At 35.9% G+C, this 124,040-nt stretch overlaps 11 protein-coding genes and 2 pseudogenes across 11 annotated transcripts; 2 read left to right on the top strand and 11 right to left on the bottom strand.

Moving 5' to 3' along the window:
• Positions 1 to 4,242: 4,242 nt before the first annotated feature.
• Positions 4,243 to 5,181, bottom strand: LOC105097962 (olfactory receptor 52E1). Its single transcript, XM_010990595.2, has one exon. The coding sequence runs from the start codon at positions 5,179 to 5,181 to the stop codon at positions 4,243 to 4,245; it is 939 nt and encodes a 312-aa protein (XP_010988897.2).
• A 10,646-nt stretch (positions 5,182 to 15,827) lies between these two features.
• Positions 15,828 to 16,763, bottom strand: LOC105098036 (olfactory receptor 52J3-like). Its single transcript, XM_010990658.3, is given in 1 exon segment — positions 15,828 to 16,763. A coding segment is annotated over 1 exon segment (936 nt).
• Positions 16,764 to 24,323: 7,560 nt separating this feature from the next.
• LOC105098037 (olfactory receptor 52E2-like) lies at positions 24,324 to 25,254 on the bottom strand (annotated as a pseudogene).
• A 9,829-nt stretch (positions 25,255 to 35,083) lies between these two features.
• Positions 35,084 to 36,024, top strand: LOC116155177 (olfactory receptor 52D1-like; annotated as a pseudogene).
• Positions 36,025 to 40,311: 4,287 nt separating this feature from the next.
• LOC105098039 (olfactory receptor 52E1-like) lies at positions 40,312 to 41,253 on the bottom strand. The gene is given in 1 exon segment (XM_010990659.3): positions 40,312 to 41,253. A coding segment is annotated over 1 exon segment (942 nt).
• Positions 41,254 to 51,758: 10,505 nt separating this feature from the next.
• Positions 51,759 to 53,132, top strand: LOC105097963 (olfactory receptor 52E2). Its single transcript, XM_010990596.3, has one exon. It carries the CDS (start codon positions 52,040 to 52,042, stop codon positions 52,964 to 52,966), a length of 927 nt encoding a protein of 308 aa, XP_010988898.3. The 5' UTR covers positions 51,759 to 52,039; the 3' UTR covers positions 52,967 to 53,132.
• A 7,613-nt stretch (positions 53,133 to 60,745) lies between these two features.
• On the bottom strand, positions 60,746 to 61,832 carry LOC105097964 (olfactory receptor 52E2). Its single transcript, XM_010990597.2, has one exon. The coding sequence runs from the start codon at positions 61,697 to 61,699 to the stop codon at positions 60,746 to 60,748; it is 954 nt and encodes a 317-aa protein (XP_010988899.2). The 5' UTR covers positions 61,700 to 61,832.
• Positions 61,833 to 67,922: 6,090 nt separating this feature from the next.
• LOC105097965 (olfactory receptor 52J3) lies at positions 67,923 to 68,858 on the bottom strand. Its single transcript, XM_010990598.3, has one exon. It carries the CDS (start codon positions 68,856 to 68,858, stop codon positions 67,923 to 67,925), a length of 936 nt encoding a protein of 311 aa, XP_010988900.2.
• Positions 68,859 to 77,854: 8,996 nt separating this feature from the next.
• On the bottom strand, positions 77,855 to 78,790 carry LOC105098040 (olfactory receptor 52J3). The gene has a single exon (XM_010990660.3). The coding sequence runs from the start codon at positions 78,788 to 78,790 to the stop codon at positions 77,855 to 77,857; it is 936 nt and encodes a 311-aa protein (XP_010988962.3).
• Positions 78,791 to 82,542: 3,752 nt separating this feature from the next.
• LOC105098041 (olfactory receptor 51A7-like) lies at positions 82,543 to 83,506 on the bottom strand. Its single transcript, XM_010990661.2, has one exon. The coding sequence runs from the start codon at positions 83,504 to 83,506 to the stop codon at positions 82,565 to 82,567; it is 942 nt and encodes a 313-aa protein (XP_010988963.2). The 3' UTR covers positions 82,543 to 82,564.
• Positions 83,507 to 94,619: 11,113 nt separating this feature from the next.
• Positions 94,620 to 95,567, bottom strand: LOC105097966 (olfactory receptor 51G2). Its single transcript, XM_010990599.3, has one exon. The coding sequence runs from the start codon at positions 95,559 to 95,561 to the stop codon at positions 94,620 to 94,622; it is 942 nt and encodes a 313-aa protein (XP_010988901.3). The 5' UTR covers positions 95,562 to 95,567.
• A 6,194-nt stretch (positions 95,568 to 101,761) lies between these two features.
• On the bottom strand, positions 101,762 to 102,709 carry LOC105098042 (olfactory receptor 51L1). Its single transcript, XM_010990663.2, has one exon. The coding sequence runs from the start codon at positions 102,707 to 102,709 to the stop codon at positions 101,762 to 101,764; it is 948 nt and encodes a 315-aa protein (XP_010988965.2).
• Positions 102,710 to 112,765: 10,056 nt separating this feature from the next.
• MMP26 (matrix metallopeptidase 26) lies at positions 112,766 to 117,392 on the bottom strand. Its single transcript, XM_010990664.3, has 6 exons — positions 117,294 to 117,392; positions 115,120 to 115,340; positions 114,259 to 114,407; positions 113,511 to 113,636; positions 112,873 to 113,034; positions 112,766 to 112,794 (listed from the first exon to the last, which is right to left on the bottom strand). The coding sequence occupies exons 1-6, from the start codon at positions 117,390 to 117,392 to the stop codon at positions 112,766 to 112,768; spliced, it is 786 nt and encodes a 261-aa protein (XP_010988966.3).
• Positions 117,393 to 124,040: the final 6,648 nt, after the last annotated feature.

The raw sequence follows: 124,040 nt of genomic DNA on the forward strand, positions 1-124,040 counted from the left end.
TGGTCCTAGACTCAAGAAAAGGTGAGATTGGAAGAAAGAAACAAAACGCTAAGAAGAATGAATAGATGGAGCCCAAGGGATTTTTAGGGCAATGAAATTATTCTGTATGATACTATAGTGGTGGCTACATGTCATTATGCATTTGACGAAACCCACAGAATGTACATCAAGAGTGAACCCTAATGTAAACTATGGACTTTGGTTGATAATAATATGCCCATGTTGGTTCATCGATTGTACCAAAAATGCCACACTGATGAGGGATGTTGAGGGTAGTGGAGTATATATGTGTGGGTGGGGAGGGCTATGTGCAGACTCTTTGTATTTTCTGCTCAATTCTGTTGTGAACCTGAAACTGCTCTAAAAGAATAAAGTCTATTAAAAAAAAATAACAACAACAAAAAAAACCCACTAAGGATTTGAGTGGCTCTTGTCAACTAGCACAATGAAAACATGCTGACTTTTTGGGGAGTACAGAAAGTAAAGGCATATGAATTCCAGGGAGCTGTTTCTGGCTAGGGAAACATCGAGGACTGTGAAACATATAACTTGACATTCTCTAAGACCATATCTCAACTCCATTTCCTGTTGTGCTGATGATACCATCTGATAAGTAGATCCTCATTAGAAATTCACAGTCATTACATGCATGAAAAAGGAAATTTCAGGGATTTAAAGTTTTGTCAGTGCCATAAATGTGGAAAAGTATAGACTTTAGAGGCCACTTGGTCAAAACTTCACTCTTAATATCCAGAGGGAAAGTTAGTCCTCAACTTTGTATCTGGTGTTCTACCACCATCAGGGGACAGTAACCTGTTTTAATATTTTTGTAGCTCTAATTCAGGGTTTTAATATTTGGCATATATAGCAATGACAACTTCCTACATATAATGTTTAAAGCAGACACTGATAACACATTACTTTATGACAACATATTACTTTATATTTTTATATATGTTATTTTTTAGATAAGTTTATTGCCACAACTTCTCAACAAAGTACGACTGACATTGACCGTCCATTGAAAGATAGCTTATAGGATGAACCAGTCGCCCCCAAGCTCACCTATTCATAAAAGCTGTGAAGGTAGGAATTTATTTGAAGGTCTCATAATTTATATGGTTTCGGATCTTGACTAGCAGATAGATCATCTTATTAGTCTGTTCTTGCCAGCTGATATCCACTTGGTTTCAGATTCATACATGGACTTTTTCTGTTTACATAAGCACCCATCTGCATATTATGGCTGATCAAGAATCAGTTGGTTTGATGTTCAGGGACATTCCCTTTTAACCCAACAAAACATAGTTTTATGTCTTCACTCTCCCACATTCTAATGACATTAGGAAAATCATTCCCTGAGCCTTATTTTATTTATCTGTAGAGTTTGAGATAATAATAGTACCAACTTATATGGCTCTAGTGCTAATAAAATAAGATGTTGCGTAATCCTCTAACCCTGTGTCCTTAGTAACATTGGCTGAAATAATTTTGCATTATTATTACCCACGCATATGCCTCTTGGTACTAATATTTGATTTTGTAATAAAGCACAAAGCTTACTAATAATATAAACATGGTCCTTTCTAGGGGACTATGTTAACTGAGCCCCACCATTCAGTTTAAATTGAAAGTTAATCCTCTAATCCAATTAGATTAGGAGCTGTGTTTTAAAGCATCTTCATAATATTTGAGACATACATTGCACTTAGGGGACAAATGATAAAAATTTTAGGACTCCTTTATTGACATTCACTTAGGAAAGGCTTTCTTCCTAGGGTAAATTTACTAACACTTGATTTTCATTCTGAAACATGGAATATATAAACTATATTTGACTCAATGAGAACAAAATGGGATGCTGTAACTCAAATTCTCATTTTTTATCACTCAAACTGTGGAAAAACATTGTCATCTCTATAGAATCTGACTCCTGCACACAGGTTAATACCAAAGTAGAACAAGTATTAACATTTTTGTTTGCAGCTCAGAGTGCAGAGGTCATTCCCAAGGTCTTACAGCCGATAAGATATGGCAACTATTTCAGAGAGGTCACTCTACTGATGACCACTTTGATTTCCATGGTTCTGGACTCTGAGCACTCACCCACGCTCATTATCTGCAGTGAACATGCCCCATACAGTGTCTGGATGCTCCCTTTCTGTAGGGGTAGCTGCAATAAAAGGAACCTGGCATTTCATCTGTGATGTGTGTAAATACTACCTGGTGTGATTTCCAGAAACTCTCCTCAATGTCCACTGTGCTCAGCTGCCCCTCCTGTCTGAGCCTTTTCATGGGAAACCCCCTCCACAAGTATAAACTATGACCTGGGCCACCTTCCCAAGGACAAGGTTCTGCCTCTTACTGCATGGCAGGCTGGCCCTCCTGCCCAGGACCTCTCAAGAGGAACATTTTGTGCAAAGACTGTATCTCCCATGAGGAGAACATCCTGGGCCAATCCCTTCAGGGAATAAGAGCATTTGAGAGCTTGAACCAAGCATTCTGAAGTATCTTGGTTCAAACCTGCATCTAGGGAGCCAAGTATCCCTTTTGTATTTGGTCTGTTAGGCACATCAGTTTTTTATGTAGTTTATCTTCATTTCCATCTTTTATCTTCATTAGTATTCTCTAATTATTTTAATCATGGTCTCTTTATATTATATATATATATATTACGTTCCCTTTTATTTACATTTCATAATTAACAGCTATGCTCATTACTTTTATAGTCCCATTTTAAGTTGTATAACATGTTGGCATCTAGCTGTTTTCTTAACCTTTGTTTGCCTGCGTAAATACTCTGTATGTTAAATTATAACAGAGAGGCTAAGAAAACTATGCTGAGACTTATTCATTTAAAATTCTGTTACATAATAGTTGTGTGACTGTGTAATTCACTTAACTTCTGAATCTCTACTTACTTACTATAAAATGTAAAGTACCTAAAGAACCAAATATAATTCCTGTTATAAAGGGTCAAGAAATTTTACATACCATTATTAGTAGTCACATTGCATCTTGTTTCATAGTGTTTATATGATTCTTAAATCATAGAAATTATGGGATATTTATCCCATCTGTACCATATATAAGGAGCCAGTTTTTCTTGCTAGTGGTGTCATATACCTTTTTACATGTAAAATCTACATACTTAGTTTTGTTCCACAGTTTCTGAATATGTTCATGTTACATATTTTTGTTTACTCAGCTGAGAACCAAGGCAGTATCTATTCCAGCTTTGAAATGCTGCTTGCCCCAATATAATATTAATATCAATATACAATATTATCATTGCTTATGCTGTTTTCCTGGTTACTTATTGAATTATTTGTACATAGACAAGTCTACCAATTTATAGATCTATCATATTGTGTATTGGCTTTCACTCTTAAAGGTTCATTGAAGATTTTGATGAAAATACTGATAAAGAAAAGTCTAAAAGCATATGTACTTTTTGTTTGATGAGTGCATAAATGTTTTGCTTAATAATGTCATCTTTACTTCCTGTTATGTTTCATTTGCTGTGAAAACTAGGTTTATGAAATTATTCCTTTTCCTCCCACTACACCTTCTCACTTTCAGGCTTTATCACTCCAAGCTAACCCATGTTGGCATGATCTTATCCTGACTTGGGTCAGAAACAAACAAACAAAGTTGTTTTTGCACTTTTTCCTCAAACTCTACCCTTGTTAGTTTGGAATCTTTTTCTCTGATTAAAAAAAATTGTTTAAAACAGCCACCTTCCGTTGCTTAAAACTTCTGTCTCTTCAGATAGATGGATTTCTCTAGTTACCTCCTCCATATACACTCTATTTTATATTATATTATTACCTCAGTTTCCTGAGCTATAGAAAGGGAATCTTAAGTATAGCTACTTCTTATTATAGTTATAAGAATTCAAAGAGTTAATACAAAGTTATGAAAACTGTCTGGCTCATAATATGTCTATGAATGAGTAGTATTACCATTATATTAGTCAGTTTTTATCAACCTCATTTTTTCCATGTAAATGCTGTTTTATTTATTATGTAGTTGCTGATATTTGTGATATGTGGCTGGAACTTTGCTTATATTAAATATTTATTGTTGTTTCTCTTGGCTTATTGTTTCCAAGATGAATGACTTTATAAATCTGCACATAGAATACCATCTTTCCTAGACATTGTAATGTTTCAATTTTGAAAGGAGAGAAGAGGTTCCATTTTCTCTTACTCAAGTCATTTAATCTCTGAAAACCAAATTTCATAATTTATTTCTGAAAGTTCTAATTACCCTGTCTCTTATCTGCTTGGTTCTGATCCCATAAATAACAGGGTTGAGAGCAGGTGGGATGACAGCATAAAAGTTAGCAAGAAGAATGTGGATGTATTGAGGAACATTTCGGCCAAAACAGTGGGTCAGGAAGGAGAAAAATGCTGGCGTATAGAAGGCCAACATGACACAGACATGGGAGCCACATGTGCTGAGTGCCTTTAGTCGGGCATCCCTGGAAGGTAGGCAGAAAACAGCACGGAGGATCTGGACATAGGACATGACAATGGCTATAATGTCAAACACCAAGATGGAGATGGCTCCTAAGCCATAGATGATGTTCACCTTTATGCTGGCACAGGACAGGCGGGCAATGCCCATGTGCTCACAGTATGTGTGGGGGATGATTTGGTGTCCACAGAAGGGTAACCTTAGAATGAGCAGAACAAAGGGGATTGCAACAGCTAAGGGTCTCAGGAGGATGATCAGTGCTATAACTGATACCACCTTGTTTGTCAGCACCAATGTGTAGCGAAGAGGGTTACAGATGGCCACATAGCGATCATAGGCCATGGCCATGAGCACAGCCGACTCCATGCCAGTGCATAGGTGGATGAAGAACATCTGGATAAGGCAGCCCTCAAAGGAGATTTCTCCCATCTTGAACCAGAACATGCCAAGCATCTTGGGGATGGTGGATGTGGACAGGCCCAGGTCAATAGATGACAGAATGGCTAGGAAGTAGAACATTGGCTGATGGAGACTATGTTCAGTCTGAATCACAAAAATAATTGTAATATTTCCCAGTAGGGCAGTCAAATATACAATACAAAATGGAAAACTAATCCACATATGCACATCTTCTAGCCCTGGAACTCCCAATAGGAGGAAAAAGGACGGATGGAACTGTGTGCCATTAGGAGGGATCATGCTGCTCCTGTGGCACTTTTACAGCTGCACATATCATGGACCAGATGTCTCATTCACTGAGAGGCTGCAGCTCTTCTTGTCCAGTTTTATTGATTTATTACAGAATTATACAACATATGTGTAATATTTTTAATCATCAAGCCCATCATGACATAACTGTGTGACTTTTGTGAAAACTAAAATACATGTCATTCTTGTTTAATTTCAATAAGCTAATCAGATTCATTACATTTATTTTCATTCATTCCTTTAATATAATTTACTAAAACATTACTCAAAATGGATCAAAGACTTAAACATAAGAAAAGATACAATAAAACTCCTTGAAGAAAATATAGGCAAAACATTATCTGACATACATCTCAACAATGTTCTCCTAGAACAGCCTACTCAAGCAATAGAAATAAAAGCAAGAATAAACAAATGGGACCTAATGATACTTACAAGCTTCTGCACAGCAAAGGAAACCATAAGTAAAACAAAAAGACAACCTACAGAATGGGAAAAAATTTTTGCAAATGAAACCAACAAAGGCTTGATCTCCAGAATATATAATTAGCTCATATGACTTAATAAGAAACAACCAAACAACCCAATCCAAAAATGGGCAAAAGACCTAAACAAGCAATTCTCCAAGGAAGACATACAAATGATCAATAGGCACATGAAAAAATGCTCAATATCACTAATCAGAGAAATGCAAATCAAAATGACAGTGAGGTATCACCTCACACCAGTCAGAATGGCCATCATTCAAAAATCCACAAATGACAAATACTGGAGAGGCTGTGGAGAACAGGGAACCCTCCTTCACTGCTGGTGGGAATGCAGTTTGGTGCAGCCACTGTGGAAAACAGTATGGAGATTCCTCAAAAGACTAGGAATAGACTTACCGTATGACCCAGGAATCCCGCTCCTGGGCATATATCCAGAAGGAACCCTACTTCAGGATGACACCTGCACCCCAATGTTCATAGCAGCACTATTTACAATAGCCAAGACATGGAGACAGCCTAAATGTCCATCAACAGATGACTGGATAAAGAAGTGGTATATTTATACAATGGAATACTACTCACATAAAAACCGACAACATAATGCCATTTGCAGCAACATGGATGCTCCTGGGGAATGTCATTCTAAGTGAAGTAATCCAGAAAGAGAAAGAAAAATACCATATGAGATCGCTCATATGTGGAATCTAAAAAAGGAAAAACAAACAAACAAACAAAGCATAAATACAAAACAGAAACAGACTCATAGACATAGAAAACAAACTTGTGGTTGCCAAGGGGGCGGGGGGTGGGAAGGGATTGATGGGATTTCAAAATGTATAGATAGATAAGAATAGATAAACAAGATTGTACTGTATAGCACAGGGAAATATACACAAGATCTTATGGTAGCTCACAGAGAAAAAAATGTGACAATGAATATATATATGTTCATGTATAACTGAAAAATTGTTCTCTATACTGGAATGTGACACAACATTATAAAATGATTATAAATCAATAAAAAATTTACTAAAACATTTATCAAGGACCAATAAGTTATCAGGCAAATGGACAGATATCTGGTGTACAAAGGTAAATCAAACATTGTTACTCCCTTTTTTTATTGAAATGTAGTCAGTTTACAATGTTGTGATGTTGTATTAATTTCTGGTGTACAGCATAGTAATTCAGATATACATATATCTGACTTTACATAATGGCCTGTGGAGTATTACATAAAAATACAAGTTTTAAGTCCAGACCCTAGAAATTTTGAATCAGTAGGTATGGTATAGCACGTCATGATTTCTGTAAAGATTCTGTAATTAATCTGATTCAATTTTTTTTGACATTTGGGAACTGCTGCAGAACAAGATATTGTACATAAGCAGTTATAATATGAGTTAGAATGTGTTAAAATATGTGTACATTTAATAAAAGAATGTATAATTCAGTATCTCATAACCCTGACTTTATATGCCCTTTTCCCTTCTTAGAATTCTCGAAACAAAGTATAGTCACTGATTCTACGCTATACTATGATACTCTCAGGTTTTGTGGTGCTTTATCCCTTCCCTCAGCTGGAGTTACTTGTGGGAAATCTTTTGCTTTACTACATGTATATCTTCCAAGGACTTAAAAAGATACATATTAGCAGGTCTCAAAAGAAGTATGTCAAAGTAGAGTGAACTGGTATGTGGTAAATATAATCATCATTATCATCATCATCACCATCAGCTACTAAAGTTTTCTTTAGGATTTCCCTGTGCCCATGCTCCCCTGTTAGAGGGGAAATAATAAGAAAAAAACATAGAATTGACCTCGATGAGACATTTTCTGTCTTTTGGAGATTTCTGAAGTTCAGAAATTCTCCGAACCCTACTTATTCTCCAACTCTCATGAAGAAAACTTCCATGAATTTCACAATTATTGTGCAAAAGTACCAACTGATATGGGAAGGAATTTTGTTGTTGTTGTTGACTCTATTCATAGGAAGAATTGTAATTTAGGAGGACAAAGCGTTTCAGTTGACTAGTTATGATTGGGCAAGAAAAAAGAATAACAAAGTAGCATAGACTCAGATTATCTTGAGATGTGATTAATAGTGGCGCTATATACCCAAGAGCAGTAATTTGTAGGTAGAAATATATAAAGGGCTTTCTGTGACTATAACTTAGGCTCACGTAACCAAAACTGACTTTGTGATATGTAATAATGGATAAAGGTCGGGATTTGAAGCTTAAAAAAAAAAATTAAATAATAGTTCTACTTCTTTCAAGCTGTCTGGTAATATTCAAGACCTTGTTTTCTAAAAAAAAAAAAAAAAGAAAGAAAGAAAAAACAAAAAAACCCCACATTCTTCACATATAACTTTGAAATAATAATATGTATGTTGCAAGTTTTATTTAGGAATTATAAGAAACATGGATAATGTATTAGGAGGTCAACGTAAATTAGGAAATTCTAATACTCTAAGTGCTAAATTATTTGAATTTTTCCACTTGTTGGTGTTACATTGCTGTTGTAGTATTTGTCTTAAATTCCAATTAGGAAAAAAATTTAAAGCAGTTTATAGAAATGAAATTTAGATAGACTATTCTTTAAAGATTCTAGATGTATATGGATCTAGAAATGTTTGGAATTGGTTCTATAAATGAGTCAAGCCTTTTAAAAATATTTTGCAATATCTTTGGAAACTTAAGGAATCTTGATATGATATTTTTCACTACTATGTTATAGCAGAATGGTGATAGCTAAGAGAAGGCAAGAGTGACAAGATTGAAGGCTAAGATACAACCACAGTAGGCAAAGTAAAAAGGGAGATAAAGGACAAAGTCAGAGAACACAGAAAGTTATAGAGGTATTTTCATATGCACACACACATATCACTAATATTTAAGAATGAAATTTAATAAAGTCTTTGTTGCAGTATGCATCTGAATCTGTATATACTTACTATCTTGTTACCCTCTAGGCTCACTGATACTTTCCATATTCAATTAGCTTTCCTTTTTTTGTCATCTTTTTAATCTCTTCAACCTACATCTCAATGAAATGGCCACAGTAAATAGTTCCTGTCTTATTGGGTCCTTTCTGCCCCCAAAGCCAAACTTACCAGCAAAGCTTTCTGAATTAGCTAGTTAATCTGGCCCAGAATGTTTCTGTGTCATGTACTCTGACTGAAATGGGAGATTTATACTGTAAACACTACCCTTAAAAATGTAGTGTCTTCAAACATCATTGCTCTCTAGAGAATAGAGGTGCCCAGAGGCACTGAGCTACATGCTTCATACATGAAGCATAACATAGTGATTTAAAAAGTCCTGATCCTGGATGCCAGTTCCCAAGCTTGGGGTGACTACTGATGAATTGCCTTATCTCTAAGCAGGAGAGGCTCTGAGGAGGGCTTACTGCCAATGCTGTCTCTTCAAAATTCCTCTAGTTCTAGATTCCCTCTCGTGGGCCCCATGTATCAGTCCAGGTCATAGAGAATCTGAGGTGATTTTATATAAATGTTTGGCAAGTCATTCTGGATTTTTTTTTTTCTTTTCATTACTGTGTTGTTTATCTTGCTTTTATCTGGTCAGTTTCTCCAAAACTTACCTGCCCCTCACCCTAGTCCTAAACATATTCAACCTTAAATATAATCATGAAAAAATTGAAGCCCGGTTAGTATTCTTCACTTCATGGAGTCGGGTATTTGTTAGAACTTAATTGGGGGAAATAATATAATAAAATAATGCCCAGTTGTTTTGAACACAAATCCTCCCTTCTTTCAGGTTCTTATTAACAGTAAAATAAGACAAGGTTAAATTTAATGGTAAAAAACTAGAGGCCTAGGGAAAGAAATATGAGATATAGGAAATTGGCTCAGTGGATGGACTTTGAGACAGATTGTATAGATTTGTATCCTATCTCTCCTACTTAATGGACATATGAGTTTGTGCAAGAAATTTAATCTTTGTCTCCATTTTCTTCTCTATGATGAGCAGAGTAATACCCAGTACAAAACATTGTTGTGAATATTTAAAAAACTAACACTTATACAGCAATTAAAACATCTCCTGAGATATAGTAAGGAATTTGTAACTGTTTGTTGATAATAATCGAAGCTACTTAGCTAATACTGAATATTCTCGGGCTGTGATACTCTATGGAAGCTCATACTGATTGGAGTTGCCATGGAGACGTCTTCTAGAATTCACTCCTGGAGTTATAGGGGAGTCAATAAATGACATCATCTTCCTTGTCTAGATTTATCGCCAATAACGAACAAAACATAAATCAAACAAATGACTTTTAGAACATCAGCATTAATACTGAGTAAAAGCTCTGTATTGTTTCTTATCTTACTCAGACATCTAAACTGGCAGACTGGGCTTTTTAACAGTCTTTGCCCCACACTCTTCACTTACCACAGAACCTTAGGTGTCTGTTCGCAGCAGTAGAGACTTGTTAGGAAACTCATTGGGATTCATGGATTTTGGAGAGTAACCCTGGGGTCTGCAATGTCAGCACTATCATATGACAAATACATGTGTATTTCTAGATTCTCTATTCAGTATATTCATTTTTTGTTTATTCCTTTATCAATTGTCTTCTTTCATAATTTCAACAGTGTATTAAAATTCTTTACATCTCATATAGTATGTCCTGTTTCTTCTAGGTCTGTAATGTAACTTCTGGCTGATTGATTTTTTATACACTTTTTTAAGGTTTTAGGTAAACTTTAAAAAAATTAGAACACTTGTAGGTTAAAGAAAAATGCACATGTGGTAAAGAGAGTTTTCATATAACCCACACAGAATTTCTCCCATCAACATTGTACATTAGTATGGTCATTTGTTACAATTAATGAGCCAATATTAACCAAAGTTCATATATTAATAAAGTTCATATATTATTCAAGTTCATATATTATTCAGGTTCCCTCAGTTTTACCTAATGTTCTTTTTCTCTTATGGGATCCTATCCAGGACACCAAATTACACTTATCAGTTATGTCTAGTTAGACATCTTAGGATTGTCTTGACTGTTACAGTTTCTCAGACTTTTCCTGGTTTTGTTAACTTGACAGTTTTTAGGAGTACTGGTCTGATTTTTGTAAAATGTTCCTTAGTTGAGATTAGTCTGATTATTTTTCTCATGATTAAACTAGAGTTATGTGATTTGGGGAAGAAGATCAGTGAGGTAACATACCATTTGTATCAAAACATATCAAGAGCTCCTACTATCAATGTGGTTTTATCACCTGGCTAAGGTAGTGCTTGTCAGGATCCTCTTTCTCCCACATTGTGGGAGCCCATGATTGGGTTAACAAATTGTAACAGACCCCAGCCACTTGTCTCCTTAAAGAAGAGCAAATGTGCTTAGTAACTGCCTTGTTTGCATAGTTGAGGTTTTAGATAGCACTCTACTCGTAGCAAAGCAATGACCGAGGCCTTCGGCTATAAACGCTGGGCGTGCCTTCTATTAGATAATCTTCTATCCCCAAAGTAAGGAACTGGCTGGTCTGATGGTCTGCTTTAACATATCTATAAGAATGTATCTTCCTCCCCTCTTCCCATGACTTCCCTAAAGGTAAACTGTAGGCCCCCAAAGGAACGAGTCTTGGGCTGGAATGGTAAACAAGTTATAAAAAGCTGCAGACTCAGAGGTGAGAAGGCTGGTTAGCCAATGACGGGTAAGATCCCCAGAGGGGGGCAACCTAAGACAGGTACAGCCTCCTGAGTCCAAGAAAAATGTTAAGCAGCTGCTTCTCATACGCTCCTCCCTGATAAGCTGTAAGGCTTGCTGATGCCAACATGAACATGATTTATCAAAACATAAAGGGTCTTCTGACCTTGAGCCAGACTCTACAATCTCAATCCCACCCTGTCTTTCCCTAAATTCCTGCATTCCATCACACAACTGTCAGTGATCTCTCCTTTGATTGTACACAATAAATGTGGGAGCATGTGAGAGGTTCGTGGAGTTGGCTCCCGACTCCCTCTCGCTCTCTTGACTTTTTCCACAGTCTCGAGTAATTCATTCCATCTCGGTGGGACTTCTGCTGACCAGAACCCACAACTGGTGACGAACCCACACCACATCTCCAAGTTTACTCTGTGGAAGCAAGTTACAACGTACATCCCCCGAATTACACAGTGAGATGTTATCCTCCACTTCCTTAAGATGGAGTATCCTCATAAATTGTTTGGAATTTTTTGCATAAGCAATAAATCTAGTTCCTCCATTTGTTTATGTATTCAATTATTTATTTGTCAGTATAGACTCATAAATACTTATTTTATATTTTAGGCTATAATCCAATACGGCTTTATTCTGTAACGTTTTCCGGCTTTGGCTACTGGGCGCTCTTTCAGTCAGCTCCTATGTCCCTTTGACACATCCCATAATTGTATGTTCTTATTTGGGGGGAGAGGGTGGTAATTTTCTTACTTTCTACCACCACAAGATGCTGTAGGTTTATCTTATGTATCACTTGCCCTAGGCTTAGAATGTGATATTTCTTTAAGGGTCACTGGTTTCCTTAGTTGGATAATGGTATTAGAAACAAAATTCTGGGTGCTGAGTATGCTTTACTGCTGGGTTGTCATTACTTTAAGGCCCTCTCAGCTGACAGCAAGGAAATATATGTGTGTATACTAACCTGTGTATGTTATACATATTTAGAAAGATTTGTCATCTGTTCAAAGATATCATTGTGATGTCTCTAACTAACCCATTACCGAATGAATTCTAGTATCCTCTCATGTTTATTGGTAAACTACCACTCCAACAATGAGAGACCTGGCATCCACCATATACCATGCATTTAAATAATTGCTTAATAGCAGTGTTAGAATTGTTAACCTATGACCCAAGGGGAAAAATGTATCTGCTAGTGTTTGGTGCTTATGTATGTATTTCTTTTTGCCTTTAGTCTCCACAGACTCCACTCATGTCCAAAGTTACTTAGGTTGACACATTTTCCCCTACAAACTTTAGTGAGGATTTTTCCTACATTTGTACTACATTATGTTTGTCAAGAGTTTGCATTTCATCTTGGGATACCCTGAACTCCTTAATGATTTTTTTAAAAATTTGATTCATCTTTTGTGTGGTAAAATTTTATGGACTTTGTGAAATGTGTAATATCATATATCCACCATTATAGTACCATATAGAATAGTTTTACTAACTTAAAACTTCCCATGTTCTTCACTTATTCAATATCCCTGAACTCTTCCTCCCCTTGGCAAACATAGATATGTTTGCTGTCTCTGTAGTTTCGCTTTCTAGAGAATTTTTTTTGCTAGAATCACACAAAATGAGGCTTTTTCCACTTAGTAGTATGCATTTAAGATTCGTCTATGCCTTTTTATAGTTTGCTGTCTCATTTCTTATTAATGCTGAATAATATTAATTGTATTATGTACAATGGATGTACCACAGTTTGGATATGTATTTGTGTATTGAAGGTCATCTTGACTACTTCCAGTTCTTGGCAAAAGTTGCTATAAATATTCATATGTATGTTTTTGTTTGGACATAGTTTTCAAACCAATTGGGTAAATTCCTTGGAGTGTAATTGATGGGTCATATGGTAAAATTATATTTAGCTTTGTAAGAAACTTCTAAACTTTCTTCCAAGTGACTCTGCTATTTTTTTCATTCTCACTAAAAAATGAATGAAAGTGTCCATCAATGGATGGATGCATAATGAAGATTCATATACACACACACACACACACACACACACACACACAGGAATACTATTCTGCCATTAAAAAGATAAAATCTTGCCATTTGTGACAACATGGATGGATCTTGAGGGTATTATGTTAAGTGAAATAGGTCAGATGGAGAAAGACAAATACCATATGATTTCACTTATGTGTGGAATATAAAAAACTAATAGACAAGCAGAAAACAAAATGAATGAACACACCAACCAAACAAAGCCAAACACATAAATACAGAGAACAGAGTGGTGATTTCGAGGGACTTAGAGGGTGAAATGGGTGAAAAGGGGGTGGACTGTATGTGTGGAAAATAAATTTTTGATGGTGCACACACTGTAGGATATACAGAAGTAGAAATACAATGTACATACAAAAAAATGAGTGAAAGGTACTATCACTTTGTATCCTCACCTACCCTTGGTATTGCTCTTTTTATTTATTTATTTTAGCCATCTTTTGAGATACGTAGTAGAATCTTATTGCATTTGTTATTTGAAATTCTTCAATGAAAAAATAAGTTGAGCATCTCTTCATATGTTTATTTTCCATCTGTGGACATTATATATAAAAGAAAGTGATGTTGAGCAAGTGAGAGAGAGCTGAGGGGAACCTGGACTTGAAGAGATATTTCCAGTGCTTTTGCGACTAAACCACTAAGCCCTACCTGCCTTTTATATGTAGGGCATGGAAGCATAAAGCAAAGTTTATGGTTGAATACAATGAACACAATAAATATAACAGCCATTGTTAGAACATGAATTTAAAGCTGCCCTTTAAAGTTTTAATAGAGAACATCATTTCTTGCAGATTAACACATCTGAGTCCTGTCAAACAGACCAACTGGAAACATGTATGAACTTTCCCTCTAAAGGTAGGACACTATGAATTTAATTTCTTTGAAGAATGGTATTGGTAATCCTGTGTGACATTGAAGGTGGGGGAGGAATCACATATTGGGCTTTTAAATCAGTGTATAAAATTAAATACACAATTTATTAATGTGAAAATTTATTATTTAATGTATGTCTTATTCTTTAATAATATTAAATTTGGGTTATACTTAAAATGGCACGCAATGTCCAAATTAAGGAAAACACTGGAAAGAATGCTGTTGGATGCACTTTGACAAAAGAAGCCATCAAAAATACATTATGTGCGTCTTCCTATCCCTAAGAGAAAAGAGCATTTAATGTGCTCAGAGTTCACAGGAAATAAATTCTTGAGATAATCATACTCACACATCTCTTATGTGACCCCCTCCCCCATTAATTCCTTTTAAAAAGTTTTTACTGAAGTCTCTAGTTCACATTCCTTGTAGTAATGTTGCAGTCATTGTAATAACATTAGACAGTGAACTTAACCATCAGGTTGTTTTTAGCCTTCTGCCCAGTCACTCACTCTTATGTTCTATGTCATTATTTTTATGTGCACATCACTTTCTGCTAACATCAAATTCAGGAAGAATAATTGTTAAAAAATATTTGATGCCCAGGAGTCATGTTGGAGATACGTACTTATAAGGTTACAGAAAACATTTTTATAAGAATATCCAGGAAATTCTGGTGAAAGTTGCTTACTTTGAAAGTATTTTCTACCTGAACTTGCCTGAGACTAACCTACTTTGGCAAAGCATCAAGTTCCAAAGGATGTATGTTTATTGTATTTTACAAATAAAGAGGGAGAAGTGGCCCGTATAGATAGAAACTTGCCTAAATATATTTAACCTGTGGTAATACACACACACTCATCTGAGGCAGGTAAAAGACTGATCAGACATGACTCAAAATCCTACTGTTAGAATTCTATGCATTCAAGCTTCTTTTATGTTCATGATTTTCATTCTTTAACACAACAAAAGGGAAGTAGTTGCACAGTAGGAGAACGTGGTGTCTGTAGATTTTCATGAACAGAAAGGAGAAAGGTACTAAAACAAAAGGGAAGGACTGGAAACATTTTAAAAACTCTACTCCATAGCCCAGTGATGTCCTCAGAGAGTCAGGCACATCAAAATTTATACCTGAGAAATTGACCAAGACCTTTATTACTTTAAATTCAAGTTCAGCTCTCTTTTCAGAGAAAACATGTCAGTTGACATAGACTAATTATGCCCAGCTGGAATATGATCCTGTTTTCAAACACAAGGACCAGGAGTTTCGCTAAATCTCTGTACTTGAAAATGAAAGGACTTCCAATGGGATGTTTTCCCTAACTGTAAGGTAACCCTACATTCCACAAAAATAAGCACTCAACACCAATATGGAGAGGAAATATTGGGATTTAAGACTAGAAGGTAGTCTCCAAAGTTTGTTCCTTTAGGATCTGTAGGATCTTTTGCTATAAGGAACACTTAAAAAGATAACCTTGAATAGAGTTAAAGTTAGCTACTTTAACACACCCCCAAGAACTAAGGAAACAAAAGACCCTACTTTGAGGTGAAAATACGAACCACATGCTCACGACTCTGCTTTGTCCTCACACCATAGATGATAGGATTGAGGGCAGGTGGGATGACCACATAGAGATTGGCAATAAGGATGTGGACATAATGGGGAATTTTTTGTCCAAATCGGTGGGTGAGGAAGGAGAACAGGGAGGGTGTATAGAAAACACACATGACCCCTACATGTGACCCACACGTGTTCAGGGCTTTGTGACGAGCATCTCTAGATGGGAGATGGAAAACTACACAGAGGATGTAGGCATAAGAGATTCCAACCAGAGCCACATCCAAAATGAGGAAAGAAGCCACCAAAAGCCCATAAATGTCATTAATCCGAATGCTTGTACAGGCCAACTTGGCAATGCCCATATGCTCACAGTAGGAGTGGGCAATAATTCGAGCCTCACAGAAGGGCAGACGATAAGTTAGGTAGAGAATGGGCAACATAAGCAAAACTGGGCACATTATAATACCAACACCAGTGCCTGCTAGAACTCAGGGTATCAGGATGGTTGTGTAGTGGAGAGGTGCACAGATGGCCACATGGCGGTCAAAAGCCATTGCCAGCAGGACTGCAGACTCCATTCCTGTGAAGGTGTGTATCAGAAACATCTGGGCCACACAGGCTCCAAAGCCAATTTCATGAGCATTAAACCAGAAGATACCCAGCATCCGGGGCACTGCGGATGTGGAGAGGGCCAGATCTATGGCAGATAAGATGGCTAGAAAGTAGAACATGTGGTCTCGCAGAGTACAGTCAGACCAGATAATCAGCAAAATGGTAGCATTGCCCAGCAGAGCCATTAAGTAAATGAAGCAAAAAGGCAAGGAGATCCAGACATGGGCATCCTCAAGTCCTGGGATGCCTGTAAGGAAAAAGGTGTCTGGGTGGAAAGTGGAAGTGTTGATGTGGAGCATCTTGCCACTGATGAGAAGGCAAATAGTTGACCAACTCTAGAAGCAAAAATAAGAGTGATAAAGGCTCACACCTCCAATAGGCTTAATTTTTATCTTTTTTTTCTTATAAAAGGTAATGATATAACTTGTGTACGAAGGTAGGTATAGGCACAGACTGAGCACTTTTTAGTGGAAGGAAAATTAACTTTATGGAAATCTTTCCTCTGAAATACTAGATTCATATCTTATACTTGTTAGCTCAAACCCCATACAAAACATGCAATGAATTAAAGAAACATGAAGGAGTTTATGTTTATATTGAGATCTCAGTATTCTTTGAAGACAAAGTACACCTTACTTAAACATATCAACACAAAAATCACTCAGCATCAAGATACAGACACCTGCACACAGAACGTGATTATATATGTATAAGAACAGTGTTGTAACTAGATATAAAGAGTGATAGAAATCAAGCAGGATTTCTTAAACTTGTTTGTTCAGTATCAATTTTTACAATGAATACCAGATCCAAAATGAAGAGGTATGCTGCTTTAGTTTATCCCTTCATACTTATTCATATACCCCCACAGACACACTGTACTGTATCTAGATATAAAAAGAGGTGCACAAAGATAGACAGCCACATTGTACTGTACATCAGATATGAAAATAGTTACACAAAGATGGGAAAACCTGATACAATGTGCAGGAGACAAGTGATCTCTTTGATACTAATATTCTGATGGGATATATACGAATAAAGACTCTCCAAAGTTTTACAGGCTATCAAATTCCCAAGAATATCCCAAGATTTCTAGCAATTCTATCTTTCTTTGTATGAGTGTGGAGGAGAGGGGAGTTTGGGGGTGAGCAGTGAAAAGATTTGTTGAAAGGAGATGGTTTGAGAGAATAAAGACCCATTTCTAATGACAATGATGAAGGTCAGCCTCAGGCTGATGAAATCCATGCTTCTGATTTACCACCCTGCAGTTACGGTCTTTCTTTCTTTCTTTCTTCCACTCCTTGTCTCTCTTATTTTCTCTCTCTCTTTCTTTTCTTTCTTCCTTCTTTGCTTTCATTCTTCTTTCTTATTTTTTCTTCCTTCCTTTTTCTTTTTTTTCTTCCAGAAAAAAAGCAAAAAGAGATAACACAGCACTATAGAAAAAATAAGAAAGGGACAGAGAAGTATAGGATGAAAGGAAAGTAGGGAAGGAAAAGAGAAGATTAAAGACAGAAAAGAAAGAAGGAAGCATAAAGAATTAAGTAAAAAGGAAGGAAGAAAATAAGGGAGGAAGGAAAGAAAAAAGAAAGAAGAAAGAAAGGTAGGAAGGAAGGGAGGGAAGGAAAGTGGAAGGGGAGTCTCAGCTCCAAGTGACTCCTGTTAAAAGTGAGAGACAAAAGTCCAAATTTGGGGAATTATTTTAATAATGATATTAATAAGATAGAGCTTCCCCAGCCAGTAAATCCTGCAAGACTACTTAATCTCCATCTCCAGGCTTCTTACTTCTTTCCTTTCCCCTTGATAATCAACTTTATAAACCTGCACTTAACTCTGGGTCCATGATGGCCTTATTTTTTAATTATTATGATGGAAGACCATGCCCTAATACACAATTATCACTGGGAGTGGAGATCTTCATTTACAGCATAACTTAAGTTCCCTATCTCTATATAATATAGATAGTTATTTAAAAATTTAAATTGTTTCAACATGATCTAGTTCTTTCAGTCAGAAAATCTTTCTACAGTTGTGATATAGAATATATAATAAATTCAACCACAGCCTGTTCTTTAACTGGTGTACAAGGGTCTCTGATCCATCTACATCAAACATTTAATTGGAAGCTCACCTCCAGCAGGAATAGGGCTAGAGAGCTCTAGTGTATCTACTAAAGGGAACAACGACTTATACTACCTGTACTTAGGATCCTTTGGGGCCTGTCTGAAAACAAAGCCAACTCAAATCCTCTACATGAACCAGGAATAACACCGAGAGACTCCTGAGAAAGAGCCCATTATCTGCACGTGGGGCAGAGGGACTGATGTGGAGCCAGACAGCATCTTCTACTCCACATCGTTTCCCCAACACATATACATATTGTAAATAGAAAGTCAGAGTTACAAACTAATACTACCAAAACATATTGATATGAAGTGAACAGAACTTCTTATTGGCTAAATTTTGCATCCTGATTTTATTAGATATAACAATGCTATTTAGATCATAAATTACCAATATGTAAATCTTCCCTTCCCACATCCATGTCTCAGCACTCCTCAAAACTTTATTAACATATCATGACTGTCAAATAAGACAAAGTCTCTGATGTTTTTCCACGAGTACTAGTCTTACTGGTTGTGAATGTAAGTTAATAAAAATTAAATAAACAAAAATTAAATAAAATGAAGTACATTTAAATACAGGAAATAAATGGAAGCCAAAGAAAGGAAAGATGTGGTATCCTAATATTTCAAAGTCACAAATAAAAATGCATTTTTTCTATGTAAAAATAAAAGGAAAATAATATTACTTAGTCATAGAAAAATACAGGAACACCACTTACCAAAATTCCCATTCAGATGGTGATCCAGGAGGACTGGTAGATGATCTTCTCATTACATATGTCAGTTAAAGCACTTCTACTATTACATATTAACATAGACTATTGAAATTACTACAAATCTATAAATGACAAACAACTCAGTATTTAAAAAGGAACAAAAACTTGATCTGGTGATTTAAAAAAAGAGAGTATCTGACAAATATAAGAAAAAATTTTTCATCTCTGCTATGCATCAGGAAAATTCTAATTCAAACCACAATGTGACACTGTTAGCAGATAGAGGGACCCCTAAATTAGGAAGCCCACCAAAATGTGGGTCCTTGCTGCTGGCTGAGAAGGAATTCACACAGCAGAGGCATAGGAACCAAATAAAAAGCTGCTTTGTTGCTCAGAAAGGGAAATGGAAGGAAATTGCTCGAACAAAGATATGGAAAGAAAGGGACTCAAACAGAAAGGAAGTGCTCCAGCAGGAAGCCATCAGCCAAAATGGCCAGTAGAGATGGCTCTGGGCCAGGACCAGCCAACAGGTCTTTTGTTAGAAAGCTCTGCCATCATTATCTTCATTCTGGTGGTGGTGTTAATTATTTTCTGCTATGGGCTCCTTCCTCCCTCACAGCTCAGCCCTGAAACAAAAAGCAATTAGCAAAAACTTTGGCAAGAACAAAGGAAGAGATACTGGGGTATGTCCTTGGATTTTGGGGAGCCAGCTGTGGGATAACAGAAACGTAGTCCTAAAGAAAGCACATGGAACTTGGCTATTAACTTAGGCAATATAAATAGTGAAATGCTCTGCTGAAGCCACGTTACAAAGGCTCTTGAGACTCTATGGTTAAAGGCTCTCAAGATTAAAAAAAGTTTTGAATCTGGCTTTAAACCACTGGTAACTTAAAATTGGCCATGTTGGGAGAACTTTTTGACAGAAATATATTTTCCATTTTGTAAATGCTCCCCAAAATGTGTGTATATATACACATATGTTTGTGAGTACAGGTAAGTAGATACATACACATACACTTGCGTACGTGTGTGTGTGTACACTCCAGCCTGCAGATGGGGAATAGTGTTCTGTGTGTGCAAGCATGTGTTTCAGAAAGACTGTGCATGTGTTTCAGAAAGACTCTGTCAATGAGTTAAAAAGAAGGTGGGGAGGAGTGAGAGATACAGAATGGGAGGAATTAAAAGGTGGGAGAGAGTGATGTAGAAGACAGGCACAGAGATGATGGAAGGAAAGCAGAGAAATGTGTCATGATTTCTAAGTTTGAGAGTTTGCCTGTATCTTTGGAATCCAGCTTCTAGAAGGATAAAAGAAATGACCACCAAGTGAGAACTAACAATGCAATGAGGTGAAGTCCTTTTGGATTAATAGTTCATTGTAATGTCATAGTGAGATTGATACAATTATGAAGTGAATAGGCAAAAATATTTATTTTCCCCTTTCTAAAAAAGAATCACCAAGAAGAAAACAGAAATATGGGGTCTTGGGAATAATACAGGAAGAAGACCCAATGGACATTGATTTAAGAAAAAAATTTTTATACACCTGAGTATAAAATTCTTGGTAAGAGAAGACAGAGAATGTTCAGTAATATTATATCACTTTTACCTCTAGCCAATCAACTTTAGTTTTATACTTATATATCTTCATTATATAGTGATACCTGACATTTTAGTCAATTTGAATAATAAACATATATAATAAGAAATAAAATATATATTTATAAAAATCACTAATAACTAAAGTGTTTTCCTCTATATTTGCATACATATATGCCTTTAAAAGAATGGTGATTATATTTTTCTCTTTTTTTTACTCAGTATGTAATAGTGAAAGCTCTTGTCAAACTTTATTAATAGATATAATATATGCTCATTTAATCATCCCCCAATATTTTACAATTTTCCCAATATCTTACAATTGCCAGTAGTATATACATATATGATCCAAGTATGTAAATGTAATTTACAAATTTCTGTAAGTTTATACTGTAAATTTTTGTTTATAAGAGGGGACATATTTATCTTATTACATTTACATCTGAGACATCAAACAAGATACCTGCCACTGAATGTATTCTTTGTAAATTATGCATTTAATCAAGAACTTATAGTTAATGAAGAAGATATCTCTAGAAATTATGCGTATCTCTAGAAGTTGATGCATTGGGTGTTAGCTCAAGTATGAAATATTTATTCTTAAAATGATTAGTCTAAACCAGTAATGGCAAATCCAATCCCTTTATCAATGGTGTGTTTAGAAATAGTCATAAACTAATTCTGGCATTCAGTTCCAAAAGGAAGGCTTCACTACCCTTGTTGAGAGAAGTTTTTTAGCTCCTAAAAGGCTGTGGAGAAATTAAAACCTATAGATTTGGGCCATTAAAACAATCAACTATGGATCCTGCCTTTCTACTGGGTTTATTGTTATATGAAATAATAACATTCATTATACTGAAGTAAATTCATACTGTGACTTTCTTTTATTTGCAAAGTGAAGCATCCTAACCAGTATGATAATTATAGACATGTTTAAGACAATTATTATATAATATTAAAATCAATTGTCACAAATAATTTTCCAATTTTTATTCCACTTTGCACAATAAATTAATAAGTTAATTGGATTGGAAAGATGTGCTCTACTCACGGACTCACTATTTTTAGAATTCAGTCATTTACTTGCATCTTCTCAATACAGTAATTATTTTTTCAGCCTTTTTCTGTACAATTTCTTTTTTGGCATGAAACTTACACTAATACATAAATTAAACATCAACTTTCTTATATTATACTATGACTAATAATAAGAGCATGAGTTGTTTCATTCTTTGATTTATTCAGCAGACATTTCTTGAGTAGCTTGTGAGTCACATTGTGAGTCACTTAATAGATAAGTAAGTGACATCAAATTCCTTAAAGTCTGGAAGGACAGAGGAAGATAGGCAGTCATTGCAAGTTATTATAATACTAAGCTGTAAGTGAGAGAACTATGAATAAATACAGTAAACAAAGAAGAGTAAGTACCTCTCTACTTTCAATGGTGTGAGGAAAATCGACCTAGAATTGCTGATATGTAGAAATTCACTCCCATGTGGACCAATGTTATTCTTTTCCTAAAATAAGATTTTATTTGAATGTTAGATTTGAAAAAATTAAAATGCAAATGCCAGAAAATTGTTGTGACATAAGTCTTTAGTGGATGGGGAATGGAGGGAAAGGTAATAAGTCTTATAAAGCAGGTTTGTCTGTATTGCAGAGTTTATTAGGGAATAGGCATATCTCTATGAAATGAAGACCAAGAAGGAAGTTAAGCGTAATAGGAAAACTGAAGTTGGGAGAGATGTCTGGCATGGAGAATGTAGCAAAAGTACAAATATATGCTGGTCACTGGAAATACTAAGTAAGACAGTAGCATTAAAGACAGAAATGAAAATACTTAAGAGACATTTATGAAATAAAATCAGCTGGTCTGGAAGACTGAATGTGTCTGGTGATATAGGTACTTCAGAGTTATAGTTATCACATAGTTGATGCAAGAAATTAAGATATAGAAAGTCAAGAAGACCAACATGATTAAAATTAAGAGAATATAAAGGAGGTGACAAAAGACTGTGGAGATATATTTTCTCACATTACATGTGGAGAAAGAGAAGAATAAATTATGTAATTAATCATTTCCAAATTATAAGTTTCTATTTTAAAGACTAAGAATGCTAAACATAAATATGTAAATATAAATATAATTTGTGATAGACTTAGGAAAAATGAACATTTTTCCAGTTTCCCTTAAGTAAGAACTTCAAGATAATCACAATGGTTTTATAAAATCTCAATAAATTTGTTGTGCTTTAATATTTTGTGTGTATATATATATATAATGTGCATATATTATCTATATATATTATATTTGACACTTTTATTTAGTTGTGTCACTTCAACTTCAGGGTATTTTATGTGATGTTAAAATAAAAACTCATAAACATCTCTAATAGAAACTCTGTTGGCAAGGGTTTGAATAAATAACAAAACGTGGTAACACAAATAAGAATGATAATATTAATGGCTAATAATTATTTTGTGTGTTACTATAAACAACATTTAGGACACTATACTGATTGCTTTAGAAAAATTATATAATTAAGTCTTAATGCTTAACTTTAAAATAAAACTATATTTATAAAATAATGAAATTGAGGATCATTGAAACATATATTAAAGACAGAATTAGGACGAAACTTAAAATTCTGTTTAACTGTTGAGATCATATGAGCAAAGACAGGGCAAAGGAAGCAACAATTAGGAAATCAGTCTAAAAATAAGGTAGAAAACAAATAGAACTAAGAAGGTAAAAGTAAGCAACCTTTTAGGCTGTAAGTGGTTCTTTATTTACATTTATGTCATAGTTTGTTCTATGAAACATAAATATACTTGTGACAAACTCTACACAAAAATTCTTAGTGAAGCTTTTTTCCTTACTTGCATTGCATGTACAAAATCAGTACTTAATCTATGACACAGTTTTGGATGTTAAAAATATTTATGATGAAATCACAAAATATATTATAGTCCTCATAATGGAATGAAAATGACTGATTTCTGAATACTGGGGAAAAAGGAAACAAAAGGAACGATAAGAGGGGTTGCAAAGTAAAGAGAGAGAAACAGAGTCAAATGGACACAAAAAGGGAGTGAGAATCATCAAAAAAATCCACAGGAATGCTATAGGGTAGCTAGTGCACAAAAAAAATGTGTTACATTCTCTAAATTCTACTTCATATCTACTTATACTAGTAATCAAAAAACACATATGAAGACTGTGATGGGCCATCACTTACCATATGAATTGGATAACAAAGCTTAGATTTTTACTCCCTGAACTCACTAAAATAGTTACAGAAGGGAGCCAACATATGTAAAGATTTCTTTAATCACATTTAAATGTACATAATATAACAAGGTGTTTTTATGCTCAAAATTCCCATCTCATACATTTTAGGTGTGATTCCTTTTCAATCCCTTATTTTGGTAATAGTATGTTCTTCACACGATCATAGATCTGCTTGGTTCTGACTCCATATATGACAGGGTTGAGCATTGGTGGCACTACGACATAAAGATTGGCCAAAAGTATGTGAATATAGCGGGGGACATTTCAGCCAAAGCGATGTGTCATGAAGGAAAAGAGGGCTGGTGTGTAGAAGGCAAGGATTACACAAACATAGGAACCACATGTGCTAAGAGACTTGTGTCGGGCTTCACTGGAAGGAAGACGAAAAACAGCATGGAGTATCTGAACATAAGAAATGGCAATGGCTATGATGTCAAACACCAGGATTGAAATAGCACCTAAGCCATAGATGATATTGATCTTGATGCTGGCACAAGACAGACGAGCAAGACCCATGTGTTCACAGTAGGTATGGGGGATGACTTGCTTCCCACAGAAGGGCAGTTGCAAAATGAGAAATATGAATGGAATAACAGAAATAAATGATCTCATTAACACACCAAGACCGATCACAGAAACAACCTTGTTGGTGAGGATGGTGCTATATCGGAGTGGGTTGCAGATGGCCACATAGCGGTCATAAGCCATTGCCAAGAGGACTGCGGATTCCATACCAGTGAAGCTGTGAATGAAAAACATCTGGGTGAGGCAGGCTTCAAAGATGATCTCCCTGAGACCAAACCAGAAGATCCCAAGCATCTTAGGAATGGTGGCTGTGGAGAGACCCAAATCAATGGTAGCCAACATGGCCAGGAAGTAGAACATAGGCTGGTGTAGGCTGCGCTCAGCCTGGATCACAAGCAGGATGGTGAAGTTCCCTAGGAGTGCAATACACAGCACAAAAGGGAAAGCCAATCCAAATGTGGAGTGTTTCCAGTCCTGGGATTCCCAGCATCAAGAAGAACGAGGGATGAAACTGGGTATCATTGAGAATGGACATCCTGCTTGGTAATACATAAGTCTATGTTCCTTACATAAATCTGTTCACCAGTCTTCAGGCTACCAGGTAAAGCCCTGCAATGTTTTAAACCTAAGGAAAAATAAGAACACCTTAGAATTGTGTTCATTCTCTTCCTCAGTTAATTTACACAATTAGAAATTTAGTACATAAAGAGGAATGTGAAAAAGTGAATTCTCAATGAGAAAGCTTTGGAAGAAGTTACGCAGTAGATTGTATTTTAAAATTCTGTAGAACATATTCATCTTCTTAGCACCTTTCTGTATTAATTTGCAATTGTTTCATCACTAGTATTATGCTAAGATTTTGCTTAAGTGCCTACTTTATGAATTATCTTCTCTTATCATCACCAACGTAATGTATTTTCAATTTTGACATAAATAGGGCTTTTTAAGTCTCTATAGTTATGTCTATTGTTCCATTTGATTAGATGGTAACACACAGTTACTAATACATAAGATTTGTAATAAGGGTTCATGAACACCATATTCATTAAAATGTAATTTAAATTATTAAAAATAAATCTAAAGGATTAAAATCAACCCAGTTGTTAATATTTATTCATTATTATTACAAGATAAGAAGTAAATGTAGTTATAACAGCAGCATCAACTATGATTTATTAAGGTACTGAACCTGTGAAAATATCCTTAGTTTTTATAAACACATATAAGAGAACATTTTAACCCTATTTTTACATATGGATCTGAACCTCAAATAGTTTAAAAGACTTGCAAAACGCTTGGAATGCTTATAGTTACAGAGCTATAGAAAGAAAATAGAGGAGAAAATAGTAAATTGAAATGGAAAGAGAATGGAAATAAGGAGAAGATAATTCATGCCTCACTCATGTCGTACATACACAGTTCCCTCTCCTCCAAACACATTCACACAAACATCTAATCTCTTTTAAACTTACATCCATCTGAATATGAGATATCAGTACCTTCATTATAAATCTAAGGCAATCATAATTGTAACAGTTTAGGATACATAGCAAATATGTTGAAGAAAAGACTAGATAGAAAGCAAGCTAAATCTATCATTTTCAAAATTACCTAAACTGTTCTTACATATTTTCTTGTATTTTACTCTGGCAATTGTTACATAAGTATTTTCAAAGAATTTGATCAGTCATTACTTGTATTTGTTTTGTAGTAAAAAGTGGTTTTTCATCATTTTGTATTATTGGAAGATGCCAGGAAAATAATGATAATTATGATCACAGTTTTACTAAGACCATCAGGTATTATCTAGATATCCATATATGGGAAGCAAAGCCAAAAAGAGGGTGGAGCCCTTGATAAAAAGGCAATAGAAGGAGCAGAAAAGTATGTTTGAGGAAATGGGAAACTTCTAGGAGGAAATAGTAAACATTTGAAAAGAAGAGAAGCTAAAAATAATAGATACAGTTTGTAAGAGATACTCTGTGAACATTCTTTGAGAATAGTCTTTCTTCCAGAATGTTCTGGCCTCATAATGTTCTGGCCTTTTTAGAGTATCCACTCTTAAAAGGTGTTTTATGGACAACACAAAGAGTGAAATTAGGATTCAATTATAGAAGCAAAACTTTCTGTGATTTATTAACATAATTGCTAATTGCAGATCCTTTTATTAAGTAATTTTTTATATTCCTAAATAACATCTCTGAGGATTAGGAAGTAGTCTCAGGAAGTTATAAAAATAATGTTTTCCTTTTTCATTATACGTATATTCAGTAGATCCTTAGTAAACAAGAAAATTACATTAGCTAATAGGTAGAAAGCTCATCATTAAATTGAAAAATAAGCCAAATTTCTGGTTTGTTGTTAGAGGGAGAGATGTTATTATATTTTGTGTTTAAAAATTATCTCTTGACTCAGATAATTATGTCCTACAATGGGGCCTCAGTAGTTGGTTCAGTAGAGAGTCAGTGATATGATACCCAAGCAGAAAGACTTGTAAGACATATACAGAACAAGGAAATTTTGTACTTGTCTGTCTTAATGTCATTACCATTCAGTGAATTGACTAGATCAAAAATCAAATTGTAACTATGTATGGTGATTATGGATGTTAACTAGACATTGTGGTGATCAGTTCACAATATGTACATTATGTTGTCCACTTGAAAGTAACATAACATTATATGTAAATTATATCTAAATTTTTAAAAATAGTTTTAAAAAGAAAAAAGAAAGAAAAAATCTGAATAGCAGCCTCCCCCTATTCACACACACTAAAAAAAAAAACTAAGTTTACTTTTCCAGCATCTTTAAAAGCAGTGCATTTGTCTCCATCATAATGGGACTAGTTCAAGTCATCATGTTTTCTTGGATTTATTTACAACATATAAGTTTACAATACTTAAAGGCATGAGCTCTGCAGTCAGACTAATTATGTTGAAAGCCAGCTTCATGACATATTCACTCTGTAATCAAAGAAAAGTAAATAACAAGCATTTTTCCTCTATAAAAGAGATAATAAAGATAAAAATCCTAAATATCTTGCTAGTTTTAAACAGATTCTTTAAAAAAATACTTTGAACCATTTGAACATCTGAACCTATTCCAAAGAGAGTGATTTTTCTAAAATGCACACAAGATGGATTCAGGCTGAAATCCAAATATTTATACTAGGATCATGTGGTCCTTTCTAAATGTGGTCTTATTTATTCTCTAAGTTTCAGTCTAGTCTTCTTCCCCCAGACTTACCCGATGTCTCTTTCCTTTCTCTTTCATTCCTCTTCCTTCCCTTTGTCCATCATTGTGTCCTATGGGTGCACTATGAACTGGGGGAAGGGAAGGCTCACCAGACTGAGCACCAGGATGAAATCCTGTCTCTGCTTTGTCTCTACCTGCTCTGTCTTTATGAGGGCATTGCTCTTTGCCTGGGCAGAGCTTTCAATGGAAAATACCCCAGGGCCAATTTTTTGAAGGACAAAAGTTCTCTGAGGATTCTAGTGCTAACCTAGCTCTGAGTCAAAAGGAAAGAGCCATTAGGGAGCCCTGGCTTCTGAGAAAAAGGCGGCAAAAAAAAAAAAAAAAAAAAAAACAACCAGAGGTTTAGGTTTGGAAGATGACAGAATAGGAGGTCTTTGTACTCTTCCCTGGTGGAAGCACCCATTTAACAACTGGAAATGGATGAAAATACCTTTATGAGAGTTCCAGAATCTAGATGCAAGGTTACAGGACCCTGGTGGAGCACAGAATAAGAAAAGAGATTAATAAGAATAAGTAGAAAAATTTCATGTCACACACATCAGCCCTTCCCTAGCCGGCACTGCTCTGCACCAAAAGATTTCCTCAGCCCATGAGTTCTCCCATGGGGGGACAAGAGAGCAAGCCTGCCCTTATACATGCCTGTGTACACATACGTATAATATGTATTCACGCACAGTGTCCAATCTTGTTTTTTTAATTGGAGTATAGTAGGTTTACAAAGTTGTGTTAATTTCTGGTGTACAGCATGGTGATTCAGTTATATATATTCGTTTTCATATTCTTTTTTTTTTATAGACTATTACAAGGTGTTGACTATAGTTCCCTGTGCTATACAGTAGGACTTTGTTGTTTATCTGTTTTATATATAGTAGTTAGTATCCGCAAATCCTGAAGTTCCAACTTATCCCTCCACCCTACTCTCCCTTTCCCATTTGGTAACCATGAGTTTGTTTTCTATGTCTGTGAGTCAATTTCTGTTTTATAAATACGTTCATTTGTCTCATTTTTTTAGATTCCACTATAAGTGATATTTTATGATATTTTTCTTTCTCTTTCTGGCTTACTTCATTTAGTATGACAATCTTCAGGTCCATTCATGTTGCTGCAAATTGCATTATTTTATTTCTTTTTATGTCTGAGTAGTATTCCATTCTGTATATCTATACATACAGTACAACTTTTTTATCCGGTTATCTGTCAATGGACACTTAGGTTTCTTCCATGTCTTGGCTATTGTAGATAGTGCTGCTATGAACATTGGGGTGCATATGTCTTTTCAAATTAGAGTTTCCTCCAGACTCCAGATATATGCCCCAGAGTGAGATTGCTGGATCATATGGTAAGTCTATTTTTAGTATTTTGAGAAAACCCCATACTGTTTTCCATGATGGCTGCACCAAACTACACTCCCACCAGCAGTGTAGGTGAGTTCCCTTTTCTCCACACCCTCTCCTGCATTTATTGTTCATGGACTTTTGAATGATGGCCATTCTGATTGGTGTAAGGTGATCTCATTGTAGTTTTGATTTGAGTTTCTCTGATAATTAGTAGTATTGAACATTTTTTCATGTGCCATTGATACGTCTTCATTGGAGAATTGCTTGTGTAGGTCTTCTGCCCATTTTTTTGAGTTTTTGTTGTTGCTGTTGAGTTGTATCAGTTGTTTTGTATATGCTGGAGATTAAGCCCTTGTCAGTCTCATCATTTGAAAATATTTTATCCCATTCCATAGGTTATCTTTCTTTTTTGCTTATGATTTCCTTTGCTATGCAAAAGCTTATAAGTTTAATTAGGTCTCATTTGCTTATTTTTGCTTTTATTTCTATTGCCTGGCTAGACTACCCTAGGAGAAAATTGCTGCAATTTAAATCAGAAAATGTTTTGCCTATGTTTTCTTCTACGAGATTTATAGTGTCTTGTCTTTAAGCCATTTTGAGTTTATATTTATATATGGTGTGAGGGAGTGTTCTAACTTCATTGATTTACATGCAACTGCCTGACTTTCCCAACACCACTTGCTGAAGAGGCTGTCTTTTCTCCACTGTATAATTCTGGCCTCTCTATTCTGTTCCATTGATCCATATGTTTGGTTTTGTGCCAATACCATGCTGTTTTGATTACTGTAGCTCTGTAGTTTTGTCTGAAGTCTGGGAAGGTTATTCCTCCAGCTTCATTCTTTTTATTCAGTATTGCTTTGGCAATTCTGGGTCTTTTGTGATTCCATATAAATTTTAGGATTATTTGTTCTAGTTCTGTGAGAAATGTCCTTGGATAATTTGATAGGGATTGCATTAACTCTGTAGATTGCTTTGGATAGTATTGCCTTTTTAACAATATTAATTCTTCCAATCCAAGAGCATGGAATATCTTTCTTTCTTTAAATCATCTTTAATTTCTTGATCAAAGTTTTACAGTTCTCCTCATATAAATCTTTCACTTCCTTGATCAGGTTTATTCCTGTTTTATTTTTTGATACATTTTTAAAGGAATTTTTTTTTCACTTTCCTTTCCTGATATTTCATTGTTAGTGTAAAAAGAATGCAACAGATTACTGTATATTAATCTTGTGTCCTGCTACCTTGCTGAATTCTTTTATCAGCTCTAGTAGTTTTGTGTGGAATCTTTGGGTTATGGTATAAAATTTTGAAGTTTAATATGATTTAAGTATTTAAAATCACATGAATATAAAATTATGAAATAAAATTAAACCAAATATTAAGGTGACATTAAAATTGATTTTTTTTATGTTCTCTCAAATGAAAAATAAAAAGGTACTACTTAAAGCAAAGGGACTAGACACTATCTTTACTTTTTTATTCATACATATGATATTTTTAACAATGAACAATTCTCTCCCTCATAAAACAAACAAACAAAAAATGAACAATTCTGAGATTCAAGCAGTCCTGCTGAGAATCAGGCTCCAGATAGCTGGGGAAGACTCATCTTTCTTCCATCACCCCTTTCTTGGGTTTTCCTCTTATTAAGATATCAGCTCTTAAGTCTTAGAACCTGAATTCTGAACTCAAATCTCTAACTCCCAAATGGTTTCTTTCCCTGACACTATGGAGACCATGCCCACTCAGTGCCCATGGGAGCCTCAGAAATTGCAGAACATGTCTATAACTGAGCTCATCTGGAAAAGCTGTAAGTCATGGAATGTCCCTCAGGTGAGATCCTCATCCCTACAGAAGCCCTGGTGAGATAAGGCAATGCAGTTGCTCTCATTTGTGTCCTGGGCTAGCTGGACCGCAGCCAGATGGAAGGTTTCAGGGCTCTAGTCAGAACAAACAGGCTCTGAAAACAGGCTCATATAAAAAGTTTCTTGGGGCATCTGAGCCCATTTGAGTTTGTGGCCCCTAAATAGACAGCCTCTGTTTTACTGTTATGAGTTGACTCACGCTACAACTTTCCTTGAGAATAAATTTGTGCATGGGCCCCTCTTCTTAGTTCAGTCCCTCAAAGGAAGGCTGATGAAACAAAGGATGGGAGTGCAGAGGCATCAGGCCTGTATTCTCAACAAGCCTTAGAAATCGGTGATACATGAGCAATTTTCCACGCTGTTCAAAGTCAACTTAAATGCATTATGTCATTTTACTTTTACGAAGCCCCGTGGAACACTTGCCTCCTAATGGTTAAGGTAAACTTTGTAAAGTTTTACAAAATTACAAACTTTGTAATTACACTTGTGTTCCAATTTCAGCTCCTTGAATTCATAGTAGAATAGCTTTGAGAAACTAAAATGAACATTGTTAGCTTTTTTTCATATCTGTGTTATATGTATGATTACCCCCCTAAAATGTCCCTTATTGATCCAATAGAATAATGCCTGCAATGTAAAAAATACAGTATCTAATAGATGCTTGATTCATCTTAATTTATTTTATGTTTGTAAATAGATTAATAAGGATGTAGAATTTAGCCCAAAGATGTTAGAGGTCATTTATTTTATTTCTCCTCAAAGGCAGACGTGAGTTTCTTTTCCTCCATTCCCTCTTTTTTTTTTTCCATCCTGTAATCAGACAAGTTAAAAAATGCTGACAGAATTTAATTTTGTTGCAAACTAATCCCTGGATATATCTTAAATGTTTAGTATTATAAAATAAATACTATAAATAGTATAAAATAGTATTAAAAACTTAATAGTATAAATAGTATAAACTGTCAATGCACTATAGTTTTTGGGGATTAGTATGGACTGTAATCAACTTATAGTGATTCTATTGGCTGCCTTAAATTTATATAGAAATTATTTACCAGAAAAATAATAATACTCCATTATCTTCTCCTTTTATCTTTTTCTTTATTCACTCATTGGGACATCAAACAAATATATGAAAATACATGATCTCTGCCAAGTATGAATTTGTAATATAATAAAGGAGAAAGACGTACAGAAATAAAAATACAATATGATGAGATAGAAGACATGTAAGTGCACATACCATAGGGACACTGAGGAAACATGTCAATGATGGCTCAAAGCAGCTAGAAAAATAATCTCAGAGGTGCTGATATGTGCATAGAGTCTCAAGTTCTAACTAAGTTGTTGAGGTTTTATGTGTGAAAAAATAACAGTCGAGCGCTGCGTCAGGGGTCACCACTTGCATGAATTGAGTAAGTGATAAATTCTCTATGAGAGAGACATGAAGAGATATCTCAAGAGGTTAGAAAGAACCTCTTAATATTTTAAAAGGCATGAAAAGCCTCATCTCATTTGTAATTTCTTGGTTTATATTTTTGTGATGAATACCATTGTAACTCTGCATTATTTATTTACTTACTTTAAACTATATAGGTAACATATTAATATATAGAATGCACTGGCACTGTTAAAAAAGTTAAACCATAGTGATACAGCTAAATTACACTGTTTATATTCTTTCCACCTATCCCACATTTTAGACTGTTCCTAAATTGAGTCCTGTATTTCCTAAGTATATCCTTTAGATTGTTTCCTATGTTTATAAAATTCTTAGTATAGATCTGTTTTATATATATACACATACATATACACTATATATGCTTTAATTTTTGCATGTGTATAGTGTTAGTGTCAAATTTCTGTTTCATTTTTCATTTGGATACTTTCTATGTCAGTTTATATACATATATTGTATTCATTCTATGTGCTTCCAAGTACTCAAAAATATAAATATGCCACAGATTTTTTAACTTGATATTACTTTATAGATGCCACATTTTCAATGCTTCCATATTTCTCCTATTATAGGCAATTTTACAATGAGAATCACTGTATATACTTCCATGTGTACATGTGAACATTATTCCCTAGGATGACAAAGAGTTAAATTGATTAGCCAAAACTTTTGTTTTATAAGAATGACTACTATACAATTTTCTCTAAAAGTTGGGTCAACTTTTTCCTACCAGTTATGCATACTAGTTCCTCTTTAACCTAAACTTCACTAATGCTTGTTATCAAAAATCTTGATATTCTATTGGCTAAAAACATGAAGTGTGATTTGTATCATATTCATTTTAATTTTCAATTTCCTGATTGCAGTTAAAGATAATATCTATTTTAAGTGATTGGACATTTGCATTCACTTCAGTGTGAACTTTTTTGTACATACCTATCAACTGATTTTCTGCTGGGACAATATATTTAAACTGTTTAAAGGAAAGGAGAAATAGAAAGAGTAAAACTCAAAGTGAATGAGAAATATGAGAATGATGCTGGAAACACAACTATAGATAAAAGGATTTATTTTCATTTGAGGATAAGAAAAGGATAAAAGACTTTCCAAAGCCAAAGCTCCTTGACTCACATATCCAGCTGTTCTCATGCTCAAAGGAAAATATCCGTCTCTAGAGACTTGGAGGGTAAAATAGACAAAGTAAGCAAAATCTTTGACTACAAATCTTCAGCAAAGTAAAAGGCAAAAACATGTATCACTATTATAAATCGATACTGATACCTAGTCTGCTAAATAAATATTCCAGTCTACTTAAGTGGATGCTGATTTGAGGGCTATTTTTCAGATCAATAAGACTCCATAATCTACAAAGTATCTATATTAGAGGGTAGAGCAAAAGGAGTATCTCAGGAAGAGGGCTATTTAATTGTGTTTCTAAGAAGGAAAAGAAAACAAACTGTGTGTTAAGGAAGCAATATACCTTTCAAATATTGCTCTAAAAGAAGTCTTAAGAAATGGAACAAGTAGAATCAGCAGGTCACAGTATGGGTTGTGGGTAAGGATCGGCCAACATAGGAGAGGTACGCAGAGCAAAGGAAAGTTATAAAAGAAAGCTCTGATGAAACAGACTGCCTAAAGAGTGAACTTAATCAAAAGCAAATCATAAAGTCATTTCACTAACTGAATAAATGTGAGAAAGTGAAGGAAGCTCAGAATACAGGTTATAATAATATCGTAATTCTTGCCCGCTAAGGTCCCAAGTAAACACAAATTCAGGGGCCAGTGGAGTCACGAGCAAAGCAATGAGCTGTTCATTTGCTGAAACACTATCATCAGGCCCACTGTTACCATCCTAAATGAATTCTTTGTTGGGTCTGAATGAACCCCCTAAATGAACCCCATTCTGATCATTGCACAGTAATCAACATATCCTCCCCAAATTTGGTGTTTAAGTCTCAAAGCTGCCCTCTGTAACTTGGCATGTCTCAAAAATATTATAACTAAAATCTAAAAAAAAATCTATTTTCTTTTCAAAACCTTCTATCATCCCTCCCATTTCACTCTAGTTTGTATAATTGCACTTTTGTTACTAAGGCATCCAAAGAAATGATTCTTAGTTTTCTTCAGCTTTCAACTAATACCTGTTTCTTATAAATGGAAGATTTTTATTTTCATGTATTTAAACTCCAGTTTTTAGTATCTACATATTTTCCCTCACTTAGCATCTATAGAACAGCCACACTGAAAATTACAACTCTGAAATATTTCACACTTAGGTGATGAAATTATTTCTGTCTAAATATTTACAGACATTGTTTTTATTCCATGGACTGCAATTCCCTATATTTTGGCTTACTTAGCTTACCAGGGGCTTCAAAATTTATGTTATTATTTGTTTGCTTTAGAGGAAAATTTATGAAAAGAAAACTGAAACATCTAATGCTGATTATGTCAGCATACAATAAAACCGGTGTCCATCCATCAACCTTCATTCTCATTGGCATTCCTGGGTTGGAGGCTGCCCACATCTGAATCTCCATCCCTTTTTGTGTTGTCTACCTTTGGCCCTACTGGGAAACTGCTCTATTCTCTTTATTGTCAAGGACCGACTCCAGCCTCCATGAGCCAGCGTACCTCTTCCTCTGTATGCTGGCTGTGGCTGACCTCACTACAGCTGTGCCCAAACTTCTCAGACTTTTCTGGTTCCATGATGGTGAGATTCGCTTTGAAGCCTGCCTCACTCAAGTGTTCCTGATTCACTCTAGCTCCACCATGAGTCTGGCTTCTTCCTGGCCATGGCTTTTGACCATTATATAGCCATTTGCAGTCCATTAAGACATTCAGCTATTCTGACACATTCTTCAGTTGTGGGCATGGGCCTAGCTATTGTACTCCGGGGCACAGCATTTCTCAGTCCTCACCCCTTCCTGCTACAGTGGCTTCCTTACTGCAGGACCAATGTCATTTCCCACACCTATTGTGAGTTCATGGCCCTCATCAAGATTGCCTGTGCTGAGACAAGAATTCGCAGAGCCTATAGCCTCATTGTTGCATTTCTTACAGGAGGAGTGGACTTCATACTGATCACTTGTTCTTATGTCCTTATACTCCACACTGTCTTCCACCTCCCATCCAAGGATGCCCGACTCAAGACCTTGGGTACTTGTGGCTCCCCATGTGTGTGTGACCTTGGTGTCTTATACTCCGGCTTTCTTCTCTTTTCTTACCCACAGATTTGGGACCAGGTGGCACCCCATGTCCACATATTTGTGGCTAATATCTATCTTCTTGTCCCACCCATGGTGAACCCTATCATCTATGGGGTAAGGACCAAGAAAATACGGGACAGATTTCTTAAATTTTTCAATCTTTCAAAGCCTCTTAACTAAATCCTTTTAAAAAAATTTTGGGGTATGTAATATCTGAACAAACTTTATGCTATATACCTTTGTGGTTTCTTTATCAAGATCTTTTAATTGTTTGAGGGATAATAAGGTTTTTCTATGGGAAGTAACTCACCAAAGAAAGCTATCACATTATCTCATCTCATCTATATTGCAATAACGAAGCAAATATATTACAATGTTAGAGTCTTTTTCAAAATAGTAAAATATTGTTTGAAAAAGATGGAGAATCATATGAGGCTAAAAACAAGAGAAATTTAAAATCAACATGATGTATAATTATATACCTGTGGTTTATTGTATAAGACTTACTACTAGATTTAGAAATTTCCTTTTTTTTTTTTTTTTTTTTGCCCCAGTTCTTCCTTCTTGACTAAATGTTCTTCTTTCATGCTTTAACACTTTCTTAGTGAGAGTCTCTTGGTGCTAACTTCTCTGTTATCTGTTCATCTAAAGTTTTCTTCATTTCACCCTCTTCTTGAATGGTACTTTTCTAGCTACACCGTTTCATTCTCCAGTTACTATATTTTGTTAGCCTCTTGAAGTCATAACCCTATAGTCTTCTGGAATCTATTATTACTTTGAAGAGGTTTGCTATTGACCAAATTGTCATTAATTTGTAATCTTTTCACTATGTCACTAAATCCTTTTGCTTTTTTTGATGTTCTGTAGATTCACATGGATAAATCTCATAGGCATTATACTAATTGATAAAAATCAGACACAGAAGACTACATACTGTATGATTCTGTTTAAATGAAACTCTATAGACAGCAAAACTATGGTAGGGTAGTATTCAGGCATCTATGTTTTAAAGTTTTTTCTGCAGTTCATAAACAGCTAAAATTGAGCTGCAACTGTGCAAATTGAGGTACAAAGAAATTAGTTAACCAAAGGAAAAATATTTCAGTCAAGTACTTCACCTCTAAAGCTAAAAATGTAGAGAGAAAAAAATGTGAAGAGAGGTAACATTTGTTAAGCATTGCCTGGTACCAAGCTCATCATTGTGTATTTTATATACATAATCACTTAACCTTTACAATATTTTCTAAAGTTAATTATCATATATACCCATATGATAAATAGCTCAACAAACTCATATTCAATTTGCTAGGATTTAAGTCTGTCTAGCTCTAAAACCATAATTTTCCTCTAATCTTACAATGATTCCATCTATAGGTTTATATTCTTAACCACTACACTTTATTTAGTTACATTACACACTGCTATGTCAACATGACAAGTACTGTGATAGAAGTACAAAATAGGTAATTAACCAAGGCTATAATGTTTAGAAAGTCAAAACACTATTCCATCAGGACATCAGGAACATTAGATAAATAATTAAACAAAGATAATTAAACAAAATTGTGGATTAGGTCAAGTTAGGGGTGTGTGTGTGTGTGTGTGTGTGTGTGTGTGTGTGTGTTTGGGAGAGATGTCTAGTTTTGAGTTAGCCAATTCTGTATCCAACCATCTCACTTCATAAAGATTATTCCATTCTCTCCATCTGACAATGAACCATTTTGATTAATAATCAAGTTTCAACTTTCCAGAATGATTCTCAATATTTAAAGCTTGAATAATTCTTGAAGTCTCTTAAAAATGCAGATTACTCAGGCCTACTCTGAAACTATTAGGTTCAAAACTTCTGTGGTGTATCCCATGGATAAAATCTCATTTAAATTTCATAAGTCATCCTGAATATTTATGATTCAGTGGTCGACGGTTCATTCTTTGATAAATACAGTTGTAGGAAGCTAAGAATGGACACATAGATGTCCTTCCATTCAGAAGATACAACACAATTTAAAATTCCTACCAGGGCTTACTTACAGTTTTTAATTAGAATATAGAAAGTTGGAAAGAATATCCCTCAAAACTTTATGAAAAAATATGCTGGATAATCAAAATTCACCATTTTCTTGACTATGTCAGATAGTTGAAATCAGAGAGCATCCAACTAACACAAAGTCTAAGGAAAAATAGGCAGTTTCAAAGAGAGATGGAACATGATCCCATACTCACCAAGACTGGATGCCAGGTGCCATACAAGCCTGTAAAAAGAATTGACTAAAATTTTTAAACAATTTCTCACAGCAAAGCATGGATCTGTGTAAGAATCGAAAATGCCTGGGAGACATGTGTATATGACACGAGTGGGAATTTATACCCACTCAAGTTTTTCTCACTTGACCTCAACCAGCTACTCATGGAAAGTCTGAGGGCAGGAGTAGAGGCCCGAAAAGGCCTTCATCATGAGATAATCTGGTGGAAGGGAGTAGCAGCCACTGGAGGATGGAACTGCACCTCACCCAAGTTTTCCTCCCTCTAAGGAACAAGGGAGGACCCCACTGCCCCTGAGGGAAAGGAGCAGAAACAAACTCTGTAACCCCAGAACAAAGCAGGTTCATCAGAAGTGTCCTACAGCACTAGGGGAGAGGCAGATCACTGAGAAGTCTCCACTTTCAAGACCCAGGAACATAGCACCTGCCTAAGACAGGCTGAAGGAGAAAAATTAGGAAGATAAATCCTGCTCCCACCACCAGATGAGCTGGGTTCATGTAACAAGTAACTGCGCTCTGCTCCTGAGGGAGTGTCGAGACCATGAAGCGTGGTCTTGTCTGTGGCACAGGAACAAAGGGATGATCTAACGCTGATAGTGGGGTAGATACTAGAAAAGTCTTCTGACTCATCAGCCCTCACCCTGAGTAAGAGGTAAAGTGAGAGGGATATGAATCCTGTGATGCAGTCACCGAGGACATTCAAAGCAACAGCAGGAAGCAATGGATGACCTGATAGTCCTTTAACAATTAAAGAAGTTTAATCTACAATGAGCAATCTTCTAACACACACAGAAAAATTCCAGGCCCCAGTGGCTGCACTGGTGAATTCTACCAAACTTTTAAAGGCTAAATACCAGTTCTTCCACAAATTACCCAAAACATATAAAGAGAGTGAACACTGTCCAAATCATTCAAGAAAAAGTTGGGGCTATATAGTTAGAGTCTATTTCATAAGTAGAATAAATGGATAAATAAGGATGAGTTTGGGGCCACAATAGGGTCCTAGAAAAGCCACAACATAACTGATTGTTTTCAAATTTCAAGTTCAGTGTGTGATGTTAATTAATACAAACTCCCTCTAAGAATTTATGAAATCATATTTTCTATTGCAATAAAAGTGAGTAGGATTTTTTTCTAAAGCACATTCTACAAATATGAGTGTCATAGGATGGTCTAAGGAGCAGTCTGAAGCCAATATAATTTTAAAGTTTAAAATGAATATTTGTAATTATAAGCTCTGAGGAGTCTTGCAATAGAAATATAGTTAAAAATGTAGCTTTAATGGCCAAGATTTACAAACATACTTTACCTTGAATCCCTTCTACAAATAATGTCAATAATGTATATAGAAATAGAGAATAATTAGTGATATCACATGGAACTAGAGTTCCATCTTAAACACAAACATATGCACACACATACATGGGGTGGGGGATAATGCTGGCCTTGTAACATCACTAAGACTTTCAACATTCCATTAGAGTGAAACTCTTCTGTGGTGTGGCAAAAAACACAGAGACAACTGTTTGAAAAAGAATTGTTTCTTTGAAAAGAGGTATCAGCAATCCAGGCTCTGCGAGAACTCATCCAGTAAATGAGAAACACAATTCAGCTTTAAAATTAAAAATAAACTACACACTGACAAAGATGGCCAAGTTTCTTCAGTTCTGTTCATGGAAAATTCCCACCTTCACACGTGACATAGTCACAATGTCAGTTTCATATACTCCAGCATGAACACGGCAAAGCAAGAATAGCATACTTTTTGGCAGGGAGTCCAGGCATATGGGAACTGCTCCAGCATCTACTATTTTGGGACCAGCACTAGTCAGCGTAACTCATTTATTTTTGTTTAAATCAGGATATGAATGGCTTTTTTGTTTGCTTGTGATTTGGGGGGAGGAGATGCAGTTTAGTTTTAAACTGATGATGACTATGGAATGTGATTGACTCAGTCATAATGGAAGCAGAATAGAGTGTTGGTTTTCTTCTACATGAGGAATCTAAATTATTTCCAAACAATGGAAAATTATAAAGCAGTTTTATTTATGCATTTGACATGTGCTTAACTTTCCATTGTGGATTTGAGAAGGAAGCTGACAGGCCTCCCTTAAGATGGGTCTGCATAACTTCCAAATGTCCCTTTTCCATTCTGAAAATAGAGAATTGGTGCCACTCCCTTCTTAAATTTGAGTATTTACAAGAGCTATGTTTTTTTCTTGGAAAATACTTTCAGCATTTTTTCTCTAATCTGTTTAGTTCTGACACCATAGATTACAGGGTTGAGAGCAGGTGGAATAACTACATAGAAATTGGCCAAAAGGATGTGGATGTAGCATGATATATTCTCACCAGATCTGTGGGTCATGAATGAAAAAAATGCAGGAGTGTAGAAAGCCAACATGACACACACATGAGAGCCACAGGTGCTGAGGGCTTTGAGCCGAGCATCATGGGAAGGGAGTCAAAAGACAGCACGAAGGATGTGGACGTAAGAGATGACAATGGCTATGATGTCAAACACTAGTATAGAGATGGCACATAAGCCATAGATGATGTTGACCTTGATGCTGGCACAAGACAGGCAGGCAATGCCCATGTGCTCACAATAAGTGTGAGGGATAATTTGGTGTCCACAAAATGGTAACTGTATGATGAGTAGAACAAATGGTATGGCAAAAGACAAAGGTCTTAGGAGGATGACCAATGAAATGATGAATACCACCTTATTTGTCAGCACCAATGTGTAGCGAAGAGGGTTACAGATGGCCACATAGCGATCACAGGCCATGGCCACGAGCGCAGCCGACTCCATGCCAGTGCATAGGTGGATGAAGAACATCTGGATGAGGCAGCCCTCAAAGGAGATTTCTCCCATCTTGAACCAGAAGATGCCAAGCATCTTGGGGATGGTGGATGTGGACAGGCCCAGGTCAATAGATGACAGAATGGCCAGGAAGTAGAACATGGGCTGATGGAGGCGATTCTCAGTCTGAATCACAGAAAGGATGCTGATATTTCCAAGGACAGCTGTCAGGTACACAGCAAAGAAAGGAAAACCAATCCAGATATGCAGATGTTCCAGCCCAGGTATCCCCAAAAGGAGGAAAGAGTAGGGATGAAATAGGGTGGCATTAAGTGAGGGCATCCTTCTGGGAGCTTTTCTATAGTGAAATGTATCATAGATCAAGATCCTCTCATTCATAGAATAGTTTTCATCCTTGCTCAGTGCACTCAGAGAAAGTGAAGAAATCAGTGAAACTCCTTCCATATCTACTGCATTGTTGCATCATAGAGGCTGGAAAGTTTATAAAAATTAATAGTAAAATGTAATGACAAGATTTCAATATACTTCATCAAATCCACTCAATGGCATTTAATATTTTACTTCAACAAACATTGACTAGGTATCTACCATATATGCACCAAGTTTTATGCTAAGACTGATGCGAAAGATAAGTTAAAGAAGGTTCTTTTCCTTACAGAATTTAAATTTTTAATGATTAGAACAGTCATACAAATCAGCCATTCAAATTAATAAAATAGTTGTCAGGAAAAAGTTTTTCCCTTGTTACTTGGGTACACAAAATTTTTTTCTAGATATCTTTTATTATTATTTCATAGAAAAATTGGTTGATTCATGACTGTATACTTTAGGTACAAAGTGAGACTACATCTTAAACATGATGACAAATTTATGGTATGTGAATTATATCTCAATAAAGCTGTTTTTCAAAAACTTAAAAAGAAAACACCATGATGACAGCCATTATTATTCTGAATGTACCACATTTCTGAGTGGAACATATGTAATACATTCTTAAAAGGAACCATAAGTGTAACAAACAAGAGCTTTCTAAGACAACTTTTGATCTGTGCAGGCCTCTCTCTGTTTAAGCTACCCAAAACCATTTCTCATGTCATAGTTATCTTCTGACTTCTCCTTTCTTGTTGGTACCAATATCAAAAAATAACCTGGCATTGAAGTTTTATTAACGAGGCCACAGAGGACTTCATCTCAGGGTAATCTTCTTAATCTGGTCTGCTTAGTATGGACGGTACATATCCCTCTTCATTTCTGTTCTGATGGTAGGCATATGGGGCCTTGCCGTTTAAGTGTCTTCCTGTCAAGAAAAAAACACAGATTCACACACACACAGATTAATGTTCAGGTTTATAAAATACCACAAAATTGTCAGGTAAAATGAGTTAATTTATACCTGTCACTCCTTGAAACCAAATCCACTATTTTTTTAACTATACTAAGTTGTCACCATTATGTACCACCTTCGTAAGCTGAAGTGCACTGTCATCAAGAGTGCTATCTTTCTCATGCTATATTCTGTCTCTCTATCAATAGACTATAGAGAGATATAGATAAATAGGTTTACACATGCAAAACAAGTTCAAGCTGCATTAGACAGATAAACCATAATAGAACAGTATTTCTGGGCATGAAAGAGTGTGTGTGTGTGTGTGTGTGTGTGTGCTGAAAGGGTATATTGCTGCTTGAGTCTTGGACACATTGCTTCAGAAATTATAGAAAGGAGAATATGATCCCAGATACAGGAAGGAGATAACAAATGTGAGTTAAGATGATTAGTCAAAGGCAAATAAATTACTAGATGAAGAGGGATATCAAGAAAAAAAATAAGAACTATGTAGAAAACATCCCTAATTTGAAAGAGGATGGCCATATGCAAGGAGTGGTGTTTAAATTCAGGGAATTTCAGAAGGAGATGAAATTGAATCCTATAATCAGATTTCCTTTCTGTGACTTGGGTTCAGCTAACTTAGAACTTAGTGTTTGGAAAATGGCCTAATATTTAGACATAGACATTAGGAATTGTAGCCAAGTTCTATTGCTCATTGTCATGTGAATTTGATGAAAACATATCCCTTCTTTGAGTCTGAGATTCCTCACCTGTGAAACGAGGCTAACAATGCCTATGTTGCCGGTTGTTGCAAGGTTCTCATGGCCCAAGATGGTTCATAAAAATAGCATAGTTACAGTTACTGGTTTACCTGTTGATATGAACATCGTGAACTTGGTTCTGACATATCTCAGCTTGTCAGGTAATTCTTACAGCTGACTTTAAGTCCTGATCCTCACTTCATCTGCATATTAATTTTATGATAGAGTGTGTATATTTATAACGAAGTAAATCTGATTACCTTTATCCCTAGACATTTTCACAGATATTTTCATTACATACTTGATGATTCCACCATTACAAAATGATTAGGACTACCTTCTGGTTGGAGTAAAACAGCAAGTTGTTTGGTTGTGTTTTACTACATTGTAACTGGTGAGGGATAATTTCTAAATAATTTAAAGTAAGTTCAACTGATTATAGGCTCAGGACTAGGCAGGCACCCAAACTTTAAATTAGATTAGAGGGGACTGAAGGAGCCATAGCAGTGAGAAAGAGAAAGAAAACATGAAGAGAAAGAACTTTGATAGATCAATAAATAGTATTCAGATCAGCAGGAAGTGCACAGAAACAAATGACAAAGATGTTAAAAGATATATGAGCCGCATACGGAGATTAGAAAAAATGAAGGCAGTGGTTGCTCAAGTGTATATAAGAGATTATGCCAACACATTCTTACAGATTGTTCCATGATCCCCTCCCCTCAGCCAGAAGGTTTTCCTTTCACCTACCACTTTTTACCTTGTGCTCAGTTGGCCACAAATAAAGATCCACGCTTCTAAAACCTTACATAGCAGCAGAGACTCCTGGAGATGTTAGCAAAACTCCCCTAGCATCCTTCTGAACTCCATTTGCTTAGGAGGGGGGTTCTTTAGTGCTGTGGCTATAGCCTCCAGAGTGAGTACTTTGTATTGGAACACCTTAGGGATAGAGGTAGCGACAAAGCTCTGAGGTCTGATTTAGCTCCTTTTCCAGTGAAATAGAATGCCACCAGACATAGATAGCCCATGTCTTTATTTCAAGACCCAGAATTTCAAATTTAGGATTAGTTTATTTCTAAGGGAAAATTATTATTATTATTTTTTAATCTTGTAAAATACTTAAATACTTTTTACAACAAGGTTCTTAGGATTGGTTCTAAGCTTATAATACTGAATGCTTTGAGATGGGTAGGACCAATCTAGATCTCATGATAGATAATAATGGCTGTATTAAATCTGGGTATATCTTCTTAGTATTGCACAACTACCATATTGACTCAATATTTAGTATAATTGAAGAGCTAAAAAATGAAGAAATACATAATCATTGCATCACAGTGACTCCATATTTAGCATTATCACACAATGCTAAAGTGAAGAAATGCAATACAGTTTTACATCATACTGAAATCTATCATATCACTCTGGAAGAAGCTTCCTGTCAGTAATGAAAAGAAGAGGTGAAAATCTAGAGGAGAGAAACTAGTCATTTTGCATTTTGTGATCATTCTCCCACTGACTACTTATATAAAACCATTAAATATGTTTCTGTACCCAGTTCCACCATGAAGGAGAAGGTGTTCCCCCCTGCCCCAACACCACCAACCAATGCTCCAGACATCAACTGGGTATCCTATAGTTTAACTTAATTTTGACACTATCTATCTGGAGATAGTGTCAGATCACACAGGTCAAGGGTTTAGTCTCACAAGACTGCCCCCTAACCCACTTCAGAAACCAGTCACAAACCCAATTATCATCTGTGCCTCTGACCACCTTATAAACCAGACTAGGTTGATTATAGTCTCTAAACTCAGTCCTTGAACTTTTGTGGTCAGTCACAAGTCCAGGTTGTTACAGGACTGGCTGACTGATTTTAAATCAGAGGTTGCCATGATCCCTTCCTTGAGTTCAATTAATTTGCAGAGCAGCTCACAGAATTCAGAGAAACATTTTACTTACTAGATTACTGCTTTAGTATAAATGGATATGACTCAGGAACAGCCAGGTGAAATAGATGTGCAAGGCAAGGTACAGGGAAAGGACATGGAACTTTAATGCCATCTTTAGGCATGCCACTCTCCCCAGGTTTCCATATCTTCACCAACCCAGAAACCCCCCCCAAGTTCCATTCTTTTGAATTTTTATGGAGGCTTCATTACACAGGCATGATTAGGTCATTGGTCACTGGGGATTGAACTCGATCTCCAGACTGTCTCCCTTCCCATGAGGTCAAGGGGTTGAGACTGAAAGTTACAACCCTCTATTTACATTATGGCTCCACTAGCAACCAGACTTCATCTTAGGTGGTGCCCAAATGTTACCTTATTAACATAACAAAAGACACATTCATGACTCTCATCAGCTAGGAAATTCCAAGTGTTTTAGGAGCTCTGTGCCAGAAGCAGGGACTAAACTCAAATAATTATTTATTATAAATCTTAATATTGCAACTTATGTACAAATTCCTTTATCATCTCAATCTCAGTTGGTTTTATTTAGATATAATTGACCTATAACATTGTGTTAGTTACAACCTGTTGATTCAATACACTTGAATATTGTAATATGATTACCTTAGAGTTAGTAACACCTCCATCAAATCACATAATTATCACTTTTTTGTGGTAAGAATATTTAAGAACTAATCTCTTTGCAATTTTAAAGTATATAATTGAGTATTGTTGACCATACTCACCATGCTGTGCATTAGATCCCCAGGACTTATTCATCTTCTAACTGCTAGTTTGTACCCTTTGACCAACATTTCCCCAATTCTTCCACCCTCAGCCCCTGGTAACCACCATTCTACTTTCTGTTTCTATGAGTTCATCTTTTTTAGATTCCACATATAAGTAATATCATAAAGCATTTGCCTTTTTCTGTCTGATTTATCCCTTAACTTAATGCTCTTAAGGTCTATCCATGTTGTCACGAATGGCAGGATTTCCTTCTTTCTTACAACTGAATAATATTCCATTCTGTATATATACTACATTTTCTTCATACATTCATCAGTTGTCAGATACTTAGGTTTTTTGTTTTTTCCCTATCTCGGTTATTGTGAATATCACTGCAATAAACATGAGAATGCAGATATCTTTTTAATGTCTTGTTTCAATTTCCTTTGAATATATACCCACATAAGGGTGTTCAAATGAAAGAACGGTCGACAGTTTCACAGGCTGTAGAGAGTTGCAACGAGGACAGCAGCATTTGTCTGGGCCTGGTGACTGGAGGCCACTGATCAACTTAAGGTGTTGGGTAGGATGCCAGATTAAAGAGAGGTGGGATGAGATGAGGAAAAACAGATTATACATTTTATTGTGCTTGTATAGTCCTTCTCACATATTTTTGGACAACTCCAGTTGATCCGTGATCCTCAAAGAGTGATGTTGTTCATTCACTTTTTTTCAGATCTTGTTACCAGACATTTGTACACATTTCTATTTCTAAGTTCTAGGCCTCAACCCTCACCCAGGAATTCCCACTTGTTTCATGGTGTTATAAGGTCCTGAGCTAAGTATCTAGTATGGAAACTTTCTGCTCTCACTTCTGCTTCACTGGGGGTTCAAGTCTTGGCAGGAATCTTTCAATCTTCCAGTGCAATTGGATAGCTGTCATAAAGTTAGCATTCTGTCCCTCTCAGTTAAAGTATCAAAATGCAGCTGAATCTCTGATCGTCTTCCTTCTCTTTTGTAGTACTTTCTGGGTTCCAACAACCAGCTGAGGTAACGCTCCAGCTGCAGAGACTCTCACAGCTCTCCCTGTCACTGCCCTTTGTGCTCAGCAAAAGCTTTTCCTTCCAAGACCTGTGTGTATCCCTCTGTTTCTTTCTTTCTTTCTTTTTTTTTTTTTTTGAAACACAAAAGTGAGAAGATAGCATGTGTTCAGATAAAACTTGGAGGAATATGCAGGACAAAACAAGTATATGCCTCAGAGAAATCTGGAAAAATTGTTCAGAAAAAATAGTCTGAGAGGGAGGGGGCCATTTATGAATTATATCCATCACTCTAATTCCTAGTGTGTGATGGACAGTCATTACCACAGAGAGTCGAGGCCAGTTTCTGGACATAGAGTTAAAATGTTTCTGTGGAAAGTGCAGAAGCTGTAGAAGCGGGGGGCTTGTATTCTAATCATAACTGTCCTTTAGTTTGCTCAGTGGCATTTCTAAACCTGAACTGCAAGATCAAGGTGCTAGCTGATTCAGTTCCTGGTAAAGAGGTCTCTTCCTGGCTTGCAAATTTCTGCCTTCTCACTATGTCCTCACATGGCCTCTCCTTTTCTTTTAAGGCCACTAATCCTATCAGGAGGGCCCCACCCTCATGACCTCCTCTAACTCTAATTACCCTCCAAAGACCTCATCTCCAAATATTATCACTTTGGCAGCTAGAGTTTCAGCATATGAATTTGGTGGGGTCAGGGGTGGGAGGCACAAACATTCAGTCCATAACAGGGCCCTGAACTTGCAGGGTATAATGTCTGAACCAGTGTCTTAACTACTGCTGGCTACAGAATTTGAGAAGCCCAGTGCAAAGGGAAGTTGCTGGGGTCCTTTCTGGAAATGTAGAGAAATAAAGAGCTTTTATTTTTTGTTGATGGTCTCTCTCTTTTGAGTAATTATGGTATCTTTTGTATTGTTTTTTATCGTGCTCTCTTCTGGGCATGGGAATTCCTGTGGGGTAGGGGCAAACATGCACAGGAGCACAAGATCCCTATCCCGTGAACCAGACACTGGTTACCAATGTGGGTAGGTTCAGAATTTGGAGCATGCCAAGGGCAAAGGACAGCAGCAGCCATCTCTGGGCAAGGCTAGAGTAACAAGAGGCCAAGAAATCACTCTGGGAAGATGTGGCAGGTACAGCACACGTTCACCTCTGGTCCCAAATCCCAGGACCTGCCCCATCTTTATATAAGATTTCAATTACAGAACATAAATTCAAAGATAAAGTTATTTAAAGAACTCAAGACAACATTAAACCCAAGCACCACAGAGCATTAAACCCAAGCATTGGACCCCCTTTTGAAAACAGGGTCTTGAGTACTGTATTGATCAAACACCTACTGTCATTAACTAAGCCTCGACAAGTCCAACTTTTGAGATACATTGGTTACTATTTCTGGGGGGGGAAAAGGCAAAAGGACTGTGTAGGACCATAAGTGCACTAACAAAGTTTTTATTTTTTATATAATAAGTAGATTTATTTAAAACATTTAAGGCACAGTATGAGCATCTGCTTAAAATTATCGGTAAATTTACAGGATTCCATTATAAAATTTTATGTTAATTTTGCTAAATGGATATAAATCAAAATTTAATCACAATGCTAGAGTTCAATAAAAGGAATTGAAAGAATAATTGATTACATTTTATATTAACTATGAATGAGAAATGCGTTGGTGGAGTAAAACAGAAGGAACAACTGGAAAAAAAAAAAGAGGAAAACAAAATTAAAGGTTACATAATCTGTCCGATGTCACTTTTGTTACTAAACTTAGAACAGAAGTGCTTTGACTTTGGAGCCCTTGTTCTTGAACAGAAAATTGTACTGTCTCCCTAAATGATGATCTGGGATGGTGAGAGAATGAACTCCATCAATCATTGTGTGCTGTAGCATGGAGCAAATTAACAAAAGGTTAATGGAGACTCACAAGTAATGAAGAAACCTCACTTTTTTTATTGTCTTCATTTCCTTAGAAATCATGGCTTTCTATTCATGACTCAGGGCCAGATTAGAAACTAGAATCCTCAGAGACCTCATGCCCTTTACAAAACTGGCTCTGGGGGATTTTCTCTTGAAAGCTCCACCCAGGCAAAGAGCAGTTCCCTCATAAAGACAGAGAAGACTGAGACAAAACAGACAGAATTCCATCCTGGTGCTCAGTCTGGTGAGTCTTCCCTGTCTCCCAGCTCACAGTGCATCCATAGGACTCAGTGATGGACAAAGGGGAAGAAGAGGAATGCAAGAGAAAGAAAAGTGACATCGGATAAGTTTCGGGGAAAGAAGACTGACTAATGGTGCAGCTTAGGGAAAGAATAGCATCATATTTAGGGAGGATCATATAATTCTAGTAAAAGCATTTAGATTTCAGCCTGAATCCATTCAATGTGCATTTCAGAAAGATTTTTCTGCCTGATATCTAAAAAATGATGGATGCCTAGTATCTTTGGAAAATGCTTCAAAGTGTTTTATAAGAATTATCTATTCTAAAATCAAGGGTTTAATTTTAAGGGTTTATTTACACTTATCATTTCTATTTTCTACATGAAGAAACTGAAGTACAGAGATGTCAAAGTTCTTGTGCAAGCTCACACAGCCACTTTATGCAATAGACTGTGATGCGGGAGATACAAAAACAAATGATATATATTCTATCTACCATTAAGGAATTCATATTTTGTAAATATTTTATTGAATTTTCACAGCCATAAACAAAGTGCACATGATAAGAGTGTGGCTCAATTAATTTTCTACAAACTGATTATACCTGTGTAACCAGTATATAAATGAATAAACAGACGTTATCAGCATCCTGAAAGTCCCACCCATACTGACTGCCAGTACTCCAAAAAGTCACAACTATCCTGACTTCTTAGACTATAGATTAGATTTTACTAATTTTAACTTTTATTTAAATGGTCGGTTTCTTTCTCTCATCATTATTTTGTAATATACTTCCATTTTATGGCGTGCAGTTGTAGACTGTTCATATGTTTGGTCTTTTACTATATACTATATTTAAGAATACAGAAGAAAAAGGCATCGAGTCTTTATGAGGTCATTTACCAGCGCCCCAAGTATATATCTGAATTATGTCTTGAAGGATGCTGTTTATAAAATTTGCTTGATGGAACTTTCCATTATTGTTTACATGCTTTTATCCATTTTCAGTTTGGACATAACACTGTTATTTTTACCAATTCAAATACAAGAAAGTCAGGGAGAAAATATCAGGGTGTTCCTATGGTAAGATCAAATGGATAGACTAACTCTGGGCAGGAGTGAAATTTCAAGATGTTAAACACAAGATTGTAGGTATCATTGATTTGAAAGATAAGAACCAACATTGCTAACAACCCTTCTGTAACATATCCATCTCACTGTAACTTTGCCTCATCTAAACTTTTGTAATTCCTGAAGACCTTGTCAACAGATATAAGACTACCCTTTGTACCCCTTTTCACCTTCATTTATCTATAGAGGTTATATGTTGCCCTTAGGGTTTTACACAATTTAATCAGCAAAGAAAAACTACTTAATGTCCTCCCTCAGGAGCATAAAGATTTATATAGCTGAGAAATCAGATCTTGTGCCTTTTTCCACATTCCCAGTTTCCACTCTGATGTTTTGTGTACTTTGTCTATATTTGTCTCCCACTTGGTTTATTCATAAAACTTCCTGGCTACTTACCTGATATTTACCCTCTGCATGATCATAGGCTATAACTGTATGACCAGCAAGACATAGTTTTCACTTATTTTATTTGCAATCGAAGAATATAATACCATTCCTTCCCTCTCCGAAAAGCCAGAGGAGCAGCTTATTTTTACCCTTTAGCAATCAAATCTACAACTAGTATGTAAACTTCCGCTGAGAAATTGTTGCATATGTGTATACTGGAAAAAGGAAAACTTTGTTGATTTTAAGATGATTTCCACCCATGGGATTTACAGAAAATCTTGCCTCCATGAGTAAATTCTACGTTCCATCCTTCTGTTATCCATTGCCATACCTTTTGAAAATATTCATGATTCCGTTGTGACATCACCTTATGAAAGTAGACTCTGTTCCCGTGGGAGCTGCCTCACAGTATCTCCTGCTCCTAGCTTTGCTCGGAACTAGGAATGGTAAACCATTCATACTCAACTGCTTCTTCCGTAACCTGTTCATTATACTCTTTCTTTCCCTCTTTATATCAATGTCTAGATAATACTCTGACTTTCTTGCTGAAAATGAAATCATAATTAATATTGCTGCCATGGAATCTTCAAATGATCAGAAAAGAGACTTTACACTAGAAAATACTTACACACATGGATGAATAGATACTTTGGAAATCCCCTATCAAATTTTATAAGCAAACAACATGAAGACATAAAGAAGGGTTTAGGGAACTTTGAAAATGATTGAGTTATCATGCATCTGATTTAACAATAATTTTTTTGTCTCTCTGGTTTTTGATTGGCATTTTGACATGTATCTTAAACTCCTAAAGTCATAATTGACTCAGCTATAAATGAGGAATACTAACATACTCTTTTCAGATGGATGCTGTGAGTTTTAAAAAAGTGTGTATTTTTGTAATGTGTGTGGATTATGTGCTTGTGTGGTACCTATATATATATAAAACATAGGTAAGACATATCCTTTATTTCCATTTTTCTTCCATTTCCATTCACTACTTTTCTCACTAGCTTAATTTCCCAGACCTTCCATTAAAAGTATTTTAAATTTCTGATAAAGCTCTTAAATACTTTGATCCTTGGATAACATATATGTAAAACATGTAAAATTAATGTTCTTCTTGAACTTTTTTTTAATATTAGAGATGATTTTTGCTCAGAGACTGGCCAAAAGTCTTTCAAATAAATGGTAGTTGGTAATTGATGTTGCTGTTTTCAGTACTCTTCTTATCTTATATAATAATGACTAAATACTAATACAATGATTGATTTTAATCCTTTAAAGTAATTTTTAATATTTTGATGGTTTAATATTTTGATAAATTTTGATAAATCCATGTGCTTATTGATTTGTTATTGTCCATCCTGTGTGTCAATCCCTGTTTTGTCATTCAGTCAAGTGGAACTGATTGCCATAATTGTATTTAGAGGCTAGCAGAACCTTAAATTGGTCAGAAGGGTTGGGGGAGGTGTCTATTGGTGATGATTGCAATAATGAGAGAAGGTAGCTAATTAAGTGTTCTTATACTATCTTTCAAAGCCACAGAAAACTATCCAGTGACCTACAGATTGGGTGAGCATACATTCCTGAAGACCTATGCATTACCAAATAGGATGTTCCTTCCCAATGACACCCAGTTTCACCTCTTCTCCTTCTTGTTGCTGGGAATCCCTGGAATGGAAACACTCCACATCTGGATTGGCTTTCCCTTTTGTGCTGTGTATGTGATTGCACTCCTAGGGAACTTCACCATCCTGTTTGTGATCCAGGCTGAGCACAGCCTACACCAGCCTATGTTCTACTTCCTGGCCATGTTGGCTACCATTGATTTGGGTCTCTCCACAGCCACCATTCCTAAGATGCTTGGGATCTTCTGGTTCAACCTCAGAGAGATCATCTTTGAAGCCTGCCTCACCCAGATGTTTTTCATTCACAACTTCACACTTATGGAATCTGCAGTCCTTTTGGCAATGGCTTATGACCGTTATGTGGCCATCTGCAACCCACTCAGATATAGCACCATCCTCACCAACAAAGTTGTCTCTGTGATTGGCCTTGGTGTGTTAGTGAGGGCATTTATTTTTGTGATTCCATTTGTATTTCTCATTTTGCGGTTGCCCTTCTGTGGGAATCATGTCATTCCGCACACCTACTGTGAACACATGGGTCTTGCTCGCCTATCTTGTGCCAGTATCAAGATCAATATTATTTATGGATTATGTGCAATTTGTAATCTAGTATTTGACATCATAGCCGTTGCCATTTCTTATGTTCAGATACTCCGTGCTGTTTTTCGTCTTCCTTCCCATGAAGCCCGACTCAAATCCCTCAACACCTGTGGTTCTCATGTTTTTGTAATTCTTGCCTTTTATACACCAGCCCTCTTTTCCTTTATGACACATCGCTTTGGACAAAATGTTCCCCGCTATATTCACATACTTTTGGCCAATCTTTATGTCGTAGTACCACCAATGCTCAATCCGGTTATATATGGAGTCAGAACTAAGCAGATCTATGATCGTGTGAAGACAATACTGTGATTGAAACAAGGAAAGGAAAAAGAATGACATGTAATACATATGAGGTTCAATATGCAATTTTATGAAACTTAAGTCAGAGAAATGCCTTCTTATAAAAGTTATGTTAGATGTATCTCTTTATTGGCTATCTCCTGTAAGTATTTCAATGCCTTCTACCAGCTTTTCAGACCACTTCTTCCTCTTATCTACTGCTGTATTCTCTTTGTTCCTTATAATTTCATTTGGCTGGTTATTGCCATTTTACTTTATTCTTTCCAATATCTGATTGATATTTTATACCAAAAGTTTTGAATTCATCCATTTTTACTAGATCCATTGGTGTTTCATGGAGCTTCTTTCTTCTCCCAGTAGAATTATAGTTATTTTCTGAGTGTCTGTTTTCATAACTGCATGCTACTGGGAATAAAATGGTGACTATGCCACTTTCTTTGGCTTTGTGGAATTTATCAAATTTAAAATTAGTCAAAAAAATCAATTTATAAGCATTCATCCTTTTTCTTTCAGCCTTTTAATATCCTGATAATTGTTTCTCTCTGTTTACAAGTTATATTTAAAGCAACCTGACAATTTTATTATCTTAATTATACTACTGATTTCATGCACATTTATCATAACTACTGTTATTTATTCTATTAAATGTATTACATTATATTTACTATCTTTTACTTCAGCCTGGCCTATAGATCTTTCATGACCAAGATTTTCTTTTTTTGAATTATTTTTGTTACTATTGTAAGTCGCCTTTGCTTTGCTTTTATGCATAATTTTACAATTAAAATCACTTTAGCCATCGCCCCACTAATGCCCATACAACCTGTCAAATTTTAGTATAAGTTAGCAGTCTTACCACTTTCTAGTTAATAAGGATCTTTGAAAAATTTTAGTCTCCATATCTGCTTGCTGACATATACTATTGCTGGTTTAATTTACTTCTTATAAATTTTAAAGCATATTGTTTGGGACAGTCAATATTCACTTAAATGTTCCCCAATATTTACTGTTTCTATTGCTATTTGTTCCTTCTTGCATCTTCAAAATTATATCTGTAATGATTTTATTCATGTGTGAAGAATAAACTGAAGTCTTACCTCCTTGATGTAGTTTTGCTGGTGATGAGTTTTCTGCTATTCTTTGCCTGAAATAATTTTATTTCATTTTAAGGTTATTAGAGGACATAGTATTCTAAATTTACTGGGGTTTTCCAGCTTTATGGAGGTATGATTGACAAATTAAAATTATCTATATTTAGCTTGTACAATGTGGTTTTTAAAGTGTACATGTGGTGTTTAATATACGTATACATTATGAAATGATTACCACAATTAAGTTAATTAGCACATCCATCACTTCACATGGTTACCTTTTGATTTTTGGGATAACACTTAAGATCTACTCTCTTTAGCAAATTTCAAGTACACAAACAGTATTATTAACTATAACCACCATGCTGTACTTTAAATCCCTTGAACTTACTCACCTTCTAATTGAAAATTTATACCTTTTACCAATATCTCCCTGTGTTCCCACTCCCCAGCCACTATTCTACTCTCTGGTTCTGTAAGTTTGACTTGTTTTTAGATTGCACATAAAAGTGAAATCTTACAGTATTTGTCTTTGTGTCTGATTTATTTCATTTAGCAAAATGTCCTCTAAGCAAGATTTCCTTCTTTTTATCAAGGAATAGTATTTTATAGTTTATGGTTTATATATTCTTTACTACATATTCTTTATTGTTTCATCTGTTGATGAACATTGAGGTTGTTTCCATATCTGGGCTGTTGTGGATAATGATGCCCTGAACATGGTAGTGTATGGTAGTGTACATATTTCTTCAAGCTACTGATTTCATTTCTTTTGGATATATACCTGGAAGTGGGCTTCCTGGATCACATGGTAATTATATTTTTAACTTTTTTGAAGAAATTCCATGCTGTTTTCCATGATGCCTGTGTCAAAGCTATTATATAGTAAAGAGGTTAAAATTAAGCACAAAGGAGTCCAAATGCCTGATTTCCACACCAATTTCTACCAATCCCTAGCCATGTGTCTTTGAGGAAGCTACTTAACCTACATAAGGTTATTCATTGCAGGTATGAAGCAGGTTTATGTAGCCATTATCCTGATATTTTATGTCTACATTGTTTTCAGTTTTTTAAAGCAATATAGGCTTCTCATCCCTCAGAGGGACAATTCTGAGGTGTGTTCCATTTGGTTCTTCAGAGACCCTAGTACAGTATTGTTGCCCACAATGGTAACCAACACACTGATTTTATTGAAGTGTTTTTTTTTTTCCTTTCCTATCTTAGTGTCCCCAGTCCATTACTGTGCTTCCTGAGATGAACCTTCAAATAAACTGTAAGCCCTTAAGTCCTTGTTGAAGGCTACACTTTCAGGGGAACCCCAACCAATATAGAGGCATTAATAGGATTGTTAGTGTATTAATATAGGAGTAAAATTGCTCAACAAAATATGGATCTATTTTCTCTCTGGTTTATGTGTCTATGGGTATATGTGCACTTTTCTTGTTTTCTGAATGAAAAGCTAATTGTTCTAGAATTATTTAATTATTAGTCCATCATTTTCCCCACTGACATACAACATAGAAATGCTAAGTACATACATTATATTTTGTATGAAGTAAATAGTTAAAATGAGGTGAATCCCTTCAGGTTCAATAGTTTTTTTGTTTTGTTTTGTTTTTTGTTTTTGTTTTTGTTTTGTATTTTTACTTCTGAAAATGTATTTTTCTTCTCTCTGTCATACTTGATAATTTAGTGGGAATCAATTCTGAAATTGACAATTATTTTTCTTCAGAATAGTAAGAATAGTATTTTATTATCAACTGGTATTTTTGTTGCGTTGAAGAACTTTGCATCTAGACAAATTGTCTTTCCTTTTTTTGGTTTTTAAATTTTATTGCTTATATGTCCTTTTATTTTCTCTTTATCTTTGATTATTTAAACTTTTAATGCAGTTGTAGAATGTAATTTTATATTATAGTCTGGTAACTATTTTTGAATAAACTTTTGATGTGAATATTATATATTTATGCATTTATAAATATTTATAATGAGAAAGTACTCATATATCTTTTAAAATATCATCTTCACCCTATTTTTCAGTTCTTCTTTTAAACATCCTATAAATAATAATTTAGAAGCTCTTACTCTATGCTCTATCAATGTAAAAACACAACTATCAATTTTATTTTTTTACTCAGTACTATTTGGAAATTCTATATAGTTATCTTTTTAGGATATCTACTTTGTTTATTTTATTTGTATTCAGCAATACTTATTACATGATTCTGCATTTTTTAGTTGGTTGTTTCTTTTTACTCAGTTATAAGTTTTTATTAAATTTTAAACCTTTCTTTTTAAAGATGATAAATGTAAAAATTTGAATAGGTCTTCATTTTGTTTAGTTATTTCAACTTCTCTGCACTGATTTATTTTCTTACTGTAACTATTTTGATTGACCCTCTTTATGTGTTGTATTATATAAGTCTGAAGATCCACCTCAAGTGGAGTATTTCTCTATCTCCTTTTCCTATTCTTTTTTTTATCAGTCTCTTTTTTCCTCTTTCTTTCTCTCTTACTCACTTTACCCTCTGTCCTATAAATTTCACCTACAAATTAATTCCTGTCTAGAAATTTTATGACAGTCTCTACTAAAACTCCTGTGATCTCCAGTGCAAAAATTAGTCTTCTAGTTGGAATTTCAGGATCTCTAAGAGGCAGTGATCAGCAGGTGCTTGGATCATTTGAGTTCAGAAGTTGAGAGTGTGGTCTGTGAACTATAGTCATGCACCTCCATGAAAGTACTGACATAAAAAATTTAATCCCCAGAAGTGTTTTTCAGCTTTCATTCTGTTGTAGTAAATCCTATCCTAAACTTAATTTTGTATAGTTAGGCTTGTTTTAGTCTTCTGAGTCTGGTAGAATAATTTAGTCCTCATCAACTCACAAAAGTGGGTACTTCATCTTATTCAGCATCTGATTTTTTCCTGGAGTACTTTGTATATACTTTGTTTACTTTTCGAGGAATAATTTACATGTAGTAAAATGCATAGATCTTTTGTGTGCTGTTTGAGGAATTTTGACTAATGAATGTACTCAGGTTGCCAACATGTAAATCTGATTATTTATATTTCCAATATTTCAGAAATACAGTTCATACTACTTGCCTTGTCTCTCAAGATAGCAAACATAATTCTGATTTCTATCACCATGGGATTGTTTTGCCTGTTCTTGAGCTTTAGCTACACTGTTATAGATACAGTATGTATCCTTTTCCCTTTAGCTTATTTCACTCAGAAAAGTGGAATTTTTAAAATATGTATTACATTGCAGAATGTACAGTGTTTTTTCCTTTTATATTACTGAGTAATATTTCATTGTATGAATACACTCCAATATGTTTATCCATTGTCCACTTGAAGTACATTTGGATTGTTGCCCCTTTGGTAGTATTGTGAATAAAGTTACCATGAACATTTCAATACTGGATTTTTTTTGGACAAATGCTTCCGTGTCTCTTGGCTAAACGATTAAAAGTAGAATTTTTAGGTCATAGGATGGATGTAGCAAAATGTATATTTAACATTAAAATATTTCCCCCCTACCATCAACTTTTATTTTAGTTGTTCCTTATTTGTATTGTCAGTTTACATTGTCATCACTTCATATCATCATTAAATGTGCCAATCTAGTGGGGCATAAAAAGGCATTTTATTAACTTGAATTCTCCTTATGACTAAAATTTTTAGGCATATTGTCTTGTGTTTATTAGACACTATGTATTTTTCTTTATGAGTACATGTTCAAGCTCTTTGCCCACTCTTTAATATAATTTTTTTCATCTCTTAGTTAATTGAGTTATAGAATATCTTTACATAGTCTGAGTTCATGACCTATGTCAGAACTATGTATTCTAAATTTTTTCTTCCCATCTGTGGTTTGTTGTTTCATTTTCAAATGGTTTCTTTATAGAATACAATATTTTAATTTTGATAAAATCCAAGATAGTCTCCTTTAATGTATCTTGTTGAAGAAATCTTTTTCTACCCCAAGGTCTCAAGTAAATTACTTTATCATTTTCTTCTAGAGGTCTTATAATTTGAATTTTGATAATTAGATTAAGAGCTTAAATTTATCTCAAGAAATCTTCAGAACTTGGATTTATCTCAAGAAATGCTCAGATTCTGTATAAAACTTGAAGGCAGAGCAAATGCAGGTGACAGTTTTGATGTGGATTTTCAGAGAAAGACGGGGGTCAAGGATAGGTCCATGTTTTATTTTTCTTAGGACTTTAGAAGTGGGACAATGACCAAAAATTAATATATGAAATACAGGAGTGTTATGTGTTTTTAGAAATCTTGGCAACAACAGGCTTTCATTTATAAATAAGGTTAAAAAGTGACCAGAAAAATGTGAAGTAGAAGAAATAATTGAACAGTAGACATTCAATTTGACTTTCTTTTAAACTTCTTCCTTTACATTTTCATGGCTTAATATTTTATGATACACATTATGTATGTTCAACATTAAACATTTTACACAATTAACAAATCTTCCAAAAATAAGTCTCTCACAGTTTAGGGATAAATAATTTAACATCCAGGAAATTTTTTTGTGAAAATTATATTTTCTTGATATTTTGCATACTGTACACAATTTTATAACTAATTTTTCACTTAATACCAATCATGAAAAGAGTTCAATACCAGTAAAATACCTTAAAGTAATTCATTAAAGATTATACATATCATTACATTGTACAGTAGTTGTAAAAGTCAAACTGTGAAATCACAGTGGCTGTTTTGGAATCCAGGCTCCATGTGGTATTAGCTGCCTGATCTAAGGAAACATAATTTGTATCTGAATGTCTCATTTTTCTCAATTGTGGCAGGATAAAAATAAAACCGGAGCCATAGGATTACTGCTAAAATGAAATCAAAAAGTATTTGAAACCTGTGCCTGATACACAATGAGAGCTTTAGAAATATTAGCTATTATATGCTTTTGAATAATTTTTTTCTTTATTATTAATTACACATTTAAAATCATACTGATTTCAAATACACTCTGTTTTGATACTCATACCCAAGTTTGTGGACATTTCTCTGTTACTCTTGACTGATAGTCTTCAAAGTGTATCATCCAATTTTGAGCATATTAGAGCATTTACTCAATTATAGTTTTAACTAAAAATACAGTAGGACTATATTTTCCAATTAAATTTGAGAATAATACTAAAGCAATAATGTTAAATCTGTTCCAAAAATAGCATTGGTCTCTGAGACAATGAACATAATAATAACTTTCTTACAGTTTAAGTCCATGCTATGTGTCAGACAGTGTTAGCCCTTTGCTCATATTAATGCTTTTCCTTACAAAAAATATAATTCCCCTCCCACTTACACAGGAGACCCCCCCTCCCAGCATTGCAGAGTTAGTTATTATAAGTTAAATACCCAGTGTTTTGTCATAGAATATAGGTGGTACATGAGCTGTCGTAAACCTACCCTACAAGCTTCATCCCCACTTCAATCTCAGTATTAACCATACTGCTCTACCTTACACGTGAATCTGCAAAAATAAGGTTTTGTCAAATCTCTGTGATTATCCCCATGTTGTTTTCTCTTCATGAGATCCCTTTGTGTACTAACAGAAAAGTAGTTTTAGGATTCCATGCTATTCATTCACTTATATATGATATCTGAGCATTTATTCACTCCCTGAATAGAAATTACCCCTTCTTATTCAGAGATTTGATTGTATTTCATAGACTTATATGTTTATCTCTCAACATGCTTCATTGCAGAGATTCTGTGTTCTCTCAACACACCAGTTTTTATAAGGCAAATTACATTTATAGCCAAAGTATACAAATAACATTAAGAAATTAAGAAATTGTTCTTAAAAGAGAGAGAGAGAGAGATTTGATATGACCAAAGTACATCCATCACTGTTTTCTAAATGAATAGTGCTTCTATAAAACATATAGGGAATATTTTTAATGAGATGGATATGTATTTAGTTTTAAACATACTGAATTTCTAGTATTTTGTAAGAATACATTTTTCTTCCACTTAGTCCCCTGGCCTCTTTCTTTCACTTTACTTCCTGTTTCTAACTACTCTACTAAGCCAATCAATCAACCCTTCAATTAAACCAATAAGAAAAAAGCTGTTTGTACTCTAAAAGTAAGTGAAATGGAGTACTCAACTAGGTTATGAAAAGAGGGGCAGAGCAGGAAGAGAAAGCTACATAAGAAATATTGAAGCAGGCTGATGGAGAGAAATTTGGAGGACAGAAAGAGAAAAAGAAATAGAGAAAATGAGCAACAGAAGAAGGAAGAGAGAAAATGGAAGGGGAGGAAAAGAAGAAAGAGGAGAAGAAGGAGAGAGAGAGCTGGAGGGAGAAAGAGGAAGAGAAGGAGAAGGATGAGAGAACACCTGGTACCCACAGTGGAAATGAAAACATGTCTTCTGTAAATTGACCCCCTAGATATCTGGGAATCATGAACACATCTTATGCTTATCTTCAAAATAATCATATAGAATGTTTGCTAATCCAGCTTGATATCTAGAATCCAAAGCTTCCTATTCTCATTCCCTGAATGAGTTAATACACACAAAAAGACATCCTTCCCATTAAGTGATCGTGGCTGTACCTCGTTTACAAGGCCTAATTTCAGGGCATCTCCTCATTTATCAGATGTATACATGTTAACATGTAATCTTTAGGACCAAAACAGGAGGTGTTTATCTTCTGTTTATTTTGGGATGAATATTCTAAGCACCCTTTCACGGATCTGCTTGGTCCTGACTCCATAGATGACAGGGTTGAGCATTGGTGGAATAACCACATAGAGATTGGCCAGGAGGATATGAATGTAGCGGGGAACATTCTGGCCAAAACGGTGTGTCATAAAAGAGAAGAGGGCTGGGATGTAAAAGGCCAAAATTACACAAACATGGGAACCACAGGTGCTTAGAGACTTGAGCCTGGCCTCACGGGAGGGGAGACGGAAAACAGCACAGAGAATTTGGACATAGGAGAGAGCAATGGCCATGATGTCAAATCCCAGGATAGCAATGGTCCCCAGACCATATATGATGTTGACCCTGATACTTGCACAGGCCAGACGAGCAAGCCCCATGTGCTCACAGTATGTGTGAGGAATGATGTGGTGTCCACAGAAAGGCAGTCGCAAGATGAGGAATACAAAGGGAAACACACAGAATAAAGATCTCCCAACCACCCCAAAGCCAATAAGAGATACTGTCTTGTTAGTAAGGATTGTGCTATAACGAAGGGGGTTACAAATAGCTACATAGCGGTCATAAGCCATGGCCAGAAGGACTACTGACTCCATGCCAGTAAAGATGTGAATGAAAAACATTTGAGTGAGGCAGGCATCAAAAATGATCTCCCTGAGGCTGAACCAGAAGATGCCCAGCATCTTAGGGATGGTGGCTGTGGACAGTCCCAAGTCAATGGTAGCCAGCATCGCCAGGAAGTAGAACATGGGCTGGTGGAGGCTGTGCTCAGTCTGGATGACAAACAAGATGGTGAAGTTTCCTATGAGTGCAATCAGATACACAGCACAAAAAGGAAAGCCAATCCAGATGTGAATGTTTTCCAGTCCTGGGATGCCCAGCAGCAGGAAGGAGGAGGGGTGGAACTGGGTGTCATTGGAAAGAGGCATCTTGGCTTGTGATTTCATTTGAATGTGTTCACTGCAGATGTGTGCTGACCCATATTGGGAGGGACCAGTCTGTGACCATTAAGTTTTACAGTACTGGAAAAAAACAAAAACCAAATATCCTACCTGTTTATCCCCATAGCAGAAACCTCATCAATAGCCTTTTTGCCAGAATCATTGAAATCCTCTGTCATAATAAAATTATTCTAATTGAAATTTAGTCACCGAAAACTGATTAATTTTATTACTCTAAATCTTTGTTTCACAGAAACAAAGAGGGAGGGAATAAGAGACTAGAAAGTAGGATATCATGTAATGTTAAGAATGACTTTAGTGGGACCTCTTCATGGTAACACATCACTAACTGTGTCCCATGACTTTAAAGTGTATGCTTTCTGCCAAGAGTGTGGACTGCTAAGAAAGGAGGCTAGAGGAATGAAAGTGTGATCACTGTTGGGTAGAAAAGATTATAGGAGTGGCAACCAAACATTGTTTCTTATCAAATTACTATTTAATCTCAAGTATCTACCTTCTTTACAATTTAATAGATGTTTATACAGAAGATATTGATGTTCTGAACAGTGAGATATATTTCTATTTCTCTGTCTCCATATATAGAAATAGGAACAAGTGATACACTTACAACCATCCCGTACTCATACAACCATTTTTTTTCACTACCAGTACTGTATTCAATAAATTACATAAGATATTCAACACATTGTTATAACAAAGGCTTTGTGTTAGATGATTTTGCCCAACTGTAGGCTAACATAAGTTTTTCCTGAGTAGGTTTAAGGTAGGCTAGGCCAAACTATGATGTTTGGTAGTATATAACTGCTTATATAACTATACAACTCTGTCTCCATATATCTATATCTATATCTATATCTATATCTATATCTATATCTATATCTATATCTATATCATCTATATCTATACCTATACCTATATAGTTGACACTTGAACACTGCAGGGCTTAGGGGCACCAACCCCTACCCAGTCAAAAATCCACATATAACTTTACAGTCAGCCATTCATGTCTTTGGTTCTGCATCTGTGAATTCAAACAACCATGGTTAGTGTAGACTACAGCAGATATTTATTAAAAAGAATCACCATATAAGTGGACCTTCACAGTTCAAACCCATGTTGTTCAAGGGTCAACTATACACACTCATACATACACACACACACACACATAAACACACACTGTTGTGACAGTTTGCTTAATTTTGCAAATGGTAAAATGAATACAAGTAGTTGTTACACAAATGATTGTTAAAGAATCATTTTCTGGCCTATAAGGAGAATCTAATTAATCTATGTTCTGGGGAATAATAAATGATTGCAAAAATAGATCTCCCATCTCTCACAGGTATATTCTAGAGTAGTTGACAATGATTTTTTTTAAAAGGTAAAAGAAAAGTAATTCAAAAAGTTGCAGAGGTTCATTTAGGTAGACAGAAAAAGAGGAAGTAAATATCCTATAAATTTGGAGAGACAGGAAGAAACAGTGACAGGGTGAAATCTCCTTTATGTACCTATTATCTTTAGAGTAGCTTTTATAAAATTTATTTTAAGTTATATTTACCTACTATTTTGTCTAATTTCTGGACAGTGAGCTCTTTAATGTTAAAGAAACTCTCTCTCCCTTATGTCTCCATACCCAATATCTAGTACTGAGCCTGGTATATTGGTTAAGGGAATTTTTAAATACATATTTTAAGGAATTTTTTGAATAGTGAACCTAAGTACAATACAGAGATTAACCTTGATCTTTGTATTTTGTTTTTTAAATAAGTAATAAACAAAATATAAGTACTCTGTAAGATTTCTTTGATAAAAAGAAAGTGAAATGTGGCTTAAATAGTATACAGTGTTTCCTAAAGTCTTAAGTCTTGAGTGGTAGAGATAATCATGAAGTGGACCCAAGGTTTACTGCCTATCTTTGGAATTTTAGCTCATAGTGTCAGAATTCTTTATGGTTGCAGGAAATGATTAGTCCTTCTAATACACAATACCTGCCCTTCCAAGGAACTACACACTGAAAATTCTGAACTCTAAGAGATAAGTGTCATAAGCCAACACTATACAAGGAAATACATTAGCAAAGCCTTGTGAACTCTGGAGATATAATAGTTTTTTTCCCCACTAATGTCTATACATATTGTAAAGTATTTACACAACACAATACAGTTTTTGAGTACGGGGTTGGTCCTTCATCTACAAGTCACACAGCAGTGCTCAGAAATGCACTAGAATATTTCTACTGTTTCTTTTTGTATATCTTTCAGTATTTATCACATTAGCCTTAGAATATGAGAAGACACATTTAGGATTCCTTTTTTTCTTTCTTTCTTTCTTTATTTTCTACTTTACTCTGATATGAAACAATAAACAAATCTTCCTAGGTTGAGACACCTGGCCTTAAAATGATTGGAAAGATAAAAATGCTCACAGGGGTTATCAGGAGGGTGGTAGAACTCTGTGGTAGAGTATGTGCTTGGCATGCACAAGGTCCTGAGTTCAATCCCCAGTACCTCCATTAAAAATAAATAAATAAAAACCTAATTACCTCCCCCCAAAAAAGAAAAAAATGGGGGTTATTAATGATATTTTTCTCTTCTATGTAAATATAAAACCTCATTTCATGAACCCAATCTCAGCCCCTCTGCTCTTTTTTTGTGACACTTCTATCTTTTCCCCCTTCTTCCCCTCTGTCATTTTCCCTGTGGGCTTTGGAAAGGTGTGGTAGACTCACCAGACTGTGCACCATAAGTGATTCTGAGCCCCTAGGTTTTCATGTATACCCAAATAGAGAATGTAGTTGTTATCCTTTATATGATGCTCCTGAAAGGAGAGCCTCCCAGTGAAACTCCCTAGAGCCAACATGCTGAAGATAGGAGGGCCCAGAATTCCCTGTTTTAACCAAGTCCTATGCTAAGTAGAAAAATCCACCAGGGATTTCTGCCCTTTTCTAGGGATTGTTATGATTTTATGTTTAAATAATTATTACATATACTAAGTTAGATTATTCTACTAAATTAATTTCTCTTTTTTTAGCTTGTGTAATATGGTTACTAGAAAATTTTAAGTACATGGGTGACTTACATTTTATTTCTAATAGAGAGAATCATTCTAGAACAGTAAGGAGTGGTGGGCATTGTTCAAGGGACAGGTAAGCAATACACACTAAGTCAGCTGCATCAGGGGAACATATTACATTTCCTTTGGACAAGGGGAGACTGTCAACCTCAGACAAAGAGAACTGCTTCTAGTGGTAAAGGAGGCTGGGCAGAACTCAGGGTTTGCTTCATTGGGGCCTACTCGTAGAAGACCATTCCAACTTTTAGAACACTCCTCAATAAATCGACTCCTAGGAGATAAATATTTCTTTAGGATAGTCAAAAATGCCTTCTATTTCCTTACCTGGACCTTGGGCTGGGTGTTTAAAACCCTGAACTCATTATTACCTTTATCCAGGTTCTTCAGCTTATTTGTCACAGAAAGCCAAATCCATACTCTCTTTATTCTTATGGAAATCTTCTTTGGCAGAAATACTTGGACATTCAAAGCCTTGCCTTTTTTAAGCACTTGGTTAAGGCTGTCTAGAGGTGATGATAAATGTAACAGTTTTGTCAATGTCCTCCATACACCACAAGTGTCCTCTTTATCAACAGCAGTGGAGGCCTTAATGACCTTAGCTAATCAAATAAGGAACTAATCCCAAATTCCCATTTTTAAGAATATTTTGCCCAGGAACCACTTTTGGTATATATACTTATGTCAGCCTGGATTCAGAACTGCTGTGTGTATAAGGAGTAAAGACAGGAATCGATACAAGTTGGAAGAAGCTAGAAAAGATTTGAAAATAAATTTACTAAACAGATTATTTATGCATGAATGAGTTGCTTTTGCAGAAACTAGGTACATTCAGTTTCTGGGATGGAACTGTAAGGAACTGGGTGTAGAAATTTGTGGAAGGTGATTTGTTATCCACAGCTACTGGACCTTTGTATCTGCAGTAAAGTATCTAGTGCTGGACTTGTGATCACTGTTTGTCAGGAGGGCTTGTTGCCATGGAGAGCTGGATGTGGAGCTGGGGGAAGTGAGGAGAAATTAGAATCCTCTAGTATCACTGTGTTTATCCATCATTGCCTATAAGTTGAACATTAGAAAATAATGGCTGACTTTTCACATTTGCTCTCACACCTTATGCATTTCTTATGTAACCAACTCTAAGCTGGAAGCTTGAAGGGAAGAGAATTCTGGGAAACAGAGTGCTGGTTTAGCTAAGTAGTCACAGTACAAAATCACCAAAGGACACTTGATCATCTGTGCTTATCTCAGTGTCGTGCATAGTTAATTATCAGTTGATATTTTAAATGAATACAGTGTTTAAATGAACCCAAGAATAAATTAACTCAGAATTCCATGAAGATATTTTTAACAATTGCAGAATGACAACAGTTTTTTTTAAAACAAATTATTGTAAAGAACAGCAAATAAATTATTGAAGGATAATCAGCTATAAAAGTTATTCAAATACATCATAAATCTGTAGTGATGAAAACATTGTGATACTAGTCCAAGAATAAACAGACAAGCTGATTATATTAATAAAAAGCAGATTCTTGTACAAATTGAAATTCAATTTGAAGAAAAAATAAGTACAATTAAGTTCTGAAGTGTTGAGTTATTAGATCAATTATGTTATAAAAATAAGTAAAGGAATGGAAACAGAGAAGTAGTTAATTTCCCACCCTACATTTGACACCAAAATGAATTACAATTAGATTAGAATGAAATGTAAAAATGAATGCATAAACATAAATACACATACACAAATCCCATGGAATAGATGTTGGAATGTTAGTATATAATAAAGTAATGCAAAGTCATAAGTCTGAAAGTTATTGGAGGCTGTGCTATAGGTAATATAATCTGTAATGATTTCATTATAAATTTAATCTACCAGATAAACAACAAAGTCCTACTGTATAGAGCAGAGAACTATATTCAATACCTTGTAATGCCATATAATAAAAAAGAATATATATGTAAAAATGAATCACTATGTTGTATACCAGAAATTAACATATTGTAAATTGACTATACTTCAATAAAAAATTAGACAAAAATTTAATCTACCATATAAAAATAAAGTAAATATAAAGAGTTCATAGGGAAGTGTTGATATGCAAAATACATTCAAATAACTCTGTGATGAGACTTTTAGGAAGCTAGGCAAAAAATTTGGTGAAGTGGGAAGGAAATTACAATAAATAAGAAACAAATACAAGAAGCAAGAATATGATCCATTCAATCAGTAACCTACTACCTAACAATTCTAAGTATACAATCTTTAGAAAATGTTCAAATATGCACAAAAAGTATGTCACAACATTGATTCTAAATTAAAAGTAACTAAAATATTATACATATCACCAAAAGTTGAAGAGATAAGTAAAATGCAAATGAAAGTTTCTACTACATTTCAAAAGGAAATAACTATATCCCACATGTATCAACACAGATAATCTCTAAATTTAATATTAAGTGCAACAATTGTCTGTGAAATAATACACAGTACATTACCATATGAATTAAAAATTAAAATTCCACATCCACCTCCCCCCACTGAAATTATTGAATTTAAAATGATAAATTTAGACTCTAAGAAAGATTTTTTAAAAAGCATGTGGTAGTCACTCTGTCTCTGAGGATGAGAAAGAAAAAAAAAACTGAAACTAGATTGGAGTAGTAGTCATAGGTTATTTCAACTTAAATCCCTCATATATTTGATTAAAAATACCATTTAAGATAAATAAATCATAGTAACAATAGTTTTTAATTCCACATTATGGGAACAGAGTGCTTTGTTGTATGTTTCCTTGTCTTACTTTTAAGCTGAGGGAAAAATAGAGACCTTAAAATCTAGGGGGGAAAAGCAATGTTAACAAGAATAATGATAGGAAAGGTCATTGCTTGGACTATTCACGCTCACTCAAAATGAAGTAATGCAAACAGTTCTCACTGTCACAATAGAAATCAGTCCTTGAACTTAAAATATTTTGAAGACCATTCCAACCACAGAATCAATAGGGAGCCAAGATCAAATAAATCCCCTGGAATGGAATTGGCAGCACTAAATTTTGACAGAGAAAGGTCTTTGCTCAAAGAACAAACCAACATTTCTTGCTGGATCAAAATGCTTCTTAAACAAAGGAGGCAAGGGTCCTTATTTTTTAATAAGCACACAGAGTACTCGCTCTCGTATCTGTTTCGTCCTCACACCATAGATGATGGGGTTGAGTGAAGGTGGGATAACCAAATAGAGGTTGGCAACAAGAATGTGAATGTAGCGGGGTATGTTGTGGCCAAATCGGTGAGTGAGGAAAGAGAAGACTGAGGGGATATAGAAAACACAAATGACCCCAACATGGGAGCCACAGGTGCTTAGGGCTTTTAGCCGTGCATCTTGGGATGGGAGGCGAAAGACAGCACGGAGAATGTAAATATCGGAGATGCCAACAAGGACTAGGTTTAGGACAAAGAAGAAAACAACAAAGAGCCCATAAGTACCATTGATGTGGATGTTTCCACAGGATAGTTTTGCGATGCCCATGTGCTCACAGTAGGAATGAGCTATCACATGAGCCTGACAAAAGGGTAGGCGGTAGATGAGATAGATTATGGGAAGTGTCAGCAGGACTGGACGAATTACAATGCACATGCTGATGCCCACCAACACCCGGGATGTCAGGATGGTCATGTAGTGGAGTGGAGCACAGATTGCTACATAGCGGTCAAAGGCCATGGCCACCAGGACCTCAGCCTCCATGCCAGTGAAGGCATGGATCAGGAACATCTGGGCCACACAAGCCCCAAAGTTAATCTCATGAGCATCAAACCAGAAGATACCCAGCATGCGGGGGACAGAGGTTGTTGAAAGGGCCAAATCAATGGTTGAAAGGGTGGCTAGAAAGTAGAACATGGGTTCCCGGAGTGTCGGCTCCATCTTGATGACTAGCAGAATTGTGACATTGCCCAGTAAAGCCACAAGGTAAACAGAGCAGAAAGGCAGGGAGATCCAGGCATGGACCTCTTCCAGGCCTGGGATTCCAATGAGGAAAAATGTGGTTGGGTGAAAAAAACTCCTATTGTGATAAAACATCCTTCCAAATAACAGAGTAGGAGATGTTGTCACTCCTAGGAGGAGGAAAAAAAAGTTGAGTAAGAAATAGTTATGAAAATGATTACCTTAGTGCTTCTATATATGATGAACATGAAAAAGTTTGCTATTTCAAAGGTTATATTAATTTTCTTTTTAATTTCTAAATTGAACCATTCTCATTTGGGGCATGTCTCAAAGGGCTTAATCCTTATACAGATTTAATCCTAATTTTTTTAACATGTAAGGTTTATCAGCATACCCATGGCAGAGTTATAAGATACAGGACATAATATTATGTATGGAATAATTTAGTATTCCCCGTATCTTTTGTGAAGTCCTTCTCTAAAGAGGGGCACATGAAAAATCAATGATACACATATGGAAATGCAGGCATAACCCAAAAGGAGACAGATAGATGAGAAAGTAAAGTCATAGGCACAAATGTACGACACTCTCATACTTAGAAAACCCTGAAATTATCTAATGATCCATTCATCATTTGTTGAAAACCCAGAAACTTTCTAATGATCCATTCATCATTTATTGACACAGAGAAAATACCAAAACCATACGTAATATCCTGTTTAAAAGACTGCAACAAAGTATCAGAGATACATATTATCACAAAGAAAAGCACAGACACTCTGGAGCACACACTGGCTAGTCACATACCTCCGTACTTGAAAGAGCCGAGAAAGAAATATAATAATAAACTTTTGTAGATTTTCATTGATGTCTCTATTTTCCCAAGACCATTCCATTTCATAGAGGCTCATTTTTTAGTGCTATGGTTGTGGTGGTTTCTAGTGGTATTTGAAAACTTCTTCATTCACTTTCCACTCTACATCAGGTCCTCAGAGAAAACCTGCTCATTTTACCACTGCTGCAGAACTAGCTAGTACTTGGTTCACTCCTTCTGCCTGATTAAGACACTGGAAATGTGAGTACAGGACAACCCAGAAGGCTTCCAGTTGTTATGGACCTGAGGAAGGCATTTTTGAGCATCACAAAACTGTCTGGAATAACAAAATCTAATGGAAGAGAGAATTACTTTCTGTAATTGTCTAAAGGAAATAGAGAAGTGTGCTTTCGCAATGCCTTCAAAATGATGGAGAAGCAGTCAGGAGAAGCCCCATAAACTCAAATAATGAAATAAAGAGCCTTTCTCTGGGTCTCTAACTTAAGGCAGAGTAATCCAAGATGAGGATAAAGAAGGACAGACTTCTGTTCTTACCCTTTATGTAACTCTATATTTCCATGGGAAATACATATGGGTGAAAAAATAAATGTTATATATGTTCTGTAGTTTGAGAGTGAGTGTGTGTGTGTGCATGTGTGCGTGTGTTTGTGTGTGAGAGAGAGAGAGAGATGGAGGGAGAAAAAGAGAGAGAGAGTTGTATTTTGTAATGCTCCCATATTTGTATTTTTTAAAAACTGAAACTTCCAGGTAATGGTCATTGCCCACTGGCAGGGTGCTGGCCAAAACCAAGCCTTCTAGACTTCATGATGCCTACCTTTGGTTCATCTCTGAAAATTAACCCTCAATAACATGCCACTTCTAACCTCAGATTTCCATCATTCTTCATAAGTCCATGTCATCCAATCCCTATCACCTATAGCAGAAGCAGAAATTCTACTTTATCAACCAACTATATAACCATTTTGTAAATAGATTTTCAATGCCTTGGATCTTCTAGATATTTTTAGATACTCAATCTCTATTTAAAAGTTGCAAGATTTTCCCCACTGTTAGATCCAGAAACTGGACTACTACATCATGTATATTGTATCAAGGTGGCAGTTCTCAGCCACCAGTGATTATCTCTCTCATTTGACTGCAACACATACCTAAATCAAAGGAAAATTCACCCGTGATACTTCATTCTTCCACAGGAATAGAGACACAAGGTGATGATCAAGCAGTAAAAAAATCTATGCCCGTTTTTTTTTAATATAATCCAAAGAGAGAAGTTTTATATTAAAGTTCTAGCTGCTTATAGCATTGGAAAAAACAAGTTAACTCAGTTTTCTATTGTAAATGGTGCCTTGAGATCGAATCCTCTGAGATTGCTGACAAAACCCTTAGACTATGGTTTAGAAAAGCAGAAGCTCAAGAGAAAGTAACACAAATAGGAAATTATGTAGAGAAAATTATAAATGTGGTACCAAAGCACAGATATGATCATTTGTATATAGCAGAGAGAGAAACAGTCATGCCCCTCTAGGTAAGATTTTGCAGTCAAATTCTAAGGATTGCTGTTTTCCAGATAAAATAGTACTTAATCCATATTCTAAGTTCAAACATAATTAACCTAGCATGAGAGACTCCATTTTCAGACTTAGTTCTCTCTGTCCCCCTTCACTGACTGGGTGTTTTAGGTTCATTGAATGCTTAGCTCTATGGATTCCAACCTGTGAGTCTTTTGTCCCACTGTCCTCAGTCAATGATTGTTCCTCTCTCTCTTCCCCTTTGACAATTATTCATATCTATATCACAGAGGCCATAGAGAGAAGTAGTAAAAATAACCAACCCTGAAACTGACCTGATTCAGTTCAAATACTGGATTCCCATGTAGTGGCAACATCACCACGAGTGATCTATTAATATCTCTATATCTCAGAACCCTCAACTGGAAAATTAGGGATGATAATAGTACCAATAGCAATGGATATTTTGAAGAATAAATTAAGTAGTGAATATCAGGCATTTGGTACAATACCTGGCACATTTGAAGTGGTTAATTAAAATAGAATTTAGCTCACAAAACCACCTTCATAAACCTTGGACCTATAATAAACCATACTGAGAAATCTCTCATGACATTAAGTCCATAACATTTGGTTTGAGAGTTCTCATTTATCTTAAAGATTTTTTCTTTAGTTTTTTAGTCAAATTATATATATATAAATATATATATATTTCTTATTCTCACTAGAATAAATTTATTTTGAGTGGAAGAATCCTATCTCTACTGCACACTTAAGCAAATATCTTAGATAATACTTAAGAAAAAAAGCATATTATCAGCCTTAAGATTTAAAACACAGACTATAAAGCATGAAGTTAAATCCTTTTGACTCTTGTCTTTCCATTCAAACCTGAGAGTAGAATCTCTGGAAATTTAAAATTTCCATATATGTGTATAGATATGTATATACATGTATATGCATGAGTGTATATATTCATATATGTATATTTAAATACATTTTTCAAATATATATTTGAATATGAGATTTTCTTGGAGCTCAGTTATATACATATATGTGTATATACATGTATATGTATGTATGTATAGTATTGAATATATGTATCTCCAAATATATTTTTCAAGTAAAATTTTGAATATGGCATTTTCTTGGAGATCATGGGCATGTAACTGATAAGTTCAATTGAAGTTAATTTTAGGACATGAGCTGAGAAACATTAGACAAAGTCATACCCTTTTTTTACTGGTTGGGAATGAAGAAGCATCTATTTCTGAGTAGTTGCTGGTAGATGTCTCAGAATCATGCGAGAGCCAGCCTTAGAATCAAGATGAGTCACAGAATGTCAACCCTGAAATACTGAAAGGAACTTGTTCCTTGGTATCAAAAAAATAAGACCAAGTTCTTAACTTGTCTGTGACAAGGAACTCAAACCATTTTTATTTTGTTTTAAGGTGAGACGAAATACCCTTTAATGTTTAAGTAAGTAAGATCAGGTTTTTGTTTTGTTTTGTTTTCTTACTTATAATTCATGATGTCTTAAAGATCACACTTAACCACATTTTTCCCTGTGAAACCTTCCTATCAGGGGCCCTTATCCCCTTGCTCTAGTTAGGGCTGCTTTTATTTAATGTGTTATTAAGTAAGAGGTATACACAAGATATCTTCAAAATGCTTTTTACTTTGTTAATCTCTTTAATCCTCAAAACAGCTCTGTGACATAGATCTTAGGCTTATTTCCATTATACAGATGGAAAACTTGAGCTATAGAAAAAGTTCGCAACTTTCCTAAGGATGTACATCTAGAAAGTCACAAAGACCGAACTTGAACCCAAATGTCTGATTCCAAACTCTGTGCTATTATTCAATATATTATACCATCTCCTTTTTCTGTTTAGTTTAATCTTGAGCCTATTTTGTTTCAATAAGCCTATAGAAGTTTCCAGAAGCATACCGTAAGGTCTTCACTTATCATGTGCTTGTAACTACAAACACACCTGAAAATATATGTATGTGAGGTTGGCACTGCTTCTTCTGAGTGCCTGCTAAGGCACCTCAACCCTACCCTTCATTTCAGTGAGTGGGTCTCTCTAACCATAGTAATGGTTCTGGTTTCTTATTTTCAGAGATAGTTGGGAGGCTGAGGAGTTGATATCCACACTATCAACTAGCCTGCATGGTTCTGCTTGAACTTGCATTCTGACTCATGATGTGCGATCGTGTCTCTTTTTCATGTTCCCATTTACTGGGTGCAGAAGACAATCGCAGGCTTATTCTGATACTGCCCGCAATCAACCTACATTGTTCCATACTATCACAATGTAGTACAAACTACGTTGTTCTGTTTTGGTCCTATTTAGAAGAGGAACCCCAGAACTTATTGCAAAGGGTTATGGGAAAATGGGTGGGAATTACTTTTATGAAGAGAATAAAAATTTCCCCATGTGAAGAAATGGATGGAATGTCCTCATTAAGCCACATGTTACTTTCTCAGCCAGCCTTCTGATTCTCACTCTGGATTTACTCCTGAGATATCAAACACTGAATTGGAAACAACTCTGCCCCTAGGTCAGTAAAGGAGTCCTATGCATGTTGCCAAGTAGCTAGAAGACACAAAAATCACCTTCTCCTAAGGGCACATCAAAATTACAACTATTTACAGAGCAACTATTTATGAGAATGACTAGCAGAAAGTACTTTCCAGAACTGAGGATAAAGAGCTCAATGAGATAGGTAGGAGGGGTGGAGATGAGGTATATAGTCAGGCAGGATTCACATCCCAGGTAGGGAACCCACAAATGTGAAGAATATCATAACCACAGTAGGTCCTCCCCAAAGAGTGAGGAGTCTAAACCCCACGTTGGACTCCCAGGCCAGGAGTTCAGCACTGGGGAGAGGAGCTCCCAGAAAGTCTGACTTTGAAAACCAGAGAGGCTTAACTTTGGGAGAGCTGGAGGGGTATAGGAAACTGAGAATCTGCTCTTAAATGCACATATGAAATCTCACATTCTCCATGTCTCAGCACAGAGGCAGTAATTTGAAAGGAGCCTGGGTCAGGCCCACTTGCTGACCTTGAACAGCCTCCTAGAGAGGAAAGAGGCAACTGGGACTCCCCGGAGACAGGAAAGCTGGCAGCAGCTATGTTTAGGAACTCATTCAGTGGCGATGACCATGCCACTAGCAAGCAACATTTTGGAATTCTCCCTCTAGCCTGTTAGTGTCAGGCATTTTCCCTGCCCACCAGCAGGCCTTCAACAGCCACATGCCCCTGGCCAGCTGTATGTGGATCCTGCCCCGAATATCAGCAGGACTGATAAGTTAGCCAGTCGAGGAAGGCCTGTCCCAACCTCAGCAGGCCTGCAGCCACCACATGAAACAGGGCAGCACATCCAAATGGGTCAGAAGCCAGCCTTGTTTACCAGTGTGCCACAGTACTTAGCACCCTTACAACAGAAATACACACAGCCCACATAAGGGGCACCCCTAGAGCATATAGTTCTAGTGATCAGAGGGGAGCATGCTCTTGAGCCGCACAGGTCATCTTCTACATAAGGTCATTGTGTTAATGAATGGAATTCTCTACATAGCAAAGATGTAAATTCTCCCCGAACTAAACTATATTTTAATTCAATTTTTACCAATAAATCAGCAAGTTTTTTTTGTAGACATAGACAAGATCATTGTACATTTTATATGGAAAGACACAGGTCTTTTAACAGCTAAAATATGTTGACAAAATTAAAAAGTGAAAGGGATCAGTTTACCTGACATTAAGCTTACTACCTGCAGTAATCAAGACAATTAGCAATTATTGGAACGACAGATTCATAGATCAATGAAACAGAACAGATAACTCATAAATAGATCCACATAAATATGCTGAAATAATTTTTGACAAAGATGCAAAAGCAATTCAGTGGAAGAAGAATAGGCTTTTCAACAGATGTTGCAGGAGCACATGTAGGCAGAAAAATTAACCTTTAACTAAACCTTAAATATTATACAGAGATTAAGTCAATATGGATCATAACATAAATGTTAAATGTAAAACTATAAAATTTAGAAAATAGCAGAAGGGGAAATCTTAGAGATCTAGGCCTCGGCCAAGAGTTCTTACATTTAGCACTAGAAATATGACTCATAAGAAGAAAAGTTGATAAATTAGATTTCATCTTTTTTTTAGAAATGGCTTTTGCCTGTGAGGAGAATGAAAAGACATCCCAAAGAGACCCCAAAAAATTATAAATATTTCCGCTTATTTCACAAAGGATATGTAAGTAACTCAAAATCCAACAATAAGAGAAGAAACATCCCAATTAGAATATGTGCAAAATACTTGAAGAGACATTTTATTCAAGAAGATATACCAATGGCAAATAAGAAAAATAGAAGTTGTTCAACATCATTACCCTCCAGTGAAATGCAAATTAAAACACCTATGGGATATCACTGTACATTCAGCAGAATGGCTAAAATAAAAAGTGGCAACTCCAAATGCTGGTGACCACATGAAGAATCCAGATTACAAATAGTTTGTTGGTGAGAACTAAAATCACAGCTGCTTTGGAAAAAAAGTTTGGCAGTTACTTATAAAACTATATATACAGTTACCATATGACCCAACAATCAAACACTTGGACATTTATCCAAGAGGAATTAAAGCATATGTTCACACAAAAGCCAGTGCATGAATGTTCATAGCAGTTTGTAATAACCAAAAACTGGAGTCAGCACAGATGTCTATCAGTAGGTGAATGGTTAAACAAATTGTGGTACATAGCACCACAGCCTATCATCAAGGAAAAATAATAGACTCTTGGTACATACAATAACCTGGATAAACTTCCAAAGAATTATGCTGAATGATAGAAAATAACCCTTAAAAATTATACACTGGATGATTCCATTCATATAACATTTTTGAATATAAAAAATTATAAGTGAAGGAAAGATTAGTGGTTGCAGGGGCTAAGGTATAAGGGTTTTGATTGATTGATTACAACAATGCAGCAAGAGGGATTTTTTTCTTGGAACTGTTCATATCTTGACAGTGGTGAATACACAATCTATACATGTGATAAAATTCCATAGACTATACATTCACGTGCATGCACACACACACACACACAGTACAAGGTTAAACTGGGGAAATCTGAGTAAGATAGATGGATTGTATCAATGTCAGTATTCTGATTATGATATTATACTACAGTTTGCCAAAATATTACCATTGAGGGAAATTGACCAAGGTATAAAAGAGATCTTCTCTTTATTACTTATAACTGCATATGAATCTATATTTACCTCAAAAAATTCATTAACAATAAATGAAACACCATTTCCTGTTACCTATTTTCTATTTTGACTTTTCAAAATTCTCTTCAACACATTTTATAGTTTTATGTTTCCATGTGGGATAGTTTTTCTTATCCCAATGACCTCTTATTAATATTGCCTTTATTACAGCTCTGCTAACATAGTATGACCTTAGCTTTTGTGTATTTGACATTGTTTTTATTTTGAACTCAGTTTTTTCATTTTAATTTTTAAAATTTTCTGATAGCATTTTTAGGTATAATTGGCATACTGTAATCTTTACAAATTTTAATTCTACTATTTGAGAGGCTTTGACATATGTATACAAACAACCATGCAGCCATCACCACAATTAAGATTATCTGTCACATACAAACATTTTCTGATGTCCTTCTGTAATTCGTCCCACCTTTCCACCCCTACTTTATTTATTTCCAGATCAGTCATCTATTTTCTGTCATCATACATTAGTCTAACTTTTCTACATTTTATCTGAATAATATCACAAAGTTTATATTATTTTAAAAATATCTTTATCAAGATATAATTCATATACAATGAAATTCACCCTTTTAGTGTACAATTCAGTGGTTATTAGCGTATTCACAGAGCTGTAAAACTATTACACTATATAATTTCAAAATAGTTTCATTACCCAAAAAAGAAACCCTAACTTTGGCAGTCATTCCTTAGTGTCCCATCCCTACAACTATTAATCTACATTCTGTCTCTGCGGATTTGCCTATTCTGGATATTTAATACAAATAGAATCATACAAATATGGCCTTTGATGTCTGATTTCTTTCACAGCATGTTTTCAAGGTCCATTCGTTTTGTAACATGTATTAGTTCATATCTCTGTTTATGCCCAAATAATATTTCGTCATATGGCTATAATGCACTTTGTTTATCCATTGATCAGTTAATGGGCATTTGGGTTGTTTCTAATTTGGGGCTATTATGAATAATGCTACTATGAACATTTATGTCCAAGTCTATTTTGTGGGCATATGTTTTAAATTCTCTTGGCTATATATACCTCAGAGTGGAAATGCAAGATCATGCAGTCAGTCTATGCTTAAAATTTTGACGAACAGCCAGTGTTCTCCAAAGTGGCTAAATCATTTTACAATCCCACCACAAATTTTCAAAGATTTCAATTCTTCACATCCTCACCAATACTTGTTATTCTTTCCCCAGAAAAAAAAGAATCTTATGCTATCAAGATCCTGTGTGAAGACATGCAAATAGAGGTGACACAGCTCCCTTTCAGGACAGCCCATTAGCCTTTGAATGAGAGATTCAATGAAGTTCCCACAAGTCTTAGAATCCATTAGTCAGCACTTAGAAACAAATCAACTTGTATTGCAATCTGGCAGCCATACATTAGAACCAGGAGATACTTGTTAAGGCAAGAACACAAAAATCTTCCTAGAGGTATTGAAATCCTTAGTAAAAGAATGCAGCCAGGTGTCTTATTTCTTAATAAAGGCGCAGAGTACTCGCTCTCGTATCTGTTTGGTCCTCACACCATAGATGATGGGGTTGAGTGAAGGTGGGATAACCAAATAGAGGTTGGCAACAAGAATGTGAATGTAGCGGGGTATGCTGTGTCCAAATCGGTGAGTGAGGAAAGAGAAGACTGAGGGGATATAGAAAACACAAATGACCCCAACATGGGAGCCACACGTGCTTAGGGCTTTTAGCCGTGCATCTTGGGATGGGAGGCGAAGGACAGCACGGAGAATATAAATATAGGAGATGCCAACAAGGACTAGGTTTAGGACAAAGAAGAAAACAACAAAGAGCCCATAAGTACCATTGATGCGGATGTTTCCACAGGATAGTTTTGCGATGCCCATGTGCTCACAGTAGGAATGAGCTATCACATGAGCCTGACAAAAGGGTAGGCGGTAGATGAGATAGATCATGGGAAGTGTCAGCAGGACTGGACGAATTACAATGCACATGCTGATGCCCACCAGCACCCGGGATGTCAGGATGGTCATGTAGTGGAGTGGAGCACAGATTGCTACATAGCGGTCAAAGGCCATGGCCACCAGGACCTCAGCCTCCATGCCAGTGAAGGTATGGATCAGGAACATCTGGGCCACACAAGCCCCAAAGTTAATCTCATGAGCATCAAACCAGAAGATACCCAGCATGCGGGGGACAGAGGTTGTTGAAAGGGCCAAATCAATGGTTGAAAGGGTGGCTAGAAAGTAGAACATAGGCTCCCGGAGGGTCTGCTCCATCTTGATGACTAACAGAATTGTGATATTGCCCAGTAAAGCCACAAGGTAAACAAAGCAGAAAGGCAGGGAGATCCAGGCATGGATCTCTTCCAGGCCTGGGATTCCAATGAGGAAAAATGTGGTTGGGTGAAAAATGCTTCTGTTGTGGTATATCATTCTGTTACTAATCAAAGGAAGTGAAGCTGATCCTCCTGTATGGGGAAAAGTGAAAGAGAGAGAGAGATCAGAGGGAAAAGAATCTGGTATGTCAATTGCTGCTCACTGTTTTAGCATAGAGTCGATGTCATATTTACTATATAAATAGGCTTGTTACTAAAGGACATATATTGAATCATCCCCATAGCCATTTGATAGGCCAGGTCAAAGTGATGTTCAGAGTTTCTATTCTGCCTGCTGATTGAGCTCAAATTCTAAACATGAGACTTGCAGCAAACTCAATGCAGATTTCTAATAATTAAAGCTTGTCATTCACTATGAAAGTTATTGGAGGTGATTCTACTTTAGGAAATCCATTCTGGTGAATGACACTGGAAATATCAAGACTATATGTAGGACCAAGTTAATACACTATAGAGACAGTCAAAAGTGTTTTAAGCAATCCATAAGGAAATAAATTATAGATCCAGGTGTATAGTTACTCACAATCAAAACCTGAATTCTTCTGGTTCCTCATTATTTACTGGCATAGAGAGACATACACAAAAACTCTCACCCAAGCCGAGTAGCCTCCCACAAACACCAAGTCAGGTTATAACAGACATAGTTTCATGTTCTCAGACAAGTGTTGGCCCCTTGAGATGCCTGGCCAGGAGCAGGGACACCCATTGTTCATGACTTACAGGCTACACAGAGTATCCGTTGGAAAAGGGAAAAGGAATGTTGTGTAATGCCATTTATACTCTTTTGTTCACTATTCACATCATATGAGGTACTCTCAGAGCACCTGTGAGTTTTTCCTGTGTTAATTTCTCCACTGTTGTGAAGCCAGCACTTGCTTGGTTACTCCTCCTACCAGTTCAATATGCTGCAACTGGGTAGGTAACCCTGACAGCCTCAGGTGGTTTTGGTACTAGAGGAGATATTTTTTGTAGCTCTCTGGTATAGCAGTGTCTCAATAGACAAGAATCTACTTTTGCAAGGACCTAAAGGGAGTGGAGAAAGATCCTTGAGAAATGCTTTCCAATGCTACAGAATGAATCAAGCTACTCAAAATGAAGTAAAGAAAGTTACCATGGGGTATGTGTTACAGCAGTTGTAATTCAAAATAAAGCATAGAGATCCTTCCTTTTGTCTTTGCCATTGCTTCACTTTCTTATATTTTAAAAACTTCTTTGTTTTTCAATGTAGGAAACCTATATTGAAAGGTGAAAAAATAATCTCTCCATCTTTAGTGAGTTCAGTTCAATAGAGAGAGAGCAAGTGTTGCAATGTGCACTGACTCTTATTTATGTTCTATAAAAACAGGCAGCCTGGACAAATAAAACACCACTGTCTAATAGAAAGATGATGGCCATGGCCAAGGCTTGGTGTCCCTGTTGCTTATTTTGGAGCAATACTAGGAGTCCACCTTCAATAGTGGATCCCACTAACTACATGCCTTCCTATTGCCAGAGTTTATTTTACCCAGTGCAATTGACACAAGGATATTAAATGTCTGGGATCTTTCTGAACATTTCAGAAGATAACTTATCACCATTTAAAAACATAATTTTTTTTTACCTGGTGCAGGATGGCCACATGGTCCATCCTTATCCTGCTCTGCCAATGTGTCTCTCCATTTACTGCCACAGCCATTCACCAGAAATCAGCAGCTGATTCATCTCTTTCTTCCGTATTTCTTGGTATATGCCCAGCATTTCAACATATATTCCTCTTTCTGAGAAGTACATGGAGGGCACGTTTATATTAGATGTCTAGCACGTAGGAGAGATTTCTAAGAATACACCGCATTTTAATCCCAACTTTACACAGAGCTCTGGGATTGAGTCCTTAGGGACTGCTCACAAACTTCTAGATTCTACTCCATAAACAGAAGAGGCCAAGGGATATAGAAGCAAACTGAAGTGTAGGTAAATAAAAGTTAAAAAGTAGGTATATGACACACAGGGCTGGCATCTATACTTGACACATATGAAACCAGATATATTGTATCTCCACGTGAATATGAATAAGTGACCCAGTTCTGTGGGTTACTGATCTACATAGACAATAAACTCACTAATTTAATTTCAAATATTTTAACAAGTATGAAAGAAAGGCTTATTTTTTGGCTTTGAATTTCACTATGTCTCTTTACAGACAGTTTTTTCCAAACTTTTATAACTGCTTTGAGTTTCCATAGGTATTATGACCAGTTCTGATTTAAGAATATTAAGTAATCTGTATTTTCAGTCCTTTTTCTAGATGTCCAAGTGGAGCTGATAGTGAAAGTTCTCTCTGCTCTGTTGGGTGAGATGTAAGAAGTGTCCCCGCTGCCTATTTATCCAATTGGTGACCATTTGTCACACCCCCTGTGCTTGCTTCGTTCAGAATACTGATAGAAGCAAAGAAGAGAGAGAGGTGAAGAGAGTGACGTTTTCTAGAACTTAAGTGTGATGAAGCCCCTCAGGCTCCTGCAACTTTTACTTCATGTCTGTGAGTCATTATAATATCCCACTTAAGGATGCTGTGTTTGCTTAAGATAATATGATTTGATTTGCTGCCACTTGCAGTGTAGTGTCTTACTAATACAGACTTTCTAATTGCCAGAGTTGAGTTTGAACTAAATATAGTAGTGCTTATTAGAAGGGGTTATTCATTCAGATAACTTTTAGTAAGGACCTAACTAGATCCTATCAATATACATGTGACTACTCCATTTACTTTATGATTTATGACTGCTGTTTGTGCTTGATTTTATTTTATGTCCCAAGAATGTAGAACAAGTGAACTCTATATGCATGAGAGCTTCCAGACATACTCACAGATTCTTTGGCTTTCTTATCATAAAATATATTCATGTCTTCAAAATTTGCTGGAATTACTATGCCTTAACAAACATACAATGAACAACTTATATGTTCCAGGCACTTTGCTGGACATTGACAAAGATAGAAATTAAAAGACCCTATTTCAGTTATGACTCTATTTCATTGATGTAGAATACAGACAGTTAAGAAATAATACTGTTGTTTAGACCTATAACTGTCAAAAAAAAAGATATTATATAGCCTTGGTTAAGGAGCAGCTCACCCAATATGCATACTAAAGGAGGTAATTTATTAAATATGTTGCAGAAAATCAAAAATATAAATGAATGAAATATTTGCTTGTTCCTGGTTTTCACATTTAATACATACTTCACAGGAGCATTTTTATGGTTTATTTGATTTTGCTGATGACACGTACATCCCCCTACAGCTCTCCCCACCCCAGCGCCACACACATAGCCTAGGTGTTTAGGAGATGCTGATTCTATGTGTGTATGTGTGTACATGTGTGTGAGTGAGTGAGTGACTGTGATTAATTTTTTAGTTCACTTTAGTCACTGTTGACCATGTCTGAGTTATTTAGAGCCATATTTGCTTTAACCTAAATGAGCATACTAATTTTCTTTTTTTTTTAAGAATAATACTTTGAAGTTTATTTAACCATAAGTAAGATAGTGTTTCATGTGGCTGTTGTTGATATAGTCATATAGCTGGTTTTGCAGAGACAGGAAAAGGGGAAAAGAAGATGGCAAACAGAGTTATCAGCATATTATTATAATGCCAAGCCATCTAGTATGTTGTTGCTGCTAAATTAAATCAATAATTTGAAATTTGATGAGCTTGCTGTATATGCAGTACATATTTGTCTCATTCTTTATTACTTCACTGTCGCTCTCAAATCCCTACATTTGTTTCACAATTGCCAAGTGACCTGAGCATTCATTGCAGCTGAAATTTCCCATCAACCTGGTTTCCCACATAATTTTGTAAGGATCAGACTTCTAATCTGCTGACTCTTCACCGAGTACACAACGGGATTCATTAGAGGGGGAACCAGAAGGAAAGTATCAGCTATGACGACCCTAATAAGTGGGGAAACACTTTTGGCAAAGTGGTGAATAATAGCCAAGGTGACAATAGGCACATAGAAGATGAGCACAGCACAGATGTGGGAGATGCAAGTGTTGAGGACTTTGAGACAGCCCTTGTGTGAGGCAATGCTCAGAACAATTTTCAGGATCAGGACATAAGACACAGAAATACACACCAAGTCTAACATAGCCATTAGAGCCACAAGTAATCCATAGATGATATTGACCCTGTTATCAGAGCAGGCCAGCTTCATGACATCCTGATGGAGGCAGTAGGAGTGGCATAGAAGGCTTTTCTTACAGAATTTTAGCCTCTTTAGAATAAAGGGGAAAGGAAAGACCAATAGGATACTTTTCACAGCAAATGCAAGGCCAACTTTCATGACTCTGGCACTGGTCAGAATGGAGGTGTATCGCAGAGGGTTGTAGATAGCTATAAAGCGATCGATGGACATGATGAGAAGAACTGATGACTCCATAGCTGAGAATCCATGAATGAAAAACTCCTGAGCAAAGCAAGCACCAGGGGAAATTCTAGTGACGTTGAACAAGAAGATTCTCAGCATGGTTGGAAGGGAGGAGATGGACAGTCCCAGATCAGAAAAGGCCAGCATGGAGAGGAAATAGTACATAGGCTCATGCAGAGAGGTCTCTGTTTCTATGAAAAAGAGGATGGTGCAGTTCCCCAAGATGGCAATGAGGTACATGAGGCACATTGGGATAGAGACCCAAATGTGAGCATGCTCCATGCCTGGGATCCCAGTCAGGAAGAAGGTAGAGATTTCCACTTCAGAGGTGTTAAAGATGGACATTGCTGGAATATGAGGGGCTCAGGATATAAGTCTCAGAATAGACTTCCTGCAATGGCAGAAATTGATTTGCTTAAGTGTGTATTTGTTTAGCCATTTGATCAGTGAAAATCTCATAGTTATAGTGTTCTACAATAATTCTTAGACTAAAACAAAACATTTAAAAAATATGAACAGAAGCAATATCATAACGTATATTAGTAGAATATCAAGAGAACTGTGAAAATATATTTATTCCACATATATTCCTCAATAGTTGGATATAAATATTTGAAAGGCTTTTCTTAGACTCAGTACACAGGAAGGAAATAAAATTTTCCAGCCTCTATTTCCTACATAATATTTTGTTAGGATAGTGATGCTATATGAATTTGGAAATTGTATACATTGATATAGGTTAGGTTCAAATCAAGAATTTCACACTACAAACGCAGTTGCAGTTTTAATATTTAAACTTTGAGAAATTGCATTCTTTTTCAAAAATGATGATAGGAAAACTGGATTGGCATGGAAAAGAATTAATTTCAAACCCTACCTCATACCATATAAAAATAAGACATATCAAAATATTTATTTATATACAATAGCTAAACAGTAAAACTATTTAAAAGAAACTTAGGAGTAAATCTTTGTGAATTTAGGTTAGGCAATGGATTTATATGGCACCAAAAATACACACCAAAAAAAAGAAAAAATACATAAATTAGGTTTAATCATAATTTTTAAAAGTTGTGATTCAAAAGATACCATCAAGAAAGTCAACAGACAGCCTACAGAATGAGAGAAGATATTTTCAAGTCATATATCTGGATATGCATTCAAAATTTAGAAAGAATCCTTACAAATCAGTGATGAACATGGAAGAGATCCTCCTCATCGTTGATCATCGAGGAAATGTAAGCCAAAACCCCAGTGAGAGATCATTCCACTTCTTTAGGTTAGCTAAAATTGAAACAATAGCAAGTATTGACAAGGATCTAGAGAAAGCTGAACATCTGCACATTGCTGGTGGAATTATAAAATGCTGTGCAAACTCTGGAAGGCAGTTTGATAGTTCCTCAAAATGTCGAACACAGTTACCATATGACCCAGAAATTACATACTTAGATATATTGCTAAGATAATTTTTTTAATTAAGAAACAAATCAAAACCTGTACACAGCCCAATTTTCCATCAGCTGATGTGTGAATAAACAAACAGTTCTGCCTCCATGCAGTGGACTATTATTTGGCTATAAAAATGAATGAGTACTGATAAATGCAATAGCACAGTTGAACCTTTATAACATTATCTCAGTGAAAGAAGACAGTCACAAAATACCACACATTGCATTATTTCATCTATATAAAATGTTTAGAAGCGGCATCCATAGAGGCAGAGAGTATATCAGTGATTTTCAGGGCCTGGGGAAAGGGATGAATCAGTAGTAGCTGCTAATGGATAAAGGATTTCTTTGGGGGTTGTTGAAAATGATGAAGATAGTTGTAGAACTCTGTGAATACACTAAAACCCAAAGAACCATATAATTTAAAATCATGAATTTTATGTTAAGTGAATTAAATCTCGGTAAAGTTATTTATTCCTCCTAAATACTTACTTTTATTACTCCTTTATATATAAAATTTACAATATGAAAGTGGCATTATGAAAAGCCACTTGGGTACCTTGATTCCCTGTTACTAAGGTACAGAGTAGACTAGTCTGAATGCTATCTAGGAAAATTTGAGGTTAACTGAGACAGCTGGCCTTCTGCTTTAAGGTAAAAGGTCCATGATTTTAGGTACCAAATATGAAATAGGAATACCAACCTTGGGTCATTTTTAAAAGGGTTCTGCCAACACAGTGAGAACATGGGTTGAGGAATTAAGATCAGTCAACTAAAGGAGAGGCAAAGCTCAAAGGAAAGTAGCACTGAGAGGATCTAGCTGGTGAGGGGTGGGAGGATGGTCTGTGAAGATTGCAGAGATGTCCTGATGAGAAAAAGGGAGCCTCAAATATCTCCCAGAATTGGAAAGCCTGAAGCCATCTTATGGCAAAACTAGTCAAGTAAAATGTTCTCTGTCTACAATTTTTTCTCCTCTGTTCCTATACTCCAACCTCTGAAAGATCATCAGCTGGGTGAAGAGGGAAGTGGTATGGGAGAAAGGGCTAGGAAGACAAACATCTCTTCCCTGTTGGGAAGGTGCTATTTGCAACTGACTTCAGCTTGGAAAAAGTAAGAAATCTTACTTTTGACTGAAGATAGAAGCAGTTCACTAAAGGTTTTAATTATGAATTGTATTTTTTAAATTGAATTGACATCAACACTTTCTTTTACCTAGGGATTACCTAGAATGTTATAGTATCTGCCCCAGTTTATATCAAACATCCAGGAATGGACCACCTACATTTTAAAAGTTTAAAAGTGATAGGAGAAGATACCAAAAAAAAAAAAAAAAAAAATTGTGCCTTTGTTTTTTTATTAACCCCCATGATTTCTGCTTTTTGTCTTGTCATGTTATGGAAGCATTTTTGAACTAGAACAAAATAGACACATAATATTTAGCTGTCAAAATTTATGATTTTATGAGTTATCTAAAGAAAAGGAATTGAAAAGTTAGAGTAAAACTACAGTTAATGTTTTACATTTGTTTGATGATATTTACTGTCTAGGGTGCTGAACATGGTACTTTCCACAATCATACTTAATGGGGCCACAAACTGGGAATTTAAAATTTGCCCTGATTGTAGAATACGCCCTGTGATATGATAAGGGCATAAGGATTTTAGATCAAGGGAAATATTGCTTTCCCGGAAAGGAATTTTTGAGTCCCATTAGGAAAATAAATAATACGGATTTTTTTCTTTGTCATGGGCAAAAAATATGGGACTAAATACTTGTAAGAGTGATCACTGCATAATTCAGGCCAGAAAGGGATGTTCATTGCCACTCTCCTCCCTCTTCATATCTAACTTCCCTCTTAATGCCCCAGTCCACTTCCTTCAATTTCCAGAATATTATGCTGTTTCAAGTCTCTTGCTTTTACATGTGATAAAAATGTTTTTCCTTTCCTTGTCTGCCTTTATTCTAAATCCTTTCCTGGAACATTTCTTCACCTTCCACCCAAAATAGAATATGCCTTTCTTTATGTCCTTTGGCATGTTTATCATATGAATTATGATCCACTTATTTGACATCTGTTCCTTCTACTCCACTGTTGTCTTTGTATTTTGTACTTACCTGGATGTCCCTTGATGTTTTTGCACATTTGGTTCTCAAGAAGTATTTGTTGGATAAATATAAGCTGTCTTTCTTAACTGGAGACTGATGGAATGCAGGCCTCGAATAAAATGAATAAGGGTAACTGCTACACATGGATGACTGCCTCATCTGGCATCAATTCTTTACCCCAAACCTTGACTTGCTATCTGATCTGTATGAGTAAAGTAGTCCCAGAGGGTCAATGTTAGTTACCAGTGAGGATTAAAAGGCAACATTTAAGTAAGAGATACACATTTTAATGTAATTGATGACTGGCTGTCATTTTGTGCTGGCATTAAAGCAATATCATTGATGATAACTTGTTCACATTATTTAAACAGATCGTTAATGTCCCAAAGTGTCAAAAGACACATTGCAAATAAATGTAAGTTTAACATATATGGTTTGCTTTCCTACAAATTTCTAATGACTAGGGAGTTGGTATTACCTCATAAAGTGGTATATTCGTCAACTGTTTATTACGCCATCTTGTTCTCTTTTTTACTCTCTCTTGTTCTCTCATGTGTTTGTTTTCCTATTGAAGTATAGTCAGTTTACAATGTTGTGTCAGTTTCTGGTGTACAGCATAATGTTTCAGTCATACATATACATACATATATTCCTTTTCATGTTCTTTTTCAATATAGGTTACTACAAGATATTGAATATAGCTCCCTGTGCTGTACAGTATAAATCTGTTTATCTATTTTATATATAGTAGTATCTGTAAATCTTGTTGTTCTGTCATATGTTACAAAAGTCTTGCAGATTCCTTTTCTACACCATCAGTATCAACTTTTCTACCACTGAATCTTTTTCTAAATATGCTTATCCTCTCACTCTCACAGAAAAATAAAGTATTAAAGTAAACAGACAGGGGATAATAGGCTAAATAGTGAAGAATATGGAGAAAATTCTAAATGTAATTAGCACAAAAGAAGGTAAAAACATTATAAGCAACTGATTCAATAGCTATTACATTTATGTTTAGAAGGAACTCACCACTACTATCAGAGGAAGCCGTATGTCTCCACAGTGTCTTTGTGCCAGGTGCCAGGCTTGTCTTCCTGTAATGTTAGTTTTGTCTTCTGTCTTCTCTTAAGAAAATCAGAATAACCCCCTCTTCCCAAAGTCAAACACACTGACTGACGTGCAAAGCCCTGCCCGCTTCCTTGTCAGGTACACACACTTCCAGCCTCCTGGTCAGCCCTGCTCCCCACTTAAGTCCAATGTTGCTACCAGGTGGGTTGATTAGCCCCTAAACACACCTGTCATAATGTTCTCTGCTTCCATGTTATTGCTTCAGAAGATAATCTGAAATGAAAGAGTGCCTTGATGCATGTAAAGCAATAATTACTTTTTAGTTTTACATGGGGCACCCTAGGAAAGAATTTGAAATTTTTGATATTACAAAACTTGAGCAACATCTGTTGTTGCTTCTGTTTGGAAATCCAGTTGTGTTTTGGTGGGGGGGGGGGTTGTTTGTTTGTTTGTTTTGCTCTCATTAGTTTGCTTCCTTGTTTTAACCTTGACTAGTGAACATAAATGAGTTTACAAAATTTAGGTCAAGGGCTAACTATGTAATTAGAGTAATAATAACTCAGTGAGTAGTGTCCTTTTGGTGATAATTTTACTGCTGCTTTTCCTCCTCCCTGTATATGGTATCCCATATAATCATATATAATTTTTATATACATTGACATTAGCTGAATTAATGAAAATTGTATCCTCAGCTTAGAGTCCTCTATCTGAAAATTAAATGATTAAATGGAATTTGTACAAAATTCACCTTTACATGATTTATTAAAATTCATGAACTAGTAATAGGTAGCTTTTTGTTAGAACAGTAAAGTTGCTTTCTTGTTAATTAAGAGAGGAAAATATAAAGATTTAAAACTAACTGAAAGCATGCTGTCTTAGGACAGACTATAGAGAGGAAAACTCCAAATGGTCATTATTGTTTTCTGATTGATAACCACTGCAAATTTAGTGGTCTTGCATTTTAAACAACTTATACTAACAATATATGTAAGACAATAACAATAATGTAAGACAATAACTTTACACTCTGCAATTATGTCACCCCAGAGCTAGGTCCAGCAACCTGACTCTGAATTTCTTTCTGTGATCAGATGATGATTCTGGCCTAGAACCTATTTGATTTACATGGGTTATCAGGACATGAAATTCCATCAATGTTTCTGCAGAAATTGTTGGACTTTTTATAAGATTGGTCTGATAATACCCATCCTAATCACTGGAAGACCGCAGTCAGCTAGATAATATGAGAAATGTTGCTTGAGCTGGTACAAAGAAAGATAGCAGCTGTGAACAACAAGAAACTTACCAGCAAATGAGTAGAGAGGTCATCGGTCCACACATCAGAGTAAACAAAAAACAGGAGGTACGAAGTTACCGGAGATTCACTGATGTATAGACACACCAATGTACCCCAACCTACAGCGTCTATTCATGCCTCTCTGATACTTTCCCAGTGGTCCAGAAGCCTCTGTGGAATCCAGCTCAGCAAGCTGTACTCAGAGGGAAAAAAAACTCCCTGAAAGATGAACTCTCAAAGTTGAGTGGAGCAAAGGAGAGTCATTCAGCATCCTATAAAGGGTAAATTCGATCTGTGGACAAATCTTAAGCCTCCTCTGTCTCTCTAGCGGAATTATGCTCCTCTTTTCCATGATTGTGAGTACCATGTGAAAAATCTTAGAGCAGTTTCACAGTGTATAACTGTGCCTTTAGGTATCTATTTCTATATCAAATTCAGAGCTTCTTCACATGCTCGAGTCTCCAGAGTCTCTCCATTCTAAAGCTGATGAAGCTGTAGCTGTGCCACAAGGCCACCAAGCTAAAGAGGCTGCCCAGAAAGCAGTTAACGGAGCCACTGGTGGTCCAGCTGTTTAAAACTGACCAGGGACCACGAAAAAGAAACTCATGCTTCACAGAAGAAAAATACCTAAACATCAAAAGAGTTAAATATTGTGGGGAAAAAACATTGCAAAATATAAAATAAATAAAAAAAGGAAAGGAAACTTTGAACCTTATGTACTGAGCAAATGCCAGGTCTAGCAAACATAATGCTAGTCCTAGATTACATATTGATTTAAAAACAACAAAAAAGCTACAAAAAAAATAGTAAAATGTAAAAACAAATTAATGTTTTATAGACCCTGGAAAAAAGAATTTTCAGCAAAGTACAAAAATTTAAAGCATTCCTTTCTTTAATTTTGTAATTCTTTACTGTGGAATAGCTCAGAATGTCACTTCTGTTTTAAATAACAGAATTGATAACTGAGCAAGGAAACGTAATTTGGATTATAAAATTCTTGCTTTAATAAAAATTCCTTAAACAGTGAAAAAAAAAGATGATATAATCTTTTCTATAGGAACTCTTAATGAATCTACTGTTAGACTATTTAGAATCTACTAAAAGACTATTAGACCTAATGAGACAAACAAAGTGGCAGGATACAAGTTTGATATAGGAAAATCAATTATATTTATATACACTTGCAATGAACAATATAAAAAAGAATTTAATAAAATAATTCAATTTATAACAGTATTAAAAATAGTTAAATATTCAGAAAAAATTTAACAAGAAAGTGAAAAACTTATACTAGGAAAATATCAAAACATTAATGAATGAAATTAGAGAAGATCATCAAAAATATTTTTTAAAAAAGATCTTTAAGACAATTTCCATTTATTAGTGGGAAAAATCCCATGTGAAGAAATAAGATTTAACCATGTTAAGATGGCAGTACTTCTCAGCTGATCTACAAATTCAATAAAATCCTTAACAAAATCATAGTTGACTTCCTTGTGCAAAATGACAAGCTTATCCTAAACTTCTTTTGAAATTGCAAGACACAGAATGGTGAAAAACAATCCTATTAAAGAAGAATAAAAAAAGACAACTCACATTTCCAGATTTCAAAACTTACTGCAAAGCAACTGTGATCAAGACAATTTAGTTCTAAACATAAAGATAGACAAAACATATCAATGGAATAGAATTGAGACTCTAGGAACAAATGTATATATGTATGGTCAACCGATTTTCAACAAGGATGCCAAGACCATTCAATGTGAAAACACCATTTCAATAAATGCTAGGAATACTAGATAGCTGTATGCAAAGGAAAAAGAAGATTACACCATTTCAAAAATGAACTAAAAATAGATCAAAGATATAAATGCAAGAGATAAAACTACAAAACTTTCTTAGAACAAAATGTAAAGGTAAATTTTTATGATCTCAGATTTGGCAGAGGTTTTTAATATATGACACCAAAAGCATGAACTACAAAAGAAAAAAAAATGGACTTCATCAAAATTAAAATATTTTGTGCTCCAAAGGAAAGGATACCACCAAGAAAGTGATATGACAACCCAGGAAATGGGAGAAAATATCTGCAAATCATATATGATAAGAGCCTTATATCTAGAATATATAAAATAATAAAAAGACAAAGAAATTTTCAATGGTCAAGGGACTTGAATAGACACTTCTCTTTTTTTATTGACGTATAACCAGTTTACAATGTTGTGTCAATTTCTGGTGTACAGCATAATATTTCAGTCATACATTTACATACATATATTCGTTTTCATATTCTTTTTCATTATAGGTTAATACAAGATATTGAATGTAGTTCCTTGTGCTATACAGAAGAAACTTGTTGTATATCTATTATATATATATATATACATATATATAGTAGTTAGTATCTGCAAATCTTGAACCCCCAATTCATCCCTTCCCACCCTCTTCCCCCTCTGATAACCATAAGTTTGTTTTCTATGTCTGTGAGTCTGTTTCTGTTTTGTAAATAAGTTCATTAATATCTTTCTTTTTTTAGATTCCACATATAAGTGATATCATATAGTATTTTTTTCCTCTTTCTGGCTTACTTCATTTAGAATGACGATCACCAGGTCCATCCATGTTGCTGCAAATGGCATTATTTTATTCTTTTAATGGCTGAGTAGTATTCCATTGTATAAATATACCACAACTTCTTTATCCAATTATCTGTGAATGGTTTCCATGTCTTGGCTATTGGAAATAGTGCTGCTATGAACATTGGGAACATTGGGGTGCATGTATCTTTTCGAATTAGAATTCCCTCCAGATATATGCCCAGGAGTGAGATTGCTGTATCTATTTTTAGTCTTTTGAGGAATCTCCGTACTGTTTTTTTTCCATAATGGCTGCACCAAACTACATTCCCACCAACAGTGTAGGAGGGTTCCCTTTTCTCCATACCTTCTCCATCATTTGTCATTTGTGGACTTCTCAATGATGAGCATTCTGACTGGTGTGAGGTGATACCTCATTGTAGTTTTGATTTGCATTTCTCTGGATAAATAGTGATATTGAGCATTTTTCATGTGTCTATTGGCCATTTGTGAATAGACAGTTTTTAAGGAAATGATACAAATAGCCAAAAAACACATGAAATGATGCTTGACATTATTGGTCATCAGTGAAATGAAAATTGAAGCCACAATGAAATATTATTTTATACCCACTAGAACAGTTAGAATAAAAGAGTCAAATAAGAACAAGTGTTAATGAGGATATGGAGAAATTAGAACCCTTATACACTGCCAGTGAAAATGTAAAATTTAAAACTACTTTAGAAAAGTCTGGCAATTCTACAAATAATTAAAAATTCGAGTTACTATATAATCCAGTAATTCCACTCTGAAGTAAATAGCCAAGAGAAATGAAATTACATGTCCACACAAAAAATATATACAAGAATATATATCTCAACATTATTGATAGTAGCCAGAAGGTGGAAATAAACCAAATGTTCATCAACTATCTGAATGATAAACAAAATGTGTGATACACATTTTGATGAGTTTGAGGATTTGGGGAGTGATCAAGGAAAAGGTTTGACCACAAGATGGCAGTAGCACACACTGAGATTCCTTGGGCAGCACTTTGACAGCTTGTGTGGTAGGGCAAGTCCCACACAGCAGGAGACTTTCCAGAGGTAGTGGCCAGTGCCATCACTCCAAGGGGAAAAGGGCAAGGAAAATCCTGGAGCAGAGGGTAATTAGACAGGGGCATATGTTTCTTGATATTATCTTTCAGTGGCATGGAAGGTAGTCTCTGGGTCAGAGAGCCCTGGAGGGCAGCAGTGATTTGGAATCTTTTATAATCCCAGGGTTTGTCTTATCTATAGCTAGCAGAAGTTGGGTACAGTTTTGTGAAGTATACCAATCAAGCAGTTTCTTTATGGTTGTCATTGTGTCTGTTTGGAATGTATTTGAAGCAATTGAATGTGAAGCATTTCAATTTGGTGCCAATGGGCTTGAACTCAAGGTCCTATTTGTTGAAGAAGTAAACAATATACAGATCAATGTACAGGGGCTATCTTTAATTCATTTACATAACACCATAAAGTGAAATGTTATTCAGCCATGAAAAGAACCAAAGTACAGATACAGGCTACATCAGTATGCTAAGTGAAAGAAAACAGCCACAAAATACCACATTATTTATTATTGCATTCATAAGGAAGTCCAGAGTAGGGAAATCTATTGAGCTAGAAAGTAGATTTATGATTCATCAGGACTAGACGGAGGATATGGGATAGAGGTGATAGCTAGTGTGTGAAATTTTTTTGAGAAGATAAAACAGTTGCCTATTTTGATGATTACACATATCTGTTAGTATATTTAAAAACAGTGAATCGTATACTTTAAATGGGTGAGTTGCATAGTGTGCAAATTATATCTGAGAAAGCTGTTAAAATTTTAAAATGTAATAAAACAGTACTTAGCAAACTAGGCCCCTAAAAGTATGTACTTTTTAAATAAAGGAATGGAGAAAGATATACCATGCTAATGCTAATTAAAAGAAAGCTGGAAAAGTTATATTAATTTCAGAAAAGACATACTTTAAAATGAGAAAAATTATCAAGGATAAAGAAGGGCATTACGTTTTGATAAAGTGATTTCCAAGAAAACAGAACAAATCTTAATATTTATGCACCTAACAACAAAGCATCTAAATACCTAGGGTAAAACTGAAAGAATAACAAGGAGAAATAGAAATCCATCATAATATTTAGAGCCTTTAACATCTCTCTTTCAGTAACAGATTAAAAGCAAGCAGAAAATGGATAGAAATCTGGGTCTCAGAAGTGTCCCTACTACTCAGAGAAGAAAGACCTCTGTAGGTTCCTAGACACAGAAACATTATTGTTTCTGGATTATCTGAGAGCTACCCAAATCAATTCAATTATTTTGGCCCAAGTTGCCTTCCTTTCATACTTCTGAAAGTGTGCTGAGATTCATTCAGTTATCATTTTCTTTTGATAGAAGTCTTTCCTGCTGGAAATATTTTTTTTTCTCTCTTAAACAGAAAAATTTTAAATGCTTTAAAAATATTTTCATTTTAAGGTCCATTTTTGTGGGGAAATATTGTTGATCTAGACTACAGAGTCTATATTAGCACTTGAGTCATCTTGAAATCCACTTTTTTTTCATAAATTGAGGACCTTCTGAAGTATAACCAATAACTTCACTAGATGGTTGATGTGGTGACTCTTTTAGTTTCACAAACATTGATTGCTAATTATTAAAAGGAAAGTTATAGCTCTGCTAAATAGCCTAACCTGGGTTTAGTGACAATATTCTCTAATATGTCAACATGAATATAGAACAAAACCATGCCTTTATTCTCTATACTGAAAAGATACAGATTGCTATTACTGAGGTTTCTATCTAGTATCTTAAAATATTATTGATAATATTTCAATTCAAATATCTACGTTAGTATGAAATACTCTCACTAATATAAAAGTAGGGGAAGAAAAGTTGTGTTTTAGGGTCTCTTTCACCTAAACTTTCTGTTGCTTGAATTTCTTGAGGATTCTGTCACGAATCTGCTTGGTCTTGACACTGTAGACAATGGGGTTCATGAAGGGTGGCACCAGCAAGTAAACATTAGCCATTAGCACATGGACAATTGGGGAAGCATGCTTCCCATAGCGATGGATCATCGATAACCCAATCATTGGTGTATAGAAGGTGAGTACAGCACAAATGTGGGAGATGCAGGTATTGAGGGCTTTCATCCTCTCTGTCATGGAGGCTATACTCAACACTGTGCCAAGGATGAGGATATAGGAGAGGAGGAGGAGCACTGAATCAAGTCCCATGGAGCAGATGACCACCATGAGGCCATAGATGCTGCTCACTCGACGGCTGGATACAGTTGTCTTTATAAGATCTTGGTGCAGGCAGAAGGGGTAGGAGAGAACATTGACAGGATGATATTGGAGCTTCTTTAGGAGAAAGGAAGCTGGAAAGACCAGAGCCAAAGCCCTTCCAGCAATTACCAAAGCAATCCCAATGATTACATCATTGGTTAGAATGGTTGCATAGCGCAGGGGCTCTCGAATTGCTACCAAGCGGTCAAAGGCCATGGCCAACAGCACAGCTGACTCAATAATTGAGAAAACATGAATGAAGTACATCTGGACCAGGCAAGCATTGAAGGAGATCTCCCGGGCATGGAACCAGAAGACACCTAACATGGTAGGCAAGGTTGTAGTGGATAGGCCCAGGTCAGTAAGTGCCAGCATTGATAGAAAGTAATACATTGGTTGGTGGAGGGAACGCTCAGTTCTGATGATAAATAGAATGGTAATGTTCCCTGCAGTGGAGGTGGCGTAAACCAAGAAGATGGGGAGGGAAATCAAGCCATATCTGCTTTCAAGGCCTGAGAGGCCTGTCAGGAGGAAGCGAGGGTATAGGGCAGAGCTATTGAAGACAGACATTGTGCTGATGGAAGTACCTTCAGTCTATATGGGGAGACAAGAACATGGGACAATTAGGGTAAATGTCAGTATTGCAAAAAGAAACAATGCTCTGATGCATGCTGCTCCATTTACTGTTTTCAATCATGCCTCTGCTCATTATATATAACTACCACCTGTATTATTTTACCAATTATTTTACTCTTTATTGCACATTTATTGAGAACATATTTTCTTAAAGGAAATCTGGTAGTGTTAAATATAAAGAAATATACAAGAAATGCCTTCAAATATTTACAACCTAGTGGATAGAGAGTGCTAAAATTAAAATAAATCATTAGTTTAAGGCAAGGTCCTTTAAAACACAGTAAGAGGAAACTAACCTGACCCTAGGAGGTCAGGGAAGATTTACTGAAGGTAATTCTTGAATTAAGTCTCAAATGACAAATATGAGTTAGATAGAAACAAAAGGCTATGTAAGACATTCTGTGCTGATTGACACCCCTGTAAATGCAGAAAGATATTAGTATTACAAGTGTAAGTGAATATATTTCAGCAAAGGTATAAGGTAGGGTGGCTCTTCAGATGGTTGTTGGAGCTAAGACTGAATAGAAATGGATCAGAATTTCTGAGGGAACTAATGTATAAATATAAAATGCTTGGACTTAAATCTTAGAAGACACAAGATAGTCATTCTAACAAAAAGTAAAGTATTTGATCAGATTTATATTCTATCACTGTCAAACTACAATCAATGTTAAGAATGGTCTAAATGTAGACAAAAGAGAAGGCAGGGAAATCCTTTAAGAGGCTGTTAGAGTAATAACTTAAAAACAAAAGGATGAAAGCAAATGTAATAGTGGGTATGATAAAGGATAAATAGACACAAAAGTTATATGGGGAGAAAAGAAAAAACCCAAAATAATAGTCATCACATGCTGAGAATGAGAAAAGGAAAGAAACCCAGGACAAGTTATTTGGTAGATTTTGATGTCATTTATTGAAACAAACAAAAATTCAGGAGGACCTGCGTGAAAAGTTGGGGAAACTAGAGGGTAAAATTAGGATACATTTGAGGTATGTGTGTTGAGAAGCCAGTGGTATACTGGGCTTCACAGAAGGTTGTCAAAAGGGAAGTTACCCCTACTAAGAGAATTTGAAAAGATGCCTCGTAGAGCAAGGAGAGAGAGAGAGAGAGAAAAAAAAATGTTCCTAGGGGAAAAAAATCGAAACTACCACAAAAGGAACTCATGGCATGTTATAAGAAGAGTGTAAGAGCCTCAGTGCTTGGGGCTCAGGTGCTCAAGAGATGGAACGCACTGTAGGCCACACAAGAGGCAGAGTTTACCCGGGGCTGGAGAAGATGAGGCATTGTAGTGGGAACCATGGAGACTCCCATTACTTAGCAACATGCTGGCCATCCAATTCCTGTTACTCTGGGCATCAAACAGCGATAAAATTTTTCACTTAGCATATTTGCCAAAATTCCCAGAGTTTTCCCCAAATTCATATGGCCCCCAATCTATTTTGTTCCATTAGTATATAATTATACTTTATAGTTTCCTCTGACAGACTTTTTTAAAAAAACTAATTTCTTAACCCTCCATGGGGGTCATGGTAACTTTTCCAGTCTGACACCACTTCTTCTTTCTTTTGAGGAGCGGATTCAGTAGGAAGAATTCTTTATATATTCTTGTCCTGTGATTTATGTACTATACTAATCATCACATAATAGGCAGTACTGGTCTTCATACACCTCCCTTACCTTCATCGCTTTTTTGGTCACAAACTTCTCCTGTCCCCTTAATCAACATGGAACAATAACTGCCATCACTTTAGCTCTTGCACACAATTATTTTCTTCTTTCTTGATACCCTTCCTCAAATCTTTGAATACCTTCAGAAACTCCACCCTGCCCAGGTATGCCAGGTCTTCCCCTTTAGATCACTTTCTCCTACTTCTTCATAGAAAAGTCTCTGACTTAGGATATTCATAATCCTTTTTCCATATAGGAGTCTATTGGCTATAGCCATAAGCACTCTGCTTTCGGTGGCTGCTCCTCTAGGGTCACAGAAATTCTGATGATAAATGTCATTCACATCTCCATCACTTTGGAGAGATGAATAAATCTCTTTGAGCAAACTAGGAATTGTATTTCTTATAATATATATATATATATATATATATATATATATATATATATATATATATATATATATATATATAATTTATATAATATTTAAGAGACTTAAGAAAATATATCTAATTTTGTCACAGTGTCTGAGATCTAGGAGATACTTTGGGCTTCAGTGAAGCAAAATGTTAATGGAGATGCTGAAGTAGCCATAATCTTAAGCACATCAGCCCTGTACCACAGTGATCCAAAAGCGGGTATGACCTGGAGTGCCCAAGTTATCACTTGTTAAAGATGTTACTCCTCAGGGCTTCTCTTCAGAATTATTTTGCCTAATTCCCTTTTTGGCCTGTAATATTGCTAAGTGTGTATAATTTACTTGAGAATGAGATAGAGGAGGTATTCAAATCATCATCATCATCTTCATCATTATTTTTAACATTACAGTTTTTAGTTAATATCAGATAGAAATGATTTCAGAGCCCAGAGGTTTTAATACATGGATTCCCATTATATGTACTATCTATGCCTGGACTTGAGTTTACAGTGGCATCCATCCCAGAGCTCTCCTGAGCAGCTTTGAAGAGGATAGTATGGCCCCTTCAGGGAAATGGCAACCCGCACCTCTAACCTATCCCAAAACAGTGATTTCACAAGAGCAATGGTTAGTCCTACCTGTTGACTTTCCTTTCTATTTCCTGAATTCTTCAAATATATTGAGTATTAATCTGTTACTCATTCTTTACACCTCAGAAGCCTTCCGTCAGGATAGATAGCTATTTATCTTGCTGTAGGTTGGCTGGGTCTCCAGTCTGCAAAGCATAGCGTTTCTCGTAGGTAGAGAAGCTCACTGAAATTGGGCATAAGAGAAGAATCAAAACCACAGTGGATCCTAATGCTGATAGTTCTTCAAGGAAGCATGGGTGTGACCAAGTGGGACATCCGTTTCTCCTTCAGCAACTCCAGGGCCAAGATAGGATATTTTTGGGTTCAGCATCTTTGATTCTATCCAGCTAGGTGCTTTATCAGCACTACACTTCTGTGCTTTAACTACTGTAATCTGCATGTCTCCTTTTGACTACTCCATTCCTTCAGGACCAATCTTTTTCTTAATGTGACCTCTAGGGAAGATAAATAATGTCATGGTCATTGGAAGACTGTCTTCTGCTCAGGGAAATGAGGTGATCACGCCAAATTTCCAATCCCAGGGTAATATAAAGGCAAACAGCATGAACTCTAGAACCATGATAGGAAGGAGCAAGGACTGTAGATCTAGAGGCCCTTATCTTTGGATCTCATTCTGGCATTCCTTGACTTTGTAACCTGGAAAATATTACTTAGCCATTTTTGCCTCTGTTTCCTTATGTATACAATGATTGCATAATAATTTTATCTGTCTCCTATTTTTTTAATGTTAAATGAGTTAGTATTATATATAGCATTTAGAATATATTAAATACTGAATAAAAAATAATCAGAAGTTGATTATCTGTTCCTTTGATACAGATTTGATATTAAAGTATTTATTCATAGTATTCTGCCAGTCTATCAATTCTCTGACCCTGTATTTTGTGCCCTGACCTTAAACTGTTTTCAAAAACCCTGGCAAGTATTTTCAAAGAGTACATCAAATTTCATAGCCATTAAGTAATTAAATAGTAAGACTAATTTCTCTGGGTCTGGTCTCATGACTATCAGGCAGCCTTTTAACCATGATTTAGATTTCCATGTATACTTATTTTCAGAAAGGAAACTCTCTTCCCTTGGGAAGTATGCATCTAGTTTAGAAAAGCTGCATTCCACATATTAATGTAATATGTTGACATTCTAACATATCAAATGGGTTTGGTTTGGGAGAACTAGCTCTCTTATCTTATTAGTCATAAAATATTAATAAGACTGAAATAGTCTAGGGAAAATATAAATAAGAAAACCAACTGATAATCTGTCTGATATTTTTAAACTCTTTTTTACCTCCATCTAATTCAGTAAGTTTTGGTTAAATGATTAGTTGCTTTGTTCATTATTTTCTTGAAGATTACTAATTCCTTATTCCTAGTATTCCAGGATAACATAATTTTCCCAAATCTTGTTTAATATCTTATTTTTCACATATCATTACAATATATTTCCATAGTTACATTCATCTTTCTCTTAAATAAAATTTTATAAGCATTGTTCACTGAGCTGATGAGGGAATGAATAGGGCAATGTTCTATCTCAGAATAAGTTTTCTTTACCAAAGAAAACTATTTAAATGTATTTAAGGAGAGCAGTTGATATTTATTTTATATTTAAGTGTCATCCATACTTAAATTATCTTTAATTAATTCACATTATAAAGGAATTAGGATAGTGTCAATGTATGTATACGTGTATGTGTGTGTGTGTGTGTATGATAGGAAATCTGGGAAGCTTTCATTTTCTTAACATGATATGTTCACAGGAACACAAGTTCATCATTGATCTTGGTTCAAAGAGTTCATGTGGAGGGTGTGTGAAAGTTGACAATGGAGAGTGATACGGCTTAAAATGTGTGACTTAATGAAAACTGGTTATTACATGGAAAAGTATTTGAATTTCATATCCTAATACTGAGCATTTCTTAACTCTTCTTATTGGCTGTTGGAGTTCGTTTTGTTTCCTGAGTCAATTTGTTTATTGAACATAATACAGGCAGCAGGAAATAGAAACCATGGCTCTTTTCCTCAAGGCACTTTATTTGGGAAAGAGCAAACTTTCTCTGAAATAAACTGGTGCTATACATCCAAAATTGGGTATCAAAAAAAAAAAGATAAAAAAAAAGGCAAACAAATAAATAGAACAGAGAGAAATTTGCATGTGAGACATATTCAAAAGTTCTAACACATAGTGGAGAAGAATAAGAGAAGAGAACCATTTCATTAACTCTTTAACATTAAGATCATGCATTCCATTTTTTTATATATACAGTATTGAAAATAGTAATTGCTACAATAGGTATTTGATACTTCTCAGTATATTTTTTACTAGATTCATGAATAAGCAATAGTATTTATACTTACAACTATTTATGAGCACTCATGACAGCTGGGGAATACCAGCCCCATAGTGATGTGTTAGAATAGCAGTCATGACCCCATGCTTAAAAAATTTGTAATACAGCTGAAAAGAAAGTGAATATATATAAAATAATAAAATGTCACCAACAAAAGCATATGTGTAAATCATCTTAATGAAGAAGAAAAAAGTAATGGATTATCAACAATAAAAGAATTGAGAAAGAAGATATTAAAGATCCACACAGACGTGTAGCACAAGAGGAGAAAATGTTATTAAGAGATGAGGATGGTTATCATGCACAACTCCCAATCTACTCATAGATGAAGACATGAAATCCTGAGCTATAGTACTGAGGAGGAAATGTACACATTTGCCCAGATGTTTAGATATACACTATCAGGCTTTCTTGGGCAACTCCTGTGTGTCTGTCTCAGTATTTGCTGGTGAGTTGAAGAAGCAGATAGATCTACAGTGGCATTGGGAGAAAGAACACATCACCCAGTGATGAGGTGAAGACTTATTCCATACCCAACAGGACAGAAGCAGTTCAAAGTCCTTCTAGGAACTCAAGTTCCAAACTTGCCCTAAGAATCCATAAATATTTTCATAAAAAGTTATGACATTTTGGCATGAGAAACAAAATATGGGCAAATGTATTAGAAAAAGAGAAGTTGATTTCTGAGTTTAGGTCATAAACATGAGAAACTATGTAAACATAGTTACATAAGGAAAATATTGCTATTATCATTAATAACAATATAATAATATTAACAAAATGTACAGTTTTCAAAAACAATCTCTTTTACATACATTGTCTATTGTATGCTTCATAATTATCTTGGGGCTAGAAAAGGCCATACTTACAATTTGGCTATGAAAAAATCTGAATCTCATAAGGATTGATGGTTAACTGAGATCACATATCTAGGAAGTGAAGAAATTAGACATTTAACCAGATGATCAAGCTTCAGATAGTTTACTTCTCATCTACTCAAACAGCTGCCCCAAGATCTTTTCAGTGGAAAACCTGGAGGATAGAGGTTACTTAAAGCTTCCTCCTTAGTCCAAACTTGCGGAGAATTCCTAGACGAATCTGCTTTGTCCTGACACTGTAGACAACAGGGTTCAGCAATGGGGGGAGAAGCAAGTATATGTCAGCCATGAGGATGTGGACAATGGGAGACAAATACTTCCCAAAGCGATGGACCATTGATACCCCAATAACTGGCACAAAGAAGATGAGTACCATGCAGATATGGGATACACATGTGTTGAGTGCCTTTAGCTGTTCTTCACGAGATGCAATGCCCAGCACAGCCTTCAGAATTAGGACATAAGAAAGAAGTATAAAGACTGAATCCACACCCAGTGTGGCAATAACTACGCACAGTCCATAAACACTGTTGATGCTGGCATCCGAGCAGGATAGTTTCAGAACATCCTGGTGCAAACAGAAGGCGTGGGAGAGGGCATTGATGTGGCAGTAGTGATACTGTCTCAGTAGCAAAGGTGTGGGCAGTACAACTCCCATGCTTCTTAGCAAGCAGGTCAAACCAATCTTGCCTATTACACTGTTGGTGAGGATGGTGGTGTAGTGCAGTGGACGGCAGATAGCAATGAAACGGTCAAAGGCCATGGCCAGCAGCACTGAGGACTCCAGGAATGTGAATGTATGGATGAAGAAGAGCTGAACATAGCAAACACTTGCCCGAATCTCCCGAGCATCCAAACATAACACAGCAAGCATGGTGGGAAGTGTGGACAAGGACAAACCTAGGTCAGTTAGTGCCAAGATGGAAAGAAAGTAATACATGGGCTGCTGGAGGGAAGACTCTGTCCAAATGACAGAGAGGATGCTAACATTACCAATAAATGCTAACAAGTATGCAAGACAGAATGGGATTGAGAGCCAGGAATGAACATACTCTAGTCCAGGAAAACCCCTCAGAATAAATATAGGCTCCATAGTATCATTGTTACTCCAGACCACCATGGTGACCCTTGGCAAAGAGTGAGGAATATTTTCTGTTAGCCTTTTTTGTCCCTCAGAGTCATCCCTTGTGAGCATAAGTAGAGCAGTCAGGATACATCTTTCCTCTAATCCCGCTGAGGAAGGAAGGAGTTACAGTTCTTAGGTAAGAAACATTTCCCGGTAGTAATGAGCACCAAATTCTAGAGCAAAAGTGTGTACTACAGAAATCTGGTCATTTCTGACAAGAACTTTGATGGCTTTGCATTGAGGACACTAAAAAATTTAAGCAGCAAAAGATTAGAGAAAGAAATCTTTACTATGTATTATAAAATTACAAACAGAGAAAAGTCAGAGTAAATGTCTCTGGATTTGCATAAGCTTCCAGCCAGTAATGTTCTTGAGTTAACCTTGATTGTTTCTAGGCTATCTTTTAATTCCTGACAACAGAATTTGTCCTAAGGACTCAACATAATTTCGCTTCCTACTTATTTAATACTTATACATACTTATATAATAATTTATAATGTTAAAAATATTTAATATTTTAATAAAATTCAGTACCCATTATATGAAAAGAGGGCATGAAAAAGAATATATATATATATATATATATATATCATAAGGTCACAATGTAACTATTAAAGCTCTTCCTATCTGCCTGCACACAAAATAATATTAAAATAAAAAATGTATATATTTAGTTTAGACATCTATTATATATTATGTGTCTTAAATTAGTAATAATGTGTAATATATCCACTTCATTTCTATTTGTCATTTCTTGCTTATTTTTTCTCTCAAAATGAGGCTGATACATAATCACATTTTTAAAAATATTCAATAAAATATTAAACGTTTTTCTAATTTTTATGCCCCTTTGCACCTACCTCCTTGAACCCAAAACAATCTCATAAATGCAGCTCTAAGTACTCACCATCAGTGGGTCTCAGAAACAACCAAGTTCTTTTTCCCTTTTGAAAATGCAATTCTAACGTCTGGCTTTACTCTCCTTGAGCAATCTTCATTGCGATTGCCTCTGCTAATGCTGTCCTTGCTGTACCCCGTGTTGATGGCATTGGGCACAGCAGCTAAGCCCTATGGGATTCTCTGTCCCTTCAGTTCTCTGTTTCCTTATGTTAGCTGTGTCCAGCCCCATTGACTGTCCTGGAGAAAATTCTTCACTTATGTGCTCCTTTAGTGTCTAGACTTCATTGACTTCAGATACCTTCACTGCAATGTCTCAGCATCTCTCTCATTCTTCCTATAGACACTTAGTCTCTAACCACTAAAAAACTGAAAGTTCTCAAGCTAAACAATCTGTAATTCCAATGAGGACTTTGGCTTAGCATCTGTACCTGAGAAACAGAAGGAAATACCCAGCCATTCTCTCTCTCCATGCAATAAGAAGGATTTGCTGCTTTCTCCCTTTTTCCTCCAGTCTGGCCATCCCCATCCTCTAAGAGTCTGATGTCTCTCTGGTACTCTTCTCCAGCCCCAAGCAGGCTACACTGAGCTTTAACTGGGACCCCTGGCTTAGATGAAGCAGTCAGCTACTCACTGTCTTCTGCATCTACCAGGCAGAATACTTGCTCAACACATTTATTTTTCTTTACCTCCAAGCAACACTTCTTTCCTAGTCTTCAGAATTTACTAAAGCCCTAGTTGACTTTCTTTGTTTTTATTGATGTATAGTTGGTTTACAATGTTGTGTTAGTTTTGTGTGTACAGCAAAGTGATTCAATTATATATATATATAATTTTTAGATTATTTTCCATTATAGGTTATTTCAAGATATTGAATATAGTTCCCTGTGCTATACAGTAGGTCCTTGTTTTTTATCTATTTTATATATGGTGGTGTGTATATGTTAATCCCAAACTCCTAATTTATCCCTCCCCTACCCCTTTCCCCTTTGGTAATAATAGTTTGTTTTCTATGTCTGTGAGTCTATTTCTGGTTTGTAAATAAGTTCATTTGTGTCATTTTTTTAAGATTCCACCTATAAGAGATATTTTATGATATTTGTCTTTCTCTATCTAACTTACTTCACTTAATGTGATAGTCTCTAGGTCCATCCATGTTGCTGCAAATGGTATTATTTCATTCTTTTTTATGGCTGAGTAATATTCCTGTGTGTGTGTGTGTGTGTGTGTGTGTGTGTGTGTGTATACCACATCTTCCTTATCCTCACCCATAAATTTTGTTCTATTTCCTATTCAAGTCTCAGCTTATCAAAAGGCTCTAGACATTATCATTGAAGTATACAGAACACATATACACACACAAAGATTAGATTGTAGCCGTATTAGAAAAGTAACTTAATTTTCCCCATGCCAAGAAATTAGTCCATGCATTCTACTTTAATTCTTCTAACCTTAATATAAAACACATTTTCTTTAATTCTCAGAGAAGTTGCAGAAATAAAATGGATCACTGTTTTTTAAAAATGCCTTTCTCCCTGCTCTGAGTCCTCTAAGAGCAGATTTCAATGTTCAGAAAACTTCAGTGGCAGGCCGGTGCATAGACTTAAATTTAGGACAGGCAGGAATATCCCTATGTATACTCTCTCTTTCTTATCCTTCTCTCTCACTGACTCAGCTGTCATGTCTTTCACTTTTTCTCAGTCCCTTCATCATTGTCCTTCCTTTCTTCATCCTCTGCTGATGCTATATCTATGTCATTAACAATGATCTTTGGGGTACTTTGCTTATTTTAATACAATTTAACCACAGTGATGTGAAAAATAAATAGTAGGAAGAGACTAGGCTAATGACAAGACTGTCTCAAAGGGCAGAGGCCTGAAAAGACTCACGTAATACAGTTATCTATCCTAAGAAATGGAGAGAGAACCACTGAGGATAAGAAAATCATTTTATTATAGCCCCTCCAGCATCTTACCTGCAGTCCTCAGATACTATCTTTCACTAACCAGCCTATCTTAAAATTGTTGGAAAAGATTGAATTAGGATGTTAAGATACGTCATAAACTTCAAAATTTTTCACCTCTAAAGAGAATGACACCCATATTTCCCTTCTTCATAAATTTGTTGTTCTTTAATGATTTTACTCTCTTTAGCCCTTGTGTCATAACATAATCTATGCCAAAATCTATCCACTACTTATTAATAATTTAAAAATTAACACCTGAAATTTACTCATAAGTCTATTTCATCGATATGAATGCTGAATCATGCAACCAATAACCGGTTTCCCAAAGATCCAGTTTCATATTGCCTTTTTCTGCCTACACTGTCCACCATCACAGGTAAAGTCACATTCTGTTTCTGTTTCTGTAGCATTCTCTCTCTCTCTTTTTGTTACCCCTGCTATTGTTCCTATCTTTCTTCTCATTTCTTTGTACTTCTGTGCATTTAGTTCTTGCTCTCTTTGCTTTATCCCTCACCTGAGAAGAGTTCCCATCGCCATCTGAAGGTCAAACTTGAACTGATTACAGATGCTACAATTTTGATTCTCCATATACCTTAGGTTTTCAAAACCTTTGACTCCATGGATAGTGAGGCTTAAATGCTTCCATCATCTCTATACATACTCCTGGTTTCTCCTGGGATAGTAAATAAGGGATTGGCATCAGAGTCTTCTGGGTCCCTAGAGATGAAATTAATATAAACAGCCCTTAACCACAGCTGTGCCAAGGGCATAAAATCCCGGAAGTTGAAGAAATGTGTGCCTACTTCTATCCACCACTCCCAGTCCTTTTTTTCAAATGTAATAGTTTTCTCTTCTTGAAAGTGCATCTGAGAGTTCATGACCACAGTCTAATATTCCAGAGGAATAGTGAAATCTCAGCTTCATTGAGGACATCCATATAGAACTATGGCAATTAAGTGCATTGATAAGTCCTCCTGTTAGAAAGTGTTTACCATTTCTTGCTGAACAGGGTCATTCATTAGCTGTTTGTTTAATAATCGTGTGTTAAGCACCAACAGGATTCAAGTCTCCATACTCAGCTCTATAAAGGCAAAAACCATTATCTGGTTCGTCATGACTTCCACTTTGCTCAGTATGGAGATGACTTTCTAATCCATTCTTTTTCTTAGCTCATATCCACCTCTTTGCATTTATTTATAAATTTTAGAAACAGCTTATCAATTTGCACCAAGATATACATTGGGACTTTTATTGACGATGTATTGAATCTACAGATCAATTTTGGAAGAATTGAAATATCTAATTACCAGATCTTCCAATCCAAGATAATGGACTTCAATTAATTAATGTTATTATTTTTTCTCAATATTGTTTTATACTTTACTGTTATAAAAAAAATTAATACAGAAAATGCAATTGAATAAAGTTGGGAGACCAGAAGGAGGAGCTCTCACCCCTTGCAATAATAGCAAAGCCCAAGAAGAAGAAGAAAGACTCCTCTCCTTTCCTGACAATGACTCAGTCAGTGAAAAGACATGAACTCTGTTTACCATGGCTTCCCAATTTCCTTTTTCTCTCTATAAAAGCACTTTTCTTTCCTTACCTTATGGGGACTTGCACATGGCTCACCATGGTTGCAAGACCCCAAATTGCAATTCCCTGCTGATCCCGAATAAACCCATCTTTGCTGGAAGACTAGCTGGCTGACTATTTATTTCAGGTTGTCAACTGAAAAAATATACACAACCTAAAAGTTAAGAGTTATGTTTTATTTGGCGGACTTTCAGAGGACTCAAGCCCGGGAGGCAGCCTCTCAGATAGCTCTGAGATACTGCTCCAAAGAAGCAGGGGAGGAGCCAGGCTATATAGGAGTTTTGCCACAAAGGCCAGGTAATCAGAGCATCAAAAGGTTACTGTTAATTAAAGAAAACCAGACATCTCAAATTAAGGAATTTAGTGCTTTTCTATGTATGGGAATGTGCAAAAGTCTTGGCTTCTTGAAATCATTCCTTTGATGTACACCTTAGCTATCTAGGGCCAGTATCCTCTTCTTTCCCATCCTGAGTTCCCTCAGTAGGTGGCTGCAGAGGCTGCCTTCTGGGCTGCCTGCTTACCTCCATCCTGAGTCCACTCCCGTCACTGTCGGGGGCAGTGTTAGTGGCTGATGACTTGATGGCCACAGCATCCTTTGTTTACTGAAATGGCTGGCAATATTTTTCATTCACAAAGTCAACAGTTAAGAGAGAATATATATCTTACATTAGATTTGTTCTTAAGTATTTGATATTAATTTATGCTTATGTGACTAGCATTTACAAATTATCTAAATCTTTGGTCCTGATATATAAAAATGAAATCAATTTATATTTGGTCTTTTTTTTCTGAAAAACTTTTAAGCTTATATTTATTTCTATTAAGTAATCTATATAATCTTTATTCCTTACTTTGTACTAATCACACTTTTATTAGTAATGTCAACTTCTCTCTCCCTTATTTCCAATCATTATATCTTTTATTATATTTATTGACATTTTGTGCCAGTCTCAGCCTATTGATAACCAATGTTGTGGCTGGACCAGCCCTTGTGATTCTTACTTCAGTTAGAAAATATCTTCAGGAGACTTTGGGGGAAAAAAACAGGTTTATTACTAGAAGTTCTGTGTTGGGGAGGAAGAAATTATGAAATTTTAACTTTTAGACTGTGACTGTGCACTTATTTCAGTTGACAAGGGGAGCAAAATTTGCCACCCCAAAATGTGTCTCTTTGGCAAGAGGATTAATTTAGGCTGATTATTTTTAAGAAACAGAAGATTCAGGAAACCTTTCTTTTTAACTCCTCCTTAGCTACCTATAGAATTTAGATAAAGGGCCAGTTCCTGGCTCTCACCAGAGATACATGCAAAGAATATGGGCTAGGTGTGGTGTGGGAAACTCTAGGCAGGTCCTCAAGATCAAAATCAACTCTGTGTCTCATTGTCTCTGCACAGCACTGTAAACATTTGTTTACCAAATATTTGCTTTTCCACCCCCTTGTGAATTGCCTCCCTCCCCTTTGAAGTCCCAGAAAACTACTCCCAACCTCCTCTTTTGTCTTTAGCTTAAGATAGTAAGGAGGGGGTTTTGGCCATTTTCGTGAGTTAATCAGTTTTCCTGGGTCTCTAGCGTGTATACATGTTATTAAACTTTCGTCTGACGTTCTCCCATTAATCTGTCTCATATCAATTTAATTCTTAGACCAGCCAGAAAAACCTAGAGAAGGGTAGAGGAACATTTTGTCGACTGAAATAAATGTGCAGCCTAAAAGTTGAGAGTTTTGTTTTATTTGGCGAGAGGACTTGAGCTGGGATGACAGCCTCTCAGATGACTCTGAGGGACTGCTCCGAAGAGGTAGGGGAGGAGCTAGGATATATAGGAGCTTTACAACAAAGACCAGGTAGTTGAAACAATAAAGATTACTTATTATTTAAAGAAAACCAGGCATCAAGTTAAAGAATTTGGTGCTTTTCTGTGTCTGGGAGGAAGCAAACATTTGGGCTCATTGAATTCATTCCTTTGACAAGCACCTAGCTATCTAGCACCAGTATCCTGTCCTTTCTTATTCTGAGTCCCCTCAGGGTGCACCTTTGTGAGTGGCTGCAGATGCTGGGCTGCAGGCTAGTCTTCACTCGGGGGTGGCGGCAGCTGCTGCTGACTTGATGGCTTCAGCATTCTTTGTTTACTGATATGGTTTGCAGTATTTTTTGTTCACACCCTCCGCCTGGAAATTACAGGGCAGGCTGTGAGCCAAAGAGTAGGTTAAGAATAGAGAGAAAGAGAGAGAGAGACTGTGAGCTCACTCAGGCCTGAGGTTCTGCTTTTATTGTGATCAAGGGTGGGATTTAGCATTTGGGGGGCTCACGCTATTGGTCAATTTAAAACAAGAGCAGAAATTTAAAGTATGAGAAGAGAAAAAACAAGTGGCCCAAAGGGTCAGTTATCTAGGGAGTTTGGTATGTGTGTGGTGAGTGGGTAGAGTGGTGGCCTGGCTCTTCAATTAGTCCAGTACTCAGCTTTGTGTTTATTTGAGATAGCTATTTTTGAAGCAGATTCCTCTTTGAAATAGATGCCTCTAGGCAATCAAAGCTTAAGTTAGGTATTTGCATTACAAAAACAAACAAACAAAAAACCTACCTGTCAGGGCTTACACTACAGTTGATTTGTGGCCCTTTTTAAGGCTTCTAGTGCAGTTTGGGGTAGAAATGATGAGAGTTATGTTATTTTCTCTTTGTAAATAGGTAATACTCTCAACATTTCATCTTTAAAGTATGTTTGCTAGGATTTTTTGTAATTACCTTTATCAGAGAACATGATTACTTTCTATTCGTTAAGTGTTTTATCAAGAATAGATGCTGGATTTCATAAAATTATTTTCTGTGTCCATGAGGTTTATGACTTATGATCCATATGATTTTCCTTTAATATCCTATTAATATGATTAATTATATTGATTGATTTTTAAATATCAACTTTACATTTCCAGAATAGATCCAGGTGGAATCTGTCACTTTATTTTCCTTTATTTATTGCCAGATTTGATCTAATATTTCATCCAGGATTTTTACATCGATGTTAACGAGAATGACCTAAAATTTTCCTTACTTATAATGTATAAATGAAAAATGTTACCTGCCATATCAATGAACAAAAGATGTTGCAGCCATCAAACTAGTACAGCCACCCTGATGGTGAGCCCTGAGGGAACTCAGAATGGGAAGGAACAGGGTACTGGCCCTAGATAGCGAAGGTGCACATCACAGGAATGATTTCAGTGAACTCAGACTTTTGCATTTTTCCATACATAGAATATTATTAAATTCCTTACCTTGAGATATCTGGTTTTCTTTAATTAACAGTAATCTTTTGATGTTCCAACTACCTGGTCTTTGTTGCAAAAACCCCTAAATATCCTGGTTCCTTCCCTTATCCTCAGAGCTATCTGAGAGACTTTCTTTCAGGCTTAAAGTCCTCAGAAAGTCTGCTGAGTAAAACATAATTCTCAACTCAGGTTGTGCATTTGTTTTTTCAGTTGACAAATGTCTTTCTCACGCTTTGCTATAAGATTATGAGGAGCTTAAAAAATAACTTAGGAAAAAATTTTTTTCCAACCAGAAGATTTTCATATGGTTTGCAGGTTTATTTATTAAATGACTATCTATATAGTATATTATCAAGGAATAGTTTTGAATTATAGTTTTGATAGATAATAGTTAAAGGACAATTCAGATTTTCTTATTTGTCAGTCTTTAAATGACTTGTGGCAACATCTAATTATAAATTTTATTTCCAAACATTTATAGGACTACTTGGATTTTCTATTTCTCCCCTTTGCCTAGTTTTGTAAGTTGTGTTTATCTAAGAATGTGTATTTTGGATAAACATATTTGTATTTATTGGTTATATATTACTCACTATGTATCTTTATGATTTTTCAATGTCTTCAGAAGTGTCAAGATACTGCCTTTTTTCATTACTGATGTTGGTTTTATATGCAATCTATCTTTTACACTTGCTAGTCATGCAGTAGATAAATAATGTCATTGACCTTTCAAAAGTCATTTTCTGGGTACACCAGAAGTAGAGACTAAGGCAGAATTTGGGATGGAAAGTATTTATTAGGAATCAACACCTGTGAGGGGAAGAGAGAAAGCAGAATTTGGCAAAGAGAAAAGTGAACTGCAACACAGACCTGACAAAATCTTGGCCAACACCGGGGACTCTCTGCAATATGACTCCAAAGAATTGCCCACATCAGGTGGAAGTGGCGAACAAACACATTCCAGATTCACTCATTCATCCAATGTGGGGAGCCCTAAGAAGTGTGTGACCTCAGGGAAAAGGCTTTCTGAAACTAAGGCAAATCATAGGACTCTGTTCATGTCATATCCCTTAACTCAAAAGGTTCACGCCAATTTTACTCACTTCTCTCTCACCTACTTTCTTCCAGTTGCTCTTTGAAATGCAACATTATTTTATGCAACTAATTTGAGATTTTCAAAAATCATTCCCAAATACTCTTTATATTTTCAGAAATATATATGCATACATCCTAATATATTAGCTATTTTCTCTTTTATAATGAAAACACTGATATTAAAACACTTTTTAGGAAATCTTCTTTTTATATGACTTCTTTTTTTCTGCCCTTTTTTAGCCCTATTAGTGCAATCTTTCCTAACCCATTTCTGAAATGATGTCTGTAATGTACTAGCCTGACTTTCCTAGGCAGATGTCTTTACTTCAGCTTACCACTCAGAACTCAGTTTCCTCATTTCAGGTTTTTCATTACCAAGGGGATGTTGTGTAAGGCAGAACAGCCCCTTCTTTAGAAAGTTCCCCTAATGTGTCTTGATTCTAAAAAAGGAAAATAAATGCTTATGTCTGGCTGAGTGGACTCATCTTAATTAATACATTGTATAGCTCCTCCTGGCTTCTACTGTATCTGATGACATGCTGCTGCCTACCCATTCCAAACTCTCCATCTGGGGTTTCTTCCTTTAAATGCAGTCAGTGGGATGTGGACTTAGTACATATTTTTATCTAATATCTCAACAACAATATTAATAATAACAAAAAATTGTGTTACCAAGCTTTGATTAATGATGTTTACATTCATTATATCATTTAGCCCTAGAAATTATTGCAATTATTTAGCAAAAGTGAAATTGAGTCAAAAAGAGGTTAAATAACTTGCCCAAAGTCTCAGAGCTAATAAGGGATAAGCCACCATCCTAAGCTGGTCTCTGTAGCTATATCTTCAACAGCATAAACAACGTTCCGCAAACTCTACCCATGCACTAACATACTAAAAATCTATTCCTGATCTTATTTTTTTTTTCCTTTTCAGCTAATTCAAGAGTTCCATGGCACCTCTGCTAGAATTTTCTACTTTACTATACCATTCTCTCACCCTGCTTTCAGTGACTGATTACCAAATGTTGAGACATCCAAATTGTAAGCACACAATTTCACTTTTAAAAATAGGTTTATTGTGATCTGGAAGTGTTCTGAATTTTGACTCAGCTGCCCTAAGTTCCATTCCTTTGGGGCTCATTCGATTGGTCTCAGAGGTGGATTTAGTGCTTTGAGTTCTTAGATCCTCCAGTGAAGCCACTGAAAGGCCAGATTGAATGATTTCTTCTGTGCCAGCATTAGGGCTTTTTAGATGAACATCTTTCTCCTTATGGGGACAGAAGAAAACAGTAAACTCCAAGTGGAATTTCCTGCCCAGATCCCCGCCCTTTCGGCAGGCACAGACCATAGAGTTGCTGGATTCTTTGGATATCGTCAACACCAAGGTGGAAGGTTCTAAGGTCCCGATACATGTATCTGGGGTACATTATGGAGTTCCAATTCCTGGAGTGCTGCAGGCCCAGAGAGTGACCTAGCTCATGAATGGCAACCAGGAACAGATTAAATCCTGAAAAGGAACAGACAAAAGGATAAAAATTATATATGCATAGGAAAGGCAGAAAGTCTGTAAAAAAAAAAAAAAAAAAAGGAAGAAAAAAGAGAACAGAAAAGGAAGAAAGAGCAAATGTAAGAGAGCAAAGAGAGGTGGACAGAATCTAGGTGAGAAACAAAATGGCAAATTAAAATGAACAAACTGGAAGTGAACAGAAGTTGAGAGAATGATAAATGGAAACAAAGGGATAAGAGAGAGAATGCACAATATGATGATGTTTATCATAGAAGTATCTTTGTTCAGAAGTGATCCCACCTCCCCCCACTCATTAGAAGACCCAATTCCTCAGCTAAATCATCCCGCCTCACCCTGGCCACTCTGAATCCTGCCTTCTACCTTCTTCACAATATGCTAGGCCCAAATGGAGACCATCAATACCAACCCCCAAGCTCCCGGAGAGTTCTAGCACTCCCACCAGTTCAGGTCTTTACCTCTGTATGAAGTCGACCAGTGTTCTCCCTTGTCAAAGTGGATAGTTCCTGCAGCTCCAGAATTTGGTAAAAAGGCATGGCCTAAGACACCACCTGGCCCATCAAATGGACAACCATCTCCATGGGCTGTGAACGACAGAAACTATTGCCACAATAGGGTTTCGCGGGCAAGGGCAGGAATGGTCTTAGGTAAGCCTCAGTGCCTCAGTGCCTCATGCACGCTGCAACTGCTACTGCTGGAGAGGTGAGAGGGCTGAGGCACCATCTATGTAGAAAAATAGGATGGGGCCAAAAATCTAGCTACTCCCTATCTTCTGTGGCAAAAAAAAAAGAAAAGAAAGGTGGAAGAGACTGAGTGAAGGTTGTATGTTAAACACAAAGATCTCTTCCCAAAATGGAGGAAAAGAGGGGAAGGGAACTTAGGCACTGCAGGCTTTCATAAATAGGTTTGATCAACTCAGTAGAATTTCAACAGATTTGAGAGCCACACAACTCTCTTTTGACAGGAGAATGTGCAATAGGCTTTCCCTCACTTTATTCACACAACAGTGCATCCTCCAGTCCCCTATCTACTACCTCATTGTTCCAAAAATATCTTTCCTGGTATAGGTTTATTGATTTCCATTAGGGTTTTGCCTTCCTTTTTTCTCAGCAGCTAGATTAGGCGGACTAGGTTTTTGTTTCAGAACTGAGACCATTTGCCTTTTACATGGGACACCATACCCTCCCTCCCATGTTATTTTCTAACCCAGCTCCCAGAAAGAAATCTTGATGTCTGCATCTTCACTCTCCACTTGCTGGAAGATCAAGGGGGTCACATTGCTCCAAATGGAAACTGCATCATGTATAATGTTTTTCACTGTGGATTGCTTCAGATCATTTGGGTAATTGATAATCCTGAAAGAAGAAATCTTTAAGTAGAACAGCTCAAAGGTATAGGAATAATCCAGCTCTAAAAAGGCATGACTCTGCTTTGGAGAAAATCACTTAATACTTTGGGGCCTTATTTTACTATCCGAAAAGAGAATAAACCCCAGACAAACTGAATCAAAAGCCCAGGAAATTAAACCTGCAAAATACAGATGTTTAAGAATTTTTACAAATTCTCCACATTGTTCTTATCTACACTAAGTCCTGAGAATGACAGCCCTATAGGGTAATTGTGAGGAAAAAAATCATGATGGACTCCATTGAAATGTATGGCATTTCATATAGTTTAGTATTGCTTTGTTTTGGCTATCCCTAATAGCCAAAATGCTTAGGATCCCCAGTAGAATAAGTAACATGGATGTGGAGCAAAAATACATCAAATTATATCTTAACACCCCCCTCCCCCTCCCCACCCCCACCACTTACACACAGGGGGATAAAAGTATGTTTAGTTAAGGGAAGAATGATAGGTTCACAGCCAAAGAATAGTAGTTAGGCTCCACTTCCAAAAGAGATGATCTGGGGAAGCTAGAATGAGAACTGAGAGAATTGCCTTTTCTGAGGAAGACTGGGGCTTTGGAGAGACTGCCAGCGAAAGCAGAAGACAGTAGAGGTGCCTCCAGGAGGGACATTGCAGGCAGTCACCCCGCTCATCCCTCCAGGCCGTAACCACAAGCACCTGTAGGTCAGAGTGTGCTTATTCCATTTAGAACTTGCTGCAGAGGCGGAGTCGTGATCAACATCAGTAACTCCACAGCGGGGCTGGTGTAGCACAGTCAGCGTTTGCTCCTCCCTCAGGTTTGCCTCGTTCAGATGGAACTGCGGCAGGAGCTGTATCTTTTCCCCCTGGGTAAGGAGTGATGGTTCTTTCTTGGTCAAGAAAAACTGATGGAAATAGTCCTGGGTGGAAGATTGGGAATGAGGAGTACTTAGAGACAGCAAGGACAGACTCACAGCATCAGTAGCCCAGGCATAGCCTCCTTTGAAGGCCTGGGAAGGATGGTGCTTTGTCTCTCTGGTCTTCTTAAATGTCTTATTCTCAGCTGAATGATGGCAATGATGCCCGATTCTCCTGTCACTCAGTAGGTAACATTAAACATGGGTGATAAAATTAAAATGGCCTGGATAACCCATTAAAACTTCTCTGAAAATAAAGCATTAAATTTTCAGAACAGAGAGGCCCAAAGGCAAAGGTTGTCAGGGTAGGGAAAAACTACCCCCCTCCCCATCTTGAGTTCCTATCGCTGGACTAATAATAAAATTAACACGAGACAGATTAACAGGAGAAAAAGAAATACATTCTAGTTCATGCACATGGGGTCCCATAGAAATGGAACTTAAGAAGTGGCCAAAGCAGGCAGCTTTTATACTTCTCAGACAAAGAAATGATATATTTGGGAGGAATTGACAGGACAAAGAAACTTAGGTTTGGGTGCCCAACTGGTGAAGAATCTAAACAGAGTTTGGGCTTGGGGTAGTAAAGTTAAAAAGTAACAGCGTTTGTTTATCTAGGACTCTTGGCCTGGATTCCCTCTTTGGTGGTAAGGGTGTCCTTCTACCTCCAGATACAGGGAGCGCACCTTTTATATGAGAGATTTATTTCCTGCTTTCAGGGAGACAGAAAGGAAGATCAGGGTGTCCCTCTTGGGTCGGCCATTTCTTAAGCAACTTTAATTCAAAATAATCATTGTGCCATTGAGGCACATTTTGGGACAGTCCATTCTGGGCTCCAGAAAGGTCATGAAGGTATAGATGGGAATTGCTCAGGGAAAATGACCTCTGATCTTTCTCATCGATTGAAGTTTTCTCAGTCAGGACAGAATCTATGACTCCTAGGATATAGAATTTAGCTGCTTCTGTATACTCAGTCCATTTGCATTTACATATCAATTCCATTAAAATACTTCTAAAAATCTCATTCTTCACCTACTCCCTGTCCACACTGACTTTCTTAACAATCCAGTGAACTAAACTTCAACCTCCAGGGCAGGGAGTGAAGGTGGGGAGGCACATTGTATTATAGTAACTCTTTCTATATCTTTATTTGAACTCTAGCTGGGCTGAAAGTACTTTAAGGGCATTGCTCATGTCTAATGAAATTTGGTCTATACTACAATTCTTATAAATCATACTTGATCTTTGATTGATATTTGAGATTGATTGATTTTTGAGTTTTGTATAAAATTGCATTCTTATTATACCTTTAGTCTATTGTGACCTTGGCTGGGCACTCAGAGGCACATGATTTACCAAATTTTTCTAGGTTAGATATTAGCAGGAAATTTTACCAGGTCCCTGAATGATCATAAAGCAGATGACTGAAACCAGTTATAAAGAGTTTTAGGTGTTTTGAATGCTAGAAAGTTTTGGAACAAATGCAGTTTCTTGAGGAATTTGAAAGTGTTTGGTAGACAGGTTTAAGAGATTTCTCAGTCAATAGGAAAAACACATCAGTCCATTTGAATCACTTCCCCAGATCCCTCACCACCTAGTAGGCTCAGAGATCCAAACCTCTGAGTGTACACTTTGCCATATGGAATAATAGAAGAGTGAGACATGAACATTTGCACTGAATTATTCATTAGGTACCATAAGCAAAATTTATTGAACTCTTACCTGGAAGAGTAATTTGTATAAGCACCATTCTTTTACCAGCCCCCACAAATGATTTCATTTATTTTAAAATCAGAAGAAAAGAAATGAACTTAGAGATTGAAGAGAATGATTTACTATGAAACAGTAAATATATTTGTCTTTATACCATGAAGCAATGTGTATACATATAACACACATCTGGGAGAAGAACCCACCATAGTCATAATGTGATAATGCGGTCCTGATTAACCCACCTACCTTAGCAAAGTCCAGTCCTTTAAGGTCTGTAGCAGGGGGCACTGGGAAGGCAAGGCACCATGGCAGGAAAATTGTAGCTTTGAAGATGTCAGGCTGCATGGCAAAGCTCATTTCTCCCCAGCCTGAATTCATGTACCAAGCATGGATCAGCAGGACTTTATAGCCATGCCAGCAATGCCCAGTGACTCACACTGCCAGTTTCTCCTTTCTTTGCATTGGTTCTTGCCGTCACTGCCCATTCTGGGTTGAACGCAGAGCCAGCCTGCCAGAGTGATGCCAGCAGCCATGGGATTTATTTTCACCTCCATTTCACACCTGACAGCCCTCAGGACACATGGCCATAACCTTGGTTAAGGAAATACTGGAATATCTCAGATTATAGGGGATATTATTCTTTAAAAATAGAGGGGGGAAAAAAAAGAAACAGGAGACATAGGAACAATTTATTAAAGCTTTATCTGATATAATTTCTTTACTAGTCACCGACAAATATCTTGCTCCAGAAGCTAAAAAGAGAAGTTGAGGAAGGGAATAGCATCCCCTGTAGTGAAGACTCAGGTCATAATATGAAAAAAAATCTCTGAGACCCACCTAGGAGAGAGAGGAACCCACAGAAAGAGAAAGTTGCTGTGTTTGAGAATGTTTGAGAAAATACATCATTGATAATAAATTGAGAGAGACACAGAGATAAGCATACACACCCATAAGGTTTGAGCTGATAACCTTTGAAATCACAGGTACGGGTCTGAATATCAGCTCTGCTACTTAAAAGCTGATTTGCCTTAGGCAAGTTATTTAACATTATAAAGCCTGACTCTGACTTGTTCTTGAAATTCTGGTGCAGAATTGTTAATAAGTGAAATCCCCATATGTTTACAGACTCATAAACTATACCATAGACTCACTGAGGACAGAAACTTCTTTGATTTGCATTGACAGCTGTAGTACATTCTTTGGAACCTAAAAGGAACCTCTTATTTATTAGATGAATGAAAGTGTTCAGTGAAAGCATCTCATGGCCACTAACGAGACTGGATGTAAGTTCTTTGTGTCTATTTTGCTAGTGGTAAATATGAGCATGTAACTCAGATCTCTTGATTACAGCAGAAGATAATCATAATAACTTATTAAGTACATATGCTGTGCCAATAATGCAGTGTCTCGCTTCATGAACACAACCATTTGTGAAGTAGAAGTTTTATTTTCATATTATTGTTCAAGAAAGGAGGCTTCACGTCATTTAACTGTCATTTAGATAGTCACAATGCTCAAAGTGATATGTAGACATTATAAACAAAAAGTATTCTACTCTGAAAGCAGCATTTTTAATCACTGGACTGGACTGCCAATTTCAAAGGGCTTGCTCCATCTCTCGTGATGCCACAAGCTGCCGTGATGCTGTTTCTGGCACTCCCAGTGTGCACCAGCAGTCTGGTTAGGCAGACTCAGGTGAGCAGTCACCTGTAAGACGGGCCCAGTGTTCAAGTAAATGAGTGCAGGATGCTGAGACCTAGGTAACCTACGAAAGTAAATAAGTGACTTATTAATGATTTAGCTACAGATAAGAAGTATGTATTTGAAGTATAGCAGTGTTTCTCAAAATGTAATGTGAGTACGAATCATCTGAAGATGTCGTTAAAAGTACAGATTTTGATTTAAAAGGTCTCAGATGGGCCTAATATTTTTAGTTTCTAACAAGCTCCTAAGCGATGCTAGTGCTGCTTGTCTGAAGATTATACTTTTTGAACAGTTATGATGTAGTGGCTGTTGAGAATGTAGGGAGTGTAGAAGCTGTGAATTCAACCAGATAATTTTTAGAATGGATACTAGATTTTTATATTTTGTTTAAAAAATGAGGACCTTTGAGAAATAAGAACCCATGTCTCCTCCCACCCTCACCTATACTTTCACCCTCTTCATCATTCTCATAGCATCTGATGCCTGGGGATAGAAAAAAATCTGGCTTATGTCCAAAATCTTTCCCAGCAGAGTATAGATTGTTTGCCAGCTCCTTCTGGGTAAACTGTCTCAGTGGCAGAAGGAAAAATATTTTTGAAGCACAGAAATATATGACCTCTGTTTCCGTGATTGAGGTAGTAAGGTGGCATAGGGAGATTTGGGGGGACATTTTCCGGAGCTGAGAAATTATTGCCTTTGTCATGCCATCGATAACTCTGCTGGGAAAGGGTGACTCTATGTCTAATTCATCCTGAAATAGAAGAAATGTTTCCACAACTGAACCTGACTTGGTGCTTACACTGAGGAAAGAGTTACTGCTAGAGAGTTTAGGGGATAATCAGAGATTGGAACAAGGGGACTGTTCCAATTTTTATATTTTATAAATGTGTATTTGTATTATCAGTGTTTATTCAAATAAATATAATAATAATTATAAAAATGATAACCACAATAATAAGGAGCGGCCAACTTTTACCAGGCAGGCATCAAAGTTCCTTTGGTGGTACTGAGCAACACAGATGTTTAATTATCATCCCATTGAATTATTTAATTATGTAAGTGTACATTTTCTCTTCTAAAACTATCCTGCATTTACAATTTAATTTTTCTGTCCAGAGAATGCCATGCAATTTGTGATGCAAAGGTTATTATGATACAAAGCCTGCCTTAAATTAGTTTACCAGCTCATAGAATGACCTGTAAATTATACAATTGTGAGACAGTGACCAGCCTTGTAATAAATATATATACAAGTTAGACTCGAGACTAACTGGATGAGATGTTAACCTGCCTGGGTTGGGCAGAGGAAGTAAATAAAGGAGATGAAGTACTCTGGGTTTTATATTTTAAAAGTTTGTAGGAATTCAGAAGAAAAAGAACCTTAGGTCATTACTTTTGGTTGAAGTATAGGTTTGTATTGAGCAAATCTCTTTCATGAAGATAAAAATTAAGAGAGATGTAAGAAACAGGCGAGGGTTTTAGAAGTCATGTAGAATAAATTATAGTCTTTACATTTTATAAATGTGTATTTGTATTATCAGTGTTTATTCAAATAAATATAATAATAATTATAAAAATGATAACCACAATAATAAGGAGCGGCCAACTTTTACCAGTCATTAAGTGTCACACGCTATTTGCATGAATTGTTTCATTATTCCTCATTTTACAGACCAGGGAATTAAAACTCAGAGAGTTAAATAATTTTTCCAAAGTTGGGAAGCTTTAACTAGCAGAGTCTGCAATGTTTACCTACAATACACACACATACATACACACGGGACACACATACACACACACACACACACACATGCACACATATGTATTTTATAAAAATTGTACATGTGTAACCAAACATGGATCTGCCTACAGATCCAGAAGGAGCTCCACAACCTAGTTCCAACCTTGTTTGACCAATGTAAACAGAGGCATTTCTGTCTGCCCAGGGACCCAGCAAAAATCGTGCTAGTTGACACCTCTGTTAACAAGCTTGATGACTCATAAGCAGCCTTTGACTTGGCTTGACCACAGTCCTAGAGATAGTCCTATCTGTTCATAGACCTGGCAGAAGAAGGACTTTTCTTGCCAAAACCAGACTATAAAGACCAGAAAAGGTGACAGCTCCTTAAAATGCACAGACACCAATGCAAAGCTACAAGAATCATGAAGAATAAAGCAAATATGACACCAACAAATAAAACTAATAAAGCACCAGTAACTGACTCTATAGAAATGGAGCTCTGTGAACTGCTTGACAAAGAATTCAAAATAATAATTTTTTAAAAACTCAATAAACTGCAAGAAAACACAGACCACTAAACAAAATCAGAAAAATAATACAAGAACACAATGAGAAATTAAAGAAATAAAAACCATAAAAAAGAACCAAAGAGAAATCCTGTAGCTGAAGAATGCAATTCATGAGCTGAAAATTCAATAGAAAACTTCAATAGCAGACTTGATTAAACAAAAGAATCAGTGAGCTCAAAAAGAAATCATTTGAAATTATGCAGTTAGAGAAACAAAAAGGAAAAAAAAAAAGAATTAAAAAGATTAGGAAAGCCTACAGGGTTTACACAGCACCATCAAGAGAACCAATACATACATTATAAAAGTCCTAGAAAAAGAAACAGAGAAAGGGGCAGAAAGCTTATTTAAAGATATAATGACTGAAACTTCTCAAATCTAGGAATGTTATTGACATCCAGATACGAGTAAAGGAACACAAATAGGTTGAATACAAAGAGGTCTACACTGAGTCACATTATAACTAAATTATCAAAATAGAAAGATAAAGAGAAGATTTTAAATCAGCAAGAAAAAAAAGTGAATTGGCACATCCAAGACAGCCCCCAGAAGACTATAAGCAGATTTCTCACCTGTCAAGGAGAGAGTAGGATGATATAATCTAAGTATTAAGAAAATAAAATGCCAACCAAGAATGCTTTACCCCATAAATCTGTCCTTTAAGAATGAAGGAGCGATAAAGACTTTACCAGACAAATAAAAACTAAGGGAATTCGTCACCAATAGACCTGCCTTACAAGAAATGTTTTATGTTGTTTAGGTTGAAGAACTTTAAGTTGAAGAACAAGCTGTTCCAGTTAAAGTTCAAGTAGAAGAACTTCAAAGAGTTCTTCAAGTTAAAGGAAAAGACACTTAACAACATAAAAGTAAAAATCTCACTGATTTTGCCTAAGAAAATAAAAATGTCACTGTTAAATATATAAAGACAAATACAGAATATTATAAAACAGTAATGGTAGTGTATAAGTCACTTTTAACATTAATGTATAAACTTAAAAATAGTAAAAAAAAAAAAAAAGAAACAAAACTATAACCACTGAAATTTGTTAATGAAGAAAACAGTATAGAAAAAAGAAAATTTTGAAATCAGTTGCATAAAGTGTGCAGACATAAGGAGGTGTAGAATATTGAGATGAGGTTATAGTTAGTCATTAGCTTAAAATAGACTGCTGTAGATATAAAATGTTTGATGTAAACCCCATGGTGAACATGCACACATACATACACACACACAATATATAGTAAATACACAAAAGATAAAAAACAAGAAAATGCTAAACACACAGAAAATATTTAACAAAATGGAAATAGTCATTCTTACCTTACTGTATAAATGAAGTTTGTAGTAATAAACACCTACTTAAAAATGAAGAGAACCTCAAATAAACAACCTAACTTTACAACTCAAGGAACTAAATAAAGAACAAACTGAGCCCAAAGTAATCAGGAAAAAGAAATTAAAAAGATGAGAGCAAAAATAAATAAGGTGGAGAGTAGAGAAGTACTATAAAAATTAAAACAATTTCTTTTGTGAAAAGATAAACAAAATTGATAAACCCTTAACTAGACTAAGTAAAAAGAGAGAAACCTAAAAGCAAGCAAATTAGAAGTGAAATAGATGTTACCACAGAAATAAAAAGATAATAAAAGAATGTTATGAAAAATTATATACCAACAAATTGAACAACCTCAAAATAATAAATTCCTTCATAGAATCTATGAAGACTGAGTAAAAAAGAAATAGAAAGTCATACAGACCTATAACAAATAAGATTGAAGGAGTAAAGAAAAATGCCAAACAAAGAAAAGCCCAGGACCAGATGGCTTTACAAGTGATTTCTGCTAAACATTTAAGAAAGATTTAAAGAATTTATATCAATTATTTTTAAATTCTTTGTAAAAGTGGAAGTTATATCCTGAATTAATTCTATGAGGCCAGCATCACTGTAATACCAAAGCTAGACAAAGACACCACAAGAAGAGAAAGATACAGTACAATATCCCTGATGAACATCATGATGTCAAAATCCTCAACAAATTCTAGCAAACTAAATACAACAGCACATTAAAAGAATCATACACCATGACCAAGTAAGACTCATCCCTGGGATGCAAGGATGGTTCAACATACACAAATTGATAAGTGTGATACTCTACCTCACAAAATGAAGGGTGAAAATCACATGATCATCTCAATAGATGTATAAAAAGCATTTAGTAAAATTCAGTACTTTTAGTAAAACTCAAAAAACTCTCAAAAATTAGATATAGAAGAAACTTATCTTAACTCAACAAAGGCACTTTAAGAAAAGCCCACAGCTTACATCTTACTCAGTGGTGGAAAGCTGAAAGCATTCCCTTTAAGATCTAGAACAAATCAAGGATGCCTCCTCTCATTTCTTCTTTTCAACATAGTATTGAAAGATCTAGTCAGAGCAATGAGGCAAGAAAAAGAAATAAAAGACGTCCAAATCAGAAAGGAAGTAAAACTATCTCCGTAGGTGATACGGTGATCTTATATGTAGAACACCCTAGACTCCACATGTGCACACGCATACACATACACACACACACACACACACACACACACACACAAATGTTAGAATTAGAAAGCAACTTCAGTAAGGTCACAGGATACAAAAAGCATACAAATATAGTGACCTATTCAAAAAGGAAATTCAGAAAATGATTTCATTTACAATGGCATTCCTTCATACTTGCCTAGTTTTGATGGTGTAATGGACTTAATATGTGTTTATGTTTCCCTAAAATTCATGTGTTGAAATTCTAACCCCCAATGTGATGATATTAGAATGTAGGGCCTTTGGAAGTTAATTGGGTAATAAAGATGGAGCCCTCATAAATGGGATTAACACTCTTATAGAAGAAACCTCCAAAGAGTTCTCTAGTCCTCTTTCTGCCATATGATATAGCAAAAAGACTGCTGTCTTCATCAGATGCCCAGTCTACCAGCACCTTGAT

The sequence above is a fragment of the Camelus dromedarius genome, chromosome 12 (genome assembly GCF_036321535.1).
Source record: "Camelus dromedarius isolate mCamDro1 chromosome 12, mCamDro1.pat, whole genome shotgun sequence".
In the NCBI taxonomy this organism is placed as follows: Eukaryota; Metazoa; Chordata; class Mammalia; order Artiodactyla; family Camelidae; genus Camelus; species Camelus dromedarius.

Coding starts and splice junctions, on each gene's coding strand:
- LOC105097962 (XM_010990595.2), bottom strand. CDS start 5,181: ATGATCCCTCCTAATGGCACACAGTTCCATCCGTCCTTTTTCCTCCTA.
- LOC105097963 (XM_010990596.3), top strand. CDS start 52,040: ATGTTCCTTCCCAATGACACCCAGTTTCACCTCTTCTCCTTCTTGTTG.
- LOC105097964 (XM_010990597.2), bottom strand. CDS start 61,699: ATGAAATCACAAGCCAAGATGCCTCTTTCCAATGACACCCAGTTCCAC.
- LOC105097965 (XM_010990598.3), bottom strand. CDS start 68,858: ATGTTTTATCACAATAGGAGTTTTTTTCACCCAACCACATTTTTCCTC.
- LOC105098040 (XM_010990660.3), bottom strand. CDS start 78,790: ATGATATACCACAACAGAAGCATTTTTCACCCAACCACATTTTTCCTC.
- LOC105098041 (XM_010990661.2), bottom strand. CDS start 83,506: ATGTCCATCTTTAACACCTCTGAAGTGGAAATCTCTACCTTCTTCCTG.
- LOC105097966 (XM_010990599.3), bottom strand. CDS start 95,561: ATGTCTGTCTTCAATAGCTCTGCCCTATACCCTCGCTTCCTCCTGACA.
- LOC105098042 (XM_010990663.2), bottom strand. CDS start 102,709: ATGGTGGTCTGGAGTAACAATGATACTATGGAGCCTATATTTATTCTG.
- MMP26 (XM_010990664.3), bottom strand. CDS start 117,392: ATGCAGCCTGACATCTTCAAAGCTACAATTTTCCTGCCATGGTGCCTT. Junction 113,035..113,510: donor CTGGTCGACTTCATACAGAG/GTAAAGACCTGA, acceptor GTTCCTTTTCAG/GATTTAATCTGTTCCTGGTT. Junction 112,795..112,872: donor AAGAATCCAGCAACTCTATG/GTCTGTGCCTGC, acceptor TGTCCCCATAAG/GAGAAAGATGTTCATCTAAA.